The sequence below is a fragment of the Budorcas taxicolor genome, chromosome 7 (assembly GCF_023091745.1).
Source record: "Budorcas taxicolor isolate Tak-1 chromosome 7, Takin1.1, whole genome shotgun sequence".
NCBI classification, from domain to species: Eukaryota; Metazoa; Chordata; class Mammalia; order Artiodactyla; family Bovidae; genus Budorcas; species Budorcas taxicolor.
The window spans coordinates 7260672-7382567 of record NC_068916.1 but is presented as its reverse complement, the minus strand read 5'-3'; the positions used below and the strand labels follow the sequence as shown (position 1 = coordinate 7382567).

The window sequence follows — 121896 nt, the reverse complement described above, 5'->3', positions numbered from 1 at the left end:
GGATGTTGTTCCTCTCTTCATCTCCAAGTCAGCCATCCAGCCCACCTCCACCTCTTGGATGGTCTGAAGTTCAAATTTCCCTTTTGGGCCTCGTGACGGAGACTTCAAGTTCCCCGCAAGACACCTCCAGCCTGTCTGTTGTCCCTGGGGTGGAGGGGCCCTCCTGCCCCGCCATCCTGAATGAGAACTTTCATCCTAATCTCTAATTCCGAACCGTTAGTCACCTGAAGCTGCCTGTATTTACACATGCTCAAAACGCTTAGTCATGTCCAACTCTTTGTGACCCCATGGACAGAGGAGCCTCGTGGGCTACAGTCTATGGGATTTCCCAGGCAAGAATACTACACTGGGTAGCCATTCCCTTCTCCAGGGGATTTTCCCAACCCAGGGATCGAGCCCGGGTCTCCCGCATTGCAGGTGGATTCTTTACAGTCTGAGCCACCAGGGAATTTAGGGGACACAAAAATACTTCCAGGTAAATTAGAAATAACAGCGGCTTCATCCAAACTCTTGTTCACAGATGGGGAAACCATTACCATAAATATACAACCCTTAGTTTGCACATGGCCTCCTTAGAGATGCTCAACCCCCGGGCAGTGCACAATCAGGACATCTGTACCAAGGGGCCCTGGGGCTCATCTAAGGCATAGTTTTTAATATATCCTCCAAAATCTTTCCAAGAATTAATTTCAGTGTCCTGAAAGCATCTTGTCCTCCCTCCCACCCCCCCCCCACCACATCAGTCTATTCTTCATGAGGTAGCCAGAGGGAGAGTTAAAACCTGAAATCCAGACTCTTCCCAGATTTAAAATCTCCTGGGGCCTCCCAAGCCTCTAGGGTAAAATCAAAACTCCTCAGGGCTTTATACCAGATCCCACCTGGTCTGAGACCTCAGCAGGCCTCCCCAACCTCATCAGCATCCCCTACCACCCCATTGGTTGACTCAGCTCCAGCCACCTAACCTGGCTATGCTTCAAGTCAGCCCACTTCCAAGCCTTTGCATCCGAAGTTCCCTCTGCCTGGAGCTCTTTTCTCTCCAATGGGTGGTTCCTTTACACTTTTCACCTCCACAGAAAGCCCTTCCCCCTCTGAGGTAGCCCCCATCACTCCAGGAGCCCAGTTAACTCTCTTCTCATCCCTCTGTTTAAATTCTTCCCTAGTACAGCACAATCCTGTATTTATCAGTCTGGTGGGAAAAACCCACAGCATACATACACTGGTCCAATGTGAAAAAGCAGATTCTGAGCAAAGACAAGCCATGCCAAACTTTCCCAAAACAGCTCCCAAAATGCCTGTGTGAACTAAAATGGAGAAATTTGGCCAAACTGCCCCAAAATCCCTGGTGGAGGAAGTGTTTCAGGCAGCTAGAGGCGCCACCTGAGGTATCCTGTGGCCTGTGTGTTTAAATGAATGAATGAAATTTGGGGGGAGTAAGCTCCCCAGCAAATTTGTATATTCACTCACACACACACATATACACACACCCCTCAAGTTTCTGGTCCCTTTCCATTCTTTCCTGACTCGAGCATTCTAGGGGAGGAAGAAGTGGTTGGGGCAGGGGACTGGGTCCAGGAAATCCCAAACCTTCACTCTATTTTGGTGGGAGCTCAAGAGTTCTCAGGTATCTAACCCCGGTGTCCCAATGGAAAGCAGTGAAGGCAGGGGTTTTGCTGGGCAGCCAGAGGTGGAAGGGGGCACTGGGGGACTTGGCCCTGAACCCCCACCTCTTTAAGGATTGGGGGCAGTCCCCTGAGGGGGGTTAGCAGCAATGGGGACCTGTATCGGCTTATCCGATCTCAGCTCACCCTTCAAAGGGGCACATAGGCCAAAGAGAATGGGGAGGGGATGTGGTACTGGAACCCTCGGCATTATCTTAAGCAGCTCTCTGGGCCCCGGTTTTACCATCTGTCAAATGAGTGGGTTGAACTCTATGATATAAGGACTGGATATGTGGTGGGGAACGGGGGAGGCAAAACCCCGTAGGGAAGCTGGGGCAGCGTGGATGTCCCAGAGCGGACCCCTTGGCAGGGTCTGGGCGCCCAAGAGCGCATGTGCTTTTGAAATCCCATCCTCTCCCCTTCCCTGTTTATTTTTTGCACAAACATCAAAAGGGACTCTGGTCCACCTTGGTGGGGGGGGGCTCTCTAACCACCACCCTAGCCCCTCCAGTCCCCACACCACCCCAAGGGGCGCGCCAGGAAACCCTGCCCCTGGCCCAAGGCCCGCCCCTCAAGGGAGCTGAGAGTTCCATACTTGGCAAATTGGTCTTGGGCCCCAAAGGTTGGGACCCATCTTATGGCTTTTCCAGGGGGCAGGAGGCAGGGAGTCCAGGTAACACAGCTCTGGGACCTGGCCTCCTCTATAGGGGCTGGTTTTCCTCCCATTACAGCTCGAAAAGCCCCTAGACGCTGGGGAGTGGCCTCAAGTAGGGGGGATGTGGCTTCTTCCTTCCTCTTGCCCTGGCGCATGGCCTCCTGAGGGGGCGGGGCGCTGCCATTCACCTTTCCCCAGAATGGGAAACTAAATCAAAGGCGCAAAGGCGGGATGCCTTCCGTTCAGAGCCCGGAGACTCGCCCTCAGGGAGGTCCAAGCGCGCAGGCACCGCCCCGCCCTGCGCGCTCTGCGCAGGCGCAATGGTGCCTGCCTGCGTGCACCGCACTAGGGGGCAGGCCCGGCACCGCCTTCCTCGGCGGAGCGCGTGTCCGACTTGAGCTTGACGAATTCCTTAGCCACCTCGTCATTGCTGCGTTGCGACAGGATGCGCAGCACCGTGAGGCCCGTGTCGTCCATGTGGATGCGGCGGCCAAGCGGCAACCAGCAGGCGGCGCTCCCGCGCTGGACCAGCTCGCGCAGCTGCAGCACGGCCAGCCCCACCGTCCGGTCCTCGCGCGCGAAGCAGTAGTCCTTGACGCACACCTGCAGCTCGTAGCACTCAGGGCCTGTGTCAGCGCTCAGCGTGCTGCGGGAGGGCGGAGAGTGAGGACAGGTCTCGCCCTCCTGGCCAACCAACCCCACCGGCGACTCCTCCTCCCTCACCGGGTCACGCCCACACCCGGGCATTCCGAGGCCGGGCCGCGCCCATATTGAGTGATCCTATTTTCATAACCTGGTGCGAAGAACTGACTCATTGGAAAAGACCCTGAGGCTGGGAAAGATTGAAGACAGGAGGAGAAGGGGACAACAGAAGATGAGATGGTTGGATGGCATCATCAACTCGATGGACATGAGTTTGAGTAAGCTCCAGGAGTTGGTGATGGGCAGGGAAGCCTGGCGTGCTGCAGTCCATGGGTCGCAGAGTCCGACACGACTGGGTGACTGAACTGAACTGATTTTCATAGCCTTCCAAGAGAATAAGCCTGGCTCTGCCCCTGCCCCAGGTGTCTTGCCTCACAACCCCATGCTGGGCCACGGCCACATCAGCTGACAACTCTCCCTAGCATGATCCTTGCCCATTCTCTCCACCTTTCCTTCTCTCACTTCTCACTCAAGGACACCCCCATGAAACTACTCCCAGCCCCCAGCCAAGCCACATCCTCACCCCAAGAGCGCCATGTTCCCACCCCGTGACACCAGCGCCCACACCCACAGCCGGCTGAACCGCTGCCTCCACCACCTTGACCCAGAGGTGGCACCCAGAAGACCATTTACCAGGCTCCCATCTGAACCCAAGTTCTCCCCTTGATGTGGCCCCTCCCCCACGCTCCCTAGCCTACTCTTCTTCCCCCCAAGATGCCCTCTCCATATAACCCTGCCCTGATGTCTCACCATGAGTGACTACCCACTCTAGCACTCTTCCCCCTCCTCCAGGTTACAGAGTTCCTGCAGCTGGGTCCTGCCCTGATGCTGGCTAGTCAAGAACTCTCTTCTCTCTGGCTACACTGGCACTGATCCCTTGCATCTCCTTCCCAGGCCGCACTCCTAGCCCTCAACTACTTGGGCCCACCCCCAGGAGATATCTGCCCCTACTTATGGTGGTGCTCTTGTTCCCAGGTATTGCTTTAGGTGACCTACATTTCCAAAGTCCTCTGACCAGGAGCTCTTCTCTGATAGGATTGGCCAGGCTCCTGTCCCTCCAGGGCCCCTCCCTTCAGCTCTGATGCCCCCTTACCCTGCTGCACTCTGTCCCCCAAGAACACCTCCCCAATGTTACCCTGCCCCAGTGGGGCTCACATATGATCCAAAGATCTGCCAACCCTCACCCTCACCCCAGGTATACCTTGATCAGACTTATTTATGTTCCCTATAAATCATCCACCCCTCTAGGTCCCTGACGCCCCTGACCAAGATTACTCTTGCTTGTTGCGAAGCCACATCTAGATGTGATCTCAGCCCTACCCACATGACACGTATCCCCATGCCCTGGACCAAGCCACATTCCAATCTTGTCCCCCAGAGCAGACTTCTCCAGATGACCTATCCCAATAGCACCAACAAAGCTCATTGCTGACTCCAGGAGGTCCACCCCTATGCTCCTCAGTCCCTCAGCCCCAAGTTTCTTGCCTCATCATGACCACCCATGCCTCTTAGACCAGAAGTTTTAGCCCCAGAAATGCCCCAGGTCAACATGTTCCTTCTGGCCAGACATCTTCTCCCCTTCATGAGCCTTCACTATGCTATCATATCATACTCACTGTCCCCGACCCTGACCTGCGTGTCCCCCAAGGTGCTGACCCCCATCCTGGTGTCACTCCTGCACTAAGGTGCCTCCTTTCCCACCATCCCCACTTACGATGTGATCCCTCCTGTTCCTGATCCCAGAAACCATGGTGCACCAGACATCCCTCCCACCTACTGGCCCCTGAGGTTCATACCGGGTCATGTCCCCTAGCCATGCTCCCCAAAGCATCCCAGACTTACAACTGAAAGCTCTCATTGTACTTGGGGGCCCAGCTGTTGTTCTTGGATTTGGTCGCAAACTTGCGTTTCTTGTCACTGAGCTGGGGCCCAATGATGTTGACCTCGATGAATGGCCGGAAAATGCCAGAAGTCTGCCACTTGAGATCATTGGCAGCCACCACTGTTGGGGGAATTAAAAGGTAAGACTGCTTAGGGTTCCCCAGTACATAGCTGCGGTTTTCGAAGCCTGGCTGAAAGATTACATTTCCCAGCATGCTTCTATAGCTAAATATGACCACGCCAATTAGATGTATGAGGAAGTGACGCAAACAGCTTTCAGCAGGGGAATGCCCCAAAGGCAGGGAGAATGCCCTACATTTTCTCTTTCCCCTAGCTGCAGACTGAGAAGCTGATGGGGGCTGAGTTCTTTGGGACCCTATAGAGGAAGAAAACACTTTAGGGATAAAAATACGGCAAAAGATGTTTGGAGCCTGGATCCCCAACACTGTGAAGCCCCCACGTCAGTTCTGGGCTGATTGTTCTTGGAGTTACCCCAGAGTAAGATTCATTCCATCTAATAATATCTTGTTTAAGCCATTGTTATTTTAGGTCTTGGATAAAACAGACCAATCTGTGTTCTAACTAGAAAATTAAAGCCCACAGCAGGAAAGCAGAGCTGGGAGAGAAAGTGGAATGAGTCCTGTAACACTCTTTGTACCTCTTGATCCAGCTGTGCCTGAAGGTGGATACTTCTGAACATTTCAGTTTTATGAAGGCATTTTTTTTAATAAAAAAAAAAATTCTTCCTTAAGCCTGTTTGAGTTTGGTTTCAGTCTTAGAATCTAGTGCATCCTGGCTGAGGCACTCTCCCTCCCACCTCAGGCTACTCACCTTTCACTGTGACCTTGTGTTCCCCAGTTCCTGGATGAGTGAAGAGCTCTACGTGGACGGAGACTTCACCCACAGGGTCTTCCACACCCGAGCCTGGGCGGGGCAGGGGAGAATACTTGGCATGAGCTTCATTCTTTCCCACCCACCAGAAAGGACATGGACTGCCTCCCACCCACCATATGCTGGCGGCATCAGGTCATCAGCCATGACAGGTTGGCACTGAGGGCAGGCTGGGAAGATGGGTGCTCATAAGGAGGCCGGGAATCCTTGGCCTTTCACTACTTTGTTGTGTGATCTCAGGCACATCTCTTAACTGCTCTGAGCCTGATGTCCTCTTCTTCATTCCCTGTCATCAGACTCAGTCTTCATCGTTCACACCATCTTGGCAGCATCTGACACATCTGGCTTTCTGTGCCTCAGTTTCTCCTCTTGGCTGCAACAAGGCTACACGTTTCATGTTCTCGTCTTACAGTTGGTCTCTCCTTCTCCCTCTCTTTTTCCATTTCCCATTCCTCTGTTGACCTTCAAACTGTAGCGGCACCTATACCTCAGTCCTTAGCCCCTTTTTTGTTTTCACTTCCTCGCTAAGTACTGATATGGTGGAAGATACTGCCAGGTCTGCCTTCAGAATACATCCAGACTCTGGCCCATCTCCACAGCCTCCATCCTGGTTCAGTCCCCATCAACCATGTGGCTCCATCTCACACTTCGGATATGGCTAAATGAACCACAGGTGCCCAATCAGAGCATTCTCCGGCCATGGCTGCAGTGATTGGCTCAGGGATGGTCATGTGACCGGAGCTCGGCCAACAGTTGTCGTCCCAGGGCCAACTAGGCCACTCTAAACTGTTGTAGTAGTCTGCTGTGTCTCCCGACACTTTCCGCTCAGCTTCTTTCAGTACACAGCCAGAGAAATCCTAAGTCAGACTGTATCCCTCCTCTGCTCAAAACCCTTCCAAGGCTCTCATTTCACTCTGAAATAATCAGAGTCCTTTCTGTGACCTGCAGTCACTCCTGATATATCCTCACTATTACCTCTCCTCACCTCCCTCCATTCTCATCCTCCTCTAACACTCTGTGACAACATGACCCAGAATTCTCAATTCTGCTGAAGTGACAGCTTGTAGAGATATTTTTTATTTTCTCTCCCATTCCTTTTCCAATGGACCATCTCAAGTTTCCACTGAGGCATGTCCCTACCTCACTTCAGACATTGTAGCTTCCTCTCGCACTTTAGGAATGGCTAAATGAACCAGGGCTGCCCAATCAGAGCTGTCCCTGGCCATGGCTTCCGTGATTGGCTCAGGGATGGTCATGTGACCCAATCTGGGCTAATAGGAACTGGCCCCAGGACTTTTGTTGTAACTCTTAGGAAAGAGTCTGATTAAGCTGCTCCAAGGCCCGGTGAGGGGAGAGCTCATCCCACAGAGGTCTCAACAGAGACCAATGACCAATGGCATTGTTGGAGACTCTAGATCCAGATGGCAAATCAATCCTTAGGCTTTCAGTTACAGGCTCACAAATTCTCTAGTCTGCCTGAATCAAGGTAAGGAACTTTTCAGTTTCAGCCATGACAAGCATCCTGATTGATTGATTCTGATGGGGATCATTGAATGAGCAGTTTAGCAGCTTCTGTCCCCAACCCTCCGTGACTCTTGGGAAGGGCATCCTGTGGGGCCTGGGGACCTGTGACCGCCAGCACCTCCACCAGGCCCCTCCCCTGCCCCTCAGGAAGCTTACCACGCCTGGAGCACCCCATGCATGGGGGGAGGAACGGGGGGAAAGTTGGGTGGGGTGGGGTAGGAGAATGGGTCAGTCCAAGGTTGATCAGGTTACCTGGCTCTGTGCGGTTAGTGACCAAGGCTCAGGGGGCAGAGGTCCCCCATTGCCCCAGTATTGGGGTGTGCACCCCCTCATCTTTGCCACCCACCCCAGGCTGCCTTCCTTGTCATCTCAGGCTCCCACCCCACTTCCCCCAACCAGTCACATGCTCAGCCTCACCCCCCCCAACCCCCACCCCAGGCTGATGCTTCATAGCAAGCTCAATCCCGGCCAGACTGAGAGGTGCCAGGGGAGAGTCGGACAGTGGTGGGTGGGGTGAGGGGTCAGATCACAGCCAAAGCTAGTAAGAAGGGGGAGGGGGGCAGTGCTGGGCGCCCCCATCCCATGGTTTGCTGGCTCCAAGGGGAAGTGTCTTTCCAGGCCTCTCTGTGCTTGTCCCAACCCCACCCCCACTCCCCCAATCCCAGGCCCCCTTGAGGGGAAGGTTCCTTGGGCAAGGGGCTTAATCTCCTTTGAGACAGCTTCCTCATCTATGGAATAACGGATCACCCTGAGGGGCAACCTAAAGGAATGTCTTCTAGAATACCGAGAAATGCTTGGCACAAAGGCTAGCTCAGAGTTAGAGCCTGAAAAATGCTCGTTTTCTTTGCTCATAAAAGGGACATAAATAAAAATAACAATAATAATACAACTAACAATTGCTGCCAGCTAGTACATGTCAAGAACTGCTCTAAATTTAATTCATCTAGTGCTAAAAATAATCTTATGAATTAGGGTCCTTGACTGTTCTCATTTTACAGATGAGAAAACTGAGGCTCAAGGAGGCAGCCGGTTGCGGGAGGCGCCCACCCACGGAGTGGCACAGCTGGAATCTGAGATGGGCAAGCGCCTGTCTGGGGGACCCGGGATCTGGGTTAAGAGCAGCACCTAGGGAGAAACGGATTCCAACTCGAATCGCTACTCCTTCCCCACGTGGAACCAGCAAGCCGTCCTTCCCCCTGGTCCGCCTAGGCACCCCTGAAGCCAGTCGGGCCTGGGCGAGGCCCCGCAGGCCTGGGAGGCGGAAGGACGGGCCTTTTACTAGCCGGGCCAGGAGGGGTGCAGGCACCGGGCACCGGGCGCGGGCGGGCGGGCGGCGGAAGCACGTACCCTTCTCAGGATAAATGTCTTCACTAAGGGTAAACCTAGTCCCTTTTCCACCATGGACTAATCACGGGAGTGGGGAGGTGGAGAAAGGAGGGGAGGGAAGAGGGAGGGGAAAGACGAGCGAGCGAGAGAGAGGCGAGGATGGAGGGCGAGTGTGCGTGGCGAGGAGCAGGGTAGGCGCGGAGAGGGGGCGGCGAGTGAGAGGGAGGAGAAACAAGAGAGAGAGAAACGTCAGCTGCAGACGGACAGACAGACAGCCTCCCGCTCCGGGGGGACACCAGGAACACTAAAAGCAGCAGCGTGGGCTGGGCACGAAGCTGAGCGCAGAGGCCCGGCGCCCAGGGAGGGCCCTAAGCCCTGGGCTGACTCGGGGGGGAGGGGGCAGCTGGTGGCCGCAGGGTTTAGCTCCCCTCACCCCAGCCTCCTCTTCCACTGCCGGTACTAAGCCTGGGTTAGCGGCCAACCTTCTCGCCCGTGTCTGCACTCTTAGGGCCAATTTTGAAAAGGAGGGTCCCCAGGGAGGGGAACTAGGACCCTGGAGTCCTGCCCCCCAGCCCCAGCTGCTGTGTGCGAACTCAGAGATGGACAGGAGACAGAGGCAAGAGAAGAAAGAGAAAGAGAGAATTTGAGAAATAAGAACTCCCTCTCCGTCCGCCCCCTCCAGGTCGGCGTCCCTCCCATCTCTGGTGCTGTCACTTCTTAGCCCCCGACAGTACAGAGGTCCCTCCCAGGGTACTTTCAACCATTCTTCCAGAGGTCCCTCCCCCGGAACTGCCAATCATTCCTTGGCCACGTGATGTCAGAGATCCCGCCCCTGCCAGGGATGTCAATCACTGTCTCCGCCGTCACAAGCCCCTCCCCTAAAGCTATCAACTACTCTCTGGAACCAAGGAGTCGAGGTCCCGCCCCTAACAGCTGTCAATCACCCCTTGGTCCTTGCGGACAGAGGTCCCGCTCTACATATTTCGATTACATCCTGACCCCCTGACGTCATGGGTTTTCCCAGGAGATGCATTCCCTCCTGGCCCATTGACGTCAGAGGTCCCGCTCCTACAAGCTGTAGATCATTCATTGGCCCGGTGACATCATGGAGCTCACGTGCGCCCGGGAGCTGATTCTTCCCGGGATCGCGTCGTCACAGAGGTGAGTCCAAGGCAACCGCCACGCAGGGGCTTGGGGCTGGGTTGCCCCTAGGGAAGGCGGGATTTTCTTCGCGCTAACCAGCGGCTCCTTACCCTGGGCCGACTGCGTCTGCACGAATGTCTTGATGAGCAGGTCGGTGGCCTGCGTGTAGAGGGACAGGGCATAGCGCAGGGACTGCAGGTCTGGGCTCTTCTCCAGGAAAGTTTTCTTGAGGCCCACGCCACCTGCGTGGAAGTATTGCTGTGGGGAGCAGGGTAGAGAGAGGTCAGGCTCAGACCTTCGACCTGCCTTTCGGGCTGGGCAGCCCCAACGCTCCTCCCCTACTCTGCTGCCCTCTTCTGTGATGGGTGGGTTGACAGGGCGGGTCTTCAGAACACCCAGGGCCCAGGACTTCCCTGGTGGTCCAGTGGCCAAGACCCTGCGCTCCCAATGCAAGGGGTGTGGTTTTAATCCCTGGTCAGGGCACTAGATCCTACATGCTGCAACTGAGAGTTCACTGCTGTAACTGAAGATCCCGAATGCTGCCCTGAAGATCTCAGACCCCGTGAGCCGCAAGGAAGACCCAACACACCCAAATAAATAAATAAAAATAAATATTCAAACAAACAAAAAAAAACAGGTCCTGCTACTCCCACCCTTACCCTGCCCCAAACCCACAGGTGGGCTACCAGCACCCTCAATAACACCCATGTCTTGCACCCCCTCCCAGGCCCTTTGCAGCTCTAACCTGCAATCTCCTAACCTTCTTTCCCAAAGTCTTCTCTCACCTCAGGGCCTTTGCACTTTCTCTGTTTGCTGGTGAGAAGGTCCTCCCAGTCCCCACCCCTAATTTTCCATTTTGCCATGGCTGGCTCCCTGTCTTTCTTTAAGTTTTCAAAGGGTTTTCCTTAACCACCCCTCCTTAATATGTCGCCAACCATATTTTGCTGTAATTCTCCATTTCAACAAAACATTTCCTTCTACAAGAGTAGTCTTCACACTTTTTATTTCATGGAAACCACAGCTCCCTTTCATGTCTCCATGTTCTTGGAAGGGCTGGTTCCCTGCCTGAGAATGCTCTATTTGTTTTGCCTTGTGAATTTCTATTGCTCAAACTCCACCTCCCATGTGCTGTCTTCCAGAAAGCCCTCCATGGACTCTCCCATCCTTTCCAAAAGGTCCTGTCCTGACCCAACAGAGCTGGGGATGTCCACAGGGGTCTGCCCTCAGCCAGCTGGGAACTGACAAAGAAAGGTGGTCAGGGAGTGTTTATAAATGGAATGGATTAAAGTGGGTTGCAGCCTAGATTCATGTCCACACTAGCCACATCCTCTGCTTGCCCCACCTGGGATGGGCAGGGGAGGGGCCTCTCACCTTGATAGTGTCCAGGGCCAGCTCAACAACTGCACACTGCTTCGGGGTCAAGCTCTTGGCTTCTTCTCGTACCATGTGGTCCTGGATGGATGAAGAGAGGGGTCAGGTGGGCAGTGCAAACTCTTCCCTGGAGATCTGCCTATGTATGGGTCTCATCTTCACTGAACTCCAAGGAGTTGGACAAGTGGGTCTTTCATCACTGTGCTCTCAGTGCCTAGCATGTGGCTGACACATGATACGTTGCTCAATAAACATTTGCTGAATAATTATTTTCCTCTTGATCAAGCTGTATCTGAAGCTGAACCTTACAATACACTGAGCAAATAAATTGTGCTTAAGCCATTCTGAATAGGGTTTCTGTCCTTTGAGCCTGCAAAGCACGCCACTATTCTCAGACCTCTTCCCCAGGAAGCCCCCACCCCTGGCCTCACCTTAAGTTTAGATAGCTGACCCAGCTCCTTGGCTGCATTGAAGATCATCTGGGTTCCCTGTGGGTAATAACCGACATAACCCCGGTGAGGGTGGGGCCCTCCTGCCCAGTGCCCAAGCCCCCACTGACACCCTAGCCCTGGACACCACCTTGGTTCTTGTCCAAAGGCTCTGGACAACCTTGTTCCCAGGTTGCGCCCTGGGGACAGACGTTTGGAACCCCCAGAAAGTGCTGAGGAGGAGACGGTGACCTTGTCCCCAGAAATCTCAGTCCTGTGGGGGGCACTACCCATCCTCCCACCCCCACCACGGCCCCAGGTTTATGGCACAGAGAAGGAAACAGGGCAGCGGGAGGGCAACTTGATGTTTTTGGGTATGAGTGGGACTTGCCAGCCCTGGGCCACGGAGCCTTGAGGAAACCACAGGACGGACTCTGGTGAAACCTACCACCCACCATGGGCCCGCTCCCTCTGTGGGAAAACTTCCCCAGTAATCAGAGGGGGTGGGTAGGGGAATGTTAACCTGAACTTTTAAAGAAAGAATCCTCCCCCTTAACACCCACCTCTGGACCCATCTCCCATTCCTCCCCAAAACAGACATCAGCAAGATGACATCCTGGTTATGGCTCCGATGGGCCAGGTGGGCCTGGGTTCAAATCCCAGCTCTGCTGTGTGGTCCTGGGCAAGTCATTGAACCTCTCAGCCTCAGTTTTCCCATCTCCAATGGAGGAAATCCTATTCCATTTGTGGCTTAGCTGGGACTAAACATGTCTTTGTTCAGTGTTCACAGTTATTACTACTCGGTTATCAAGGTCATGGGCAGTGCTAGGGGAGACGGGGCCCTGGCCTGGAAGCTATATATCCTGCCTCTCAGCCCCCATCATGATGCCGAGTGAACTGAGACACATCTCAAGTCCTCTCTGGGCCTCAGTTTCCTCCCCTGGCCGCTAGGGGCACCTACACTAGCTTAGGGGATGGTGGTGGGTGGAGCTGAGTATCATTGAGGTTAGAGTCCTGGGGTGGCCTGGGAGTCCTGGGCAAGGCTAAGCAGGGAGGAGGGCCATTTTCAGCTGGGATATTTGGAATCACACTGATTCTTTTCCAAGCTGGCCAGTGGGATCCAGTCACCCTGCCGCTAGTGGTATTAGCATTATCATCCTGGCTGTAGCTACTCTTTTTAGTCCTTGTCTGTGATTCCCCGAGGCTGTCACAAGGCAGTTACTCGGGAGCCCAGGCTGGGCCTCGGTTTCCCCTGCCACACCCTCCTCCCCACTTGCCACCCACCCCTGCCACCCCTCACGAGCAAGCCAGACAGACAGAGGAAGAAGAGACCGACAGACAGGGTCACAGTACACCCCCAGACGGCACGGATCACAGAAGTGGAAAGAGGCATGGGTGGGGTTGGGGGGCAAGGGGTGAGGGTGGGAGCCAGACAGACAGTGAGAGGCCGGTCTTACATCTGAGTGGCTTGGCAATTTCACCCTGCCCTGTGGAGAGAATCAGGTGAGGGTCAGAGTTTGGGTTGCTGCTGAGAAGATATTCAGTGGGGTTTCCTGCCCCCCTCATCACACAGCCCACAAGCTCCCTCCCAGGTTCTAGGTCCAATGCTGGACCCCCTCCCCAGCTAGGCACCTCCCCTCAGCCCCTGGTGGGGATTCAGGGTCAGACTCTGAACTACCAGGAGACTAGAATCAGCCTGGGGACAGGTACCCAATCCCACAGTCAGCCTGCCCCAAGGTGGGGTGCCTTGGGAGGGGGGGGAAAAGAGACAGAGCTTGGGGTCTCTCCTTCCTCAACTCCCAAGGCCTTACCCCAGCAGGCCTGACTCTAAAAGAAACATACTAACACAAGTATCACAAGTTCACACAAAACACAGACACACACCCAGGCATATCCATGGGTATGAAAGTTTACGTACACACACACCTGGATCAACGTACAAAGATACATACACATGCAGAACTCAAGAGCTAAAATACACACATGTACTACTAAACACTTGCCCATGTGTGTACAATCACACACATAAACCCACACACTCTCCACCCCCACAGGGATGTACATACATGCACAGAGTGCCTGAATATACTGAACGCATATGCCCTCCAAAGGGCTGGGTGGGTGAGTTGGAAGCCCTACAACCTCTCTTCATGAAGTGGAGACACACCTTGTGTGCACAGAGGCATGATAGCTCCTGTATGAGCGCACAGCAAGGGAAACTATTCATGTATTACCACAGCTCCCATCTCCTTACAACAAACACCCATTAGAATGAACAAAACATGCCTCAGTCCAGGGCAGTCCAGTGTCTGGGCCGTTCCAGAGGCCAAAGAATTTCAGCTGAGCCCAGGACTGGGGTTAGCCCTTTGGGCACTGTTGTGAGAGGATAGGGGCTGTGTGTGCACACACACACGCGCTCCAAGCCGTGTCCCTGGGGATCCACTTTGTTTCTGACTCCTAGTTTTGTGGGACTCGGTTAGGGAGCCCACCTCCTACCCATGAACCCCCAGCTGGCCTCCCTGCCCATGCAAATGGACACACACACACACGCGCGCAGCCACAGCAGAGTCTGGGCCTCAGCACAGGCGAGGCCCTCATTACCTTTTCTAATCCCTTGCCATGCTTTCTCAAGAGGGTGCCCTGCAGAGACAATGTCACAGGGTGATCAGCCTAGCAAGCTGTGTGGGGTGGGAACCCAGGGTGAGAAAACACACTCATGGGGATAGGAAGTAAAGGGCATCTTCACTGCACAGTGGGCTGATGACAGAGTTGCTGGGGGATAATGTGTGTGCCTTAATGACTGACTCAAAAGGTGTGAGAGCCAGAGAGGCAGGGAGGAGAGAGAGAAGGAGAAATAGAAATACAGAGCCAGAGAGAGAGAGAAGTCACTGCCAAAATATAATCCATTTATATTTACTGTATATATGAGGCTCTTGGTTTTTGAGTCAACAGGAAAGTAAATGGCTCCATGTTCAGACAGACCTGAATTTGAATCCTGGCATATATTTGCTATGTGGTTTTAACCAGGTGACTCTTCCTCTCTGAGCCTCAACTTTCCTCATCTGTAAAATGGAATAATATCTATCTCACTCAAACACGTGTCATGAAGGTGAGCTGAAACAATAGCCGTGAGGTCTGGAATACAGGAAATCCTCAACAAATGTATATTCCCTTAGCTCTCTACCCACAGACACACTGTCTGTAGTTGGATAGGCTGCCACCGCGTGGTTACAGTCAGACTGCAGCCACAAGAAGTGAGATAAGCCCGAGCAAGTTTTCGACAAAACTTTGAACTTTATAAGAGCCTTGTCTTGCCCAAAAAGAGGACTCCAGAGTGGTTCTAACTGATCTCTGCCCTTTTATATGTCTACACACTACCACCACCACCAATAATATTAGCTCTAACGTAGCGAGCTCTGCTTCAGTCACTGAGTTGAGCACTTGAACACATCATCCTACTTGGTTCTGAAAACAACACTCAGAGAGCTGCTACAATTAACCTCTTTCCCCGCCCCCCCCCCGCCCCCCAGACAAGGAGATGGAGGTTGGGAGGTGAAGTGACTGCCCAAGGTCACAGAGAAAACGGCTGGGCTGAGATTTGATGCCAAGTCTGCCTGACACCAAGGAGTCACAACATTGTCCCCACCTGGGTGCCTGTCTGGGATTCCTGTGTGTTAGCACGTGTGGCCGGAGTCGGGTGGGCAGCGGTGATGGTGTGGTCTGCCTGATCAGCTAGCTTTGGGAACCGGGGTGGTGAGGGTGTAGTTCGTACGGTTACTAACAGTTCAGAGTGGAAAAGGGAGGTCAGAGAAGTTCCATTGACTTTGAACATTCTTTTAGCTTCAGGGAGAAACCCAGGTATCCTGGTGGCGTCTCAGCATGGCAGTAAGGGTGAATTCTAACTAAATCGTGCGAGCAGATGTGAAGGTGGTGGACCCGGGTTTTGGAAGGCGGAAGGCCCCGCCTCCGTACTTCTAATTGGGCGGGGTGGGGCGTGGCCTCCCTCCCTCCCTCCCGGCCCCGCCCCTCCCCATGCCCCGCCCCAGACAGACAAAGGCACATCTAGGCGGAAGGTGGGACAGTGGGTAGGGGGCCAGTAGGTGAGGAGGGGGCGCTGGGGGCGGGGTGCAGCCACGCGGTGGGCCGAGTCCAGACACAGAGCGGACGGACAGACAGACGGACAGAGGGGCCTCTACTTACGATCATCTGTCAGCCGTGATGGGGGCGGGGCGGTGGGGGAGGGGGGAATAAGTCACCGTGAGTCTCCCGGAAAAGCCAGGGAGGGGGCGGAGACGGCACCAAAGGGCTGACCCCGTGTCCCAGCCCAGCCCAGTCCAGGGGAGGAGGGGGGCGGGCGGGCAGCTAGAGGTCCCCAGCTTCCCCCACCATCACTGCCTCTCGGTTGCCCCCGCCGCCCCTCCCAAGCCTCCCTCATCCACCCAGAAACTTCCTCCCGCTCTAAGCTGCGCCATTAACCACATGCCCTCACAGTCCTTAGGCCCTGACACCTCCCCAGGGGAAGCCACACCCAGCCACACCCCTCTGAAGATAACAATCCCTCCACCCCTACCCAGCAGCCTGACTGATCACTATCCCTGGGCTGTGCCCAGAAGAGTCCCAGAAGCATGGTCCTGGTCTCCAGATGACCATGGACCTCTGCTTGACCTCTGTTAACTTCCGTGCTCTCTATAACCTCTGGTTGACCTCCTGGAACTCTGTTCTATTGGCCTCTGAGCTTTGAAATCTGGGTATCTCCTTTACTTGCCTCGTGACCTCCACAGCCCTCTGATGAACCACTGACCCCTATAACCTCTGTGACCCATGGATGGCCTGATGCCCAAGCTGATCTATTTTCTGGGTAATCTCTGACCTTTAAATAATCACTTGTTCCTCCTATGACCCTATATCCCCTAGACTTGACCTCTCTGACCCTTAAATGACCCCTGAATGACCTTTTGACCCTTTTATGACTTTTCACCCATGTGTGACCTCTCTGATTTCTGAAAGGTCCCACTGACCTTCTGGTGGACCCTCAAATGGCCCTTGTGCCTGGATGACCTCTAACCCCCCAGTGCCTTTGACATCAAGCTCTCTGGGCTCTCACAGAGGAGGTGGCCCAGGTGGCCCCTCTGGCCCCCTGCAGGCCTCACCGTCTGGTCAGTGAGGGGTGGCAGGACGATGGTCTTCTCCATGGTGTTCATGACCAGCTTCCATAACTCCTTCAGCACCCGCTTCAGCACCGTCTTCTCACAGATTTTGGCAAAGAGAGTCAGGCTGGGGGCAAGGGATAGGTCTGAGAAAGGGCCTAGATGGTCCCAAGCTGAGGAACCCCTTCCCCTCACTACATGGGCACGGTGGGAAGGCATGCCATGGACATGCAAGAGGGTCTGATGGGGTTACAATGTGTGATGCACAGGGGGAAGAGTGAATGATAGCTGGACAGAGCAGCAGGAGCGAGACTGGGAAGGAGCCTCAAAATCTAGGAGGAAGGCCTGGGCCTTAGCATGAGGGCAATGGGGGAGCTGTGGAGTGTTCAAGAGAGAGAGCCGGAGTTTTCTATTTGAACGAATAGAGTGGGGGATGAACTAGAACAGGAAGGTTGGAGACAAGGGGCTATGATGGGGCTGGGGCCATGCTCAGGAGAAGAAGGGAATGCTAGGGAAGGGGACAACCTTGAGAGGGAAAACGACAGAGTTCATGACTGGCTATATGGGGTTGACAGAGGGCAATCCATCATGATCCTTCCAACAACTTAGCCACCCTCCACCAAATCATCCTTCCCCCAACCCTAATGCTTCCTCTATCAATTTTTTGAAAAAAAAAAATGAAGTGAAAGTGAAATGACTCAACGGACATGAATTTGTGCAAACTCCGGGAGATGGTAAAGGACAGGGAGGCCTGGCATGCTGCAGTCCATGAGGTCGCGAAGAGTTGGACATGACTTAGTGACTGAACAACAGCAAGCATCACTTTTCCCTACCTCCCTGCTCTCCTTTCTTCCATCCTCCCACCCATACATCCATATACCTATCCTCCAAACAGTTATTCATGCATCCAAATATTTACCCAGCTCTCCATCTTATCCATTTATCCATCCACCCTCTTATCCATATACTCTCCATACAACTTTCTAAGCATTTTTCTGTTAATCTACTCATCCATCCACCCATCCATCCCTCATGTCTTTTACCATCCCTTCATCCATACAAATATTGACCCACTGATCCTTCCAATCATTAACCCATTAACCCAATCTTTCCATCTCTTCATGCCTCTGCTCACCCGCCCGTCCAAACCATTCAACCACCACCCAGCAAGCATGCCCTGAGTATCCTCTCCAGGCCAGCCCCAAGGTTAATGAGGCCCCACTCGAGAGCCCTCCCTGTGGCCCCAGGGCACCCAGCCTGGCTCACTTGCTATCCAGCAGGTCCATGATGGGTTGTAGCACATTGTCAGCATCCTGGGCCACGCTGCTGCAGGCACTGGCTGGCACATTGCCTGTGCCTTTCACCTGGCTGAGGATGTCACCCATCTGCTTGACACAGTCTTCAATGTGCGGCTGGAAGCTGGGGACACAGAGAGGAGGACCTCAGATTAGACTTTCCTGGCCTCTGGAAGAAGGGCAGGATGAGGCTGATCTGTGGACCTTTTATCACCAGCATCAGAGAGCCACAGCATATAACAGGAGTGGGGTTTAATAGCAGAATTGGGCATCAGGCTAAGATATTTACTTGTGTTGTGTATTTCATCCTACTCAGGTACTACTGTTAATCATCTTTACCATCTGAGCTTCCCTGGTGGCTCAGACAGTAAAGAATCTGCTCGCGATGCAGGAGACCTGGATTCAATCCCTTGGTCAGGAAGAGCCCCTAGAGAAGAGAATGGCAACCCACTCCAGTATTCCTGCCTGGAGAATTCCGTGGACAGAGGAGCCTGGCGGGCTACAGTCCATGGGGTCACAAAGAGTCAGACACGACTGAGTGATCAACACTTTCACATTGTTATCATCATCCCCACTTTATAGATGGGTAAACTAACATTCAGAGAAATTAAACAACTCACCCAAGGCCACACAGTAGTAAGCAGGGAATCTAGGCTTGAACTCAGCTTTGTATAGCTCCTAAGGGCCTGAGGTCTTCGCCACTACATCTGCTGAGTCTCCAGATGCCCCAGGCTGGGGGCTGTCCCCTCCCTTCTGCTCCCAGCTCTGGAGATGCCCCCACCTGGTAGCAAACACCCGGCTGAGCTCATCCAAGACGTTGTTGAGTTTCACTTGTAGCTCCTTCAAGATGTCACTGGCCTCGGCATCCAGCTGAGGAGGGAGAAGGAACATCAGGTCAGGCTCATAGGGCATCCACATGGATGGGGCATTTTCCCATCCAGTTCAGGGGAAAGGAGCTGGAGAGGAAACTGAGGCTCAGACAGTTAAGCTGCTTGTTTGGGTCTGATGAAGTCGCTGAGCTGGAATTCATCAGGTACGAACTCTGGGGCCTGTGGGGACATGGGGACGATAGTGACCCCGCCCAGACCCTGGCTCACCTCCTTCCCTCCCATGGCTTCGAACATCTTCTCCAGCTGAACTCTCAGCTGCTGAGTGTTGTTCATGAGGATGCAGGGCTGCAGATGGGAAAAGAGGAGGGAGTCAGGGCTCAGGACCTCCCCCCAGGGCCTCCCCCACCCTGCCATGGCTAGGGACCTCAGATGGTTACAGGGTCTGTGTCTGGAGGAAGCTGGGGTCCCATAAGGTCATCTGAGCATGGAAGACAGCATTTGGGATCAGGTCCCCGGGAGTCCTGGGGGAATCTCTAGAGATGAAGGTGGGGGAGGAGAACTTCCCCTCTGGGTAGGCTGGACCTGGTGAGTCCAGAAGGGCTGGACCTCTGGGAGTAGCAGAAAGGGGAGCTCCTGTCACACACCAGCATTCTTCTACATGGGCTCAAAACTTTGTAAGCTCACATACATACTTCATTCACAACAACCAGACGATGGCACATTGAAGAGTGTCCAGTCCCCTGCAGATCCCCCTGGACTCACACAGCCAGACACAGAGACACGCACACACAGTCGGACATACATGCAGACACAGGTATCAGAGCCCGGGGAAGGATGCTCTGGGGGTACAGAATGGGGTTGGGGGAAAGAGGACAGGGGCCCCCGCAGGTCACCACTTTCTCCTTCTCCTTGGAGCAGTAGGAAGCGAAGTCCTTGGAGATGATGTCTGCATACTGGAGGAGCACATTACTGATGGTCTGGGGGGAACACAGAGGGTGGGTGAGACAAGGGGCTGGGCTTAGATGGGCCCAGCAAGAACCATGAGTGAGATCAGGGATGAACCTGAATCCCTACTAGCACCTAAGACGGACCACCGGGCTGGGCGAATTCTTCACCCAGGATGACCATCATGACAAAGGGGAGACATCACCAATGGAGATGATTGTTTCACATAGACATAGCTCCTCTTCAGAGCAACCCAACAGTCATATTAACCCAACCGCAAGCACAAGCGTAACTCAGTCCCAAATTGAATCCCAATTCCTATCTACAATCCTCAACTTTACCCCACGTTAAAGTCAATCCAACTGAACTTCAACCCCAGGTCAATGGCCCCAACCTTCAAACTCACCTCAACACCTGCTCATATTCTATATAAAGCCCAGTACTCACTCCAAACTCAATGTTTGATTGAGTCCCAGTCCTAATAGTAACCCCAAAACTAACCCAAATCTCAATCTCACCCCTAACCCTGACCCCAGGTCCGAATTCATCTCCAACATTAACTATGACCCTGACCTCAACCCCAACCTCAAACTCTCAACCCAAACCCTGATCCCAACTTCAACTTCAATCTCAATGACCTCAACCCTAACCTCAACCCAACCTCCAACCTCGAATCCCAACCCCAAACTCGAACCATAACTCCAATGTCTATGGCACGACCAATCCCAACACGGGCATCAACTCCTACCTTAATACCAGTGATTTCAACAACCCCAACCTTGACCTCAATCCCACCTCAACACCAACCCCAACTTTGATCCTATTCCATCCCCCACCTGGACCCCATCCACACCCCAAACCTTGGCAAAGCGCCTCATGTAGTGCCCCACAATCTGGGGGTCAGGACACTCGAGTTTCTTGATGATCTCAAAGCTCTGGTTGAGCTGGGAGAAGACATCCACCACGGAGCAGGAGAACAGGGCATGCTCTGAGGTCTGCTGGAACTGCACCGGAAGGGAGGATGGAGGGAGGAGAGAGGTCAGAGCCAGACAGTCTCCGCAGTCCAACCCTCCTGCTTTACAGGGAGAACCAGAATGCCCTGGGATGACAGTGAGATGGAGAGTGGGCAAGGTGAACTCAGAGCCAGGGCTCAGAGATGGATGCAGGGGGATGGGTCAGGCTTGATAACCTCTCATTCATTTGACAGAGGAACAAAAGACCCATCAACACTGCGAACAAGACAACGACGGACACGTTTTCCAGAGACTGGCCTCATCCCAAGGGCAGTTTTGCCCCCAAATTGGATCTCAATGGACCCCAGAAGTAGTGAGGCCACTGTGGGCAGACTGGAAGCTTGGTGGTGGATCACTTTTCTTACCCCATCCTTCTTGTCTCTCTCCAGGGCTCCATGCAAGAAATCTCGGGACACTTCCTCATTCTCGTCCAGCCACTGGATGACAAAGGGCTCAAACCACCTGGAATGGACAGCCAAGATGGGGCCCTACCATCTCTTGTCTCCCTAATCCTCTGCTCAGACTCACCTATGGCCTGGGTGGCCACTCCCCAGCTCCCCTCCTACTTCACCCTTGAAATGGCCTGAATGACCATTGTCAGAGCAAGGCCCAGACATGTGGATCCTGGTGGGTAAACTGCCTTTGGGCAAGTGGGTTTATTCTCTGAGATCCTGATACAGCACACAGTAGGTCCTGGTAAATGGTGACCATCCCACTCTCCAACACAGCCCAAGAGTCAAACGTCCTGAGGTCAAATCCTGGCTCTGTCACTAACTGGGCATCATCTTGGGCAAATCTTTCGGTATTTTATCCTCTACTTTTTAATCCACAAAGTAGAAATGACAATACTCCTATCTCAGAATTGGCGAAGGGATTAAAGGAGAAAGGACAAGTGGGACTGCTTAGCATGGTTCCTGGATCTTCTGATCATTAACTGTCTGGCTAGAGAAGTCCATAGTTCAACAGCTGAGAATGGAGAACACTGGGATTGTACCCCACCTGTGCCTCCCTGATGCCCAGGAAGCTCTGAGGAGGTCAACTCTCCTGCCCGGGACCTCAGTCTCACTACCTGATGCCCAGGGAACTCGGAGGACGTCAACTCTCCCATCTGGGACTTCAGTCTAGTTGTCAGCACTACAGTTCTGGCTTGGGCTCAGGACAGGGGACTTACGCAGGATACTCGGGCACTCGGTCCTTAAAGGCAGGCAGCTCAGCCACATACTCATTGTAGAGCCATTTGACCTTGAAGTGGAGGTTCATGTAGTCGGCACTCTTGCACAGGCGATGCTTATCGTGCTCTGGTGGGGAAAGCAAGGGGGCAACTTAGCCGGAGGTGTCTACCACTCTCTGCTTTGGCAGTGCCCACTCTGGCCACCACTGAGGTCAGACCTCCAATACAAGGGACCAGGGAACTCACAACCTTAGGGTGGACACTGAGGCACAGCTAACCGCTGCTTCCAGGCTGGGAGATGTGGGGGTGGGGGGCACTCACCCTCCATTGCATACTTCATATCCTGGGCAAACAGATTCCACATCACTTCAGCGCTGATTTTACCCACGTTCAGCTCCTGGGGAAACCTAGTGAAGGTCATGAAGTATGAAACCTTGGCAGACAGAAGCAGACAGGCTGCTTGGCCGTCCCAGTCCTACAGGGTAGTGTGGGACAGGCAAGGGGTCTGGATTCAAGTTCACGCATAGCCACTGACTTGCTAAGTGACTCTGCACTGAGGCCTGCTTCTCTCTGAGCCTCCACCTACCCATCCCTCCATTCATTCGTTACCCCACTCATCCATCTGTCTACCCATCCATTCACCCACCCATCTGTCTCTTCACCCATCCCCCGTCTCACCACCCATCTATTCCTGCATTCATTCTTTTACTCACCCAACCGTCCGTCCGCCAATCTATTCATCCATCCACCTATTAATCCATCTGCTTATCCATCCAGCCATCTGTCTGTCCATCCATCTATTCATTCACCCATCCATTCATCCACCTGTCTATATATCCATCTGTTCATCTATCCATCTCCATTCACCTGTCCATACATCCCTTCATCTGTCCACCCTTTGGTCCATTCATCCAAAATCCCTGCTCTTAACTTAATATTTGAGTAACCAAGAGATGCTGGCACTCCAGAGTCAGGAGCCCTTCTAGCATTCACCTCAGGGAGCAAGAAAACACCATAGCTCACTCAGTTAACGCAGATGAAAATTCTACAGACAGGTAAAGCCACAAACCAAAACTGTGCACACATTCATACATAATTACCCAATTCACATCACATATTAAAGTATACAGCTGTACACAAATAACAACTAAACCCACGGACCACAACTACACACAAAATTACATTCACACATGTAACAGATAATGCAATGTACATGCAAAAGATTAACACTACTGTTATTTATGAACCTACAGACACATAAAATTATATATACATGTACACACTGTTACGTACATCAACACATAGAAAATACATGTCTGACTAGACCAGTGGTTGTGTACATGCACACAATTCTGTGTGCAAATTACGCTGTATTTCATCCATGCACAACCGCACGCACAGCTGCCCCCATATACACATTTCGTATATAATTAGATAGGGTTGCCTTTACACACAAGACACAAAATCATGACACACACTCATGATGAGCTCCAGGTAATTAATTACACAGACACAGAACTCACTGGTTGAGGCAGGGAGTGTACGAATTTTTGTCTTCCTCAATGATGGACACTATGAGGGTGATCAGCTTGGACCAGAAGTCGAGGTTCTTGATGCTGGGGCCCTGTTCCTCTGGGGGAACTTCCCCCTTCTTGGCCTGGAAAGAGAACAGTGGGGATGTTGGTCACAAAGGGTTCAGGGGTAGGCAGCTCAGACAGATCATTATTGAGGGGCAGGAGGTTAGGGAGGAAGGGCCCAATTAACATGTGTATGATTCAGGTGGGAGGTCTTCTTGAAAAGGAATTAAACTCATGTAAACTGGCCTCAATGGACATGAGTTTGAGCAAACTCTGGAAGACAGTGGAGGACGGGGAAGCCTGGCATGCAGCAGTCCGTGGGGTCAAAAAGAGTCAAACACGACTTAGCAACTGAACAACAAGGATAAAACAGGCCCCGAGAGAGCTCATGTCCACACAGCTCACGAAGCTTAATTAGACTCATAAAAACAAGTGGAACTGAATTTAGCTGAACAAACTCAAGCCCACTAAACCGAACAGAATCAAAATAAATGCAAATCAGGACTACTCAGCTTAACAGATGGCAGTTCTCAGAGTTAATTCAGTGGAACAGGGCCAATTACGCCGAATGCATAGAATTAAACTTAACAGGATTGAATTAAACTCAGATTAATCCAATTGGATTGAACCTAACCAATGTGCCCAAGATCAACATCAATCTAAATCAAAATAATGGAAATACATCAACTTGAACTCAATCCAACCTAAAGTAATCTAATTCAGTTCAACCCAAGTCAACCCAACCCAACTTCACCTACTTACCTCAGCCTAACATACTCAGGCCAACTCAATCCAACTTTGGTCAATCAATGGAAATGAGAATATTGGTAGTTAAACTCAACTGAAATAAGTCCAACTCAACTGAACTCAACCTATACCTAATCCAACAGTCAAGCTCATCCTAACTCAAGCCAATTCAACCCAGTCAAGAACAATTTCAAATAAACTAAATGGAAATGAATAAATTTTCACTCAACTCGGTCCAACTTGGTGATGCTCACTTAATTAGCCTAGAGCAATTTTAACTTAAGTCAAGTGAATAGAAATAAACAGACCTAAACTGATTATTATATTAATAATTGAACTAAACCAAACTCAGTTTAATCTACTTCATCCCAACCCAGTTAAGAGCTACTTGATTTCAACTCTAGTCATCTGAATGTAAATAAACAGAATAAAAGAAAATTGAGCTGAATTCAGCTTATGTGTTATCTCTCATCAGAAGCCCAAGCTAATGCAAGGGCTCAGCTCCCACAGCCTCTTGTGATTTCTCCATCCCAGTGCTAATAACTCCAGTTGTAAATTTCCAATTTATACACTTTCCCCCCAATACAGTATAAACTCCTTGACCGCATTGACAATCCTGGGATATTATATGTGTAAACAATGTGTTGAAAGATCTCAAATAAATAATAAACACTCAAATTGAGTTCAAGACTGAACTGAAGAAATTCAATTCAACTCAACATTTATTGAACAGGGACTCTACTGCAGGCACATTGTACTATGCCAGACTCAACTAAGTTTGTGCTCAGATGCTTCAGTCATATCGGGTTCTTTGTGATCCCATGGACTGTAGCCTGCCAGGCTCCTCTGTCCATGGGATTTCCCAGGTCAGAATACTGGAGTGGTTCGCCATTTCCTCCTCCAGGGGATCTTCCTAACCCAGGGTTTGAACTTTTGACTCCTGTGACTCCTGCTTGGCAGGCAGATTCTTTACCACTGAGCTACCTGGGAAGCCCCTAAAACCAAACTGATTGAGCTCCTACTGTGTACCAGATGCTAAGTACTTAACTATACTTTGTCTAAAGCTTGCATCTCATTGAATTTCCTCCTCAATCCTGAGGTGTGGGTTTATGACTCCATTTTACAGGGGAAGATACAGAGGTTGAGAAGAGTTAAATCACTTGGGAAGTAAGACTCAGACCAGGGTCTAGTTAGAGCCCCCTGGTCCCTTCTGCCTCATCCGGGGTCCTCACCGGGTCAGTCTGGTACTCTCGACTGTACAGTTCATGACAATTGTTGAAGATGTACTCATAAGTAGAGTTGAGGCAGGCTTTCACACAGTCCTTCACCACCTGGCTGGCTCGGGGTGGGCTCTGGAGTTCTTGTACCTGGAGGGAGGAAGGGAGAAGGGCATGGTTGTGCAAAACTGGGGACAGGAGGTACCCAGAAAGTTGCTACAGGTGGATCTGTGTTTAAGGAAATGACGTAGGAATATGAAAGCACAGGGTCACTGAGAAAGGGCCCTGCTTTCCAGACAAAATGTTACTTATTTAGGACCTAAGAGTCCTGGAGTATCCTCCTCAGAGAGCTAATGGAACTAGGTCCCCTTACCTACCTTCATCCGAAAGAAGGTGATGCTGGTGAGAAGGTCCACAGTGGATTTGAGGTCCTGGAGTCTCTCTGGGCTGCTGGCTGGGAAGTTATTCTATGGGAGGGAGGTGGGGTTATGGAAGAAGGCTAGGGGTTGATGGGAGCGTGTGTTTTAGGGGAGACACAAGAGCCTCCAAGTTTCAAGAGGTGTGTTAGAGGCAATTGAGAACATCTTGAAGTATCTGGGGGTATCTTCTTGGATGTACTAAACGTGCTGAGCAGGTGCTGCCCACAAATGTGCACGTGTGTTGGAGGAACACATTCCACATGCTAAGACGGGTTCTCCGATATACATGCTTGCTGGTAGCAGTCCCCTTCAGGCACACACATGCATGTGCTGAGTGAACCGTCATACGTGCACTTCTCACCCGATACATGGAGAGGTCAATCCGCAGGGAGTTATGCAGCTGGTCCAGGAGCTTCACAAAGCGCTCTTTCTGAGGAGGTAGAGGTGGAGGAGGAGGTTGGGTGAAAGCAGGGACTTGGGGATCAAGCGCACCGGCCAAAGTTGGCTGACATACTGGCTAAGAGGTTGGTAAACACTACGCACACCCCATCCACTGTTGAACTGACCCCTCATAACAGCCATTTCCATTCAACACAGGGGCAAAATTAGGCTCAGAGAGGGGAACTGAATGGTGCAAAGTCACACAGCAAGTGAGGTCCAGTTTGGGGATCTGGGAGTCACATGAGGTCTGACCAGCACAGGGTCAAGCTCTCCCTTATCTCTAGGCCTCTGCTCCTGGAACTGACCCCAAAGTTGGAGGCGGCGAAGCGGTCGGAGGCAGACACGTTGGTGGAGGCGGTGGTGTGAGCATAATAGGCGTTGATGTTGGCAAGCAGGGTGCTCATGACAGCAGGCACCCCAGGACACATGTACTTGGAAGAGAGGCAGGCAAAGTGGCTGGTAGGAGGGAATGGGAAGCACTGGGTCTGGTGTCCAGACCCCAGAATGCCTCTAAGACAGCCCCCCAACCCATCAAACCATACCCTTACCCTCTGCTTGATTCTGCCCTCGGAGTTCTCTGAATTGCCCTATCTCTGTCTCCATCTCCAGCTCTCATCCTTGTCACTCAGGTTCCCACCAATGACACTTCCCTAGCCTCCAGGAAAGTTACAGAACCCTGACCACACTCATCTTCTCTCTGGATTCCCCTCCCAAGAGCCCCTTCCACCCCAGATCTGCCAGTATCCTCTTGGCAACCACCCCTCCCCCCCAGTTTCCTGCACCTCACGTCCACCCCAGCCTGCAGCCTTACGTCATGGCTTGGTAGATGGACTCGACGCCATAGCGCATGGCAAATTCATCTACAATCTCCTGTGCTGTCTCATCATAGTAAACTTTCCAGGCGTCATCACCTTTGGCATCTGGGATCTTCACGACCCCATTGTTCTGCACGTCTGTCACGAAGTGGAACAGGTTCTGCCACCACAAGGGAGAAGGTGTCATCGAGAGTATAAAGGGGACACAAAGGGCCAGAGATCCCAGGTAGAGGGCAGCCTACCTCATTCACCGATCTGTTTACTCACGAATTCATTCATCTCTTTGGTCCATCCACCACCCATCCATCCATCCATCCAACTACCCCAAATTTCAGTTATCCCTCATCCATCCTTCCAACAGTTCAACTACACACCCATCCATCTGTATGTCTGTCCATCCACCCATCTACCCACCTATCCATCTTGCTATCCATCTATTCATTTACCCATCAATACAACTGCCCCAAAACCCACCTGTTCACTTATCCACTCTTTCAAAAATTCAACCACACATCCATCCATCCCATACATTTACCCACAACTTCACTGTCCATCCAATAATTCATCCTTCTACCCATCAGCCATCAATCCACCCATCTATCACCCACCTGTCTGTGCATCTACACATCCACCCACCTACTCCAAAATTCTCCCATCCACACATCCATACTTCCAGTAGTTGAACCACACATGCATCCACCCACCCTTCCTTCCATCCATTCATCTATCCACTCACCTACCTACCCACCATTCCAACAGCCCCAAATTCACCTGTCTACACAAACTTCCCTCTAACTAATTCAACCACACATCCTTCTATCCCATCTAACTACCCACAGCTTAATCTCTCCATTTAATAATTTATCAACCCATTCAACCACCCATCGCCCATCTATCCACCCATCAAGTTATTCATCCATCCATCTTTCCATCCATTATCTATCTGTCCATCCATCTACTCACCCATCTATCTATCCAACTATCTCCGATTCACCAATTCAACTCATCTGTACTTCCAACAATTCAACCACACATCCATCCACCCATCCTTTCATCTTTTCACACACTTTTTATCCATCCACTCAGCACTCCTTCATCCATTCAACCAACAAACTGAGTTCTCTCCAGGAACCCCCAGGCAGTTAGAAGAGACGAACGTTGGCACAAAGAACCTAACTGTGAGTGTTCAGGGCTGAGACAGATGGAAGACCTGGAGTTTGCTGGTGGGAGTCCATTCCCCTTCCCAGAGGAGGGGGGCCTGAAGATGGAACTTGATTGATGGGGAGGAGTTTTCGGAGCAGAAAGAATGGCGTGGGGGACAGTCTCAGAGGCCCAGAGGAGTGTGGATGGTGTGGTCAGAAAGAGGAAGAAGAAGCTGGGGCAGGTAGGAGTGGTGAGTGGAAGGAACGTGGGGGATGAAGGTGGACTTCAAAGGCAAGGTGTAGCAGCGGGCCTCACCTCGTGCAAACAGGTGTACTGGACGTGGTACGGAGCCACCTTCTCTTCGCCTTTGATCTCCACACTGATGTGCAGCCGGATGGCCCCCGACACAGCAGATTTGTCAGTCCGCTTGTCTGCAGAGCAGAGATGATGGCCGTGTCAGAACTTCCCCATATAGCCCCCGGCTACTTTCACATATCATAACTGCAGGCCTCCCAGACTCCTTGACAAGGCCTAGCAGTTTCTCCTTAGATTGGCTCCCTAGACTTGTGTCTCTCCCATTAGACTAGAATTCTTAAGCCCTGTGTCTGCCTTCTAACTAGGATCCCAGATCCCTCTCCCAGATTAAATGCTTTGGTTTGCATCTCCTTCTTTACACTCAGAGCCTTGCTTCTTCCCGAGGCTGAGCTCTCAGACTCTGTCTTCCTCATCAGATCAAGCTCCCCAGCATCTGCTTGATTGATTCTCTTAGACAGGATTCCTAGATCTGTGCCTCTGTCCTCAGACTAGGATCCTCAGGTCTTGCTTCCTGCCTCCCCCATCAGAATGGGGGATCTAGGGTTCCTCTAACCAAGCTAAGAAGTTCCGAGACTCCGCTCACCCCTCTCAGACTGGGGTTCTTCCTCTGCCCTTGGTGTGGGCTCACAGGTCCTACTCATCTTCTTGGAGTTCTTGGGTCTATGGCCCCGGCTCTCAGATTAGGAATCCCCAAATCTACCTCTTCCTTCTTCCCTTAGGCTGGATTCTCAAAGTTCAGTTCCCCTTCTTAGCTTAGATGCCTGGCTCTGTGCCTCTCTCCTAGCAGGACCCTCTGGTCTTGTTTCTGCCTCCCGCATCAGAATGGGATACGGAGATTCTGTCCCTCCCTCACTCTCCCAAACTGAACTAAGAGATGCCTAGGTTCTGCTCACCCTCTCAGCGTGGAGGCTTCCTGCTCCTGTCAGACTGGGCTCACAGTCTCTGCCTTCCTCATCAGATGGGGCCCCACAGACCCTGCCTCCTGCCTTAGACTGGGCTCCTAGACTAACTCCTCTGGACACACTCTCTTCCCTCCAGCCGGGCTCCCCACTTCGGCTGGGACTCCCCCTCCCTGCCCCCCCCGAACCCCACCCTTGCTCACCCAGGTTGTACCACACGTCCATCTCGCCACTGAGGGTCCGCACCTCGATGATCGTCTGACCCAGGAAGTCATCGGATTCCCTCTTGAACCGCTGCTTCACGCGAGATTTGATATCGTCGTCCTCATCCCAGACGCGCACCTTGATTCGGTCCGAGGAGTTGTGGCATTCACTGCAGAGGGGAGGAGGAGGTCGGGGCAAGGCTCTTGAAGCCGCCCCCCCTCCACCCCCTCCGCCTTCAGCTGCCCCCACAGGAAGCTCCGTATGGGGGGCCGCAGCCAGACACTTACAAGTGAAAGTTCTCCTCCCACACGGGGTTCAAGTTTCCATAGATGGTTTTTGTCCGTTTCTTGGTCTTCCCAACCTGGACGGTGACATAGGGGTCACTGGATCCCGTCTTGTCCTTTGCCTGCAAGCCCTGGGCACAGACCACTGGAAGACACACAAAACAAATACAAATGTGGGCTCCAGGAGTAGGCAGGCCAGGAACAGTCACTCCCGCAGGCCCCACAGGGAACCCCTGTGCTGAGGACGGAGGGCTTTGCCCTGGCCACAGGAGCCGGAAGCATACCCACTGCGCATGCAACGCGGGGAAACCTCACCCAGTGAAGAAGGTGAAGGTGCCCCAGGGTCACCCCTGGGGCGGGTCACTCTCAGGCGTATGCTCTACACTGCCCCCATAAGGTCCCCAGAAGAACTGAGCCGCCACTTGCCCACAGTATCGACCTGACTGGCATCCTCCTCTGAGCTTCTTACCTCGCTGCTCCCAAATTCAGGGAGGGTCTGGAAGCCCTGCTTAACTACTTGTTTAAATCCTTCCTGCTGGCATCTCCCACTCCATCCAAGTCTCCATCTCCCACTAGGACTTTCTGGGACAACATCCCGCATACCCATCTGCCCTGAAATCCTCATCTTGTCATCTGTTTCCAGGGAAATCCCAAGGAGGGTGAGGAACGGATAAACACTGTAAGCCCGCAGCCCCTGGGAAGGACCTCTCAGGTCTGGGAGCTCAATACTGTCCCCTAGTGGTTGCAGGTGTCCACTACATCGCTTGCTAGGTAGCACCCTGCGCGCATGCTAAATCGCTTGTCGTGTCTGACTCTGCGACCCTATGGACTGTAGCCCTCCAGGACTGTAGCCCTACATCCCCTCTGTCCATGGGATTCTCCAGGCAAGAATACTGGAGTGGGTTGCCATGCCCTCCTCTAGGGGGTGTTCCCGACCCAGGAATCAAACTTGCATCTCTTATGTCTCCTGCATTGGCAGGCAGGTTCTTTACTAGAGCCAGTTAGTAGGCCTTATTCCCTCCTGGTGTCACTTCCCAATATTCCTGGGTGCTTCCTGGGTTCACCTCCCAGATAAACTGCTTGCCCTCATCTCTTCTTCAGGTCTGGTTCTAGCGTCTACGAACCGAGAGTTTGGAGGCATATATGCCCAACTGTCGGTGCAAACGCGTACACCCAGCCATGAGAAAGTCACGGAAACCCTCAGATATGTGTAGCAAAGGGAAGGAAGGAGCGTGGGAGGGAGCGCAGGAGGCTCAGATGGGACCCCGTGGCAGCCCCTCCCCCACTCCGCAGCCTCACCAGTGATGCTGATCTTGGCCGACCACTTGGACGTCCCGTCCAGCACGCTCTGCTTGACCGCCTTCATCTGCTGCGTGTGTGCAGTCTTGGTCACCGCGAAGATCTCCTGGATGAGCTCGAAAATCTCGGGCTTGTTGCGCTCCCGGATCTTCATGCGGTCCTTGAGCACCATGATGATGTTCTGCGTCCGGTCCTCCGCCCCGTGCTTGGAGCTCTTCTCCGCCGCCCCTGCGGACGGACGCAGACAGGCGTCACCTTACACAGTGCACCCCGTCCCAGAAGCGACAGCCCTGATTCCTACTCCAGGGCTTCCTCGTCCGCTGCCGCGGGGTTCAGGTGAGTCACCGCACCCCAAGCTCGAGATAGCAGTGGGTGCTCAGTTGTGGCTGACTCTTTGAGACCCTGTGAACGTAGCCCGCCAGGCTCCTCTGTCCATGGGATTTCCCAGGCAAGAATACTGGAGCGGGTGGCAACCCACATTTTCCTTCGCCAGCGGATCTTCCAGACACGGGGATCGAACCCCGGTCTACTACATTGGCAGGCGGGCTTTTTTTTTTTTACCACTGAGCTACTTGGGAAGCACTAGAGATATCAGAGCTCCTACCAGCTCTCTGAATCCTCCCGGAAACAGGCCTTTCCCTCTAAAGTTCCCACCCTCTGTCAGCCCCTCCTGTCCTCGTGACTCCCCTCCTGCTCTGACCCCAGCCTTCGCCCAGTCCCTCCCCTTCTCTTACTCCTCTGCCCAACTTAGGTCCTCTCTGTCCTTTGAGTTAACCCTAACCATAATCCATTTTTCTCCGTGGAAAACCTCTACCTCCCATTAAGCCCGCCCCTTGTACAGTTTATTCGCTTCCCAGGTGGCGCTAGCGGTAAAGAACCCTCCTGCCAAACGTGGAGAAGGGCATGGCAGCCTACTCCAGAATTCTTGCCTGGAGAATCTTCATGGACAGAGGAACCTGGCGGGCTGCAGTTCGTGGGGTTGCCGAGTCGGACACGACCGAGCATGCACGCGCATCCTTCCATAGTGTACAGTTTGCTCCTCTCTGAGTCCTGCTGCACCCCTCTAGGACCTCCCGCACTTCTCCCTTCCCAATGCTCCCCAACACGGTCCAGCAGCATAGCTCCGCCCCGCCCCGCCCCTCGTCAGAGCCCCGCCCCTATCATTAACAGTCCCACCCCTTGGTCTCCGCGGGGCTCCCGCCAGCGTCCAGCACTCACGCTGCAGACAGTCTGCATTGAGCAGGTCCTGGCACTTCTCGTGGCACTTGACACCGCACTCGGTACAGCGCATGCCCTGCCGCGCGATGCCCCACAGCAGCCCCTCACACTCGTAGCAATAGGTGGGTGTGGTGGCCGTCCACACCTCGAAGTTGTGTGGCGTCGTGCACGAGATGGGGTAGATTAAGGCTTGCAGGGTCTTCTTGTAAACGTGATTTTTCTGCAGGGGAAGCAGGACATGTGACATAGAGCCCTCACCTGGGGGCACTGGCTTCTTCCCTCTCCCTCTCCCCCTTCCACCCGGCTTGCTGAGTATGGGAAAGTCCCCGTCCCTCCTCCACCTCCACAGTGTCGGAATCCACGGTTTCGGTGCATAGACTATGCTGCTGTGTTGTCGAATTCTGTAAAGTGAGGAGTGCCTGTCTCTGCCACACCCCACTTCTTTCCTCCAGGAGCCCCCAGCCCAGTCCACCCTCCAACCTGGGGAAAAGAGCCCCACGCACCAGCTCTTCGTTGTTCAAAGTGCTGGATGCCAAGGCGGAGGTGATGCCTGCTTTTCTGGACTGGACAAGGGACTGGAAACAGGGAAGTCCCCAAGGGAGTCAGAAAGGTCCATTGACACCCAGGGGTTATTGCCGCAAGCAGAATCCGCGGTTTGATGCCACCAACCACCGATTCAGGTCACAGCCACAAATAGGAAACAGGTCACAGCAGTGAGAGCATAATGGAAAAAAAAAAAAATTGGGAAGTAACAGAAGCTCCAGGTTAGAAGAGACCCTGGAAGGGGAGCAGCTCCGCGTCTCTGACTCAGCCCTCCCTCACCACCATGGACCAGACTCGGGAACTACACTTGGCCGTGGTCACCAGCCTCAGAACAAACCCAGCAGCCGCAGCATGAGCCAAAGTGGGGAGTCAGCTGCTTTCCTCCCCACCAGTGAGCTGCAGGACATGCCAAGGCTCCCTCCCCAGAACCCATGTGCTGGGGGCCAGCTGGAAGACCCCAGTGCGGGGCGGGGGCCTGGGGAGGACATTGAAGGGCCTGGGTCGCCATCACTCACCATGGCCTGAAGTGTCCAGGCAGCACGCAGAATAGAAATCAGATCACATTAGTTTCAGAGAATGCCTGGCCAGCCCCTAGCCCCAGGTCTGCCATGGGCAGTTGTACAGGCTGAGCACTGCCTGAGGCAGGGCTGCTCTGCTGGGGGAGGGGAGGGCACAGGCACTCACCAGGTCGCTCACGAGTGGGATCGGCTTCCTCTTGCGGATGTCCGGCATGCTATCAATGATGATGAGACCACCGCCAGGGCTGCAAGACATCCAGGGACGTCAAGGGCCCAGGGAAGTCCCCCTTCCTTCAACGGACATTATCTTAGCCCTGGGGAGGATACATGATCTCCCCAGGTATTAAGGATTGAATTACTACTACTAATACTACTAAATTGCTTCAGTCATGTCCGACTCTGTGCGACCCCAGAGACGGCAGCCCATCAGGCTCCCCCGTCCCTGGGATTCTCCAGGCAAGAACACTGGAGTGGGTTGCCATTTCCTTCTCCAATGCATGAAAGTGAAAAGCCAAAGTGAAGTCGCTCAGTCGTGCCCGACTCTTAGCGACCCCATGGACTGCAGCCCACCAGGCTCCTCCGTCCATGGGATTTTCCAGGCAAGAGTAGTGGAGTGGGGTGCCATTGCCTTCTCCGAAGGATTGAATTATGTCTCCTCAAAAGATACATTGAAGACCTAGCCCCCAGTATCTCAGAATGGAACCTTATTTGGAAATAGAGTCATACTGGAGTAGGATTCACTCCTAATTCAATGTAAGTGGTATCTTTATAAGAAGAGAGACTCACAAGGAGAAGACGGTGGTGTGATAATAGGGGCAGAGATTGGAGTCATTCGTTTATCACCCAAGGAATACCAGGGACTTCCAACAACTATCTACCAGAAGCTAGAAAAGCAAGGATTCTCCCCTACAGATGTCAGTATGACCCTTGCCAACACTTTGGTTTTGGAATTCTGGCCTCCAAGAACCACAAGAGGATAAATGCTGTTGCTTTAAGGGCCCCGTTTGTGGCAGTTTGTTACGGCAGCCCTAAGAAACAAAGACACTGGGCCTCAACTTCCTGGTCTGAGGAATGGGGAGATGATGCAGTTGCCCACATTTAATGAAAGTTCAAATTAAGGCAAATCTAAATAAAAATATATTTAAGAAATCAATGAAAACTTTATGCTCAAAATTGGAAATATATGTGCATATTTAAAGTCTATCCTGGAAGAAGGGACTTCAAAGCCCATGGGAAGGAGGAAACAGGAAATGGTATACGTGCTATTTTCTCTCTGCGGCTTTGGCGTAGCTGGTGAATTGGAATGAGGGCTGTGGCAGATGCCCGCCGGCCTGTCCAAATCCACTTTGCTGAGAGACTAATCCCAAAGACAGTTCAGGTATGGTTACTGTCCTGAATGTTCCCATTGGCCAATGAGAGTGATGCCTGCGGGCAATGACCCCAGACAAGCCCTGGGGTGCTATTCATGCACCAGCACTCCCTGAAGGATCAGACAGAGGCTTGGGGACGGCTGAACTCTGTCTCTGCTTGGCTGCTTCCCCTGCCTGGCCCTGCCTGTGAGGGAAGCACCCTTGAGAGCGCTTCCTGCATAAATCATGCGCACAGGAGCCCCACTTTCAGACCCTGCTTCCAGGGCTGCTCACCTGGGACACTTGCTCACCTGGGAGTCACAGCTTCAAAGAATGTACAAGGGAAAGTAGTAACCCTCCAGCTGCCATTTAAAATATTAGTGCAGTTTACAGACATCTTTCGCATCCCCTAACCACACTTAATCTCCCTGTATCAGGGATTAAGGGTTGCATTGTGCTGGAATGCACAAATGCTGAAAAAGCACCCCGGAAAATCGGTAACTTAAGAAACTAGACATGGAAAATGTTCTGTGTAAGAATAACTAGTGTCATGAAACAGCCAGCAACGGTAGCAAAATTCTGAGAAATGCGGAACTGAAGCAAAAAATTCACTCCAAGGTTGCAGCTGTATCATGCAGGAAGTGGGTTTCTTCTTTACCTTACATTTTGTCTAGGGGGAAATGGTCTTGAATTATATGAGTGGCTTGGGCAAGACCTCTCTGGACTCAGTTTTATCATCTGTAAAATAGGGGTGGTGGGCCCCCGGTGGGTTCATTGTGAGGATTTCATGTGTTACTATCTTCGGCTCATGCTGGTCACGAGTTTCTTTCACTCTTGCTCAATCTGTCTCCTGTCTAAATGGAATCTCTCCCTGCTCTGGTTGGGCTGAGACTATGGTGCAAACCAGCCTCAGGCTCTGGATTCAAAACTTCCTGTTTCTCCCCACCAAGATCCATTACTCACCCGCCTTTGAACCACAGGGATTTGGACATTTCTCCTTCTCCCCGGGCCTGCAGGACAGATAGATAGATTCAGTACGGTTGCCCTTTCCCAGGTCAGCACAGGTATCACACCCACAACCATCTCCCCTTTGTGCTGAGAGTCAGAAAGCCTGGGTCCTAGTCCTCACTGTGTATCCTTAGGGAGCTCACTGACTTTTTCTGGGCCTCAGTTTATCCATCTGTAAAATGAGAAGAAAGGAGATACTCTCTGCCACCAACTGCAATGAACTTTAGTCCCCTTGTCTGTGAAAGTGGAGGACTTTTTCGAGCATCATCTCAAGCAACAGCTCATGCTCTATAGTCCTGGAATTCTTAGAGGCTGGCTCATAAGATCCTATTATTTGATTATCTCACCTGATTATCTGATCTCATGCCCCAGGGCCTTTGCCCACTGTACCACCTGTTTGTATGCTTTCCCACCTTCATTCTCAACCAGCCTCCATCTATCATTTAGGTCTCAGCTAGACCCAAAGTCAACACCTCTCACTATGCAACTAAAGGGTGGCATCATGGGGGCCGGGATGGGGGGCGGGCAGTGTGGCGTGGTGGTGGGCAGGGCAGGGAGAATGGTCTGGCGCTTTCTCCTGAAATACTGTTCAAGTATTTTGAATATCACTTCACTTTAAGTATCACCTCCTTCAGTGAGTTTTCCTGATTGCCAGATTAGCTTTACGCCCCTTCTATGGAACCCAGAGGTCCCACTCATGTTTATTTTTTCTTGTCATATTATTAGTTTCATTACAAGGGTAGCTGCTGCATTTTTCATTTAATTTGTTGACTTAGGGAAAGTTAGTCAATAGCCTTTTCACAGTATATTCTTTGCTACTCTTTGAATCTAGAGCCATGGGAATGTATAGTAAAAGAAAATTCTATTGCACAACTGATAAGAAATTTGACTTGAAATTTTTGTAGCTCTGATAATTGATGGTCTGAGACTTTGGGAGTCTGTTTAGGATCTCCTCCTCCTGCCAGCCTCACCCCAGTTTGGGAGGTCGCTCTGGATAACAACACTGCTCTGTCCCCAGCCCAGAGAAGGCTGAATGAATAAAGCAGTGAATGAATGGCCTCATTCCTGCTGCCCATTAGAACTGTTATCCTGACCCTGACATTAATTCTATTTTTCACCTAATTCCTTTTCCAATACTGATCAGACTTCAGACCTTTCCCTAATCCCAACACTGACACCTAGTGTGACCCCAAGCACTGACCTCTTCCCCTAACACCAAGTCTAACCCTGAACACTAATGTTTGGCTGCTGCCCTAACCCTGATGTCCATTCCTATCTCTGGCCTGTATCCCTGTCCATGAACCTAGCCTCTGAACTTGGCCGTAGCCATGCTCTCAGCTTAATTTCAGCTCCAGGTTCTACTTCACTTCTCCTTCTTTCCCACTTAGAAATCCAGGGCTGCCCTGGGGAGGTTGGACATGGCTTGGTGGAGCCAGCAGGTTGCACCGGAGAGTAGGTAGGCATGGGTAGGGCCAGGGAGGAGTCAGATTGGGCAGGCGCTGAGCTGGGAATGGTGGGGCTGAGCCAGGGCAGGTGTGGGTGGGGCTAAGGAAGGGGGAAGTGGGTGGCATGGGCTAGCGTGGGCAGGGCCAGGGAAAGGACCACAGTAGTAGACTGGGGCTTGGAAGGAGTGGGGAAATGGGCGTGGCCAGCCTGTCACGGGTGAGGGTGGGGCGCGGGCGTGGCCAGCCTGTCATGGGTGTGGGTGAGGTGTGGGCGTGGCCTGCCTGTCACGGGTGTGGGTGAGGCGCGGGCGTGGCCAGGCTGCTGCTGCCACTCACCTCCTGCAGCTGCAGCCGCACTTTGTTGAAGGCGCGCAGCCAGTTGGCCTTGGCTCTAGACATGGAGTCCTGACCCTCTTGGCCTTCCTCGTCTTCTCGTGGCCTGAAACCGAGGCAAGGGGTTTCGTGATGCTCCAGGGCCGGCACTCTCCACCCTCCACTGTCTAAGTGATGCTGGGCCCTCCACGGCCTCCCTGGCACTTCAGAGATACAGTGGCCCACCCACGAGCCTCCAGCCATCCTCAGTTTCCCTCCCCACTTCCCACATGCCCATCACCTCTCTGACACCTTCGGGTCCCCCGTGTCCCCTTGCCACCTTCCTGGACCTTCTGCAGCTTTGTAATCCTATCTGCCCAAGATTCTTCTGATGCTTATGTGACCTCTCCAACCCTGGAAAGCTCTCCAGCCCCTCACAACCCCCAAGATGCCTTCATGACCCTGCTTGACCCACTCTGACCCCACTGAGCCCTTTCTGACTGCCAAGACCCTCCTATCCCATCCTAGACCCATGACTCTGTGAGAGCCCTCCTCCCTATTCCCCAGGTCTACACTGACCCTACCATGACGCCACTGACCCTGTGACCTTGTGACACCCTCAGCCCCTTCCCATTACCTCTCCTCAGCCTTGGGGGCCTCAGGCTCCTGCTCAGATGCAGGCACTTCCTCAGGCACGGCTGGCTCAGGGGCCACCTTGGCTATGTCGGGGGCTTCAGTGGGCATGGCTGGGGCCTGGTCCTCTTTCTCAGGGGCGGCAGGTGGAAGGCTGACACGCTTGAAGTCCTTGGGCTCGGCCACGGCCACCTCCTCTCGCATGGCATAGCCTCGGACGTCATCCGGCACCTCCTCCTCCTCCTCCAGCTCTTCCTCGTCTTCAGGGAGCTCCTCCTCCTCCTCCAGGAAGTCCTCCAGGTCCTCATCCAGCTCCTCATCCAGCTCGTCCTCATCCTGGTCCCAGCGCGGCGAGTCCTTGTGGTAGCTGACCGAGCTGTGGCAGGAGTGGTAGGAGTCCCGGTCCCGCTCATCCTCTAGCTCAGAGCCCTGCAGGCTCTGCTCATCCGGGTCGAAGTCCTCGCTCAGCTGTGAACTGCCTTGGCTCAGCTCCCCTGAGGAGGCGTAGCGGCTGCTGCCTGTGGGACTACAGGGTCGGGCCAGGGCTCAGGGGCTGGAGCACAGAGCTGCTGCTCGTCCCAGCCCCGGTCACACAGGTTCCCTCACCCAGTCATTCCCTGGGTTGGTCATTCCCTTTATTCCCAGCATTGGTGAAGCACCTCTGGGCACCAGGGAAACACAGCCGTGAACCAAAGAGACAAAACACCTGTTCTTAGGTCACTGACTATCTTGGGGGGCAGGCAATAAAATCAGATTGATGACAAAATCAGTGCCCTACTGCACGCCTATCTAGGCACTGTGGAAGCTGTAAAGCATTCACCCACATGTTGAGGACCCCGAATGAGTGTCCCTGCCACAGCCCCCTTGGAGACCTAGCCCTCCTGCAACAAACATTGTTGCCCTGTCCCCTGATGTCTCCCCTACCCCGCCTCAGCCTGGTTCTCCGCCTGTTGAGCCCCCTCCATTCATCAGGACTCCCCCTCAGCTCCACCTCAAAGACATATGTGTAACGCGCCCACTTCCTTGCCTCCTGGGCCCCACGTTAGTCCAGGCTCTGCCATCTCCATTAGATGCTGTCTTACTCAATGTCCACTTCTCTCCTGGACATTAACATTTTCCATGAAAGCCACAAAGGGGTTTATCGGAATCAGAAACCCAATCCCAGACCTCCTCTGTTCCAAACTCGACCATAAAAGTAAAGTTAGTCGCTCAGTCGTGTCCGACTCTTTGTGACCCCATGGACTGTAGCCCACCAGGCTCCTCGGTCCATGGGATTCTCCAGGCAAGAATACTGGAGTGGGTTGCCATTTCTTCCTCCTGGGGATCTTCCTGACCCAGGGATCGAACCCAGGCCTCCCACATCACAGGCAGATTCTCTAAAACCCCATGCCACGCTCTGCACCTCTGTGTGGCCCAGGCCCTCCAACTTCCCTACCCTCAGCTGCCTCCATCCTCCCTTCTCTCCCCCTGCTCCAGCCACACTGACCTCCTGACTGTCCCTCCAACACCCTAAACTGCTCCCACCTCTGGACCAGTAGTAAACAATCTGCCTGCCAATGCAGGAGATGCAAGAGACGCAGGCTTGATCCCTGGGTCAGGAAGGTCCCTTATAGAAAGAAATGGCAACCCACTCCAGTATTCTAGCCCGGAAATACCATGGACAGAGGAGCCTGGCGGATTACAGTCCACGGGGTGGCAAAAAGGGCAGAAGGCAACTAAACAACTGGGCCCTAGCACTTGCTGTGCTCCCCCAGGAGCCTCCTTCCTTGCCTGCTTTACCTGGGAAATTCCTTTGGTGCCCACTGAAATAGCACTTCTTTGGGTGAGTTGAGTCTCCTTCAACCTCTAGTCAGGTCAAACCTACCCCCATCCACATTATATGCTCCTTATATGCACCCTGGATCACACTCAGCATAACCAGGAAAAAATATCTGCATGAGGGCAGACACACAGGACACCTCTCAGCCCCTTCTAACCACTCATTCAGACACTTAATAAACAGCGTTCCTCGTCTTAAACACTTCCTCCACTCACAGTGAAGAGGATCCTCTTTCTCAACCAGCCCCTGGGATGCCTTAGGTATCAAACAGGGGTTCCCCTGCCCCGCCCCGCCCCATCCTTATTTGCTCAGCTATGTGTGTGATTGACTGCTTTTCATTGCCTGTTCTTGTAGACAGCAAGGATGGGGGAATCCTTAGGTATTATTGGGCTGGAACAGACTCCCAGCTCCCTCTGCTGGTGAATACTCCCAAAGATCACTCCCACACATTCTGGGTTCCCAAGTGAGGAGCATGCCTAGGACTGGGGTCCCCACACAGGTCCCACCTGTGACACCAGGCACCATGTAAATCGCTCCAGGCCACAAGACGGTGGGACCGATGGTCCCCAAGACACCTCCCACCCCAGCTCTGACATTCGGGAGCCAACACAATTCTGATCCTAGACGCTTCTCCTGGATCCCATTGAGTTAGCCACCAAGTACCTCCCTGTGTGATCTGGCCACGTCTACCTTTAGCTGAGCTGTTTTCTCTGCCTGGAATTCTTCTCCTCAGACTCCTCATTTATCCTTCGAGGGCTAGCTCTGGGGCACCTTCCTCCAGGAAGCCCACCTTGCCCTTTCCCACCACCAGGGCATCCAGTTGTGTCCCTCGCTTAAGCCAAGCCCTGACCTGCAGGATGGGATGTCTGTTCCTCTGGGGACACGCAGTGCCCACACTGGGCAGCAGGACCAGGGTGGCACGGGATGGTTTCTGCCTGTGCACCCGCTCTCTGCTGTGTGACCTGTTCATGGGGAGAGTGGACAGGGCTCCCCCTTTTCCATTCCCACCCCTCATTCCATCCCAGGGCTGCTTACAATAAACAGACTCTCCCTGGGACATACAGACACACCCAGGGCTAGAGAAGGACAAGACAAGCCCATGCACACAGAATGGGAGCGAGTCCGGGACCAGCTCTGTGCACACCCTGCTTTGAGACCCGGGCAACTCGCTCCTACCCTTTGAGCCTCAGTTTCCCTATCTGTAAGATGGGCACTCTTCTGCTTTTTTCCTCCAAGAGAAGACTTTTGCACCTACTAAAAGAGCTCATATTTTCTTTATACTTGGTATCTTACTCTCCTTTCAGCTGTTTCCCATACGTTGAAACTTTGTTCCAATAATCGCATGAGTCTGAGCCAGCTTGGATATGCAAGTGATGATGCTTTACAAATGGTAGTGGTTGCAAAAATGGTAGGAGAGGCTGTTAGGGAGACAGGAATGCTTCTGAAGATATTTGGAATAAGGAAGTCACTAATACAAACAGAAAGGGATCTAATTCTTTGTTTTCAGGATTGCTCACACACAAAGGAGTTAAATGAAGGATGCTAGAGTAAATCCAGGGTAAGACTAATTCTACTCCCTCTTACATCACTAAGTGGTTTACCTTGAGTATGTCATTTCATTCCCTTGGACCTAAAAAATAAAGAGGCTGGACTAAATGCTCGATTTTATTTTCTCTTTTTTGAAGCCCAGTTGATTTACAAAGTTGTGTTAATTTCTGCTGGACAGCAAAGTGATTCAGTTATACATATACGTTCTTTTTATATTCTTTTTCATTATGGTTTATCAGAAGATATTGAATATGGTTCTCTGTGCTGTACAGTAGGACCTTGTTATTTGTTCATTCGATATATAATAACTTACCTCTGCTAAGCCAAACTCCCATCCCATCCCTTCCCCAAACCCTCCCCTTAGGCAACCACAGGTCTCCTCTCTATGCCTGCAATTCTCTTTCTGTTGCGTAGACAAGCTCATCTCTGTCATGTTTTAGATTTCACATATAAGTGATGCCATATCTTAAATATTTGTCTTTTTCTTTCTGAGTTACTTTACATCTTATGATCATCTCTACTGCTGCTGCTGCTAAGTCACTTCAGTCGTGTCCGACTCTGTGCGACCCCATAGACGGCAGCCTACCAGGCTCCCCCGTCCCTGGGATTCTCCAGGCAAGAACACTGGAGTGGGTTGCCATTTCCTTCTCCAATGCATGAAAGTGAAAAGTGAAAGGGAAGTCGCTCAGTCGTGTCCGACTCTTAGCGACCCCGTGGACTGCAGCCCACCAGGCTCCTCCGCCCATGGGATTTTCCAGGCAAGAGTTCTGGAGTGGGGTGCCATTGCCTTCTCTGATGATAATCTCTAGTTGTATCCAAAAATGCTCTGGAAAAAGTTCCTTCTAACACATGTCATCTATAAACTATCTGAACTTTCTATGGTATGTGCAAAACATAGGCAAGTTTAGCATACAACTTGTTTAAATACCTGCAAAAAAAATGTTGTACGGGATGGTGCTAAACAGTGAGTAGGGAGGACTTCCCTGGTGGTGCAGTGGATAAGAACCCACATGCCAAGGCGGGAGACACAGGTTTGATTCCTGGTCTGGGAAGAGCCCCTGCGCCACAACTGCTGAGCCGGCGCTCTAGAGCCCAGATGCCGTGACTACTGAAGCCCTCGCGCCTACAGCCTGTGCTCCGCGACAAGAGAGACCAACGCAATGAGAAGCCAGAGAAGCTACAAGAGAGTAGCCCCTACTCGCTGCAAACTAGAGAAAGCCTATGCAAAGCAAATCCAGAAATAAGAAAATAAAAGTTAAGGCAAAAGTACTGAGTAGGGAGCTTATCAAGGTTTTCTCCAACTTACGTTTTCCCCAAACTCTCTAGAGTGTTGTCCAGTGGAATCTCCAAATCTCAACACTTGTTTACATCATTAACGTTTTTGTCAAGAGTTGGAGAAGGCTTGCCATTCAGGAGGCTGGATGGCTATGTTTAATACCAGGTTTGCCCCTGAATTTTTAATTGAAGAATAATTGCTTTACAGAATTTTGTGTTCTGTTAAACATCAACATGAATCAGCCAGAATGTGGTCAACCCAGGGGTGGTTCTAAGCGCTGCTGGGAGCAGAGAGAACAGACTATCTCCTTGGTGGGTGTCCTTGCTGATGCTGTAGAAAGAACACCACTTCTGTCCAGCTGTAGGATCTTGGGAGGCTAACTTTGCAGCATGTGGGTTCCCAGGTGTCTTTTTAGGGCTGATAGGCAGTGTGGCATTGTGTCTGTGGTCATAGACTCAGAAGTCTGCTTGACAGGGTTTAAATTCTGGCTCAGTCACTTAATAGCTGTGTGATCTTCAGAAAGTCACTTAATCTCTCTGCTTCATTTTTCACAGCTGCCCCAAGGCATGTGGGATCTTAGTTCCCTGACCAGGGATTGAATTTGCATTCCCTGCACTGCAAGGCGAATTCTTAACCACTGGACCAGCAGGTAAGTATCGTAAACAAAACAAAACAAAACAAAAAAACCTAGCACGTAATAAATGTTCAATTAACCAGCATTATTTTTCTTGCTTATAGACATGGCAGGACCAAGATCAGGGTGAGGCAGGTGCAGCTGAGTCTTGCAAGCGCAGGTTCAGGTCCTGCTTTTACTTAAACTGTGTATTTTCCTCATCATGGATTTTTTAGGAAATTCACTGAAGTGCAACTTACATACAACAAAATTCACTCTTACGAAGATACATTTTGGTGAATTTTTTTGCCATGGGCTATTTTGGCACTCATTTTGATTTTTTAAAATATTGCACTGACATATTGATCTTGATGCCTGAGATTTTTGGCACCCTCTAAATTTTGTACTTGAGGCAACCTCAAGTGTACCACACTTGCCCCAGCCTAGTCCTGGACCTATGTTACAGGGTTTACCTCCAACTCTGCTATATCGGAGGCCCTGGTGTATGTGTGAACTGAGCCTAATATCTTATTTATTTACTTACTTATATGTTCTATTTTTAATTTTCTTGGCCACATGCCGTGAAACATCTGGGACCTTAGTTCCCTGACCAGGGATAGAACCCACAACCCTGCATTGGAAGTGCAGAGTCCTAACTGCTGGATCACCAGGGAAGCCCCTGATCTAATATCCTACAGAGATTTGAGGGGTCATATTAATAGAATTGGGTTTCCCAGGTGGTGATAGTGGTAAAGAACCCGCCTGCCAACACAGGACTTGTAAGAGACGTGTGTTTGAACTGTGGTTCAGGAAGATCCCCTGGGGCAGGGCATGGCAACCCACTCCAGTCTTCTTGTCTGGAGAATCCCATGGACAGAGGTCTCAAAGAGCCAGAGTCAAACTGAAGCCACTTGGCACGCACATGCATTAATAGAAGTATAGGTTCAACAAGAGAGTAGAGAACACTCAAAATTTTCATCCTGCCCATCTTTTAATGAAGGAAATGCATTCTTTGGGGAGCAAACATTTCAGAAGAAGACCCATGGCCAGTAATTCACCAAGCCACTGCTTGCCACCCAGTGGGTTCACCACAAACACTTGTCCTCATGATGATTTACCAACTGTGTGACCTCAGGCAAGTGACTTAACCCCTCTGGGCCTTGATTTCCCATCTGTGAAATGGAGTCAATAATATTCCCACCGAGAGAATGAAATAAGATGATGAAGGAAAAATGTTGGACCAGAGCTGGGCACCCAGTTAGCTCCAAATACTATAATTTGTGTTATTTACCTAACAGTCACTACACAGCACTTTCAGGAACCGCCCAAAGTGCTTTACAAATATCCAAGCTGTTTAATATCATGTTTGCTGCTATTAAGAAACCAGGACTGGGGAGGTCAAGTCAGCGAAGAGGGGAACAGCAGGCACACATTTCAGTGTCCTGGGCTCAAGGGCCAACACACTGCGCCCATGTAAGCCAGGGGACTGACCCTGAGGTAGGTCTGGGGACAGCCTCCTTTGAAAGGAGTAGTGACAGTAGCTGGGCTGGGAAGGGGTAGCTCCTAAGTCACTGCGCCCGGGTGGCAGTGGTAAAGAGCCTGCCTGCCAATGCAGGGTTTGTAAGAGACGCGTGTTCGATCCCTGGGTCAGGACGATTCCCTGGAGGAGGGCGTGGCAACGCACTCCAGTCTTCTTGTATGGACAGAGGAGCTTGGCAGGCTATGGTCCATAAGCTCTCAAAGAGTCGCACATGCGCCCGTGCCTGACTAGCAGTGCCCGTGGCTGCTGGTCAGGAACACAGAGTCGGGGGCCACCAGGAAGGCTGAGCGGGACCACGAGCCACCCACGTGCTGGGAGTCTTTCCAGCATTACTATGTTTCACACCACCCTCATCCCCTCCCCATGCCTGGTAATGCCCATCTCTTCATCCACCTCCTCGCCTAAGCAGTTAGAGAGCACACAGGGACCAGAGGCCTTTAGCTGGAATGCCAAGGAGCCCCCATTTTTCAGGGGAAGCTCTTAGGGGCTTTGTGACTTCCTTCTCCTCCTTCAACCAAAGCAAACCCCTTTTCATCAGGCTTGCAGAGTTTTCTTGGTAAGATTTTGGGTAAAGAAAATTTCTACTGCCTACAAGAAAGCATGGATGCTGCTTCCTTACACCACTTGCCTCCAGCTCCCTCCAGCCTCCTATTCCTCTCTCCACTACAGGAGATAGAGTGGGACACACACAGACACACAGACACACACACACACACACCCTCCACCCCACAGTGACTACCTGAGGGCCCGCGGCTCGGAGAACTCCTCATAGCTGTGCATGGAGTCGCTGTAGGACTCCCGGGAGCCCAGGGGCGGCGGGCGGACAGAATATTGGTGGACCGAGGCGTTGGGCTGGGACGTGGTGTAGTAGGGCGGCGGGATGCTGTTGCTTGTCTCACTGCGGTAGTCACTGTCGCGGTCGTCCACTGCACTATCAGGGTCGTCATCTGGAGGAGACAGGAGGTGAGGGGACAGAGTGAGCAGGGGAGGCAGAGAGAGAGTGAGCACGCAGTGGAGGCCAGCACAGCCCCTCAGACTTTGGAGGGTCTTCACTGACTGCTAACCCAAGAAGAGGAATCTACCAAAGTGAATAAAGGATCTTGGGTCATGTTAATAGAGGTATAAGTTTTAGAATAAAGGAGGTGAAAACCCTGCTTTTCTGTATGTGGGTCAAATGGGACCTAGAGCCTGGGGACGAGGGTAGGTCCTACAATGTGAAGAGGACAGGAACAAATTGGAAGGTGTCTTTCAGCTCAGATGTGAGAATGGACCAGTCCAGGCTCTCTGGAAACAATATGGGTTTTTCCATCAGGTAATGAGTTTCCCATAATGAGAGTCATCCAAACACTTAGGGGGAAGTTGGACGGAGATCAGGAAGACAGGGTAGAGGATAAATGCTCTTTAACCTTCAGAGATTTCTTGATATCCTAGAAAGGTGACCCAGACCTGAACTCACATGTATAGGAAGCGGCTCTGACAAGGTATTGTCTCCCTCAGAAAGATTAGATTATTGGGTTGGCAACACCATCACAAGCCCAGAATCTATCGCTCAAGTGGAACAAGGCAGGGTTGCCAAACTCCAGGTGTTGTTTAGTAAGAATTAAAGGATACTTTAGTTCAGTTTGCTTTCCTTAGTAAACAGAAAACAGATTTTCTTTCTCAGTAAAAAGAAAACAGTCTCAAAGGATGTTAAATTGTGGTGGGAACAGGAGAGACTCAATTTATCTGGAAAGCAATACTTGAGCTGAAAAGAAGTGAGCTGCCTGCCCCAGATTACCTTCCTGATTGGGTCCCCCATGGTACACTAGGCTGTGGTACCAACTTACTGGTGATTTTAAACACCAAGAGGGTGGGTTAGACTTTTTATTTAAAGATTTTTTTTAACGTGGACCATTTTTCAAGTCTTTATTGAATTTGATACAATATTGCTTTTTTTTCCCCCCAATCTGTAATCTTAGCTCCCCAACTGAACCTGTACTCCTGCACTGAAAGTGCAGAGTCTTAACCACGGGGCCACCAGGGAAGTCCCTGGCTGATACTTTTTTTGATGCCTTTAAGCATTTTTGCTCATCTCCTAGATTTTTTTTTTTTTGCTTTATTATTTTAACTTTCTAATTCCTTTTCCCTCTAATAGAGTCTATCTTTTTATATTAAAAAAAAGGTTGAATTTTTAAAATATGGTAAACAGTTAAAATATTAGTTCCATCCTTAGCCTAGAACCAGTTATCTGATTCAGTCTCTATTTTGCCTCCAGAAAAACCTAAAGTTCCTTTTCGGCCACAGTGCTGGCTGTAGCAGCGTAGCTCTGGCTGTCCTTAGCGTAGCTCTGGCTTTCCGATTTCTCATTTAACGTGGGCCACTGTGACCTGCGGGCTTTTCATCCTGTCCCTACCGTACGACCACCACCACCTGATGTGCTGTGTGCTGACAGCGCTGGCGTCAGAGGCAGAAACAGATGTGAATTTCCACAACTTAGATGTATGAGCTTCCGGGTGAAACTGATGGGCCTTCAGGCCTGCAGTGGGGCATCTGAGACTGCGGACAATGAGGCAGGGCTACCAAACTGCCCCCTCACCAACTTGTTTTCTACAGTTATTTGGGTTTGGAGTCTACCAAATTGCCCTAGAGCAGGCTGAAATATTTCCATGCACATGAGACTGTGCATGTTCACCAAACTGATTTTTTTTTTGGACAGATTATCAGTTTTTAAGGGGAAGATTGCTCTCTGTTGGATTCTTTCTGCTTTTGCCCAGACTCTGCTCTTTACCAAACTGTTTTTGACCAAATTGCCTGCTTCTGGATAAGACATTTTCAGCCACTTTTGTTTGGACAAAATGATCTGCTTTGGGCCCCATTGTCTTTGCTCTTCTTGACCCAATTATTGGTACAGGCTTTTGCTAAATTGGTTTTAATCCAGAATGTCTTTTTTTTTTTTTTTAACTGTATTGCTTGTTTGTGTGAAACTGCCTGTGACCAAGCCTTCTTGTCTGCCAAATGTCTATTTTGGCTAAGCTGGCTTCTGATCAACTTGCTTTGACAAATTCTTTTGGGTCAAAATACAGCTGACCCTTGAACAATACGACGGCTAGGGATGCCAATCCTCTGGGCAGTTGAAAATGCATGTGTGATTTTATAATTGGCCCTCCTTAGTCACACTTCTGCATCCGTGGATTCAACCTACTGGGATTGTGCAGCACTGTAGTAGTGTTTACTGAAAAAAATCTGCATATAAGTGGAGCTGTGCAGCTCAGCGCCATGTTGTCCAAGGGTCAGCTGTATCTGTAAACAGTTTTCCTGATTCTGGGGTCAGGAAGGTCCCTTGGAGAAGGGAATGGCAGCCTACTCCAGGATTCTTGCCTGCAGAATTCCATGGACAGAGGAACCTGGCAGGCTACGGTCCATGGGGTTGCAAAGAGTCGGACACAACTGAGCAACTTACACTTTCCTGATCCTGAAGGGAGGGTGGGGTGGAACTTGTCCATCAGGATGTGGGGATGGGGTGGAGGAGCCTCCAGTCGACGGAGCGGAAATCAGGAGGTAGATATGTGCTCAGACTAGAGGACTGGACTTCTTGGGAAAAGGTATGGGGGAAAGGGAGCTATTCCTTAGAGAGAACATAGTCCTCTAATCTGAGGAGAGGTGGCTTGTTTCCTTTCCCTGGAGGCAACTTGGAGGAAGCTGTGTGTGTTGGGGGCGCTTTGGGAGCTGAGCTCTCCAGGGTGCCATCTGCCTGGTGGGTTCTCTGCCCAGCTGCTCTGTCTGAGACCCTCTCCCCTCCCCACCCACCAGCCTCTGAGCGACACTGGGGCTGGAGGAGGGCTCCAGGTGGAGGAGGAAGATGGGGAGACAAAAAGAGGAAGGCGTCACAGGAGAGGAAATGAGGTTATACATGGGGAGCGAGGTGGTGGGGGGGACCACAGTGCCCAGCTGGAGACAGGCAGGTCTCCTGTCTAAATGCCCACTCCTCCCCGCTGAATCCCCCCACCCGAGTGATGGGACCCACTCCCCGTGAGACAGGTCATGACCCTCAAGCAGATGTTAGTGATGGGGGCGCGGAGGGCACAAGAGTGGTCTTGCCGGTCCTCTGGCCTCAATGCGTCAGCCACAGGCTCCCCGCTTCCCTGATCGAAGGGGCGGGGGCCTCATAGTCGCGAGGTGCCTGCCTCCCCGTGGTCTCCCAGAACATCAAGCTGAGTACTTACTCTGCTGCTCACCCCAGCCAAAATAATTCCAGTTGCCTACAAAGAAAAGGGGCAGAGATAACAAAAGGGAGCAGACAGAGGGGGAGGCAGGGGGAGGGGGCTCCCCCATCCTCCTCATTCTCCCCATCTCCTCCTCCCACCCGGGACCCCATGCCCTTTTGCCCTGAGGATCTTTCCCGAGTATCACTTTAACCACTGACTCCTGTTATACCTTCACTCACCATCTTGGGAAGAAGGCAGGATATCCTCATTGTTTGACAAGACCGCAAGCTCAGCCAGGAAGGGATAAAGAGGCCATTTGGACCCAGGGTTTTCCATCTCTGAAATCTGGGGTCAGCACGCCTCATTCCTCTCCCCCCACCTCCCCATCCTCCAGATAATGAAGGAAACACTGACCTGGAGGTCTTCAGCTTTGAAGCATCCCTGTTGTGTGAGTTTTTATTTTAACTATTCTTATTTTATAAGTGAGGACACAAGGCTCAGAAAGGTTGAGTGAATAGCCTAAAGTCACACAGCCCGAGCATCAGAACCGGGGAGGGAATGACACCTTCACTACCTCAGCCCACCTTCTGGCATCTCAGAAACACAGCTTGGACCGGAATTCTGACTCCTCTGACATTCAGCTGCCCCCTTTGTGAAATAAGGGTGATAAAACAGTCCCAGGAGAACTTGGAGGTAAATGCTGGGTGGTAGGTCCATTCTTAAACTGAACCCACCTCTGGCTTCCGGTCACCGGCCCAGGTGCCCTTTGTCATCTGCTCCTGCCCCCACCTTGCCTGGCCCTGCTCCCAACACAATCCTTCAGTGACCCCATTCACCAGAGAGGGGGTTTATAATTTCTTCAGAGCAGCGGTGATCCCTTCCCTGGTGTGGAAATCAAGGGACTTTCTCCATCTCACACCCGCAAGTGAGTGTAGGAATGGGGTCCTTCATTTGCAGTGGCTCAGCTCCTCCCTCCACCAATCTCCATCATCACATATCCTGGGCACATGGCGGGCGGGGTGGACGACGGATACAGGAGAGACCATGAGAGGGGAGGAGAGGAGGATGGGGAAGCAGATGGAAGAGGAGAAAGAGGTTGAAGGGAGGGGTGGGGGCCGAGTGTCGCGGGTATGGGTTTTGCCCAGAGACTATAATTTTCACTTCCCCATCTCAGAGGACTTGGAGGGCACTTTAAGGAGAAAGACACCTCCTAGATCTTTGAAATGCTGGTCTGGGGGCATCCGAGTGTCTACAGGGCCAACCAAGGAGGATGAACACTCTTGAGAAGTCCAGCCTTTGGTGAAGGAACCGTGTACAGAGGAATACAGTGACCATCACCATTAAGAGATACAGCACTGTGGAAAGATAAGACAACTCGGAGTCCCTGGGACCTGGGTTCAAACCCTGGCTCTGCCTCCTGCCACGTGTGTGACCTTGGCAAGTCACCCCTCCTCCTGGACCTCCACTTCTTTATCTAAGAAAATAGGAGCCTGCTATACATATGTTGGCAGGATCGTCTGTCTGCACCGTCTGACTGTGGGCTGCTTGGGGGTCTGTGCTGGCCTCAAGAAAGTTTGTTGAATGAGTTACGGGTCCTCATCCAGGACCTAAGGAATGGAACTGAAGACTCTGCAAAGTGCTTTTCAACCCTCTAGATGTCCTGCTTTCCTCCCAAGAAGATCAGAATGCGGGGGGCTATCAGAGGCCCCTGTTTTAAAGAGAGGAACTCTAAGGATCAGACAAAGACCCTGGCATGCCAGTGGCCACGCGGCAAGGCAATATTCAAACCGAAGTGCCAGATCTTTCCTTCTTTCCACTACACTGTGACTGGATTCTGTTCACTCTTAGGACCCGTATCATTGGAGGGGACTGACCCATTCATTACAGAGGACGGTCATGGGGTAGAGGAAGGATGAGAGTTTCAACTGGTGCCCAGGAAGGAGCTGAGAAGTACTTACAGCACTGATTGCTGGGAACAGGAAGAGGCTTGTCTTGCTCATCCTGGAATGAATACTGAGGGGGAGGGAAGGAGAGAGGGTTTATCTCAGTGGGCTGCCAGAAGCCATGGCCCTCTGTTCTCTTCCCTCTTGACTTTCCCTGCCTCCTAAGTTCCCTCCCTCTGGGGGAGGATACAGCTGTCCACAGAGGAAGAGAGAGAGATACACAAAGACAGTGAGAAACAGATACAGAAAAAACCAGAAAAAGAAACACAGACGAGGGGAAAAACCAGAGGGGAAAAAGAGAGAGAAGAGAGAACATTGAGGCAGGGAGCTAAAGAAAGAAGAAGGTGAGAGCTGAGTTTGGATAAAAATTACTAACAAGTGAGTGATACTCCCTCTGCCCCCTGCCTCCAACTAAAGAATGTTCTAAACTTGCCTGCTCTTTCTTCCCTGCCCTTACCTTCTGAAGACTGTCTTCTGGGCCACACTGGGTTTTTGAACTGTGAGAATACAGAGCCCAGAAGAAGGGGGATGGCAGGGAAGAACAGGTACGGGGCAAGGGCTGGCGGGGAAGGCAAATTTTTAAGAAACCCTGAAAGTGTGACTTGAGGAGTTGAGGGCTGAGGGGCAGAAAGGGGGTTTTAAGAGCTGTAACGGGGCCTCTGCATCTCCTTGAGGGTATTTAGCAAACGCAGAACCTGAGTCCATGGATATCATCACGTCCTTGGGCGGGCTCTCTGTTCCTTGACACCATCATTGGTTTGAGACTGGACCACGTGAGTCACAGAATTTAGTCAGGTTACAAAGAGTCAGAGACACAGACACAGGGGAGGACAAGTGGAGAGAGAAATAGAGGGTGGAGGACAGGGGGAGACAAGGAGAGAGAGGAAGGTGATGCCAACGCTCACCTCATCCTGGTCCCGCATGGTGTTCAGCTGCTCCAGCTTCTTGGCCCAGTAACGGGCCTCCTCTTCGGGGATGTCTGGAGGCAGAGGCCTGGCCGTGAGCCTGGGAGCCCCTCCCTGCCCCTCAGCCTCCATCCAGTGCGTCCTGCCCGCCTATGGGGCTGGTCTCCAGTGAGTGGGGAGAGAGGACAGAACAGAAACACCCCCTCCACCACGCCACCCAGAGCTGCGCTGGCAATGAATGGAAGACGGGAGGGGAGGCGCATGCTAGCATTACCAGGAGGGGATGCCATGGGTTCTTGGAAGGATGACCTGGGGGAACTGAGCTGCTTCCAGGAAAGGTAGAGAGGCTTCTGTGTGTCTCTGCCTTTGCTTATCTCTACATCTGTCTCTCCCTCTGATCCTCTGTCTCTTTGTCTTTCTGCCTCTGTCTGTATCTTCTCCGTATCCAGCTCACTTCTGCAGCCTAAGACCTCACCAAGGGCCAGCCAGGACAGCTCAGGTCTGAGCCCCAGAGGTTGAAAAGCACTGGCAGCCCACTGGTGACCTGCAGGAGCTGGAGTGACCCAGCAGGCCCCCCTCTCTGCTGACTGTGATCTGGGAGACGCTCTTCTGGGGAGGGGGAGCCTCATCCTCAGAATGAAGGGTCGTCTGATGAGATCGGGCGCGTTCAGGATGGTATGGCTGTAGACGCGAAGGGTTATCTGGATCCACCCAGGCCTGGTCATTCTCCTGGGGCTGGGCAAGGGTTCCTCCCCACGCCTCCCCAACCACACTCACCTAAGGGCAGCTCAAAGCGGGTGTCAAGGAGGATGCGGTGGAAGGTGGGGTCCTTAGTGCCGCAGATCTCGCTGTCCGCCATGATGACCTGAGAGTCCAGGGTCAGCCACTCTCCAGGGCCCTCCTGGGGGTGGTGGGGTGACAGGGGGTGGTGGGGTGACGGGCGGAGGGTCCCGTGTGAGGCCAGGTGAGTCACACGTCTGCCGTGCTTGGGCCAGCAGGCCTCTGCTCTCACGTGACATGTCTCTCTCCCTTCATCTCACCCTTGTGCCAAGAACAAGGGCCACATCTTCACTTCACATAAGGAAACCGAGAAGAAGGGTCACAAATTCAACCCATCATGGTGGGTCTGGGGAACCCAGAGAGAGGGACCTGCAGGGTCAGGTAGGGGTGGTCCCAGCCTTGCACAGCACTCCTCATCCCTACCGAGGGCTCAGCTTCAGATAGAAGACCTGATCTTACCACCATCCTGGGAGGAAACCCCCCGAGTGAATGAACCAGTCCCCCTTGGTTCAGGAAAACGAGCTCTTGAGCAGTGGGGTCCACTCTGAACCTCAGTTTTCTTCGTCTCTCAAAGGGGACTGATGCTCTGTAGCCCCAGGGAGAGGCTGGCAGGGGTCAGGGGAGCCGTCCGGGGTCCCCGGCCATAGGTCATGGTTGCCCCAGATGACCAGGCCCTCCTCACGCTTGGGGGAGGGGTCACTGAGGACATTGTGGTTCAGCCACAAGGCTTCCTTTTGGAATCACCTGCCTGGACTATTGCACCCCTTTCTTCCCTTTCCATTCACTCATTAAAAAATGAACCTGGGCTTATTGGCCCGGGCCCCAATAAGCCTGGGCCATGTTGGGCAATCCCTGAGAAGCCCACAGTCGCAGAGTCTGACACAGACACTGCCAGCACCACGAAGTCAAGGGAAGGCCAGAAAGGGGGAGGGGACCTGAGGGATTCAGGGGGTGCTTCCTGGAGGAAAGGACATTGGAGCTGGACTTAAGGGTGATGGAAAGGAGGACACTTGAAACCCAGAGAACAGCGTATGTGAAAGAAAACTCAAAGGCCATCTGTGGGGCCTGTGAGGAGTGTAGGTTGCCGTGTGGGGGAAATAAGGCTGGCAAAGTTGGTGGATGCTATCTGGAAGGCCTCCCAGGGTGATAGGCAGGGAGGGCAGGATAGGATTCTAGGGGCCAAGTGGAGGGGGTGAGATTTAAGGCCAGGAGCCTAGAGAAAGAGGCCAAGGTTATTTGCTAGTACTTCTTTGGGACTGCTGCAACCTCCCTCCCTGATGCCCATCTGGGCACAAAGTGCTAGCTGCTCACAATATCCCTTCTCCTCTCTTCCATAGGGATACATTTCTAGTGGGGCTGTGCAGCTAAACACTGTATTTTCCAGATTCCCTTGTAGGTAGGTGGGGCCACAGGACAGTTCTGGCTAATAACATGTGAGTGAAGCGCCTTGAGCAGTTCCCAGGTTGGGCCCTTAATTGGGAGTGCAAACCCGCTCCCTTGCCACCTTTCCCTCCCCTGACTGGAATGCAGATGTAATGGTGATCCTTGACCCGCTGTCTTGGGCTATGGGATGGAAGCCACGTGGGGAGAAAGCCACGTAAGGAGACAGCCTGGTGACTGGAGCTGCCACAGCCACCCTGAACGCCTGTGTGAAACTGTCAGGAGATGGAGAGAGAGGCCTGTCTCGTTTAGACCACTGGCCTCTGGACCCCTCCCAGGCTCTCCTATCCAACCTTCCTCCTACCACTCACTTCATTGGACTGGCGGATGGTCCTCAGGGGGATCCACACAGTGCCCACCATCGTGTCCCAGATGAGACCCTTGTTCCACACCTCCACCGTCAGCCCCAAATCCAGGCGATTAATCTCACTGTTGAGAGAGGACAGAAAAGTCAGTTCAATAGTGTTTGGACACACGACCAACTGGAATGCAAACCCAGGTCTGAAAGAGTGCCAGCCAGGAAGGTGACACGGTAGTCCTCGTTTTACAGAGGGGAAACTGAGGCCAGAGGGCTAAGCTACATGCTCAGGGTGTCACAGCAGAATCAGGATTCCAAGTTGGGAAAGAAGGAGTGGGGACAAGTATTACATGTACCTTCAATTCACCTGGCCCTTCCTCTAGCCCTCAGACCCTGAGAATGCTGGTTAAGTGAGGAAGAGGCTCCAACACCCTCCATGGCTCCCGATTACTCCCACGATAAGGGCAGTTCATCCTTCCCAGTGTCATCCCTCTCCAATCATACGGGAACACCCTTAAGCACAGGAATGATCCCACCTCTAAGCGCCTTCCCTGCAGGAAATGTGCAGATTTGGGGGGGGAAATCTTCATGAATGTCCAATTCGCTGAATCTACCGATTAACCAAAGATTCATCTTAAGGAATGTTCTCCTTGAATATACCTGGTCATTCGGTAACTGGCTTTAGGGGAAGTTGAGGACTATTGTTTCCCCCTCCATTCACCTTTTCCCTAGATTGTAGGACTAGCACCTTCCTTCCCTTCTCTAGGTGCCCCCTTGCTCCAGAATCCCAACTCTGGATTCTCCCATGGCCTCCCACAGTCTCCAGCCAGCCTCGCTCAGGGGTTGAGGGCTGCCTGGGTCCCCATTCCAGCTCTGCCAGATAGAGGCTATATGACACTGAGCAGGTGGCTTTGCCCCTCCGGTCCTCTGTTCCCTCATCTGTAACATGAGGATTGTGTTAGCACACCCTCCCAGGGCTATAAGGCAAAACGGATTTAATCAAAGCCTTGGAAGAGGTCACGGCAGATGTTGGCCATCATCAGAGTAGGTAGGATGTAATAGGAGGGCTTCCTAGAGACTTCCCTGGTGGCTCAGACGGTAAAGCGTCCACCTACAATTCGGGAGACCTGGGTTCGATCCCTGGGTCGGGAAGATGCTCTGGAGAAGGAAATGGCAACCCACTCCAGTACTCTCGCCTGGAAAATCCCATGGATGGAGGAGCGTGGTAGGCTACAGTCCATGGGGTCGCAAAGAGCTGGACACGACTGAGCAACTTCACTTCGCTTAATAGGAGGTCTTGAGTGGCTCCAGGTTGAGAAGAAGGTCCAGGTCATGAATTCATTCAGTTTTTAGACAAATATTTTTTGAGCACCTATTGGGTGTCAGCCTCTGTGCTTGGCATGGAGGTCACAAGGGCAGAGACCAATAGGGCCTTAGCCTCTTGGAGCTCATAGTCCAGGGGAAGGGGCCAAAAATGTGTCAAATGTCACACAAACGAATAAAATTACAATTGATGGCGAGGCATGACACTACTCTTCAATTAGTTTGAGGGTGGTGATCAGAGGGGACTGCCCTGAGGAGGTGACACAGTTGAGACCCAAAGGACCAGAAGGAGCCAGCTGGGATGGGGAGAGGACAAGAGCAAAGGTCCTGCGGGCAGACACAAGCTGGACATGTTGGCAGAACCGTGCAGAGGTGGGTGTATCTGGGGCAGGCGAGCCAGGAGAAACGGAGCAGGTACTGGTGTGAGGTCACAGGGACCGGGTCTAGGGGGGCTGCAGGGAGGGATATGGGCTTTGTTTTGAGGTTGATGAGCCACAAGCCAGGGGCAAGTTTGGAGAGTGGCAGGATGTGATTTGCAGTTTTAAAAATATCCCCCTGGCTGCCTGGAGGAGAACAGATTGCGGGAGGCGGATGGCAGCAGGAGGCCAGGGTGGAGGCTGGCGGGCAGCGGGGACTTGGCTGCTGGCCTCAGAGACAAAAGCAAGTGACTGGATTCGAGAAGCGCTTCGGAGGCAAAGCTGATGACTGGACAAGGGGCTGAAGGAGGAGGGAGGGGAGTCCCAGACGACACCCGAGTGTCCGGCTGTGCCCTGCGGGACCAGCGACAGGCCTGACTGTGCCAGGGGGTGAAGCCATGCAGGTTCCAGTCACTGCAGACTCACAACATGAAATCCTGCTCCCAGCTGGGCTGGCTGCCTCGGACAGCGATAGTCGTGCTTTTGACATTCTGCACCTTCAGGGTCACGTAGGTGTTGAATTTCTCTATGGCAGTGAAAGCATATGTCAGGGCGGGGCTCAGGGACCCCCCCCCCCCCCGTGCCCCTTCCCAAGCTCTCAATGCCCCCACTATGATCCCCAAGGGTCTGTGAGTTCCTGGGGCCACCCCAGGTCCAATATACTGGGGTGATTCTGTGCCTCCCACCCCCAGGTCAGCGCCCAGAAACCCACCCCAGTGCCTCAGAGCACACCAAGGAGATGGGGAATTTGGGGATGCCTAATCTTTATGCTTAGAAATGAAGATGTCCAATATCCACGGACATAAGAAATTTCCTTTGCCTCTCTGAGCCCCAGTTTTGTTCCCCGTAGCCTAATCTAAGAGTCCCTGCCCTATCTCTTAGGATCCTGGGAAGCACCACTGGCTCAGGGAGAGCCCTATTCCCATTAGCGTTTTCAGGGGATGGTAGAGAAGACTGCTGGGGGACCCCGGACCAATTCCGATGCTCTCTGTGACGCTCGCAGACATACAGCCCAAGTTCCCCATCACTGGCTCAGACACCCTCCCTCATCTCACTGAGACAGACAGACAACACAGGACAGGACAGGAATAGAGGGCACTTACCTTGGGCACCATCAAACTTCGCTTTTTTGACTGTGGAGAGAGACAGAAATAGGGAAGGGAGACGGGGAGAGTGGTGGGGAGGAGAGAGACAGAGAGACACAGGAAAATAGAGACATAGGGAGAGAGACAGAGAGGAGAGAAACGCAGAAAGAGAGAGGAGAGGTGAAAAACACAGAGCGAAAGAGGCAGGTAAAGAGACCAGATTAAAAAAAAGATAATAAGAAAGACAGAGGCAGAGACGAGAGGAAGAGAAATAAGGAGAGGAGGGAGGCAGGGATGAGTGGGAGAGAGAGAAGCCATCAGACAGATGAGCACAGGCAGACCTGTGATGGAAGGAAGTTTGGACCTTGGGAATATTCTCTGTCCCACCTTCCTCCCCATCAAATTTCCCCAAAGCTGCCTCCCTCCCTCCAGTGATGACTTTACTTACAATTGAATAAAAATTCAAAAGAAGAGACCTCCTACAGGAAGCCCTCCATGATTTCTTTAGAAGGAGTCAGGGAGAAGGAGGTAGAGGAGGAAGGAGAATCAGTCTCCAATGATTCCCATCCCCCAGTTAGATTAGTGAGACTCCTCCCCTCACTGTCCAGCTCAAATGCTCCCAGGGTTTAGAGTCCAATATTCAAAAGGGATTGGGAGAAGTGAGAAAAATCAACCCAGAGAGCTGAATCTGCAGTCTACATACAGACATCCCAGTCCTGTCCAGGTAGGTTGTCAGTTTGTCCAGCCCTACTTGACTGTGAAAGGTGCAAGCCAGATATACCTCAGGGTCCCAGGTGGTCCAGTCTCTTCATATTTTACATAACCCCACAGCCCCAAGTGATTCAAAGCCATTTCATTCATTACTGGACTTTCTTACAGGGTATCAAACTTTCACTTTTAATATCTCCCAAATTCTATATCTGCCTTCAATGTATTTCTCTACCATTACTCTCTACTCCCACCCAAAAGCTGCTGCCAAACTGAGGCCCCGCTCCTACTTTCTATATTTCCTTTTCCCTTTAAACTTTTCAAGAGACTATTTTCGTTTGAGCAAGCAATCATGCATATTTTACAAAATCCAAAGCAACCCAAAGATTATACGATGAAAATGAGGCTCTTTCTACCCCAGCTCTCACTCTCCCTCCAGGATGCAATCAACATTAGCAGTTCCTCGTGGGACTGCAGACAGATAGTCCATGCATCAGCAATCGTGTGCACGTGTGCACTATTTCCTACACAAATGGTAACATTTTATACCCTCTGCATGTCTTGAAGAGTGCGTGCCAGTAAGTTAAAGGATAATTCCTAGAATCAGAACTGCATTTCTATTCTTTCTCCTTTTTTTTTTTTTTCTTTTTTTGAGAGTCAAGTTCAGCCTTTTTCCCTGCAAGTCCAATGGCCTCCCATCTGGGATTCAATCTCCCATAGGGATTTCATTTCTCTGTCCTCATCACTTGAATTTCTTTCTCAAAGAAGTACCTGAACGGAGCCAGTGAAAAGAAAATTCCCATCAAGGGCTGGGGAAGTAGAGTGGCTCTAAATACTAGTCAGTAAATACTACTTGTTCCCGTTGCAGACAGACTGTGGGGGTGGGAACTGATGCCCAGAAGCACTGAGTGAGCTCCCCAGAGTTGCAGAGCAGAAGAGGGAATGAGCGCCTTCCTATACCAACACCACCATCACCCTAAGACCCAGATTTTAAATGCAAATACCCACTATACCTGGATTTGGTTTTGGAAAGCAGAAGGCAGATAGAGCCCTTGACTGGGCATTAGGAAAGTTGAGCCCTGATTCAGCATCGAGTCAGGTGGAGCTGGATTCAGACTATGGTGCTGTATGACTCTGGGCAAGTGAACCCCTCCTCTCTGGGCTTCCATCTCTCTCTCTCTGTGTCTCTTTCTTCCACATCCAAAATCTTCCCACTTGAGGCACATAACTGCACATGCAAAGTTCTCTCTCCCACAAGGTCCCTCTCCCTGTCCCACACGCCCCTCTCTCATGCCTTTGGCCCCACCCAGACTACAGAGAGCCCACCCACCTAGCCCCTCACCCCTGGGACTGAGTGAGGCTTAGGGGCACTTAGGACAGTGCCCAGCAGGAGCTCCAGGCCTCCCTCCTGGGAGAGCTTCAGCGGGCAAACCTAATGACTCTGTAAAGGGGGAGGAGGGTGCATGGGGAGGATGCGGAGGGAGAAGGATGGGAGAGACACAGAGGCTTAGAAAGGCACACAGGGGGCCATCAACAGGAGAGAAAGGAAAACAAGGGGGGAGGAGTGAGGGGCGATAAGACATGAGAGTCAGACAGACACAGAGAGGCAGAAAGAGACACACAGATTTCCACTAGAGAGGGTGGGCAGGGGAGATGCTGCAGAAAGGAGAGGCAGGGTTGGGAAAGAAAAGTTGGGAGCACGTTCCAGAGGCTGGTAGGTGCCTGGCCCTGGGGGATCAGAGGGGCTCACTGGTGTCTGACCCAACCTGGGCCCCTGCAGTTCTATGAGGGGCAGGTCTCAGAGGGGAAGGAAGCGAGTTGTCCAAGGTCTGTCCTTCCTCCTCTCCTCCAGGAAGAAGGTCTCTCCCTGTCTCCCTCCTTCCAGTTCTGTGTCTCTCCACTCCTGTTATCTTTCTGTCTTCTTCCCTTTCTCCCTCTGTCTCTGTCTCTCTGGTTCCTAGTTCCTCAGTCTCTCTCCCTTCCCTCCTCCCTAATCCTTTCTCGGCCAGAGGGTAAAGGGCTCAGTTGGGGTCCACTGGCAGTGGGAGATTGTCAGAGAGCTCTACCTCTAACAGCAGGGCCCCAGGCCCCTTCAGAAAATCCAGGGTGAGGACATCACTGTTTGTTCATCACGGGGACTCAGAGGGAGGAGGGTCAGACTCAGGGTGGGAGATGGAGTTCAGAGAGGAATGGAGAATCAGAGAAGGGGGTTCAAAGTAGGAAGCTCATGGCGGGGGAATAGGGTATGAGGTAAGGAGGAGTAAGGTAGGGGACTAAGGGATGGGGGCTCAGAGAGCAGGAGGAGGCTCACGATGGGGGAGGGGACACAGGCAGAGGGAAGGGAATGGAGGGGCGGGTAGCCTGGGGGAGGGGCTCTGTAGGAAGAGAGGGCTTGGAGGCAGGGGCTCGGAGAAAGAGTCACGGCTCTCTCCCCATCTCTCCTCCCCGTCAGCAAGCATTGTCATCACATCTCCGCCCCGCCGCCTTCCTCCTGCCCGCGGTATCGGGGTCACCAGGGCGGAAGCGCCGCCCTTCCTTCCCGAGCTCCTGGTCACAAGCACCGGGCTATTTATAACGTGGGCGCCGAGGGCGTGAGCTACGCGACCGCGGGGAGTGCTGAGTGGGGGAGGTGCCCACTGGGCTGGAGATACCACGTCACGACCAGGTCAGCAGCCTGCGGTCTTCTCGGTCCCTGCCCACCCCACCCCGCAGCAGCCCATCGGCGCTGGCTGATTAATGTGGTTGCACAGGCAGTTGTTGGCGGGGGCAGAGCCGGTGGAGGTGGGAGCAAGGCATTGGCACTGCCAGGCTCTGGGCCTCAGTTTCTGTATCTAGAAAATGGCCCTACTTAGTCTCAGTTTCTCCTCCTCCTCTTCCCTTCTTCCTTCCTCTTCTGCCTTCTCCCCTTTCTTCTTAATTATTAGCATTAGCATTATTATACTGTTGTTCCTATTATTATTACCAGCACTAGTATCTTTATTATTTGGTTGAATTTTAAGTGTACCCCCTGGCCTGGACGACTCTGGATTCTAATTGAGATAGACTCCAGTCCTTGGGGTCCATTAACCTGCCAGGCCTGGTGGTGGGAGTGGAGGAATAGAGAGTTCCAGCCATCAATGGAAGCGGCAAAAAGCCCACCCACAGGAGGTTCTTCCCTGATAGCTTAGTTGGTAAAGAATCCACCTGCAATGCAGGGGACCCTGATTCGATCCCTAGGTTGGGATGATCCCTTGGGGAAGGGAAAGGCTACCCACTCCAGTATTCTGGCCAGGGGAATTCCATGGACTGTATAGTCCATGGGGTCACAAAGAGTCAGACACAACTGAGCGACTTTCACTTTCCAAAAGCCCACCCACAGGAGGTGCTTATGGGGTGTCAGAAGACACTACAAGTGGTAGAAGGGAAGCATAGAGAATTCAAAACTGGATTCTAGGAAGTCTGGTATTTAATATGTGATGTAGACATGGACTTTGTGATGAGGACATTGGTCGCTCTGACTTGGCATCTGGGAGAGAATAAATGAGGACTCACATCATCCATGGACAGAAATAAGCCAGAACCCAATTGAAGCCATAGGTGAAAAAAACACACCAAGAACCTTGACAGATAGTCAGTGTTGTTTACCAAGCACCACTTGGAACTATGTCTGGCATATGCTGCTGCTAAGTCGCGTCAGTCGTGTCCGACTCTGTGCGACCCCATAGACGGCAGCCCACCAGGCTCTGCCATCCCTGGAATTCTCCAGGCAAGAATGCTGGAGTGGGGTGCAATTTCCTTCTCCAATGCATGAAAGTGAAAAGTCAAAGTGAAGTCGCTCAGTCGTGCCCAACTCAGCGACCCCATAGCCTGCAACCCACTAGGCTCCTCCATCCATGGGATTTTCCAGGCAAGAGTACTGGAGTGGGGTGCCATTGCCTTCTCCGTGTCTGGCATATAGTAGGTGCTTATTAAATACTGGTCATTGAAAGAATGACGTCATTGCCTCCTCCAGCAGTCCCCCACTGAGAGCAGGTCCCGCCACGCGAAACTGTGCTGTCCACGGTGCTGAAATCTATGGCTTCTCTCTGAACTGTCCGCGGTGCTGAACTTTTCATCCCTACCCAAGTACCTGCAAAGAATTGGTACTTCTTTTGCCCCCCTGTGTATCACTGAGCCATCCTCAGGCCTGAGAACGCAGTGAGCTCTCAGGAAATGCCCTACACTTACGGGGCTTTTAGTCCCCATTAATAAAAACACCATCATTGATTTTTCCTGCCTTTGGCTCACACTTATTGAAACTTTCCACAAGCCATGCATCATGCCAGTATCTCTGCATGCCTCATCTGACCGGAGAGTTCCAGTAGATCTAGGCAGTGGACACTATTAGTGTGCCCATTCTACAGATAGACACACTGAGGAATGAAAACAGATGTGGGACTTTCCAGGAAGTGGTGGATTTGGGGATTCAAACCCAGGCCTTCTGGACTCAGGATGTCCTTGTCAGCACCTCAACAGGTAAGTTGATAAATCTAAAAATAAAATAAATTCACAGAGGAAACCCATTGTATGCAGGAGGAAAGTGAGGTGCAAGATAGGCAGACAGCCAAGATTGCAGCCCTGAAGATGAATCAGAGACAAAACCAGAGGCATTCTAAAAGGGTGGTAAAAGCAAATACCCAGATGCAGCTCCCTCACCCACTGGCTGGATGGTATCAGAAACAGGGCAGCAAGAGGCAGAGGGATTTGTGAAGGTTTCCTGGGAGAGAGGCAGGAGAACAGCCATGATGAATGGGGAAATCATGGTGTGTTTGTTTACTGAGTGGATGAAGGAAAAGGATGAACCTGAGACAGATTCTCACCCCATGACAAGGACTTAGGTGTCTCCAGGTCCTGAAGGCTGAGTAGCCGAGACCTTCACCCTTCACTCCTAGTAGACTGTGGAGTCAGGCAGCTACACCTCTGACTCTGTGGCACCAGGCAAGTTGTTGAACTTCCATGAGCCTCAGTTTTCCTCATCTGTAAAGTGGGTTGCTCTGAGGATTAAAGTGGGCAATGGGCATAAAAATCCTCAAAACTATGCCTGTGGAATGCTGGACAGATGGAACTTGTTGTAGATATCATTATTAGTTGTGAGGCAAACTCACCTTCAAATGCATTGCTAATTTATATGCACATTCAGTCATCAAATATTTATAAAGCCTTTTAAACATTGCGTGGCCTAGCAAAATGCCACAAAGCATATAGGGTGGTCTGGAACCAAAGCACTACCATCATGTTTTTGCATATGCCCTCCACCTAGAGCAAGATCTCTCTTCTGCTCAGTTTCCCCTCATCTTCTGAGACACAGGCAAATGGTGATGATAGGAATGGGGTAGGCTTGCCAGAGCAAAGGGGCCATGGAAACCCTTCTCCTTAGCTTCCCACCTCTCCCAATCTGGCTCCCCCAGCATGAGGCCAGGGGTAAGGTTGAGTTCCAAGAGCCAGGATCAGTGCCTGGCATATAGTGGGTACTCAATGCTTGCTGAGTAAATATATGAGTAAATTCACAAAGGAGTTAAGTGGCACTTGCTATTAGCAGCCGCAGGACTCTGCCAAGACTAAGAACGTGAATTAAAGTTGGCAAGGGGCAATGGGGCTCTACATAAAGAAATGAGAGGGGGCAGAGGCCAGGTCTACACAGTGTAGTCTCCCATATGTAAGTTCAGGATATGCACACAAAAATTGCATTGTGTGTGCTTGAACGTGTATTTGCTTATGTCACCAGGGTAGGCAAGTGAGTGTACATGAGTGTCTGTGTGTACATGTGTGGTGTGATGGGATAATTACACATGTGTACCATCTGAGTGCAGGTGAGGGTCTGCACATATGTGCTGGGGAGTGGGATGTGACTGTATGTGGGACATGCTGGTATGAGCTTAGGTATGTGCAGGCTTTTGAGTCATATGTTAAATAGAAACACATGTTGTGTGTGTGTGTGTGTGTGTGTGCACTATGCAGTTGTATAGCCTGTGTATTTTTGTTCACTTGCATACACGTGCAGACTCCTCTGAAGCTACATATATTAGTGTGTGTGTGAGTGCATCATCTGCCACCTGTTCAAAGCAACAACTTTGAAAGACCAGGGAAGGGTTATCATGTGTGTACCTATATGGCCTTGGCATGTACTGTTGTGTACATACGTGTCTCTTGTGATTTGGGGCCCTAACAGGTATACATAGGTACAAGCCTGAGTGTTAGGGCACGGGTTGATATTTAGATGACATGGATGCTGTAAACATGCTTCAAACATGTGTGGATATCTGTGTGTGTGTGTGTGTGTGTGCAGATACACATGCCTGGATCATGGGGACCATTCTGTGGCACAGACTGTGTCCAGTGTACATGTATGTGTGTGTCAATGGGTGTGTGAATCTGCACATGTGTCCATGAATGCACAGTCACAGGCACATGGTCTTCATAGAGACTTGGTGAATCCTAAGCACTTCTGTTCACACAAGGCAGGCAAGCTTGAGTGTGAATGTATGGGCCCCAGTGTACGCAGGTGTGGGCAAACATGGGTGGGTCCCTGGGTCAGGGGCAGGTATTTCCTCAACTCTGAGGATGAACTCAGATCCAAGGAAAGCCCTGATCCTTCCCCCTTCCCCCTCAGCCTTCAAGACCTCCCACTCTGGGCATCACCCCCACTGCCTTCAGCAATTCTTCCTCTCCCTGCTTCTCCCGGTCACCACCCCCGCCCTCCCCCCCCCCCCCCCAACACACACACACACACACACACACACACACACACACAGAGCCTCTCCCAGCATCAACTGTTCTCTCTACACCTCAGGGCTCTACTTCCCACCTCATCCCCTTTCTTACTCCTCCCAGCGAGCCCCCTCTACTCTGCTGATGACTCCTTCCCTGTAAGTTCCACAAAGTCATCCAATACAATTCTTTCTCACCCCTCTTACTGCCTCCGCTTCACACCACCCCTGTAGCCAAGACTCCAGTTTGCATCAGAGTTAAGGGCGAGACTTCAGAGAAGAGATGGGGCTAGGGGGCAGAGGAGAGTGAGCTTGGAGGAGTCAGCCAGGAACCCACATTTACCCCCTCCTCCAGGGCTATCCCCTCTCAAGTGTTAGGCAGTTCAGAGAAGGGGGGAGGGGCCAGTAGGGGGTTTGGATGTTCACCTCCCCCTCCCCTTGGGCCTAGACTGTGAGGGATGCATGGGGGTCTGCTCTCCTAACTCCGTAGGCTAAGGCCTGAACGAGTTGACTTTTGATTTTACTGGCCCTTCGCCCACCATCAGCCCCGCCCATCAGGAATGAGTTCAAGGAAAGGAGGCACCTGTCCCTTTAAGAACACCCGCGTCCACGCCAGCACAGCCCCGCGCTAGCAGTACACGGGAAGCCACCGCGGCGGGGAGCGGGCGGGCGGGGTTGGGTTTGTGAATGGAGAGTCACAGCACAGGGGGAGGGGAGAAAGGGGGAGGGGCAGCGGGGGCGGTTCCCGGCTCCCGGGCCTTCCCACCAGGTTCCAGGAGAAGGCCGGGGTTCATCATCCTTCTCTCTCTCTCTCTCTCCCCCTCTCTAGATTTCTCTCTCTCATTCTCTTATACAGAGACACACACGCACGCATCACACACACACATCACACACACACATCACACACACATCACACTCCGGGCTGCCTAAGGTGTCCTGAAGCCTGCCGGCTCAGGCTTGGCCGATACACCTCTTCTTCCACCTCAGCCTTCTGGAAGGGAGTAGAAGTGAGGGGAGGCGGACCTCGGTACTTAAAACCCAAGGTTGAGACCTCTATAAGCCTTGAACCCTGGTTGGGCTACCACCCCTGCCCGCAAAGGTCCCCTGCTGAGAACTCAGGAGTGCCTCAGGCGCCTTGGTCCAGGTGGGCTGGCTTCTCCCCTACCCTGCCTCAGGGGTGCGGCGGCGGCTTGAGGGGGGAAGGAAGGAGTCATGCCCCTCCGGAATCTCTCACTCCACCCACCCAAACGCAGAGCGTGGGCCTGGGCGTGGGCCTCGGTGCAGATGGCGTTCTGGCCCCAAAATAGCTCCACCCCACCTCTCCCTCCCTCCCTCCCTCCAGCGCAAAGTGGGTGAGGTGAGGATGGGCCGTGAGGGGTGCAGCGGGTACTGCACTTCCAAGGGGTCGGCTCCCTGCGGAGAAGGTCGGATAGGTGTTTGTTCGGTGGAGCCAAAGAGGCGGAGAGGGTGAGGCCCTCAGGCGACTCCCCCAGCCCCCATTAGGGAAACCAAAGAGTTAACTGGAAAAGCACCTCCAGACCCCTCCATCACAGCTCTCTTAGGATGCTGGAAGGGGTCTCCCCGGCCTCCTCCCCCAGTCCTTTCCACTCCCAGGGTGAGGAGTACCTAGAGCTCACCGGTAGTCCTAATAGTCAAGCCCCTCTACCCAAATCTTACACGCCCAGGGCTTGGAGACCGCTCCCCCTGCACTCCTCTCCGAATTCCGAGGCGGGTCCGCAGCCCAGCCCACAGGACAAGACTCCTTCCAAGGACCCTGTAGGATTCATTCGAACTACCCCGCTCCTTCCACACGAAGCCGCTAATAACTTATTCAACACAGACAACCCAGACTAGACCGTTTCCAGATGGAGCCCCGAACCCTCGCCCGCGTCCACACGGGCCTCCGCGTTCAGCCGTGTCCACACGACCCCAGCAGCGGCAACCAGGACCCCTGAGAGCCCAGCTGTGTCTACACGGATCACCTTCTCAGGCACCCTGACTCGTCTACAAGGGCCACCCCCTCAGAAGTCAAGCCGCGTGTACGCGGGTCACCCCCTCAGGAGCCCAGCCGCATCCACACGGACCCCGAGCCCAGTTCGGGTCCACACCGGCTCCCCGTCCCGCAGCCTCGCCTCCTACCTCCAACGCAAAGCAGAGACATGTCTCCAGAGTCGCCGGCGGGCCGGCTCTGTCAGGTCAGGTTTAGCTGCCGCTGGGGTGGGGCATGGCAGGGGCTGCAGCCCGCGCTCGCTCAGCTCACGCCGGGGCCCGGCCTCCGCCGCCGGCCATCTTGGTTCAGCACCGGGGGGCGCGGACAGCTCCTGACGTGGTGCTGATGCGAGCCTGGCGGGCGGAGCCCACGGACGCCTGATGGGGCGCGGGCGCAGCGAGCTCGAGGGGTGGGGGTGGGGTTTAAAGGGCCGGAGCGGGGTGGGGGCTGAGGGCGGCCACCACGCAGATTCCCTTCTGATTCTACGTGTTTTCGTTTCTCCTTTAGCTCTCAACCTCGAGATCTTGGCTGTCTCTCTGCTCTTTCTGAGTATCTCTATTTCTGTCTCTTTGCCTCTGTCTCTCTGTCTCCCTCTCTGGGTCTCTCTGTTCTCCTCTCTGACTCCCGGTCTCTCTCGGTAATGTGTCTCCCTCTGTGCTTCTCTCTCTCCAGTCTCTCTGTGTCTCTGCCACGTCCTGTTTAGGTCTCTCTGTGTCCCTGTTTTGCTCAGCCTGTGGATCTTTGCACACACTTAGACTGGATTCCATCCTTCACTCCCTTGTGTAACTGGCAACTCCTATTCATCCATCAATGCCCAGTTTGAATATACCCTTCTCCAGAAAGCCTTACCTAATTCCCCCAAACTGAGCCCTGACTCCACCTTTCTGGACTCCCCTGGATTCCAACTCTTCCTCTGGTTGGGCCCTGACCCCAGCATAGCTCTGCTCACCATCTCTCTCCACACATCTGACCGGCCAGTTCCAAGTGAGCTGGTGGCCAGCAAACATGTTCAGTCTGTAATGCCAGTACCTAGAACAGTCCCAGAGGCTGAGCCCCAGAGAGTCCCCAGCCCCCAACATATATGAAGGAACTTCATCAACACAAGAGGTATATGGAGTTAGTGAAGCCTGTGTTCAAAACCCAACTCTGCCTGTAATCACCAGCATGACCTCAGACAAGTCATGTGACCACTCTGCCTCAGTTTCCCTGCCTGTAAAAGAGGTAACAGGAACTCCTTCATAGAGTTGCAGGATATACTGTAAAAATTAACACCTGAAAGCACTTGGAATAGTAACGTATAACACTAACCATTGTTGTGATTCTCATTGCTTTAACATTTTTTATTCCATATCCATTAACCATAGGTAAGGAATTTGTTGTTGTTCAGCCACTCAATCGTGTCTGACTCTTTGTGACCCCATGGACTGCAGCATGCCAGGCTTCCTTGTCCTTCACCATCTCTCAGAGCATGCTCAAACTCGTGTCCATTGAATCAGTGATGCCATCCAACCATCTTGTCATATAATCCCCTTCTCCTGCCTTCAATCTTTCCCAGCATCAGGGTCTTTTCTAATGAGTCAGTGCTTCAAATCAGGTGGGCAAAGTATTGGAGCTTCAGCTTCAGTCCTTCCAATGAATATTCAGGGTTGATTTCCTTTAAGATTGACTGATTTGATCCCCTTGCAGTCCAAGGGACTCTCAAAAGTCTCCTCCAACACCAGAGCCCCAAAGCATCAATTCTTCAACATTCAGCCTTCTTTATGGTCCAACTCTCACATCAATACAACTTGAAAAACCAAAGCTTTGGCTATATGGACTTTTGTCAGTAAAGTGATGTCTCTGCTTTTTAATACGCTGTCTAGGTTTGTCATAGCTTTTCTTCCAAGGAGCAAGCATAAGGAATAAGGAGCAGCGATGACAGGTGCTTGAGTACAGAACAGTATCCTCACAGTGGAAGCTCCTGTGGGCCGCTGCCCCTCCCCAATCTATTGTCTCATCTCTGAAGGATGAACTATGTTGAATTTTGCTTTTCATTCTCCTACTTTTCCTCATAGTTTTACCACATATTTATCATGGTTTGTATATTTTTTGCTTGACACAACTAGAATAAAACTCACATTCTTTTAACTTTGAGTGTGTGTGTGTGCAACACGATTTTACTGATATTCATCTGAGTTTCTGTGGTTAGCTGTGGAGCATGCATTTTCACTGCTGTATAGTATTCCTCTGACCTATTACATTTTATTAAAGTGTTTGTTTACTTAATTATATGGAATGCAGGACCTTAGTTCTCCAACCAGGGATTGAACCCATTCCCTCTGCATTGGAAGCGAGGAGTCTTAATCCTGGATTGCCAGAGAAGTTCCTGACTAGTACATCTTTATCTGTTTTCCAGTTGGTGAACTTTAAGGTTGTTTGCCCACTGGGATTATCACAAACACAGCTTTTATAACCATTCTCAGAAATGTAGGCTGGTACATGTGAGTAGTGATAGCTTGATCATAAAACACCTACATACTTGGCTTCATGAAACAATATTCAACTTGTTTTGATGTGGCTTCAGCAATTTACATTGCAATAGCATCATACAAGCATCTGACTGTTCCACATCCTTGCCAACACTTTGAGTTGTCTGGGTTTTTGAATTGTTCCAAAACAGAAAGGGTGAAATGGTGCCTCATTTTGGTCTTGATTAGCTTTTCGATTGCTCATAAAGTAGAACACTTTATGTAATTTTTTGGTTTCTTATTAGGGTGAAATGCCTGTTGAAGTCTTTTATTTAAAAAAATATGATGGTCTTTTCCTATTGATTTGTAGTTATGAATCTTTTGTTGGTTTCATGTGTTGTAAAAATCTCCAATTTTGTGGCTTGTTTCTATTCTATTCATGGTGTCATTTTCTCAACAGAAGCTCTTAATTTTTAAAATAACCTTTTTATTTTGGAAAGATGTTGGATGTATAAAAAAGCTGCAGAAGTACAGAGCTCTAAAAAGCACAGAGCATTTCTGCATATCCTTCATCCAGCCTCCACTAATATTAACATCTTACATATGGTTACAAGGTACATCACACTCAGTTGCTCAGTCGCGTCTGACTCTCTGTACCTCATGTACTGTGGCTTACCAGGCTCCTCTGTCCATGGGATTTTTCGGGCAAGAATACAGGAGTGGGTTGCTGTTTCCTACTCCAGGGGATCTTCCCAACCCAGGGATTGAACTTGCATCTCTTGTATCTCCTGCTGTGGCAGGCAGATTCTTTAACACTGTACCACCTGGAAAGCCCTACAAGATACATATGTCAAAATTAAAACATCAACATTGGCATTTATTATTCACTTATTGTTAACTAAATTGCAAACTTTATATTTCACTAGTTTTTCCACTAATAGTCTCTTTCTGGCCCAGGATCCAATCCAGGCTCCTATGCTGCATTTAGTCATCTGATCTCCTTGGTCTCCTCCTCTCTGTGAGTTTCTTTAGTCTTGCCTCATTTTTCATGGCCTTGATAATTTTGAAGAGCACTGGTCAGGTGTTCTGTTGAAAGCCCCCTGATCTGGGTTCATCTGATATTTTCTCATGATTAGACTGGAGCTATTGGGTTTGGGAGGAAGACCGCAGAGCTGGGGTTCCCTCCACATCATTTCATACCGGAGGTCCCTGATGGCCAGTGATGTCACAGAGCATGTTAATTTTGATCACCTGGGTAAGGTGTTATCTGCCAAGTTTATCCACTCTCAAGCTATCATTTTCACCTTTCCCTGCTCTGTCATTTGTAAGCAAATCACTAAGCCCAGCCCACACTCGTGGGGGGGGAATTCACCATGAGTGAAGCAGTGAATGGAAGTGGTGAATGGAAGTTTCTAAGAAGCTCTTAATTTTAATTTCCTTTATCTTACTGTCATAAAATAAACATCACAAAATTGACCATTTACATACATTAAAGTGGACAGTTCAGTGGCACTTAGCATATTCATAATGCTGGGCAAGCACTACTTGGTTCAGTGCAGTTCAGTCACTCAGTCGTGTCTGACTCTTTGTGACTCCATGGACTGCAGCACACCAGGCCTCCCTGTCCATCACCAACTCCCGGAGTTCACTCAAACCCATGTCCATTGAGCCGGTGATGCCATCCAACCATCTCATCCTCTGTCCTCCCCTTCTCCTCCTGCCCTCAATCTTTCCCGGCATCAGGGTCTTTTCAAATGAGTCAGTTCTTTGTGTCAGGTGGCCAAAATTTTGGAGTTTCAGCTTCAGCATCAATCCTTCCAATGAATATTCAGGACTGATTTCCTATAGGATGGACTGGTTGGATCTCCTTGCAGTCCAAGGGACTCTCAAGAGCCTTCTCCAACACCACAGCTCAATAGCATCAATTCTTTGGCGCTCAGTTTTCTTTATAGTCCAACTATCACATCCATACATGACCACTGGAAAAACCAGTACTACTTCTATCTAGAACTAAAACATTCCATCCCCACCAGCAGGCACTCCCTGTGCCCCTCTCCCCTGAGGCCCTGGCAACCATTAATCTGTTTTCTGTCTCTATGGATTTAATTGTAAATTCTTCCACTTGATCAATATTTACCTTTACAGTAAGCACACTTTTTTTCCTTTGAGGCATAATCAACATGTAACATTATATTAGTTTCAGATGTACAACATAATGATTTGATATTTGCACACAGTTTGAAATGCTCATCATGCGGAGCCTAGTTAACATCCATCACTATACATAGTGACAGATTTCTTTTCTTGTGATGAACAGACATTATGTTTTGTTTCGGGAATTCTTTCCTGTCCCAGGATCAGAAAGATATTTTCATAGCATCTTCTATATCCTAAGCCTTGTCATTTACAGTCAAGTCTTAATCTCTCTCAGAGAAGGCGATGGCACCCCACGCCAGCACTCTTGCCTGGAAAATCCCATGGACGGAGGAGCCTGGTAGGCTGCAGTCCATGGGGTCGCTAAGAGTCGGACACGACTGAGCAACTTCACTTTCACTTTTCACTTTCATGCATTGGAGAAGGAAATGGCAACCCACTCCAGTGTCCTTGCCTGGAGAATCCCAGGGACGGGGGAGCCTGGTGGGCTGCCATCTGTGGGGCCGCACAGAGTCGGACACGAGTGAAGCGACTTAGAAGCAGCAGCAGCAGCTTGATCTCTCTTGGAACTGATTTGGGAGTGTGGCGTGAAATAAAGTCCAATTGTATATATTTTTTCCAATGTGGATAATCAATTGTCCCAACACTCTTTAATGAAACGGTCACAAAGCAAGTTTTTGTACAAGTGTGGACTTCATAGTGGACACAGAGCGACCAGGGTACACAGTGCTACGGGGTATCTGTCCCACCTGGGGTCTGTTCTGGCTCTTTCTTCTGTCCTGGGACCATCTATCCCTGTTACAGAACTTTATACCTGTCCTTGATATCTGCTAATAATGCCATTCTTTCATCCTCAGAGCATCCGCATTCTTCTTCTTTTTCTCTCAGCTTGTTGGGTTCTGTGGAGAAATCCAGTTGGGACTTTGATTGAAATTGCATTGAATCTATAAACCAAATAAGGGAAGAATCTTTTCTCATATTGACTCATCTGAAGCGTGAACACAGGTCTTTCCATTTGTCTATCTTTCAATAAAGCTGACAATTTCCTCCATAAATCTTCCATGTCTTCGTTTTTCAGATTTATTTCTAGGTAATTTTGTATATTTGAGGCTATGAATAAATAGTCTTTTTAGGTTACTTTTTTTTTTTTACCTGTTAGTCACAGGAGTTTAAAATGCAGTTGGCTCAAGTATCTAATAAACTTGATTAACCTTCTGTAAATCCAAGAAATAGATCTGCAGATTCTTTGAGATTTTCATTGTACACAAAGATGTCATCTGTAAATGAAGACATTTTCATTTCCTTTCCAGTCCTTTGGCCTTTCATTTTTTTTTTCCTAGCCTACCATACAGGTCAGGTACTTTAGTACAATCTCAGACACCATGGTAACAGGCATCCTTCCCTTGTTCTGCATTTGAAAGAAAACATTTCAACATTTACCATTTAATATGATATCTGCTATGGGTTTTTAATAGAAAATCAAATAAAGGAGATCTACTTCTATTTACAGTGTGTTAAAGTGTTTTTCTTAAAAAAAATTTCTTTTTCTTTATCATGAACAGGTGGTGAATTTTAGCAACTGTATTTCCTACATCAGTCAGGATAACTATGTAACTCTTCACCTTTAATTTGTTAGTGTGAATTATGTACTCTTAATATGTTTGATACCCATTGGTCTCTCTTATTCTCTCTCTCTCACCCATCCCTCATCTCTGTCCTTTTGCCAAAGACCCTGATAAATTGATCACTCAAATCCAATTAATTTTTAAGCCCAGGTGTCCCATTTCACTCCCAGCAACAACTTGGCTCATTCCAAAGCTATTTATCTGAGCTATCTCATCTCTCCACTTAATTATGCCCTGCTCTCTTTCTCTTGCCCTCTCTTCTCTGGGGTTCCCTCTTTCCCTGACTCTCCTCACTGTCCATCTACATTCATGAATTTTGCAAACTCCCTTGCACTCTTTATCTATCTCTCCTTCCATCTCTCATGTAGCTTCCCGATGTCTCACTTTCTCTCCACCATCCTATGAAATCCACAGATAAAAATTGTTGAAAGAGAGGTGATGGGAGATAGCTCACAGACTGGTAAAAAGTGCAACACACACATATAGACACACATATCTGTGAAGAGTGCACCTGCCCCCTTCCCCACTCCACCAAATGCACACACACACCCCTCCCAGCCATCCAAGCTCCTGGCCATCCCCAGAGACTCTGCTCTTATTAAAACTTTCCAATCCTGGTGCCAAGAGAAGCTGTAGAGACGTTTGGGCTTTGGATAAGAAAATTCCTCCTCCACAGCATCTGCTGAGCTCAGCTTTCTAGTGGGGAATGAACAGAGCTGCTTCTAGAATCCCCACACAGGGCAACACTGTTTGGTCTTCAGATAAATTTCCAGTCCTTACTGGGTACACGTGCTGTTTCTGGCACTGAGCAAAGCTCCACGGAGGAGACAGGTATGAGTCAGATGTCAATCAGTTTGTCCAGCAAACATTTCTTGGCACCATCTGGATGCTGGGAACTACTCTCGTCAACAGGACCCAACAAGTGACATGGTCCCTAGCACGAGAGTTGGAAACAAAAATAAGCAGAGAAAATCAAGGAAAATTAGGAGGAAAACAGGGAGGGTCCCATGATAGAAATGGTGGAGGAGAAGGTAACCGCCTCCTCCTGGTGGAGGCAACACAGGAGCTGAGACCCAAGGAAGGAGAAGGAGACAGGCATGGGGAGAGTTGGGGGAGCCGGGTTCTAGACAGAGGGCAGAGCAGACGCAAAGGCCCTGAAGTGTGACTATGGCTGGTGTGTTGGAGGAATACCAAGGAGGCTGGTGTGGCTGGAGCAGAATGAGACAGGTAGGAGATGAGCAAGGGTTATAAAGAGCCTAGGGGATATGGGGAGGAGTCTGGGATGCAGAGAGACAAACAGAGAGGAGGAGACTGAGAGGGAGAGATAAGACCTCAGCCCGGGGGGCAGAACATAGACTCAGCAGGACCAGAGACTCCATGGGCACTTTGTGACCACCAAGGCCTCATCTTCACCCACAAACCCCATGCCAGACCTCTCTCTGATGCCCCAACTGCCCAGGTTGGGGGCAGGGAGGGGTGACTGCACTGTGCTGAGCTTAGTGTCATTTTAAGAACCTCTGATTGATCATTTTAAAGATCTCTCTGAGGCTGCTCAGGGGAGCAGGGATGTTCAGGGTGGGAATGTAAGTGGTGGAAGGCCAGGGAAGGATCCAGGAAGGGGCTGGCAGGACCCACAGGAGTGCTGGGCAGGTTTGGGTCATTCTGAAGTCTGAGCCTAGAGGACAACTGGATGGACTGGACATGCGGGGTGAAGGAAGAGAAGTGATGAGAATGAGTCCAGGCTTTGGGACCTGGGGAGCGGAACGATTGTGTAGCCATTCACCTGCCATGCTGATGAAGAAGTTGATCTCAGGGTGAGAAACTGGGACCTGTGCTTCAGACTGGCTGAATGTGAGATGCTTACAAGGCACCCAGAGAGAATACCCAGTACAGTTGGATATTTGAGTCTGAAGTTCAGGGGAGAGGTTGGGCTGGTGATGCAAATGGGAGAGACATCAACATGAGGTGGGGTGTAGCCACTTGGGGCCAGAGTGCAGACAGAGGGTAAAGGGCTGCCTGGCTTCTAGGACCAAAATCAAGACATCAAACTCAGGCTTCCACCGTCCAGCTGTTTGTCTGTCTGTGACTCCAGTCCCTGTAATCAGGGTAGCAAGCAATGTTATGTGTGGGGGACATGGAATTCAGAGCCCTTGGGACTGTCCTGTGGAACAAATCCTCCTCTTCCTCTGACAGTTCTGTTATCAACGGCCTTGTCCTGGGGCAGGTCGGGAACGGGGGGGTACTGCAATAGATGAGGGAGGTCATGAGTCCTGAGGCCAAGTTTCTCATAATTATTTCTCATAATTGGAGAGGACAAGAGAGCTCACGTGGTTCCTGAAGGCCCACTGTGTGCTTGTCAATGTGCTGGGTGCCTGACATACCCTATTTCCCTTAATCCTCTGCAACCCGAGGTGGGTGCAGTACTGTGCTCATTTCACAAATAGGAAGACTGAGTTCCTGAGATATTGGGGAGACAAGGCTGGGATATAAAGGAAGATTGGACCGACTCTCGGAATAGGCTGTTTATGCAACACAGATGTTCATGTAATCACTCATTCATTCAAAAAACACAGCCTGGATCCACACCCATGTCCACGCCATGTCCAAGGCCTGGGGAGGGGATAGATCCTGCCTGGGGTCCGGGAGAAGGATGTGGGGCCGAAGAACCGGATCTCTGCAGTCAGTGCTGAGAGATGACTAAGGAGGAAGGAGGCTCTGATTGGTACACTGGGAAAGGTGTCCTGGAAGAGAGGAAGCCAGAGAGTGAAGAGGTTTCCCTAGGCACTGAAGAATTGGAGGAAGGGCATTCCTAGCAGAGAGCATAGCAAATATTATATCAATAACCTCAGATACACAGATGACACCATCCTTATGGCAGAAAGCAAAGAAAAACTAAAGAGCCTCTTGATGAAAGTTCAGTCACTCAATCGTGTCCAACTCTTTGCAGTCCCATGGACTGCAGCACACCAGGCTTCCCTGTCCATCACCAACTCCCGGAGCTTGCTCAGACTCATGTCCATCGAGTCACTGATACCATCCAATCATCTCATCCTCTGTCATTGCCTTCTCCTCCTGCTCTCGATCTTTCCCAGCACCAGGGTCTTTTCCAGTGAGTCAGTTCTTTGCATCAGGTGGCCAAAGTATTGGAGCTTCAGCTTCAGCATCAGTTCTTAAATGAGTATTCAGGACTGATTTCCTTTAGGATTAACTGATTTGATCTTCTTGCTCTCAAGGAACTCTCTAGAGTCTTCTCCAACACCACAGTTCAAAAGCAACTTAAACTTTCAAAAGGAAGTGAAAGAGGAGAGTGAACAAGTTTGCTTAAAACTCAATTCAAAAAACGAAGATCATGGCATCTGGTCCCGTCACTTCATGGCAAATAGATGGAGAAATAATGGAAACAGTGAGAGACTATTTTATTGGGCTCCAAAATCACTGCAGTTGGTGACTGCAGCCATGAAATTAAAAGTCACTTGCTCCTTGGAAGAAAAGCTATGACCAACCTAGACAGCATATTGAAAAGCAGAGACATTGAGGACAAAGGTCCGACAAAGGTCCTAACCAAAGGGTTAGGCAAAGGGAGGACGCGCTTCCTCATAGCTCATCCCATTACTCCTTTATGCCTCGGTTATGAGCTATGATGGATTGGCCTAAGGAGGCTAATAATACAAGACAGCGATTGAACTGGCCAAGAGCGTGAGGCCTCGAAAGGGGCAAAGCCATGGGACTGGCCAGGCGGGGCTCCGGCCTCAGAGGCGGGGCTCCGGCCTCAGAGGCGGGGCTCCGGCCTCAGAGGCGGGGCTCAGTCTAAAGTCCCCAGAGTGACCAGCAGGGGGAAGCACTGGGCCAACGGCTGATGCCCACGGTTGGGGGTCACCTGGAGTGAGGTACCAGCTCAAGAGGAGTTATTTATTTAGCAAGTTCCTTCAGTGTGCCAGGTGCTGGGCAAAACTCTACAAATGTTCACTCCTTTCATCTCGAAATTGATTATATGGGCAGGGAAACAGAACAAAAATTTTAAGTCACATACCCAAATTCACACAGCTAGGAAGTGGCAGAGTTGGGGTTTAAACCCAGGGAATTCAGCTGCAGCCCTTAACACCTACATTCCCAAATCCTCTAAAATGATAGTTTTCGTTCGTTTGTTTTTTAAAGCAAGGGCTCCCTCTCAACAATTACTGAGTTCTTGCTTACCTTTCTTATGCGCCATCTTTCCGGGTGCATACAATAATTTCCATTCCCCAGGTGTGTACAATCATTCCATTACTCCTTTACGCTTCGGTTCCATTAAATCAAGGCATAAAGGAGTGACTCTTGGAGTCGAGATGCCTTTTATGTCCAAAGCGAAAATCTCAAGAGTTTGGGAGGCTCATCCACCCTCGGGCCTGGATCCAGCTCAGGGAAGGAACCAGCAGGAACCCAAAGCCTCTGCCTTTTCCAGTCTCCAGGCCCCTGCTGCCCCCACTGCCCCAGTCAAGGCCCTTGACACGCCCCAACTCAGACGTGCAGCCTCATTCATGCCACCCTTCCGAGACCTGCTCCCCACCCCAGACTGGCTGAAGACCCCATGGACTCCCGCCCAGCCAAGGGAGAGGGCTGAGAACACTCGACAAAGGGGCTTCAGTGATGTTATCTTCGACAGGTGGGAAACTGATCAGAAATGCCAAAACATGTGCCCAAACTGCTGACAGTAGGAGGTACAGCTGGACCCGAAGCCATGCCTCTAAGACTACCATTAAGGCACTGTCAGGCAGGTCTGTATGAGTCCGGGTGCCCTGCAGAGAATCCTTTGAAAATGTTTGAGACCCAGATGCATAAACACTTGGGCTCTAGAATGCAAAAGGGGAGAGCCAAGCCCAAAAGAACCCATGTTTTATTATGTTTAAGAACAGGATGCCACCTTTATTGTGGTTAAAATCGATCCATCTGGAAAGAGGCCTGGGTTGGGAATGCTCTCTCTGAGAAGACCCCAAGCAGATCGCCAGCAGTTGTCTACTTGAGAGAGCTGCCTGTGGCCAGTAGATTTCCAAAGCAAAATGATAAATTACAAGAATAATTAACCCGATGCGTATTTAGCACGTGGAGCTTCTGCTTCGAGCTGGGAGTGTTTTAACTCCTTTAATCCCAACAGCGCCTCTACTGGGTGCGGCTGTTTGGATACAGGTTCAAGCGACGGGGAAACTGAGGCACAGGGAAGTCAAAGAGCCGAGGAGGGACACAGCTGGGGTCTGCACCTCACCAGACCCCCTCATGCGGTCGGCACCCTTGACCCTGTGTCGTCTTCAGCCTTGTGTTCCACGGCGGCGTCTTCAGTGGAACGGGAGATGCGGATACCATGGCGACCGTTTGATTTGGAAAGGGTATGGATATATCGGGTACGGCGCAGTTTGGGGTTCCAGATCTGGACGATGGTGGGAAACTAGGTCAGGACTCCTCTATGTCCCCTCCAATCCCCGTTCTCCTCCCCGGACTGCAACCCACAAGGCAGGTCGCCTCCCGCCCTGGACCTGCATGCCAGCCAGGATGCAGCCCCGCCCCTGACCACGCTCTGGTGACCGGTGCTGATTGGATCCGCGGGGTGTAACCGCTAGAGCAGTACTTCATACAACAGCTGGTAGCGAATTAGAGAACGTACTTCGAAAGCTCTGCCCGCAAGGCTCTCCTTGCGCGGTGATTGGCTTCCAATCTTCCCTTCTCCTCTAGCATCTGCCTCCAAACTGTGCCTCAGTAAGATGTCTTTAATTCCTCTGACACACCTTTTGTGCAGGCTTCTGCACTCACTGTTCCCATTGCCAGAAACACCTCTTCCTCTCTCCTGTATAGGCTGCTTTCTCTAACCTTCCCAGCTGAAATGTCCCCTCGTCTGGGAAAGCCCTGATGCCCAAGACTGGTTGGAGAACACCCCCTGGGGCCTTCAGCATCTTCTGTTCTTATACCAGTTTTCTTGTCTGTTTCCCAACCAGGCAGCAAGTTCTTTAGAAGCTAGGGCTGGGGCTCAGAAAACATTGTCTCCCCATTGCCCAGTAGCATACAGAAGAAGCTCAAGCAATATATGTCGGACTTCCCTGGTGGACCAGTGGTTAAGAATCCGCATGCTAATAGAAGGGACACGGATTTTATCCCTGGTCTGGGAAGATTCCACATGCCAGCGGAGCAACCAAGCCCAGTGCACCTCAGCTATTGAAGTCTGAGGGATCTCGAGCCCGCGTTTCGGCAGCTACTGAAGCCTGTGGTGGCCTAGAACCCGTGCTCCGCAACAAGACAAGCCAACACAATGACAAGCTGGCACACCACAACTAGAGAGTAGCCCCGTTTTCACAACTAAAGAAAGGCTGCGTGCAGCAACAAAGATCCCGCGCAGCCGAAGATAAAATAAAATTTAAAAAGAAATAAATATCGACTGGTATAACTAATGAATTAATCTGGTACCAGAGATTCGGGAGCTCTCCACCCTCTGAAACAGAAACAGGCCCTGTGGGGCCTTCCCAGTGACAGACATTTGTGTTCCCCACTTCTTGCTTGTAGAAAAAAGCTTTTAGCTTCTTAGGCCTTCCGCGAGAGCAGACTCAAGCAATTGATGACTGGAGAAGTGGAAAATCAGGGACAAAAATGAAGCAGTCAAGTGGGAAAGTAATAGCAAATTAAATAATAGGTCCACCAGAAAAAAGAGTCACAAAACCCCTAGTTTCTCCTTGAGATTACCCCTCAAGGCTATGTGCCTTCTGACACATATTCTTATGCTGTTTTTGCAAAAACCAGGACCCCACCAGATGGAAACTGCTGACCTCAAACATATACAGCCTAAACTGGTTGGAGGCAGAAGATTGATTACGCTGTTAACTCATCACCAACCAATCATAAAAATGTCCATGACATGGTCATACACCCTGTGACCCTCACCACCCTTTCCTGGAAGCCATCAGAGGTTGGACACCTTTGGCACTTTAGCTACCTTCTCTCCGTGCTTGGCACTGTGCAAAGGAATGCAGCACTTCCCTTCACCACAACTGGTATCAGTTGACTGGCTTTGCAGTGCATTGGGTGAGAGGACCTGAGTCCAGTTTGGTAACACTTTTGGGAGCCCTGAGCTAGAAGCTCCTGAGGTCGGGACCAAGACTCCCTCACTACTGGTCTGGCATTCAATACATGTGTGTGGAATGGGGCAGGGAAGGGGGACTGGTCTTTTGTGAGGATGACGTTGAGGATGTGCTCCACAGTGACTCATGGTTCCCCTACACGATCCTCTGCAGCCCCCAGGGATCCAAGCCACTCCAGCCTGGTAACTCCCTCCCTACTCATCCTCTATCTAGGGCCCACACTGAGGTAGGATTTGGAGTGGCCCGAGGGAGAGGAAGGGATGGGCCTTCATGTCCACGAGCCTCTGGTAGGTGTCCAAAGTGGGCTGTCTTGTCCAGTCCCCCATGGGGGCGGAGCTTGGTGGGACCCTGAGCTGCTAAGAGGAGGAGGGAATCACCATTTCTGGGGGCATCTTTGCACTAATTGCGGAATTTGGGGGAGTGACTGAGAGATCGCCCACCCAGAGAGGACTGGGATTATAAATAAGAGGCAGCCTTCCTCCCCCATTCCACCCACCCCCACCCCACATCCTGGTGATTTTATGACATAAACTCATTGCAAGCAAGTGCCTATCCCTGTCAGGTCACTCCTAGACGCCTCTTTCCTTTTTGCTCCATAGTATGGGGTTTAAGAGGGCTTCCTTGGTAGCTCAGACAGTAAAGAATTCTTCTGCTATGCAGGAGACCCAGGTTCGATCCTTGGGTCAGGAAGATCTGCTGGAGAAGGGAATAGTGACCCACTTCAGTGTTCTTGCCTGCAGAATCTTATGAACAGAGGAGCCATGGGCTACAGTCCAAAGGATTGCAAAGAGTCAGGCATGACTGGGAGACTCAGCGCGCGCACGCACACACACACACACACACATTTTGTCTTGGTCTCATTTAACCCATGCAATATATTTCAAAACAAAAACATTTAGCATCAACTCTCTGCTCTGCAGGAGCAAACTGAAGCCACATCCTCCTCTCAGGAGACCCCTGAAGAACGTCTGTGTTCCTCCATTTGGAGCAATACCAGCCCCTCCTTCCCCTTCCAGCCCATCCATGACTCTTTGGGGAGTCCATGTCTGGTTCTGTCTCTCCTAGCTCCTTGCAACCAGGCTGAGGTGAGGTTGGCACGGAGGATCTGGCTGAGGGTGTTTGCTGAATTAATGAATGCAAGATCTGCCTGATGAACTCAAGTGCATTCTTCAAAAGCCCAGCTTCAATGTCCCTTTGCCCAGGATACCTTCCCTGTCTCCCCATACAGAGCCTTCACTGCCCCACTCTGGACTCCTCCAGCTCGAGGTCCACCCTCTAGCCCAGCCCTGGCTCCACAGTTAGGGGGCATCTGTGGCCAGCTCTTCCTCCTGCAGACTGGGGTCTCCTTGGGGACCTCTTGGAGGCATAGGAAATTTGTCAGAAAGTGTTTACTGAATGGATGAATGAATGCCTCTTGTAGGGCCTGGAGTTACATACCCTGGGTTCACATCCCCTGCTGGGGTGCTAGATACTGGATCTGCCCCTTAACTCTCCGAATCCTTTTTTCTCCTTTATTAAATGCGTTTACTCAGAGCTTGGGGCCAAGTTGTTGCAAGAATGAAACGAACTGACATATAAGCATACAAGCCTCAGGCTCCCTCCCATTCCAGATTCAGAGTGATTCGCACCAAGGACCAGTAATTTTGTTCCCTTCTCAGCACCCAGAGCTAGAGTGTTGTCAACGCAAGCGCTTAATGAATGTTGATGAACAGGGTTGGTGATAGGCATGGGGGAAGAAGGAGGAAAAGGCAAATATTAAAAAAAAACTGTCATAAAAAAATAAAATAATGACATTTGCAATAACATGGATAGAAATAGAATTATCATACTAACTGAAGTAAGGCAGAAAGAGAAGGATAAATACCATATGATCCTAGTTGTGTGTGGAATCTAAAATATGACATGAATGAGCTTATCTAAGAAACAGAAACAGACTCACAGTCTTGGGGAACAGACTTGTGGTTGCCAAGCGGGAGGAGGGGTGGGGGAGGGATGGATCGGGAGTTTGGGGATTAGCAGATGTAAGCTATTATCTATAGAATGAATAAACAAAGTCTTACTGTATAGCATAGGGAATAATCTTAAATATCCTATGATAAACCATAATGGAAAAGAACATGAAAAAGGATGTGTGTGTGTGTGTGTGCGCACGTGCGTAACTGGATCACTTTGCTGCACAGCAGAAACTAACAAAATATTGTAAATAAACTTATACTTTTATAAAAGTATAAACTTTTGTACTTCAAAAAATAAATTATAAACAAAACAAAAAGGCTGAAATCTAAGTGTTGACATTTCCTCCCTCACAGCCTACCTGAGAAAACAACCTGACCGTTTCTTACCCCATGACTCAGCCATTCCACCCCCAGGCATTCACCGGGGGAGAAAGGAGTATAGTCACCAAGAGACATGTACAAGTATGCTCAAAACAGCTTTATCCACAATTGCTCCAGACTGGAAGCAACCCAAATGCTCACCAATGAGGAAAATGGATGAACCGTGAAAAATGGGTACCCAGTGGTCACAATAGGAAAGGAAAAAAAATCTAATTGTTTGCAAGGATGTGGAGCCTTTGGAACCCTTGTACACTGCCAGTAGGAATGTACAATTTAACAGCTGCTGTGGAAAACAGCCTGGCAGTTCTTCAAAAGCTAAATATAGACTTACCATACGACCCAGAAATTCCACTCCTAGGTACAGACCCAAGAGAATTGAAAGCAAGTTCAAGAAAAACTTGCACAGGAACCTTTACAGCCGGACTGTTTGCAAGAGCGGAAAGGTAGTAACAACCCAAATGTCCATCAACAGGTGAATGGACAAGCTGAATGTGCCGGGTCCACAGGAAGGAATAAAGTGGTCACATATGAGGCAACACGGATGCACCTTGAAAACGTTATGCTGAGTGAAGAAAGCCAGAGAGAAATGGTTTCGTGTCGTACGAAATATGTTCAGAACAGGACAATTGACAGGGACAGAAAGCAGATTAGTGGTTGCCAGTGGCTGGGAGGGAGGGGGTTGGGGAAGACTGCTAAAGAGTATGGGGTCTTTTAAGTATTTTGGAGCTAGATGCTAGTGAGGGTCATCCTACATTGTGAGTGTCCTAAATACCCTGAATTATACACTTTACATGGTTAAATAATAAGTGCATGCTTAATCACTCAGTTGTGTCTGACTCTTTTTGACCCTTTGAACTGTAGCCTACAAGGCTCTTCTGTCCATGGGATTTTTCAGGCAAGAAAACTGGAATGGGTTGCCGTTTTCTTCCTCTAGGGGATATTCCTGACCCAGGGATTGAAGCTGCATCTCCTGTGTTTCCTGCATCGCAGGCAGATTCTTAATCTGCTGAGCCATCAGGGAAGCCCCTAAAATGGTACGTAATATGTTATATTTATTTGATCACAATATGAAAAGAAAGAAAAGATACGTGGGAATACTACATAACCATGAAAAGGGACAAATGCCTGTTCCACACACATGAGGAGCAAGAGAAGCCAGAACCAAGAGTGGATACCCTGTGCAATCCCATCTCTGAGAAGTTCAAACTCAGGTAAATTCACCAAAGTGATGACAGTCAGATAAGTGGTCATCTTGAGGGAGGGGAGAATGAACTGGAGTATCCAAGGTGGTGCAGCAGGGGCTGGAAATGTCCTAAACCCTGACCTCCATCAACCTCCACTCCTGACATTCATGAACTTGACCATGTCTATGTTCAACCTCAATAAAAATGTTAAAAAGAGAAAAGAATTGCCAGGGGAAGGAGACTAGAGCATCCAGCAGTCCTGATGGTTGAGGGTTTTCCATTTACCCCACAATTTCATCAATTGATCCTGCTAAAAAGAGGCATGGAGCTGGGTGGGGACAAAAGCAGGAGGGCAGTGACTGGAGTCTGTTGCCTGGGATTTCAGAAATGGTCCCCAGATGCTTCTTTCATCTCTTGGGAGATGCTCCCCCTACTCTTCACATTAGGGTCTCCAGACTGAGAGACACTCTGGGACAGGAAAACCTCAGGACTCCAGAACACTCAGAACATCAGGTCCCAGATGCCTTGGCAACTCAGAGCCCTTGAAGACCCACTAGAATGAACACTAGGGCTTCCCTGGTAGCGCAGCTGGTAAAGAATCCACCTGCAATGCAGGAGACCCCGGTTTGATTCCTAGATAGGGAAGATCCACTGGAGAAGGGATAGGCTATCCACTCAGGGATTCTTGGGCTTCCCTGGTGCCTCAGCTGGTAAAGAATCTGCCTGCAATGCAGGAGACCTGAGTTTGATCCCTGGGTTAGGAAGATCCCCTGGAAAAGGGAATGGCTACCCACTCCAATATTCTGGCCTGGAGAATTCTATGGATTATTCCATGGGGTCACAAAGAGTCGGACATGACTTTGCCTCTTTCACTTTCAGAATGAACACTACCCATCATAATTCACAGCCTTGGGCAGAAGAGAGAGCATAGACTTCCCGCAGAAGGTCCCAGGTTCCAGTCCTGACCTGATCAATCAATACACGAGTGAATGGTGGATGAAGGAGCTTTTCCCTCCCATTTCACACCCTTTATCATGCACTTCCCAGATGCTCAGCTTTGTCCTGCAAAAAAACTGGTATCCCAGAGAAATCTCAGCCTGGTCTGGGCTCCAACAATCTCCTATCCTGCTGGGGGAGATAGACCCTGACACAGACGCTCCCACTTTCATTACTGTTGAGAGCAATAATAGAAGAAATCACAAGCAGTTAGCAAACAGGGAAGGGAGCCAAGGGAGAGGGACTGGGATAGAGGAAGGATGCCAGGGCCATAAAGAGAGAGGAAGTGGAGCACTCAAACGTTAGACAGACGGCGCGTGGCCAGCGACTGTTATACACTGACCAGGGAGGAAGTTGGACTGAATAGATAATGAAGGGCAGTGGGAGGTTAATCCTTCTTGGCAGATCTTTTCATTCGTCTTGGTTGGTTTTGTATACCTCCAAAGATGGGGAGCTAACTCCTGAGGGATGCAACCCAGCCCTTCCTAGGCATGATCACCTGTCAAGAAGTGTGATGCAACATGATTTTTCAAGTGGTGGTCACCATGGGTAAAAAGGCTGAATGCAATGGACCGGGGAAGGAGGGTTACCCATGTGAACCAGGCAGCCAGTCCCTGTCACAGGCTGGATCTGGAATCAGACCCACCTGAATCTCTCCTCTACCTCTTATGGGCCCGGTGACTTCATCTCTCTATTTCCTCTCCATTCCTGTGAAATGACTGTGCCCACAGCCTACTTCATAACTACCAACTTCATAGATTTATGCATATCTTCAATGAGCAAAACGCCCTGCAAACTGTGGATGCAGAATAATTGTGCTGCCCTGCTACCGATCCAGAGTGCTCTGGAATCCGTCTCAACTTCATATGTACTTTCCTAATCTCTAAACTCTGCACAGGCTCTAACTTATGCCTCACATGTCATTATCCCATAACCCACACCTGGCAAACTCCTACGCATCCCTCAAAGTTTCCCTTCTTTTCTCTGTTTAAGCCCTGACATAGGGAACCGGGACCATCTGGGACCTGGTTCAGATTGGACCCACTGAGATGTGATGTGAGTTTCTGGAGGGCAGAGATTCCAATTGGCAAGTAGTAGGCACGCAGTAGTAGTGCCTTCTTGGACGAGGAAATGGCAATCCACTCCAGTGGTCTTGCCTGGAGAATCCCAGGGACGGGGGAGCCTCGTGGGCTTCCGTCTATGGGGTCGCACAGAGTCAGACACGACTGAAGCGACTTAGCAGCAGTAGCAGCAGCAGCAGGCACTTGCTGGATAAATGAGAGAGTGAATGAATGAATGAATGAATGAAACAGTAGTCATTTGAGAGAGGTGCCCATAGCCGAGATTCAAGACTCTGCTAACGCTTCCCAGCCTGTATCCGCAGGTCCCACAACCGCAGAGGGCGCAAGGGGGCAGATCACGAGCGAGGCGGGGCTTCCGGGAGGGGTCTTCAGCCCTTCCGGTCCGGCCCCTTTAAGGGGCGGGGACAGCAGGGCGGGCGCTCGGAGCGTCAGGGCGGCGCTAAGATGGCGGCGACGGGCGCAGGGTCCGTAGCGGCCGAGGTCCCCAGCTCGCTGCTGCTCGTAGTAGGCGGCGAGTGCGGGTGCCGGGGGCTGCTTGCCTACGTGCTGGAGGAGCTTGAACGAGGTCGGACCGGTCCGGGAACGCGGTGCCGGGGAGGCGGGAGCGGCCGCGCATCTCGGCCTGAGAGCCGGAGGATGGAGCGGTCGGGGCGGGGGCCGGCCGGATCGGGGGCCGGGGGCGGCCCGGGCCCCTATCCTCTTACCGTGAGACGCAGGGCGCAGGCAGAGTCTGTGGGCGCCCGCGGAGGAAGCAGCGTTCGGGGTCGGGCTCAGCTGCTCCGCCTCGAGCGTGGTGCAGACCGGGGAGGCGACACGGGCCCCGGCTTTGGGGGCCCACGCGATGGGGCGGCATGGGCAACGGCTCCGCTTCCCGCCCTCCGGGCGCGCCTCGATTCCCCGGCCCTTAGTAGCCTGGACGTCCTGGAGGGAGGAGCAGGGATAGGGAGGTTGGGCCCGGAGCCCCGGGGGCCACTTTCCGTAGCTCCATGAGGAACTGCTAATTGGGGTGTGGGCGGGTGCGGCCTGCTTAGGGGATTTGGCTCCTGAATATGTGAGTCATAGACGCACCTGCAAGATTCACCTGCAAGCACTTGGCACGGTGGGACCGGCGGGCGTGGTGCACCCCACACCGTGCTGCTTGGAGGGCATTCATCCGTCATCCGCCATCTCTCAGATCGTCAGCGCCTGTCCTCCGCGGCCAGTAAAATGAGATGGCAGCACACAGCTCATGGGTTTGGGGAGTGTCACCCCGCAGGGCATCGAGGGTAGGGCGGGGACCTCTGGCAGGTTCAGACCTGCCCTCTCAGGACTAATGGTCTGGTGGGGTGGGGGTGGGGGTGGGGCAGGGAGATGGATCAAGTTTTAAGCTCAGATGGTTTCAGGACTGTTCAGGGGAAGATGCCAAGGGCTGAGAGGACCTGAAGGATGGGAAGGCAGGGAGAGGGGCCTCTGGGCAGTGGGAACAGTTCCTGCAAAAGCTTAGAGGTGGAACCTGTGCGTGGCAGGGCTGAGGATCAGTGAAACCAGTGGTGCGGGTGGGAGGATACTGAAGGGGACAAGATGACTGTCTAGGAGGTGGGGACTTTCTTGCTGAGGTCCTAAGTCTTCTTTGTAAAGTGCCCGAGTTTGGGGGTTCCTTGATGGTGGATGCAGTGAGATCCAAAGGCACACTGGATGGTTCTGAATCTCCTGGCCTTCATGTGCGAGGGCAGGTTGGGAGAAGAGGGGGCCGTGGTGGCCCTTGCCTGCCCTCTGCTAGTTATTGAAATATTCTGGGAGCTGGGGAGCCCAGCTGATTTCCTATCTTCCTTTCCCTCCCACCCCACCAGGCATCCGGTCTTGGGACATTGACCCTGGCGTCTGCAGCCTCGATGAGCAGCTCAAGGTCTTCGTGTCCCGGCACTCAGCCACCTTCTCCAGCATAGTGAAAGGTGAGGCTGGGAAAGGTGACCCTGCGCCCACTAGCTGCTCCCCTTCTGTTCATTCAGTGGGCGGATGTTCTCCGAGTCCCAGCTGTGTGCATCAGGGATGGCTGTAAACAACAACAGTAATAATACAGCTGATATCCACTGAGTAAGAGCAGGGGCAGGCCCTGAGCCAGCACTCACTCCCTCAGTCATCAACTCATGAGGTCAGAACTTGCATTTTTGTTCCCATGTGACAAATGAGGCTGTGTGGTGTGGGGGACAGGGAGACCTTTGAGGAGGCTCTTTTTAGATGAGAAGCAGCTGGTGGGGAGGGTGGAGGGAAACACCCAAGCAAAGGGACAAGACGTTTGGAAAGTGAGGGGCTGGTGCGTGTGGGCGGGGCCTGGCAGGGACTGGCTGTGGTTTATGGCTGTGATTCTCGCACAGGATACAAGTAAGTGCTCAGTAGATGGGGAGCTGAGAAAGCAAGATCGAGGAGGGAGTTGGGACTCTCGGGCAGCCCTACATGGCCCGTGCTCCCTGGGGATTCTCGAGTGACTGGGGTGAGCAGAGTAGCTGCTGGGGGGGCCTGGGTGTTGCCTAGCTACCCCCTGCTCAGCTGGCCTGTTGAGTCACCTCCAGGCTGCTTTAGGAGGGGAAGGAAGTGTCCGCCACCTCATTGTCCCAGCGGTTCCTGGTGGCTTCCTGACCCTCACTGTATCGGATTGGGGAGGGGTGGAAATCTCATCGGTGCTGTGTGACCTTGGCGGCCACTTCCCCTCTCTGTGCCTTACTTTCCCTGCCTGAATGGGGCAGTATCCGCACATGATAAGAAGCCTGTGATAAGCTGATAGAGGATAAGGGTTCAGATCCCAGAATCAACCCCACTCCCCTCTCCGTGACCCATGAGGCCTCCCTGCCCTCGACTCCCTCTTGCCGCCCCTCGCTCTAGCCCCTTCCTGATCCTTGGACACCGAGAGCTCAGTCCTGCCTCAAGGCCTTTGCCCATGTTGTACTTTTTTCCTAGTGTACCCCTCTTGGCCTTCCCTGGGCTCAGGCTCCTTGATTATAAAATGGGGTGACGATGCTGTCCCCCACAGGGCTGACAGCTGCAGTTGGGTCCTGCCAGCAGCAGAGGCCTTGTCCCTGCTGTCTCCAGCATGTGGCCTGCCAAGGCGGTTTCCTGTTCTTGCCTCATCCTGACCTGCAGCTCTATCTCATGTCTGTTAATCTCTGGATGACCCCCTGGCTGGAGGTCCTGGGAAACAAGAGTCCTGGAGGGACTCCCGGCCACCTAGGATCACCCAGTGAGGTGGGATTTGACCCTGGCGCATGTGGCTCAGCCCTAAACTCAAAGGGCCCGGTTCTCCCACAGGCCAGCGGAGCCTGCACCACCGTGGTGACACCCTGGAGACACTGGTCCTCCTGAATCCGTCAGACAAATCCCTGTGTGACGAGGTAGGAAAGGGAAGTCTTCTGGGGGGAAATGGGCTGCTGGGACCGGCGCCATCCCCTGGCCCCAACCTCCAGGGGCCGCTGACTTCATCTGCCTGAAATTCTCTTCCTGACACCCAGCAGCAACAAAGTCTCCCCTGATGACTCCAGCCTCGATTTAGTCCCTCCTCAGAGCTGCTGATGGGAGTAGGTGGAGTCAGAAAAGGCTGGAGCATGGGCAGATTGAATGGGATAGGGAAGGGCTGGAGTGTGGGAGGGCAGAACCCAACCGGTGTTTTTGGGTCTCATGTGTTCCCTTGGGCTGGGCCCTGCTAGTTGTCTGAACCGACTTTTTAATAATTTTAGCTGTGGACATCTCCACTCTTCTTTCAGTTTCCTATGAGATAGAGCCCTCTAGAGATCCCTGTACAGGTTGATGCCTTTGATCAAAAATGCCCTGTTTTGCTCCCTGAGGAGGCTCTGGTGGAAACAGCCAGACACAGTCCCCTCTTCCTTATGGCACCTGGGCTGGGCCAGAGGGAAATGTGGGCTTGGGGAGCCCAGACAGACTTGGAGGGGGCACTGGAGCTGGGCTTTGAATGAGCAGGAGTGGGCAGGGAGGATGGGGGCCAGCTCCAGCAGGAGGCCCACAGGCTATAATCCTGGCTTCCAGTCCAGTACTAGCCAGGCCACTTGGGGGAGATTGTTGTGTTTTGGTCACTGAGTTGTGTCCAACTCTTTGGTGACCCCGTGGACTGTAGCCCACCAGGCTCCTCTGTCCATGGGTTTTCCCAGGCAAGAATATTGGAGTGGGTTACCCTGTCCTTCCCCAGGGGATCTTCCCGACCCAGGGATCAAACCTGTGTCTCCTGCATTGGCAGGCCGCCAGCCCTGGTAGGGGTGGTTATACATAGATCTGGGGCTGGGGACCACCCCAAAGAGGGGTGCTGGCCATCTCACTGCCTGGAGTAGGGCTTTGAACACTCTCCCCATCCCTCAGCTCCGGAACCTTCTGCTAGACCCTGCCTCTCACAAGCTGCTGGTGCTGGCGGGGCCCTGCCTAGAGGAGACAGGGGAGCTGCTGCTCCAGACCGGGGGCTTCTCACCCCGCCACTTCCTCCAGGTCCTGGGGGACAAAGAGGTGAGCTGCACCCTCGCCACCCTGGGTCTGAAGCCTGGCTCATCCCCACTGGGCTGAGCCGCCCAGGTGACCTACTGCCCCCCGCCCCGAGCACTGTCCCTTCTTCCTCTGTAGGGCGATGGTGACAGCGTGTACTGTCAGGCTCAGCCCCATGGCCCACTACAAGGTGAGGGCCTTTAGATCAGATGGTGCAGAGGCTCCAAGTGGCACCCCAGATTCTAGGTCCTGTCTGGGACACAACTGGATGGGGCCCGTTCTGACCCCTTGTCTGAGCAGGGCAAATGAGCAGAAAACCCTGGGAAACCATGTTTTCGTACTGTAGTGAGTGATGTAGTGATGCTAAGATAAGGCCAGTAGACGGAGGTGGGGGTGGGGGTGTGTATAGAAAGTCTCCCTGGAGGGAAGTGTGCTCTAGGGTGTGAGAACAGCATGTGCAAAGGCCCAGGGGCAGGGAGCGTGAGAAGGTGGGGGAGGGCGGGAGGGGAACAGGTGGTGAGACAGGACCATGGGCCCTGCTGGGCTGTGGGGAGAGCTCGGTTTTGTCCCGAGGGTGACAAGGGCAGGCAAAGGGGCTTAGCTTTCCCAAGGGGCTGGGTGTTTCCTGGCTCCGGGTAACCCCTTAACCATTTCCCCTTGTTCAGATCCGGGATCTCCTGGCCTCCACACCCCTGCCTGCAGAGCCGCCCAAGCTCACCATCACCTGCCCAACCTTCGGTGACTGGGCCCGGCTGGCCCCCGAAGTGCCCGGCCTGCAGGGCGTGCTCCAGCTGCGGTTGAACCCTCCGGTGCAGCTGCCGGCTTCTGAGGGCCTGCGCGAGTTCCTGGAGTACGTGGCCGAGTCACTGGAGCCGCCCTCCCCCTTCGAGCTGCTTGAGCCTCCGGCCTCCGTGGGCTTCCTCAGGCTCGCCCGGCCCTGCTGCTACATCTTCCCCGGTGGCCTCGGTGATGCCGCCTTCTTCGCTGTCAATGGCTTCACCGTGCTGGTCAACGGCGGCTCCAACCCCAAGTCGAGCTTCTGGAAGCTGGTGCGGCACCTGGACCGGGTGGATGCTGTGCTGGTGACCCACGCGGGCGCCGACAGCCTCCCAGGCCTCAACAGTCTGCTGCGACGCAAGCTGGCGGAGCGCGACGAGGCCGCTGCTGGTGGGGGCTCCGGGGACGACCGGCTTCGCCGGCTGATCTCCCCCAACCTGGGCGTCGTGTTTCTCAACGCCCGCGCGGCTGCCTCGCGGCTGGTGCGTGGCGAGGATGAGGCCGAACTGGCCCTGAGCCTCCTGAGCCGGCTGGGCATCGCCCCTATGCCCCTGAACCGAGGGCCGCTGCCTGCCGAGCCCACCGTGCTCTTCCAGAAGATGGGCGTGGGCCGGCTGGACATGTACGTGCTGCACCCGCCCTCCGCCAGCACCACCGACCACACCCTGGCCTCCGTGTGCGCCCTGCTGGTGTGGCACCCCGCGGGCCCCTCCGAGAAGGTGGTGCGTGTGCTGTTCCCCGGCTGCACACCCCCTGCCCGCCTCCTGGATGGCCTGGTCCGCCTGCAGCACCTGGGGTTCCTGCGGGAGCCGGTGGTGACGCCCCAGGACCTGGCGGGGCCTCGGCGAGCTGAGAGCAAGGAGAGCGTGGCCTCCCGGGACAGCTTGAGGAGAGAGGGCCGTGCGACGGTGCCCTCCAGGCCCACCCAGGAGCGCCCTGGGGTGGCCCGGAAGGACTCCCCACGGACTGAGGCCCCTCGGAGGGCTGAGAAAGAAGCCAGGCCCTCCCGGGAGGTGAAGAAGGACCCCAGACCCAGTGCCCCTCGCACCCAACCCCGGGAGGTGCGCCGGGCATCCTCCGCCGCCGTTAGTGGCAAGAATGTGGGTGCCCAGGTGGCTCCCAAGCCCCGCAGAGCACCCAACACACCCCGCCCAGGGGTCCCACCAGCTGAGAATGGGCCCCGCAGCCCCCCCAGCTTCCGGAGCGGAGAGGCCAGCCCCCCGACAGAGGCCTGCAGCTCCCCGGGCCCCCAGCTCGTGGCCACGCCCAGCCAAGAGAGCAGCCTGGATCTGGGGCTCAGCCCGGCAGGGGAGGAAGGTGGCAGCTTAGAGGAGAAAACCCTGGAGCTGCTGTTGGCCGCCAGCACCCCCCAGCCATGCACACCCTCGCCCGCTGGGGCCCCGCAGGGCCCAACAGAGAGCAGCGGGCCTCTGTCGCTGAGCCCTCTGCGGGGTGGGGAGCCTGGGCCGGATGCCTCCCCCACAGTGACCACGCCCTCGCTGCCTGCGGAGGTGGGCTCCCCGCACTCCACGGAGGTGGACGAGTCCCTGTCCGTCTCCTTTGAGCAGGTGCTCCCGCCGCCAGCTGCAGCCGCAAGTGAAGCTGGGCTCAGCCTCCCACTCTGTGGCCCTCGGGTGCGGCGCTCGGCCTCCCCGCACGACGTGGACCTGTGCCTGGTGTCGCCCTGTGAGTTCGAGCACCGCAAGGCCGTGCCCATGGCGCCGGCCCCCGTGTCCCCCGGCAGCTCCAATGACAGCAGCGCCCGGTCGCAGGAGCGGGCGGGCGCTCTGGGAGGTGCCGAGGAGACACCGCCCACATCCGTCAGCGAGTCCCTGCCCACCCTGTCTGACTCAGACCCCCTGCCAGCTGCCCCTGGCACTGCTGACTCAGACGAGGACACGGAGGGCTTCGGGGTCCCCCACCGTGACCCGCTGCCTGACCCCCTCAAGATCCCCCCACCACTGCCCACCCCACCTAGTATCTGCATGGTGGACCCGGAGATGCTGCCTCCTGAGCAGGCCCGGCTGAAAAGAGGCAGCCGTACCGGGAAGCCCCTTACCCGCCCCAGCTCTGGCACTACTACCCCCAAAGCCACTCCAGTGACTGCTGCCAAAACCAAGGGACTGGCCAGTGGGGACAGGGCCAGTCGGCCACTCAGTGCCCGCAGCGAGCCCAGTGATAAAGGAAATCGGGCACCCCTGTCCAGAAAGCCCTCGGTCCCCAAGACAACCACTCGAGGTCCATCCGGTAAGTACCTGTGGGCTGGAATCCTGCAGTGGGTTTCCTATTTGCAGTGTGGTCTCAGCCACACCCACCACCCTCTCTGGCCTCTGTTTCTCCTATAAAATGGAAGCTTTGCCCTAACTGTCTTAAGCACTTACAGTTCTAAGGTGCTTGAGCAGTATCGTCAGTGGAAACATCATCCCAGTGAGCAACATCTGTGGTGGTGATGTTTCCAGTAGCCACTTGAAGCAGAGAGAAACCAGTGAAATTAGTTTTAATGGTACGTTTTTATGAAACTCCGTTGTGTCCAGGGTCCCAAAACCACCTCCAGGTTTGATGATTGGGTAGGAAGATTCAGTATGTGGTCATACTTGTAAATGTATCACAACAAAAGGATACAGAGAGGACAAGCAAAGGGATGTGGCCTGGGGAAGTCTGGGAAACCAGGCATCAGCTGCTAAGTTCAGTTGCTAAGCCATATCTGACTCTTTGCAGGAGCTTAGGAACTGCAGCACGCCAGGCTTCTCTGTCCTTCACTATCGTGGAATTTGCTCAAACTTAAGTCCGTTTTGTCGGTGATGCCATCCAGCCATCTCACCCTCTGTCGCCCTCTTCTCTCAATCTTCCCCAGCATCAAGGTCTTTTCTAATGAGTAGGCTCTTCACATCCAGTGGCCAAAGTATTGGAGCTTTAGTTTCAGCATCAGTCCTTCCAATGAATATTCAGGACTGATTTCCTTTAGAGTTGACTGGTTTGGTCTCCTTATTATCCAAGGGACTCTCAAGAGTCTTCTCCAGCACATAGTTCGAACCCTAGTGGAATTACACATCACGTGCTCGAGTCCCTGATCTCCGAGCTGGGACGGCACGTGTGATGTGCCGCCTTCCAGGGCAGCTTAGAGACTCAGGGCCCAGGGTTTCTACTGGCGCTGGCCGTGCAGGCACCTGCCTCACACACACACTGAAAAGGCTTCCTGGGTCCAAATCTTGGACACCAGCTGGGGGGCCCAACATTCCCCTGCGTGTTGACACCTCTACCTGGAGAGAGAATCCCATTCCACAGGCAAAAGGCTCAGTCCCACAAGCACCCTCCACTCCAGGCGCCAGGCCCAGTGCAGACTGTTGCCTGTGCTTCTCACTGGCTGCAAATCAGGGGCTCCTGTGACCCCTTTCTTCCGTTTGTTAATATGCCAGAGCAGCTGACAGAACTCGGGAAAACCCATGTACTTACTGCTGCTGCTGCTAAGTTGCGTCAGTCGTGTCCGACTGTGCGACCCCATAGACGGCAGCCTACCAGGCTCCCCCGTCCCTGGGATTCTCCAGGCAAGAACACTGGAGTGGGTTGCCATTTCCTTCTCCAATGTATGAAAGTGAAAAGTGAAAGGGAAGTTGCTCAGTCGTGTCCGACTCTTAGTGACCCCATGGACTGTAGCCTACGGGGCTCCTCCGTCCATGAGATTTCCCAGGCAAGAGTACTGGAGTGGGGTGCCATTGCCTTCTCCGGTGTACTTACTAGATGACCATTTTATTATAAAAGGCTCCTAAAGAATACAGATCAACAAGCAGATGGAGATACCTAGGGGGAGATACCGCACAAGGGATTCTCTTTTCGCACAAGCCTTGGGGCCCTGTGTGGTTCTGGTTCCCTGAGGTGGGAAGCTCTGAAAAAGGGCTAGAAAACTTGAGGGTTTTATGGAGGCTTTATTACATAGTAACGATTGACTGAATCATTGGTCAATGGCAGTTGGTTCAGCCTCCAGCCATGCCCCTCCTCAGAAATCAGGGGCAGGACTGAAAGTTCTGACCCTCAAATCAAGTGATTGGTTCTCCTAACAACCAGCCCCACCCTGGGCTGGGGTCCAAAGTCATCTTCCTTGGCCAAACCCGGTTGTGATGGAAGAGAGCTTCTGAGGAATAACAAGATACCCATTTTACCTCTCCGGCCCGAAAATATTTTTTGGAACTGAGGACCAGAGAGGAAATATAGCAAAAGATGCTCCCATTGCTCTTGTTGATCAGAAAATTCCAAGAGTTTGAGAGCTGTGAGTTAGGAACTGTGGATAAAGACCAAGTGTATCTGAGCAAGCTCCAGGAGTTGGTGATGGACAGGGAAGCCTGGAGTGCTGCAGTCCATGGGGTTGCAGAGTCAGACATGACAGCAACTGTACTGATGCCTGAGAATGACCAAATGTATGTATTTCTCATAAATCACAGTATTGCAGTCTACCCCCTGGTGGAACAGATCCCTTAAGGCAAATGACACCCTGTTTTTGTGGATGGAAAATGATTAATCAAAAGTAGCGGAAAACCGTGGGTCCCTGTTACAGACTTAGATTTGGGGTCACATTTATAGAACAGATACAACAATAGTACCAACACCAATAGGCCTGACATTTGCAGAAATCAGTGTGGGATAAGGGTTGATTTAAAGAAACGTCATTGCTGCTTGTACCTTACAGTCAATTTGTACAGAACTATTTGGCACAGAAATCAGCTGGTGATTAGCTAAATCCTCTTCCTCCTCAGCCCAGTCGTTTTCCACAACTGTTGCATCCTCAGGAGACTTAACTCAGGCCCTCAATACGTTTGATCATCAAAATGCAGTGTTACTGGGGAAGCCGCTGGCTTCCATGCTGGCTCAGCAGTAAAGAATCTGCCTGAAGTGCAGGGGGCGCAGGAGGTAAGGGTTCTGTCCCTGCTTTGGGAAGACCCCCTGGAGGAGGAAATGGCAACCTGCTCCAGTATTCTTGCCCGGAGAATCCTGTGGACAGAGGAGCCTGGGGGGCTACAGTCTGTCTGTGCATAGAGGTGAAAAGAGTCAGACGTGCTGAGTGAACACACACACACATGCAGGGCACTGAGGTAGTTGAAACTTACCAATGCCAGGGTTATACCATATCAAAATATGGCCAGGGTACAATTCGTTTCATTACAGAACAGATCAGTGAGAACTATGGAGGTATTCACTTTGCCTTCCCAGCAACATCTGCCTTTGCCCGTGTACCAAATGTTATTAAGGATAGAGGTGGTAGCATGTGACCATGATTCACTTAGCTCTGAATTCCAAGGTAACCAGGGACAAACTCGCAGGCTTGTACTGAGTCTGTGTTTTACAGCAGGGCCCACCTCTCCTATAAGGAGAACATAAATGGCATTTAGGTTATTCCTGTCCCTACTGGCTGTGCCACGGGGTATATTTTATTTCTAGCTTTCCTGGAGGCGAGAGCAGTTTGGGTGCATCTGTGTAGATCGTTAATGCCTCTAGAGAACTTCTCTAAGCTTGAAGAGCCATAGCATTGCCGTAAGTGTGTGTACCCCAAGCCTCAGTAGCTAGAACAGAGGGCCACTTGCCCACTGGCCACTTCAGCCTCTGTTCGTATTAAAACAGTCAAGAGGCCTTGGGCTTGTTAGATCAGGGTACAGCCCCCTTCCCAGCGCTGGGTTCTAGCATATCCAGCATTACTGGCTGAGTCTGCCTGACCCACTTTGCTTCTACTTTATTCTCTTTCCCTGATCCAGAAAGATCCCCTGGAGTAGGAAATGGCAACCTGCTCTAGTAGTCTTGCCTGGAAAATCCCATGGACAGAGGAGCCTGGCGGGCTACAGTCCATGGGATCACAAAGCATTGAATACAACTGAGCAAACACAGACACTCTCTCCCCAGGCTGGCTCCCATTCTTCGCCTTCCACCTGGAGGAGAACTCCCCTTGATCTGCCTATTCTAGTTTATCTTTTTCCTCTGAATGCTGCTCCTCATTAAAAGCAAATTCCACTTTTCCTCAGATCCCCACTAGCACCTGTTCACCCTCAGACTCTGGCTTGTGGGCCAGCATTATTGAATCCACCAGGGACATTGATGCCACTGCATATTAGTGGCCTAGGTGCACTTAGAATGCGTGTTTTGCACCCCAAAATTTTGGATCCCCCAGACTAGAGTTAGATGCATGGTAAGCACACCTAGAAAGAAAGAAAGTGAAGTCGCTCAGTCGTGTCCGACTCTTTGCAACCCCATGGACTGTAGCCTACCAGGTTTCTCTGTCCGTGGGATTTCCCAGGCAGGAATACTGGAGCAGGCTGCCATTTCCTTCTCCAGGGGATCTTCCCAACCCAGGGATTGAACCCAGGTCTCCCACATTGCAGGCAGATGCTTTACCATCTGAGCCACCAGGGAGGTCACCTAAATGTGGTTTAATCTAGCTGGAGCCTGCCACAAGACTTCGCACAGCCTGCCTTGTCTCCGGTGGGATCGTTCCCCCGAGGAACTTGAGCCACCAAGTGATGCCCTCTGCTTTAATCCCATCAGGGACCCACTATTTTTCCCTTTTTTTGAGGAGTAGTTTTCTGTCTGCGGAAACAGGATGCCATGTGCTTGGGCATGGCACACCCTCAGGTGTGCGTGCGTGCTACGTCGTTTCAGTTGTGTCCGAGTCTGTGACCCCATGGACTGTGTAGCGCACCAGACTCCTCTGTCCATGGGGTTCTCCGGGCAAGAATGCTGGAGTGGGTTGCCATGCCCTCCCCCAGGCGGTCTTCCCGACCCGGGGATGGAACCCGTGTCTCCCCTAAGTCTGCTGCACTGGCAGGCAGGCCTTTACCGCTGGTGCCACCTGGGGAAGCCCCGTGTTGGGCATGCTGCCGTTGTATTTTGACCATCATAACCAGGGATGTTTCTAAGGAATTGATGATCAAGAGTTGCAGTTACACAGTGACTACGTAGACCATTCTGCTGGGAGCCATACACCACACGGTTTGCAGTCCCAGAGGAAATGGTTCCCAAATGTTGTCCTTTGTGTAATAGATGCAGCCTAAAAATAGGATGTTCCGAGATACAGGAACATCGCTTGAATTCCATTTAGTCATGAACAGTTTTCCTGTTCATTAATATATCTTAGGACCAGAATGTCTCCCAGAGTGACACCATTCAGGTTTGCTGGCTGCTGCTCCATCTTGTCAGGTCCCCAGATCAGGGCTGGTCTCAGCAAACTAGCTTCAGCCTGCCAGGCATCTGGCATGCTTCTGCTAAGAGAGATTATTCTGCTCTAAGCCTCTCTCCAGGTATTAATAAAATGTTGGGCTTCCCTCATTGCATAGCCCACTTATTCATCCCTTTACCCTCAGAGGTTATTTTTCCTTTCTTCCCATTCGTCATTTCTCTTTCGCTCACACTTCTGCACCCTTGGAAGGGACATTAGTTTGGCCACTACACTGGTCCATCTTGCTGCCAGGAAGCGAACCCAAACCTCCTTCCCCGCCTCCTCCCCACCCCCAGGGTTGCACAAGTACAGAACCAGTGGGCTTTCACAACCTCTAGACAACAGCATTCACTGTCAGCCCCAACGTTGCCAGAGGGGATGAGGGCACATTTCACCCCGGGCCCTTAGAAATTCTGACAAAGACTTAAAGATGTAGTTACAGTTGCCTGTTTGGGAATCGGCTGCGCTGCTGGCACCCACAGTTGCATGCCTGGTTCTGGGGCCACAGCAGCAAGTAGCTGGGGGCGGGGTGGGGGTGGGCTGCTACTGGTGTGGGGAAGATGCACCAGCATCCACGCCTGCTTCCCCATACCCTCCAGAAAAGTGGAGGGAGCTGTTTAGTGGGGACCCTCCCTTACCCCCCTCGTGCTGAGTGTGAGCACACACTCAGGAAGGCGGGTAAGCCAGCCTCTCAAGCCTTTATCATCTCCCTTGGTTTTAGACAGCAAATGTTCCAGCCACTCAGTCGAATTTTCAATTAAACCATTACTCAGGATGATACGCAACACCTCTGATGTGAAATCTTTTCCCCCACTATTGGACAATATGGGCTGAAAAAGTACATCTCTTTGTCTGTCTGAAGGAATGTAACTCGGTTGCTCAAACTGTTACAGTATTTTCTGTTCCAGTCCTTCAATAGTATTTTGAGCATTTGCTTTGGACCTTCAGGCATGCAAACCTAGAGGGTCTGTTCCTGTTGGGACTCATTTATACCCCCAGGGTTACTGGCCTTGGTCCACTGTAACCCGCTCGCCAGCTCCATCCCCTGGGGCATTTCCCCCAGAGCCACCTGCAGTTTCTCTCGCTGACAGTGCTCTCACCTGCATCGTGGCGCCTCGCAGGGCGCCAGACGACTAGGCCTAGGCCTAGATGTGGCTCCTTCCTCCTCATTGCTGAGAGTCTGCCTGCAATGAGGGGGGCCTGAGTTCGATCCCTGGGTCAGGAAGATCCCCTGGAGAAAGGAACAGCTACCCACTCCAGTATTCTTGCCTGGAGAATCCCATGGATAGAGGAGCCTGGCAGGCTACTGTCCTTGGGTCACAGAGTCGGACACAGTTGAACAACTAACACTTTCACTACTGAATTGCTGCAGCCCACCTCCCCACACTGACTCATTCTTGGACCCCCAAAACATCTACTTTATGGTTCAGTGAGCTTCCAGATCTAGAAGGGGTTCTTCTGTTGGACGTTGACATGTCCTACTTGACCACATCCTTTAAATTCTCAGAGTGCTTTCCATAGGGCTGTGCCCCTTGCAGACATCCCTTTTATAGCCCAGGTTTCCATTGCCCATCTACCTGACCACACGGCCAGGAGTCAGTAAAAACACGAAGGGGCTTTTACCATTGCTCAATTTGTCCTCCACCGCTAGGAAAACAGCATGCGCTTCAGCCCGTGGAGCCAATTTGTTCTTGCTGCCTTCAATCACGGTCTTGCCATCCCCTGGTCTTAATCCAGTCACTTGCCAAACAGGGCATTATCCATTCATCTTAAAACTGCCATCCATAAAGCAGGCGCTCTCTGTGGTTCATTTGAGAGCCATCGACGGGGCTTGTTCTCGTGCCAGTTGGTTCCAGCAGCTCCTCAGTTGGCTCCAAAGTCGGTCCTGGAGGAAAAGAGGCTGTGTGCTCAGGATTCAGTGGGTGCCTCCCTGCTTCCCCCTGGCAGCCCGCAGCCCTCTGAACCAGTTGCGTGTTACGATGGAGCTCTTAGGACTTTCCTGGTGGTCCAGTGGTTAGGACTTTGCAGTTCTACTGCAGGGGACCCGGGTTTGCTCTCTGGTCAAGAAACTAAAATCCTGCAGGCTGTGCGGTGTGGCAAAAAAATAAGAATAAAGTATTCTGGAACTCTTCTGGGCACTGTCCTCCTCATCAGTGTTTCTCTGACATCGCCCGAGACATGATGGGCACCTCGGGTTTCATGATTTTTTTATGTCTGTCAATCATCAAGGCTATCTCAGTGAATGCCCAATCACAGGTTACTAACTGTCTCTCAAATACCTTGTTCAGACAGCAGCATCTTGGAATTTTGTGGTCCAAAATCCAAACGGTCGTTGCTAGAAGGCACTTGTGGACTTTTGCCCGAAGCTCCAGTCTTCAGAGTATGGTGGCAGAGATTCCCCAAATCATATCTGAGTTGGGGGGTCAACAGGGGCTAAAGGCCAAGTTGAGAGGGCTGCCGCCATTTGTAATTCAGACACAACCTGCTCTTGTTTGGGTCCCCAATTCAGATAGACCTGTCTTTCGGGTGGTCTTACAGATGAGAGCTAGCATGGTTCCCAAATGAAAACCCAAAGCAACCAGCCAGATGCTGGGATTCTTGTGCAGTCCCGGGGACGGTAGTGACAGCAGTTTATTTTTAGTCTTTGGGGGACTATCCAGGCAGCTCCTGCCCAGGTTCTCCCTGAAAATTTGATTGTTTGGGCCGGCCTGGGGACTGGTGTTGGGTTTATTAACACACCCTAGTTGGTCAGTGGACATGAGTTTGAGCAAACTCCAGGAGGTGGTGAAGGACAGGGAAGCCTGGTGTGCTGCAGTCCATGGGGTCGCAAGGAGTCAGACACGACTGAGTGACTGAACAGGTTGGTCACGTGTGTCCCATTGCATTCAGATCAGCCCTCGCCTGCTGTTTGGTTTCCATGGCCACCCAGTGCCGTCAACAGCCTGTGTGAGTACACTGGGGATCTGCCTCGAGGCCACGTCACCTCTGAGCAGATCATGCCTGAGTTCAGGGATCCCTTAGCAGTGCAGAAAAAGGATGGTGGGATCCTTCCCACGTGAAGGCCAGTTGCTGCTGGCCCTCTTCTGAGATCAAGACAGAGAACAGCATCCGCAGCATGAGTTGCTGAGTAGCAGCCTCCTGGCGTTTTCTGTGTGGTTGAGACCGTGTCCAAACCGCTGATCCAGTGGGCAGCACAGCTTGCTTTAAGCCTCGATAGTCTGCCGTTAGTTTCCACAAACCATCTGCCTTTTTCAGGCCACACAGGGCTGTATGGTACAATGAATTCTTTGGTACCGGCACTCCAGCTTCTAGTCTGTGATGAATTAAAGTAGCCAACTCTTCTTGCTTCCCAGGCACTCGATCATTCTGCGTTAGCCACCTGTGTGCACTCCTCAGGTTCCCATCTAGTGTCCCCGATTAAAACTGGCCAGAGGGCAGACTTAACAGGCCTCTGCTGTACAGTGTTAACTAGGGAAGACAACCCCGAGTCAGATGTAATCTCCATTGTAGTTACATATTCATGTAAAGGCGATGTGACCACCTCACACAAAATTTGTTCATACACCCCAGTTGTCATTCAAATGTTCACCTTAATCCCATCAATGTTTCACGTCCATTCATCTGCATTCATCCGAGTCTAAGCTAAGCTGCCCGGTAAGACTTCACCAACAAGGGTTGGAATCACAGTGTGCTGGGCTCCCGTGCCAAGGGGTCCTGGGGAAGTCCTCTCTCCTCTCCTGAAATCACAGTGTGCTGGACTCCTGGGGAAGCCTCTCCTCTCCTGGAATCACAGTGTGCTGGGCTCCTGTGCCTAGGGGTCCTGGGGAAGGCCTCTCTCCTCTCCTGGAATCACAGTGTGCTGGGCTCCTGGGGAAGCCTCTCCTCTCCTGGAATCACAGTGTGCTGGGCTCCTGGGGAAGCCTCTCCTCTCCTGGCTGTTTTATCCACACCTGCTTATGCATGCGGGCTCCCCAGGGGGCACTAGTGGTGAAGAACCCGCCTGCCAGTGCAGGAGGCATGAGACACCTGGGTTCAACCCCGGGTGGGGAGGGTCCCCTGGAGGAGGAAATGGCAACCCACTCGAGTGTTCTCTTCCTGGAGAATCCTGTGGACAGAGGAGCCTGACGGACTACAGTCTGTGGGGTCTCAAGGAGTTGGACACGACCGAGCGACACAGCGCACACGCATTTGCATGAGGCCTTGGGTTCCTGCCCAGGCGTGGGACCTGGAGACCCTGGCCCTGGCTTCATTCTTGATCTTGATTAATCAGTGAACACCCAGGGATCCCTAGTCAGGTTTCTTATTTAGTTTTTTGCTTCCAGCTTTTGAAACTCTTCCAAACTGGAGTAAATCACGGGCTTCCTTGGGGCCCTTTAGTGTCGGGGCCCACGCTGGTCCACTCCGTCTGGGAGTGCTGCAGCAGTTGCTGAAAACTCGGCCTCTGGGCCCCGGTGCCAAGTTGAATCTTGGAGTCAGAGTCTTGGATGAAGTAGGCAAGAGGACTGTTACTGCTTTGCCAGGCCAAAGGGGATGTGTGGGTTTGTGCCCCTGAAAAACTGTCCCCCAACCCGGGGGGATGTGATGAGTTTTATAGCCGAGGTTCCAGGGCACAGTTGCTGATAAGATTAGGGTGTGTGCTGGGCCTGCACACCTGTAATCTGGTCTCAGGTAGCCTCTCTCTCTCCTTTTTTTTGAAATTTATGTTTCTGGCTGTGCTGGGTCTTGGTTGCTGCGCGCGGGCTTCTCTCCGTGCGCAGGCTTCTGATTGCAGTGGCTTCTTTGGGTGGGGAGCACGGGCGCTAGGCTTGTGGGCTTCAGCAGCTGCCGTACTCGGGCTCAGTAGCTGTGGCTTGCAGGCCCTGGGGCGTGTGGGCTTTAGTGGTTGCGGTGCATGAACATAGTAGTTGGAGCTGGCGAGCTCTAGAGCGCAGGCTCCAGAGTGGTGACGTAGGGGCTTCGTTGCTCTGGGGCACGCGGAGTCTTCCCGGAGCAGGAATCAATCCTGTGTCCCTGCGTGGGCAGGCAGATTCTTAACTACTGGACCACCAGGGAAGTCCTTCAGGTGATCTCCTGATGAGCATCCTTTAATTCCTTTAATCTGGTGGTGGTCTCTGGAGTGAAGAATGCTGGCATCTTCCGTTTGTTGGTTTTAGTTCTGTAAAGAGCTCCGAGTAGCCCGTGAGGTAGAACCAGGTTTCTTGGCTGCTCCTCTTTTCCTCTGCCTCCCCTCCCATCCTTGATTTAGCACCTGCTTGAATTTGCCCTTTGGACCTCAGGGAGCATCTGCCTTGGAGGATGGAGTCTGTTCCCTACAAATAAGGAGGGACGCAGAGTGGCTTCTGTACCCAGGAGCCCCACAGGGTCCTGCTTGGTTTCACATAGACCCCTGTTTCAGCTCCACCCGTGCTTCATTCACTCCTCCATCTGAAGACTCCCACTCCGCCTGGTTGAGTCCCCTGACTCTCCTTTGTCTCTCCCCGTTTTCTAAATTACTTGAATATTCTTGGTGCCATAGGGGAAGCTGAGATAGCAGATCTGATAAGGCTTCTAGAACAGTTTTGTAAACTGGGAAGTAATGTTCCATGGGGTGCCCATGCAATAAGGGTCCCTTAATCACAGCATTGACCAAAACTGGGTAACAGGCATCGTCAGTGGGTGAATGTCCCAGTTCTAAAACCAGTCCTATGTGGCTTTCACAGGAAGCATCTCAGCTGCTTCATCTGGGGTGTCCCACTCGGCATTTATAGGGCCAGTTGGGCAGTCCCCGTTCTCAGGATAAACACCCTCTTCAGTGTCTTTTATTCAGTTGACCAGGCTGGCTGTTCCTTCGGGAATAACCTCCAGTGTGTCTGGGGTAGTCTCTTGACTGTTCAGCAGTGAGCTGCGGGTCCTGCATCCACCCACATGTGTTCCTCCACTCCGAAGCCTCAAAACCAAAGACACAGCTGCTCCGGGAAACCGGCGATACCAGTCCGCAAAGTGAGTCAGTTTCTTCACACTCCATCCCTTGATTTTAGCTGTTTCTTGGTTTTGCCCGCTCCCCCCGCCACCCTCGCCTCCGACATTAACTACCTTCTTGGTGACCAGAGAGAGACCTTAGAGGTACTTCCTGTTGCCCCTGCATAATTTGGGGCAGCTTTGAGGCTAATGGCCAAAGCTTGGCTCTGTGCAAATCTGAACTTGGTGCAGGATCAAGGCCTGAGTGAGCACTTATAAAAAATTTCATTTAGGCTATTACAGATAATGTTGCTGTTAAAATCTTGGCTTTTTCTGCCCACTGAAGCCAAATTAAAAAAAAAAAAAATTCAGAGACAGGGTTTGGAGGAAAGAGAAAGGTGGTTTACTCCTCGGCCTGCTGAGTGGGAGAGTGCAGTAGGCTCGTGCCTCCAGCTGTGGCCCCCCTTCCGTGAGGACTCTGGGGGATTATACAAGATGAGAGCGCGCAGTCGGGTGGGTGACGAGGAGCAAAGGTGCGAGGATCTTGTCTTCTTTCTCTTGCATTGTTTCAAAAACAGCCGTAGGCTAGCGTCAGGTAACCCGGTAGCTGGGTCGCCGTCTTCTGTGTGCCGTGCTGCGGCCTTCTTTCTGCAATGCAAAAAGAGAAGAAGCACAAGGGGTATCTGTGCAGAGGGCGCTGTAAAGGTGCACTGGATACAAGATGTAATTAGCAGAGAGTCAAAGGGTGACAGGTGCAAAATGTAGCTCACGCCAAGTGAGGGGGCAGAAAAGCCAACTTACACACTGCAGACGAGGAATAGTCACAGTGAAGACTAGGAGTGGTCAAGCCTGCTCACTGGTCCTCTTATCGTCTGTTCTCAAGAAGGAAAACTGCATTCCTCTTTTGCCCCTTCCACTGCAGCAGTCGTCGGGGAAACTGTATATTGTGTGTGCTCCTTGTAATTTTGCATCTCTATATATCCTATGAGCCACCTGCTTGGAAGCTGGCTCCGCTGTCGTGTCTAGGTTCCACTGGTAACAGTTACCTTTAGTAACTGATTGCAGTGCAGCTGCAGTTTCATTGTGGTTGCCTAGGTAGCCATCCAGGGACCAGAGTGTCTTCATTCCCCATCTTTTTATCCTTGCTGTTGAAAAAACACGTTTCGGTCAGCCGGGGCCATTCTAGTAAATCCCGCTACTGACACCAACCAAAGAGGGTTGCTGTACCCAGGTCCAGTGTGTAGGTTTCCCCACACTGACAAGCTTGGGTGCCAGCAGGCTGTCCAGGAATTCGACTCAATCCTGCCACCATCTCCCCAGAGATGGAATCGCATTCCGTTCAGTCTCACAAGGCCACTCTCCATTTTGGATGCCAGTCCCAAGCCCAGGTTTCTACGTGTGCTTCGACCAGCTGGTGCCGACTGGAGGTTCTGATGACCCTGTGCAGTTCAAGATGCAGTTTCAAGTCTGGTTTGTTGCGTGTGCTTCTGACTGACTAGCTATAAGAGGTTCCCATGGCCCCTCCTTGGGTTTGGTTAATTCAGTAGCACAGTTCACAGAACACAGGGAACGACACGTTTACCCACTAGATTACCAACTTATTATATATATGAGGCTATTGAAGGATACAAATCAACCACCAGATGAAGAGATACGTAGAATGAGGTCCCAAACAAGGGATCTGATGTCCTTGTGGAGCTTGGGGCTCACACAGCAGCATGCAGAAGCCTTCGGGTTCCCTGATGTGGGAAAGGGCCAGAAAGCTGTCCTTTGGAGCTTTTATGGAGGCTTCATTACATACAGTTGTGAGTGACTAAATCATTGGCCAATGGCATTGATTCAAACTCAAGTCCCTCTCCGTTCCATCGAAATCAAAGGGCAAGACTGAAAGTTTCAACTTCTTAATCACAGGCTTGGCTCTCCTGGGAGCCAGCCCCAACCCTGGGGGGGGGTGCCCAAAGTCACCTTCATCAGCAGAAACCCGGTTGTGATGGAAAGGGTTTGTTTTGAATAACAAGACACTCACTTCACTGTTATGACCCTGAAGTGGTTTCAGGGACTGAGGACAAGAAACCAACTATTGTGACAGATACCTGACATTGCTCTTACAAATCAGAAAATTTCAAGGGCTTTAAGAGGCAGAACTGTGGATAAAGACCAGATACATCTGCAAATGACCGAATTATATATATATAATAAATCACAACATTGTATACACCAAAATTTCAGACACCCCCCCACACACACACACCAGAGGAGCGAGCAGGTGTGCAGCATGAACTGCCTTGCTGTGCAAGCAGTGTAGGCAGTGAGCCACTTTCACCATTTGGGAAGCGGTGGGAACCCTTCCGAAATTCAAGTTCCCGAAAGGTAGCCAAGGGCCATCTTGTCAGCTTTCTAAGGATAGCAGTCTCAGGCTTCGTGTACTAACTTTCTCTTTTCAATTTTTGAAAATTGTGATAAAATTAACATAAAATTAACCACCTTAAGCCATTTTTAAGTGCGCAGCTCAGTAGCATGAAGTGTAGTAGACTGCTATTGTTGTGCGACCATCACCACCATCCGTCTCCAGAACTCCTGAAACCGGAAGCTCTGTCCCCATGAGATACTAACCCCCCCGCTCCTCCCGGCCCCCAGCCCACGGCAACTGCCCCTCTACTCTGCACCTCAGGGGACCTCATGCAAGGGGAATCATATAGTATCGGAGTTCTTTGGTGACTGGTTTCTTCCACTTGGCATATTGTCCTCATGCTTTATCCATGTTGTAGCATATGTCAGAACTTGCTTTTTCAGACTGAAAAATATTCCATCATGTGGATGGGCCACATATCCGTTCATCCATTGATGGACCCTTGAGTTGCTTCTGCCCTTTGGCTGCTGTGAAGCTGGATGTACAGATACCTCTCTGGGACCCCTGGTTTCGATTCTTTGGAGTACATACTCGGAAGTGGGGCTGCTGGATCTTATGGAGAGTCGATTTTTGTTTTCTCGAGGAACTGCCATCCTGGTTTTCCACAGCGGCTGTACCGGTTTAGAATCCACCAACAACGCACCAGGGTTCCAGTCTCTCCACATCCTCGCTGGCGCTCCTTGTTTCACAGCTTCTTGATAGTAGCCGTCCTAATGGGTGTGAGGTGGTTTCTGGTGGTGGTTTTGATTTGCATTTCACTAATGATTAGCGATGTTTTATGTGCCTGTGGGACATGTGTATATCTTTGTGGAAACATCCTTTGCCCATTTTTGAATCAGGTTGTCTTTTTGTGGTTAGGTTGTGAGTCCTCTGTATATTCTGATATTCATCCCTTATCAGATACATGATTTGTGAATATTTTCTTCCATTCTGTGGGTTGCCTTTTTACTCTGTTGCTAGTGTTCTTTGATGCACAAAATTTTTAATTTTCACAAAGCCCAGTTTTTCTGTTCTCTCTTTTGTTATCGGTGCCATAGGTGTCATTGCCAAGCCCAGTGTCATGAAGCTTTTGCCTTGTGTTTTCTTCTAAGAATTTTATAGTTTCAACTCTTATATTTTGCTGTTCGATCAGTTTTGAGTTAATTTTTGGATACACGTGTGTGTGTGTGTTAATCACTCAGTCGTGTCCAACGCTGCAACCCCACAGACTGTAGCCTGCTAGGCTTCTCTGTCCATGGGATTCTCCAGGCAGGAGGACTGGAATGGATTGCCATTCCCTTCTCCAGAGGCTATTCCTCACCCAGAGATAGACCACGGGTCCCCTGCACGGCAGGCAGGTTTTTTACCGTTTGAGCTACAGGGAAGTCCCAGTTTTTAGATATAGTGCTAAATAAACAGTGAACTGCATCCTTTTGCATGTTGATATCCAGTTTCCCAGGACGATTTGCTGAAAAGACTGTCCTTTCCCCCACTGAACGTTCTTGGCACCCCTGACACAAATCATTTGAGCATATATGTGACAGTTCATTATCTATTCTGTTCCATTGATCTGTAGGTCTATCTTAATAGTCTCACCATATTACCTTGATTACTATAGCTTCATAGTAATTTTAGAAATCATGAAATGTGAGTCCTCCAATTTTGCTCTTCCTTTTCAAGGTTATCTTGGCTATTTGGGATCCTATGAGAGTCCATCTGAATTTTAGAATGTAAATTTTTATGTCTACCAAAAAAAAAAAAATCCTGTAGTGTTGGCATCCTATAAGTATTATCGTCCAGTCCGTGAACATGGGGCGTCTTTCCGTTAATTCATGTTCTCTTTAGTTTCTTTCGGTACCGTTTTGTAGTTTTTGTGTACAAATATTTTACCTTCTTTTTAAGTTAATTCCCAATTATTTCATTCTTTTTATGCTATCTATCGTAAAGGTTGCTGTTTTCTTAATGTTCTTTTTGAATTGTTCATTGGTAGTGTATGGAAATGCAGTTGCTTTTTGTGTGTTAATTTTGTATCCAGCTATTTTCTAAAGTCATCTAACAGGAATCTTTTTTCTTAAAACTGTTTGTTTCTCTTTGACTGTGCTAGGTAGTCGTTGCTGCGCGGGCTTTTCTCTGGTGGCGCTGTGGCAAGCAGGGGCTGCCTCCCTTTGTGGCGGGCACGCTCCTCATTGCAGTGGCTTCTCTTGTTTCGGATGCCCAGACTTCAGTGGTTGTGGCACCTGGGCTCAGCACTTGCATGTCTGGGACCTAGAGCACAGGATCAGTAGTTGTGGCACATGGGCTTAGTTGCTCCAAGGCATGTGGGATCTTCCCGGATCAGGGATTGAATTCGTGTCTCCTGCATTGGCGCGCTAACAGGTTTCTTTTTTGTGTGTGAAATCTTTAGGATTTTCTACCCATAACATTATATCACATGTGAACAGAAATAACTTTATTTTTTCCATTCTAATGTGGTTACCTTTTAAGTCTTTTTCTAGCCTGATTGTTCTGGCTAGAATTCCTAGCACTGTGTTGACTCGGAGTGGCTTGTTGTCATTCAGTCACTCAGTTGTGTCCGACTCCTGGCGACCCCATGGACTGCAACACACCAGACTTCCCTGTGCTTCACCATCTCTTGGAGCTTGGTCAAACACGTGTCCATAGACTTGGTGATGCCATCCAACCATCTCGTCCTCTGTCATCCCCTTCTCCTGCCCTCAGTCTTTCCCAGCATGAGGGTCTTTTCTAATGAGTCAGCTCTTCAGGTGGCCAAAGTATTGGAGTTTCAGCTTCAGCATCAGTCCTTCTGATGAATATTCAGGATTGATTTCCTTTAGGATGGACTGGTTGATCTCCTTGCAGTCCAAGGGACTCAAGAGTCTTCATCAACACCACAGCTCAGGAGCATCAATTCAGCCTACTTTATGGTCCAGCTCTCACATCCATACGCTACTACTGCAAAAACCATAGCGTTGACTATACAGACCTTTGTTGGCAAAGTAATGTCTTTGCTTTTTAATATGCTGCCTAGGTTGGTCAAGGAGCAAACATATTTTAATTTCATGGCTGCAGTCACCATCTGCAGTGATTTTGGAGCCCAAGAAAATAAAGTCTGTCACTATTTGCATTGTTTCTCCACCTTTTTGCCATGAAATGATGGGACTGGGTGCCATGATCTTCATCTTTCGAATGTTGAGCTTTAAGCCAGTTTTTTCACTCTCCTCTTTCACCTTCATCAAGATGCTGTTTAGTTCCTCTTCACTTTCTGCCATAAGGGTGGTGTTATCTGCATATCTGAGGTTATTGGTATTTCTCCCAGCAGTCTTGATTCCAGCTGTGGTTCATGCAGCCCAGCATTTCACATGATATACCCTTCATCTAAGTTTAAATAAACACGGTGACAGTATACAGCCTTGATGTACTTCTCTCCCAATTTGGAACCAGTCTGTTGTTCCAAGTCTGGTTCTAACTCTTGCTTCTTGACCTGCACAGAGATTTCTCAGGAGGCAGATAAGGTGGTCTGGTATTCCCATCTCTGTAAAAAATTTCCACAGTTTGTTGTGATCCATACATTCAAAGGCTTAGCGTAGAAGTAGTTGTTTTTCTGGAACTCTCTTGCTTTTTCTATGATCCAACGGATGCTGGCAATTTGATCTCTGGTTCCTCTGCCTTTTTCTAAATCCAGCTTGAACATCTGGAAGTTCTTGGTTCACATACTGTTCTCCAAGCCTGGCTTGGAGAATTTTGAGCATTACTTTGGTCGCATGTGAAATGAATACAGTTGTGTGGTAGTTTGAATATTCTTTGGCATTGCCCTTCTTTGGGATTGGAATGAAAACTGACCTTTTTCAGTCCTGCAGCCACTGCTGAGTTTTCCAAATTTGCTGGCATATTGAGTGCAGCACTTTCACAGCATTATCTTCTAGGATTTGGAATAGCTCAACTGGAATTCCATCACCTCCACTAGCTTTGTAGTAGTGATGCTTTCTAAGGCCCACTTGACTTCACACTCCAGGATGTCTGGCTCTAGTTGAGTGATCACACCATCGTGGTTATCTGGGTCGTGAAGATCTTTTTTGTACAGTTCTTCTGTGTATTCTTGTCACCTCTTAATATCTTCTGCTTCTGTTAGGTCCGTACCATTTCTGTCCTTTATCGAGCCCATCTTTGCATGAAATGTTCCCTTGGTGTCTCTAATTTTCTTGAAGAGATCTCTAGTCTTTCCCATTCTGTTGTTTTCCTCTATTTCTTTGCATTGATCGCTGAGGAAGGCTTTCTTATCTCTTCTTGCTCTTCTTTGGAACTCTGCATTCAAATGGGTATATCTTTCCTTTTCTCCTTTGCCTTTCACTTCTTTTCTCAGCTATTTATAAGACCTCCTCAGACGACCACTTTGCCTTTTTGCATTTCTTTTTTTAGGGGTGGTTTTGATCAGCGCCTCCTGTACAGTGTTACAAACCTCCATCCATAGTTCTTCAGGCACTCTATCAGATCGAATCCCTTGAATCTATTTGTCACTTCCACTGTATAATCATAAGAGATTTGATTTCGGTCATAACTTGAATGGCCTGGTGGTTTTCCATACTTTTCTTCAATTTAAATCTCAATTTGGCAATAAGGAGTTCCTGTCTGAGCCATAGTCAGCTCCTGGTCTTGTTTTTGCCGGCTGTATGAAGCAAAAGTGGCTAAAGCAGGCATTCTGGCCTTGTTCCTGATCTTAAAGGAAAACCTTTCAGTCTTTCTGCGCTGAGTATCTGTGAACTGTGGGTTTTTCATTATGTGGCTTTTATTATGTTAAGATGGTTTCCTTTTAATCCTAGTTTGTTGAACATGTTTATCATGAAAGTGTTGGAGTTTGTCAGATACCTATTCTGCACTAACTGAGATGATCGTGTGGATTCTTTCCTTCCTTCTGTTGATGTGTTACGCTGATTTTTATGTGTCAGGCTAGTTATTCCTGCATCCCAGGAATGGCTCCCCCTTGGTCGTGGTGTATAATGCTTTTAATATGCTGCTGAATTCCACTTGCTAGTGTCTTGTTGAGGGCCTTTGCATCGGTATTTATGAGAGGTATTGGTCAGCAGTTTTCTTTCCTCATAATATCTTTGTGTGACCTTGGTATCAGGGCAGTGTTGGCCTCCGAATGTTGTCAGAATGAATTGGAAAGTATTTCCTGCTCTTCAGTTTTTTGGGAAAGTTGGAGGATTGGTTCTACTTTGCATGTTTGGTAGAAACTCAGTGAAGCCCAGGAGGTTTTTGATTACTGATCCAGTTTCTTTACTAGTTTTAATTCTGTTCACATTTTGTGAGTCCGTCTAGGCAGGTTTTGTGTTTCTAGGAATTTATGCATCTCTTCTAAGTTACGCAGTTTCTTGGTATATAATTGTTCATAGTTGTCTCAAACAATGCTTTTTTATTTCTTTACCTTTTTTTTTTTTTTTTTTACTGTTTATTTCTATAGGATTGGCAGAAACGTCCCCTTTCATATCTAGTGTTACTAATTTGAGTCTTCTTTTTCTTTCTTAGTCAGTGTAGCTGAAGAGTTGTCGGTTTTGTTGATCTTTTCAAAGAACCAACTTTTGGTTTTGCTTTTTTTCTTCTGTGATGTTTTCCTATTCCCTGTTCTTAAAATCTCTGCTCTAATCTTTATTATTTCCTTCCTTTGCTGGCTTTGGGTTCAGTCGTAAAGTTACGTTGTTCATCTGAGATATTAATAACAGCATTTATACCTGTAAACATCCCTTAATCTCTGTACCCGTGTATCTTTGTTGCTGGGCAGTTTGATTATGTTGCGTCTCAGTGTGGTTCTCTTTGAGTTTATCCTATTTGGAGTTCATCGAGTTTCTCAGATGTTCCTATTCATGTCTTTCATTAAATATGGGAAGATTTTGGCCATTATTTCTTGAAATAATCTCTCTGCCCCTTTCTCTTTCTTTTTCTTCTGAGATTTCCATAACGTGTATGTTGGTCGTCTTGAGAGTAGCTGATAGGTCCCTTAGACTCTGTTCACTGACTTTGATTGTTTTTCTTTCTGTTCCTCGGACTCGACCGTTTCCATTGTTCTGTTATCAAGTCCACTGATTCTTCTGCTTGTCTGAGCCTCGAGTCGGCTCTCTGGTGGCCTTTCCGTTTCAGCTGCCACACTCCCAGCTCTGGGCTCTCTTCACTCACTCTCACGCTTTCTGTCTCCTTATTGGCGTTTGTGCTCTGTCCGTACATTGTTTATCTTGATTTTTTTCCACATCTTCCTTTAGTTCTTTGAGTATCTTTCGGACAGTTTTTTAAAGTTTTGTCTGGTGATCTGCCGTTTCGTCTTCCTTGAGGACGGTTTCTGTTCATTTTTTCTCCCTTTGACTGGGCCATACTTTCCTGCTTCTTTGTGTGGCTTGTGACTTTTTATAATTGAAAACTGTACACTTGAATCTAACAAATGTGATGACTCGAGAGAGCCAAAATTTCCTCTTCCCCAGGGTTTGCTGTGGCTCTTTTGTTTGGTTATTGTGGGCTGTCTCTGTGCTGGAGATCAGTCTGCGGTATAAACTCAAGGTGTTCCTATGCCTTTTCTTGGAGAAGGAAATGGCAACCCACTGCAGTGTTCTTGCCTGGAGAATCCCAGGGACAGCGGAGCCTGGTGGGCCGCCGTCCATGGGGTCGCACAGAGTTGGACACGACTGAAGCAACTCAGCAGCAGCAGCAGCCTTTTCTGATCCTGTACCTCTCCCTGAGTGTCTGTGGTTCCTTTCTAAATTCCCCTGTATCTGCATTTGAGTGTCCTAGTCCTTGACTGTCTGGCTCCCAAAAGGGGAAAAAGAAAAAAAAAAAAAAGAAGGGGGAAGAAAAGAAGAATTTAAAATTTGCAGTTCTTAAAGTAGCTCCAGGGGCTTACCTGGTAGCTTGGGCGGTAAAGCGTCTGCCTATAATGCAGGAGACCCAGCTTCGATCCCTGGGTCTGGAAGATCCCCTGGAGCAGGAAATGGCAACCCACTCCGGTATTCATGCCTGGAAAATCCCGTGGACCAAGGAGCCCAGTGGGCTACAGTCCATGGGGTTGCAAAGAGTCGGACATGACTGAGCGACTTCTCGTTGTCTTCTTCAAGTAGCTCCACACCTACAGGGCGAGGCTGCCAGAACAGCTGCCTAGAAGGGGAGACAGATTCCTGGAGCTTCCTGCTCTGCCATTGTCCCAGAATCCTGCTGTGTTCATTCTTGCCTGCATACTGCTGTTTCACAGTGATGGTGCAGCATATAGCCAGCATTGAACATCACTAGGCAGTTCCCTTCTCCATGCTGCATCTTGGGCGCCTAGTGCGCGCTTTGCAACCCCAGCGTAGCTCAGGGCACACCGTGCTCCAGTGGTCAGTGGCCGATGCGTCAGTCAGAGCAGGCCTGCAGCTGCCCGGAAGGCTGGCGAGAAAGCAGCCGCAACAATGGCAGGAACAGTAGCTCCAGCTCATCTCACTGAGTGCTTTCTCTGTTGTCGTTATTTAGTGCCTAAGTCGTGTCCAACTCTCTGCGACCCCATGGACTGCAGCACACCAGGCTTCCCTGTCCTTTACTATATCCCAGAGTTAGGCCAGACTCATGTTCCTTGAGTCAGTGATCCTATCCAACCATCTCATCCTCTGTTCCCCACTTCTCCTCCTGCCCTTAATCTTTCCAGCATCAGGGTCTAAAGTATTGCAGTGTCAGCTTTAGCATCAGTCCTTCCAACGAATATTCAGGGTTGATTTCCTTTAGGATTGTCTTGTTTGACCTCCTTGATGTCCAAGGGATTCTCAAAGAGTCTTCTCCAGCACCATAATTTGAAAGCATTACTTTCTCGATGTTTCCTTATGGTCCAGCTGTCTCATCTGTGTATGACTACTGGAGAAGCCATGGCTTTGACCATATGGACCTTGGTCAGCAAAGTGATGTCTCTGCTTTTTAATATGCTGTCTAGGTTTGTCGTAGCTTTCCTTCCAAGGAGCAGGCGTCTTTTAATTTCATGGCTGCAGTCCTCGTCCGCAGTGATTTTCGAGCCCAAGAAAATAGTCTGTCACTGTTTCCACTTTTTCACTTCTACTGCCATTAAGTGATGGGACCAGACGCCATGATCTTAGCTTTTTGGATGTTGAGTTGCAAGCCAGCTTTTTCACTCTCCTCTTTTATCCTCATCAAGAAGCTTTTTATTTCGCTTTCTATCATTAGAATGGTATCATCTGCATATCTGAGGTTATTGATGTTTCTCCTGGCAGTCTTGATTCCCGCTTGTGCTTCATCCAGCCTGGCATTTCACATGATGTACTCTGCATAGAAATTAAATAAGCAGGGTGACAGTATACAGCCCTGATGTACTTCTTTCCCAATTTTAAACCAGTCTGTTTTTCCATGTCCAGCTCTAACTGTTGCTTCTTGACCTGCATACAGATTTCTCAGGAAGCAGGTAAGGTGGTCTGGTATTCCCATCTCTTTTAAGTATTTTCCACGGTTTGTTGTGATCCACACAGTCGAAGGCTTTAGTGTAGTCTATGAAGCAAAAATCATTGTTTTCTGAAATTCCCTTGCCCTCTCTATGATCTAACAATTGTTGGTAGTTTGATCTCTGGTTCCTCTGACTTTTCTGAATCCAGCTTGCTGTGGGCTGGGCAGTGTGCTAGTTGCTTGGGGGTGGCCCTGCCCTCCAGGAGCTGAGAAACATCTCCATCTTCTCTCCCCATATGGCCTGCCCTGGGTTCCTGGCCACCTTGGTCTCTTGATTTGCCTCTAGCCTCACCGCCTCGCTGAGCCACCACCTCTTGTCTTTCATGGGTAGATTCCAAGAGAAGCACCTGGTGGGCTCCTGTGACCTTTGGCAAGTCAAGAGTACAGTGCAAGAGGAGAGAGGGTGGCCCTCAGGGTGATGAACAAGGCTGGCACCCAGAGACTGGGGGTCATCTGAGGTCCTCTCTGCTGGGGTGTTTGGCCTCTTTCAGAGACCACACGTCTCAGCCACTTGGGGGCTCCTGCTCCCACTGCTTCTAACAAACCAGCAGCCCACACCAGCGCCAGCCAAGCCTGTCTTAAAGGGCCAGAGGGTTCTTACCTTTGCAGGCCAGAGGGCCTCTGTCCCAGCAGCTCAACTAGGTGTTATAGCACAGAAGCAGCTCAGTGAGTACCCAGACGGGTGTTCTAGTAGAACTGTTTGCCGAAGCAGGCAGTTGCTGTATTGGGCCCCAGGCCGTAGCGTGCTGGCCTCTGCCCTACCCTCGCACTCCTGACCCCTGGCTTCTGTCCTCATTCCCCTTGTCTTCTCTTTGCCATTCTGCCTTTCCTGTTCCCGTCTGCCTCTCTCCTTCCACAGCTCTGGTGGCTTTCCCTTCCTGGCGCCCCACTGTCCCCAGTCATAAGTGAGGGATGCTACTTACTGAAAGCTGGAGGATTTCATTCATCCTGCAAATGCTCCCCCACCTCACCCCCGCACCGCGCAGCAGCCCTCTGGTCGCATGCCCTGGTCTGGGCAGTGTTTAGGATCTTCAGATGATCAGACATCTGGCAGACTTCCTGCCCAAGAGCCGGCCACATGCTCAAGCAGCTGACGGGTTCACTGGCCCAGCAGTGATGGCCCTGTCCCCCTCGCACCGGGCTCTGGGTCCAGGGTGCAGACAAGGCCCTGGTGCAGCTGCCGCAGCCTGCATCTCCCTTTCTCGACCCTCTTCTGCCCACAGCCACTCTGGCCCCATCAGCCCTGAAGGCAGGGGCTGTTGCTTGTCCTGGCCACTGCTCTGTCCCTAGGATGGCTGCGGTGCCCAGGAGTAATTGGAGACAACAGGTAAACTCCCCATGAGTAATTAAACAGATGGATGCTGCTGCAGAGCGTTCCAGATACTGCTGCTTCAGGGGCTCACGCTCCAAAACCCCCTCTTTCAGGAAGCCCTCCCTGAATACCCTCCCCTCAGGTGCTGGGGACGTCTATGTCCAGGGAGTGTTCTTGAGGGGTTGACTGGGGTGTATGCAGGATTCATCCAGTTACTAAACCTGCCAGGAAGGACTTGTCTACCATGAAATGGTGAGATCAGGCCTCCTGCCAGGGAGGGAGCCACTCTGAGAGGTGCAGATAGAGCTGGGAGGCTCGTCCTGGGCCCTGGGTCTCCTTGTTCCCCGGAGCTCACCACTGATCTCATCCCTCTTACCCACAGGGTCAGCTGGCAGTCGGTCAGGAGGGTCAGCGGCCCCACCGGGCTCCCCTGTCTACCTTGACCTGGCTTACCTGCCCAGCGGGGGCAGTGCCCGCCTGGTGGATGAGGAGTTCTTCCGGCGGGTGCGTGCGCTCTGCTACGTCATCAGCGGCCAGGACCAGCACAAGGAAGAGGGCATGCGGGCCGTCCTGGATGCGCTCCTGGCTGGCAAGCAGCAGTGGGACCGGCCGCTGCAGGTGTGTGATGACCGGGGCGTCGGATGGTCCCGATGCCAGCACAGGTCCCGGGGGCGTTTTCAAGCTCCTGGCGCTGGGCGGGGCAGCACTTCCCGGGGTCTTCCTGCCAAACCCCCACAGTCCTGTGAGGTTGGTGTGACCTTCACCCACATCCAAAGAGGCAGTGGGGCTCAGAGGAACTAATCCCTGTCCCCAAGGCCATGCAGCTATAAGGCAAGTGCAGGACTCGCCCAGCTCGCGGGCTCCGTTCCTGTTCCCGTCACTTCCTTCTCTGCAGCGCCCCTGGGTGAAGTTGCAGGGTGGGGCTGGTGTGATCACCTCACCTGAGCCCTGGCATTGAGTCTCCCCAGTATTATGAGGATCAGCCAGGAGGAAGGGATGGGGTGTATGGTGTCCACGCATGCTGACAATTAACCCTTGAAGGCTGGGGTTGTCCCCAGGAGAACCCTTGAAATAGAGCCTTGAAGCACAAGGTAAATTTGGATAGAAGGAGCCTCCAGTACCTGGCTACCCACACAGTCCGAGTGTGCTGGCACCTGGTCAGGCACACAGGTTACAGAGTGGCTGGGAGGGAGTGTTCCGAGCAGAGGCAGGAGCATGCCGTATTCAGGGAGCTGGCGGAGGTCTGGGCGAGTGAAGCGGGGACATAGCAGGGGAGTCGTTGGGGAGGGAAGAATGGAGAGGAATTGGCAGAGGAGTGATCTGGTCTCCGGGCTGTGAAAGGGCGCTCGGGGTGCCATGGGAAAGAAAAGGCACTTCAGGGACAGGCTGGCCGCCGGCTGCAGACACCTCGCAGGAGAACGGAGGCGCCGCAGATGTGGTCAGAGAAGAGGGGCCTCTGCCGCCTTGGGGCTGGGCCGGGCGGGCAGAGGGTGCGCCCCTCACCGCCGGCCCGTCTGCCCGCCCGCAGGTGACCCTGATCCCCACCTTCGACTCGGCGACGATGCATGAGTGGTACGAGGAGACGCACGCCCGGCACCAGGCGCTGGGCATCACCGTGCTGGGCAGCAACAGCTCCGTGTCTATGCAGGGCGAGGCCTTCCCCGCCTGCAAGGTGGAGTTCTAGCCCCCACCCTGGCACCCCCGGTGCCTGCCACTGCCCTGGGGCGCGCCTGCGCCAGAAATAAACCGCGTGCAACTCAGCTGTGGCCTCAGTTCCCTCTGCCGGCAGGAGACGCGGCCGCACTCCAGACGTCACTGCTGCCATGGGGTGGTCCCCAGTGTGGGGAGGGACAGCCTCTGCGGAATCCCCAGCAGCCTCCAGGTCAGATGTGCTCTGGCCCCCGTGTCACAGGTGGAAAACCCAGGTCTGGGGAGGCAGTGCCTCCCAGGCCAGTGGAGCTGGCTGCCGACATCAGCCCTCCAGCCCAGCACCTGTGCCCGTGGGTCCCCCGGTTTATAGACAGGAAGGCAGCTGCCAAACCCCAGCCGCACAAACCAAGGTGAGATCCGAGCCCTGACGCTGCTCCCAAGCCATTTCAACAGAAATCACCCTCTGTTCCTAGAGATAACTGACGCTCATGGCAGGACAGTCTTACACTCTACCGCAAGCTCTCAACTCATTATCGTCCGGGAAATTTTTGCAGACACTAATGCCCATGGCCAGCGTTTTTATTTTGGCTGGCCAAAATTTTATTCTGTTATTTCACTAACACTGTGTGGGTTATTATATTCGATAGTTGCACCTGACACACCTGTGAAGTCTTCTCCAGCACCGTGAGTTTCATTTTCACTTCCGTGTCAGAATCAGTCACTAAAGTTTCTGGTCTTCCCATTGGTCTAACATTCACATCGTCTGAATCGGAACTACCTTCTGAAGAACTGCCACCTTTGGAGACACTACTGTGTATTTCACTCGGACAGTCGGAGCAGGTATCTGCGTAAAATTAACTGAAAAGTTCTCCCCTCAAAATTTAGCAATGCGTCATTTTTGAGGAATGTATGGTAACAAACTTGTGTTTATAAAATATACAAGGTTGGAACTGATGGAGGGAAACGTGAATGATAGCGACAGTCGAGAGTTGTGTGGAGAACCCTCCATTAGTTTTAAGCTCTGACAACTTTGCCTGGTGTTGTCAGTTGTGTTACTGTCTAAATATTGATGCGTCTTTGGTCAATACTGTTCAGGTAACAAAAGATGCATTCATATGTCTTCCATCGGCAATGTGTTTAAAACGCAGTCTGAAACCTACAAGCTACAAAACACAATCTCCTGATGGACCCACTCCCCGATCTCTCTGTTCTGCATGTATAGGAACACCTAGATGTAATTTTCAGTAAGATGCCATCTCACTGGACTGGATGGCGACCTAAAAAAATGTGACAAGTGCCAGCCCCTCAGTACCTTCCTCGTTTTCCTGTAAGGAGAGACTCCTTAGTCTGGGGTCTGAAGGAGGGTTACTGTTCATCCACGAGGCCGTGTCACCCTGATTTTTCATCTTGAGTGCAGGTGCTGCCTCCTGTTCTCATTTCATTTCTTTCCAGGGACATTTTCTTATATTTATTTTTAATTAGTTCAATTTTTTTATTTAGATGTTTGTCTTTGTCTCATTCAGATATCATAATCTTTTTTTCTAAATAGGCACAATAAACTTGTTAAAAATTTTAATTGTAAAAAAGTGCATAACATAAAATTTGCCGTTTTAACCACTAATAAACTCTTGCATTGTAAATTTTTTTCCCCAAATTTGCCTTTCAGTTTTGTTAGGAGCAGTTTTTGCTGTAAACATTTTATTTTTGATTTTCAAACCTCAGTTCTTTAAATGCCTCTCCTTTGTGCTTTTAGAGGTCCTTTCACAGTTGGCACAAATCCTCCCAAGCTTGGTGTTTGTTTTTTTTTTCCTGTCTATTTTTACCCACATAGGGCTTATTTTGGGATGAAGGGAGAGGTAGGGATTGCCCCAACCTGGACAGTTCCATTTTCAATGCGATGTACAGATTCAAAACACGCCTTCCTCCCTGAAAAAGATCCCAAATGTGTTGCTGTTTATTTCCAAATCTATACTAATCCATTGCCAACTTTTCTGGCCATCTCCTTGCTTTCTCTGGTATAGATTTCTGTGCCTCAGTAGGTCATCAGGCAGGTTCTTTCTCCTCAGTTTTACTTTTTCCCTTCATAAAAGGTTGTTTTTACATTCTCATTCCTCTTGGGGCTCTAGAATCTCCACAGAGGGGGCCCAAACACATGCTTAAGAAAAGCTGTCAACTTCTGCTTCTGACCAGATCGTGGGCTAGAGTCCCAATAAAAACAACTAAAATTGCTGGGTGAAAATGAGTTAAGTGTTGGTTAATGTATCAGTGAGCACCCAAAAAATGAGGAACAGTCAGAGGCCAGAACGGTGCAGACAGAAACCCCAGGAAGGAAAAAGGAAGCAGCTTTTCTGTTACACAAGGCGCTCTTCATCGTCTTTTCATGGACCTTCAAGATGGTGTGTCTGATAAGTAGAGACCTCAAAGCATGAAGCAGACATCAAAATAAGATCTTCCCAAAGATGGAAAGCAACCTTAGGTGAATGACATGGTTTAAAGCAGTCCAGGACGCTGGAGACCCTGGGAGAACTTTCAACTAATCTTAAAGAGTGAGCCAGCACCAAAATTCACAGCCTGTCAATGCCAGTGGCAAAGACCTGGTGTGTTTAATCCTACTGTTTTGGCTATGTTTAATCCTGAAAATGAACAAAGTGCAAGAGACAGTAATATTTGTAAAAGAGCCAAATAGGACCAAGAGAAATGAAAAAGCAAATAATTGGGTTGGATCAACAGTGAACTGTAGGTAGCTGAAGAGAAAATAGGTGAACTGAAAGATGGAACTGAATGAGTTTCCTAAACAGGGGAAGGGAAAAGGGGGATGAGGAGACAGGAGAGAGAGCAGAGGCAAAGTCTGAAGGGGATAATGGTGGAGAACTTTTCAGAAGTAACGAGAGGTGTCAATTCACTTGCATTCAGAAACCCAGCCAAATCCCAAGCAGGATATATAAAAAGACAACTTGGCAAACCTAGACAACGTATTAAAAAGCAGAGACAGCACTTTGTTGACAAAGGCCCATCTAATTAAAGCTATGGTTTTTCCAGTAGTCATGTATGGATGTGAGAGTTGGACCATAAGGAAAGCTGAGCGCCAAAGAATTGATGATTTCGAATTGTGGTGTTGGGGAAGACTCTTGAGAGTCCCTTGGACTGTAAGGACATCAAACCAGTCAATACTAAAGAAAATCAACCCTGAATATTCATTGGAAGGACTGATGCTGAAGCTGAAGCTCCTATACTTTGGCCACCTGATGTGAAGAGCTGATTCATTGGAAAAAGACTCTGATGCTGGGAAAGATTGAGGGCAGGAGGAGAAGGGGACAGCAGAGAATGAGATGGTTGGATGGCATCATCGACTCAATGGACATGAGTTCGAGCAAACTCAGGGAGATAGTGAAGGACAGGGAAGCCTGGTGTGCTGCAGTCCGCGGGGTCGCAGAGTCAGACAACGAATGAGCAACTGAAGAACAGTGCAGAAAACCAAAGTCAACAAGGAAAGCAAGAATAGACGGGGAGAGCTCCTCAGCCCCACACATGAAACTCAGGACACAGTCGGGCACCGTCTTAAGCAACCCAGAAGTTCTCATTCAACAGAAGCATCTTTGGAGGGTGAGAGAAATGAAGACCCTTGTTGAGTGAAATCCTGAGGGAATTTTTTTCAGGTAGAAAATGATCCAAGTGGAAGAGCTGACTTGCGCAAGGAAACAGCATAGAAATTTGAATAACAGCTGAGTGTCACCCTAGTTAACAAGAATTATAGTATCCAATATGTAGGATGAAAAATTGCATTAGGCAACAGTGGCAAATAAGTAAAAACTTAGTAGAGTAAGCTTTTAAAATCTTTACA

At 51.3% G+C, this 121896-nt stretch overlaps 2 protein-coding genes across 2 annotated transcripts; one reads left to right on the top strand and one right to left on the bottom strand.

Moving 5' to 3' along the window:
• Window positions 1-2658: 2658 nt before the first annotated feature.
• Window positions 2659-67258, bottom strand: UNC13A (unc-13 homolog A). Its single transcript, XM_052642647.1, has 46 exons — window positions 67230-67258; window positions 66849-66973; window positions 57555-57584; window positions 56878-56977; window positions 54726-54843; window positions 52972-53095; window positions 52195-52268; window positions 51305-51359; window positions 49365-49400; window positions 45902-46109; window positions 38372-38892; window positions 37758-37867; window positions 35932-35978; window positions 33786-33864; window positions 33617-33622; window positions 33062-33133; window positions 32559-32778; window positions 31341-31568; window positions 30045-30186; window positions 29757-29926; window positions 28655-28770; window positions 27193-27356; window positions 26687-26837; window positions 26302-26370; window positions 25899-25988; window positions 25537-25671; window positions 23504-23637; window positions 22302-22387; window positions 21981-22107; window positions 21175-21271; window positions 20657-20800; window positions 19745-19828; window positions 19119-19196; window positions 18803-18891; window positions 17993-18145; window positions 16730-16853; window positions 15780-15785; window positions 14181-14219; window positions 13037-13066; window positions 11583-11639; window positions 11152-11232; window positions 9891-10038; window positions 8659-8715; window positions 5728-5820; window positions 4858-5017; window positions 2659-2959 (listed from the first exon to the last, which is right to left on the bottom strand). Exons 1-46 carry the CDS (start codon window positions 67256-67258, stop codon window positions 2659-2661), a joined length of 5307 nt encoding a protein of 1768 aa, XP_052498607.1.
• Window positions 67259-86322: 19064 nt separating this feature from the next.
• Window positions 86323-118165, top strand: MAP1S (microtubule associated protein 1S). Its single transcript, XM_052642982.1, has 7 exons — window positions 86323-86445; window positions 87710-87811; window positions 89163-89245; window positions 90222-90362; window positions 91004-93362; window positions 116788-117023; window positions 117934-118165. Exons 1-7 carry the CDS (start codon window positions 86325-86327, stop codon window positions 118087-118089), a joined length of 3198 nt encoding a protein of 1065 aa, XP_052498942.1. The 5' UTR covers window positions 86323-86324; the 3' UTR covers window positions 118090-118165.
• The last annotated feature ends 3731 nt before the right edge of the window (window positions 118166-121896 follow it).

What these genes read in the sequence shown, in the direction of transcription:
- UNC13A (XM_052642647.1), bottom strand. Translation starts at nt 67,258, where the DNA reads ATGGCCGGCGGCGGAGGCCGGGCCCCGGC. An exon ending in TGGGAGCAGGATTTCATGTT is followed by an intron (nt 54,844 to 56,877) that starts GTGAGTCTGCAG and finishes CTCTCTCAACAG; the next exon opens with TGAGATTAATCGCCTGGATT. An exon ending in TACACTCCCTGCCTCAACCA is followed by an intron (nt 22,388 to 23,503) that starts GTGAGTTCTGTG and finishes GACCTTCACTAG; the next exon opens with GTTTCCCCAGGAGCTGAACG.
- MAP1S (XM_052642982.1), top strand. Translation starts at nt 86,325, where the DNA reads ATGGCGGCGACGGGCGCAGGGTCCGTAGCGGCCGAGGTCCCCAGCTCG. An exon ending in GCTGGAGGAGCTTGAACGAG is followed by an intron (nt 86,446 to 87,709) that starts GTCGGACCGGTC and finishes CCACCCCACCAG; the next exon opens with GCATCCGGTCTTGGGACATT. An exon ending in ACAAATCCCTGTGTGACGAG is followed by an intron (nt 89,246 to 90,221) that starts GTAGGAAAGGGA and finishes CCCATCCCTCAG; the next exon opens with CTCCGGAACCTTCTGCTAGA.